This window comes from Microtus oregoni, unplaced genomic scaffold (genome assembly GCF_018167655.1).
Source record: "Microtus oregoni isolate MIOR12 unplaced genomic scaffold, Mior012 000033F_ref0000390, whole genome shotgun sequence".
In the NCBI taxonomy this organism is placed as follows: Eukaryota; Metazoa; Chordata; class Mammalia; order Rodentia; family Cricetidae; genus Microtus; species Microtus oregoni.
This window is the reverse complement of record NW_024543092.1, coordinates 26,451,062-26,595,240: the sequence shown is the minus strand read 5'-3', so window position 1 is coordinate 26,595,240 and position 144,179 is coordinate 26,451,062. Positions and strand designations below refer to the sequence as shown.

Genomic DNA, 144,179 nt, shown 5'->3' with positions numbered 1-144,179 from the left:
CTAGGAAGGTGAACATCCAAACTGGCTAGGCTCCCACAAAGCCAGCACATTAAGTAGGATCAAAACCCCCTGCCATTGTCCTTGGTGTCTCATCAGCCCTCATTGTTCGCCATGTTCAGAGAGTCCGGTTTTATCCCATGCTTTTTCGGTCACAGTCCAGCTGGCCTTGGTGAGCTCCCCGTAGATCAGCTCCACTGTCTCAGTGGGTGGATGCACGCCTCGTGGTCCCGAATTCTTTGCTCATGTTCTCCCTCCTTCTGCTCCTCCTTGGGACCTTGGGAGCTCAGTCCAGTGCTCCTGTGTGGGTCTCTGTCTCTATCTCTATCCATCACCAGATGAAGATTCTATGATGATATGCAAGATATTCGTCAGTATTGCTCTAGGATAGGGTCATTTCAGGTTCCCAATCCTCATCTGCCCAAGGAACTAACTGGGAACCTCATCTTGGGCACTAGGGAGCCCCTCTAGGGTCAAGTCTCTTGCCCACCCTAAAGTGGCTCCCTTAACTAAGAACCATGCTTCCGTGCTCCCCCATCCAACCTTCCTTCATCCCAATCCTCCCCCTTCCCCAAGCTCAAAAGACACTTAAGGTCATGCTCAACCTCCTTAGCAATCAGGGAAATCCAAATCAAAACAACTTTGAGATATCATCTTACACCTGTCAGAATGGCAAAAATAAAAAACTCCAATGATAGCCTTTGCTGGAGAGGCTGTGGAGGAAGGGGAACACTCATCCATTGCTGGTGGGAATGCAATCTTGTGCAACCACTTTGGAAATTGGTGTTTCGGTTTCTCAGGAAATTCGGGATCAACTTACCCCTGGACCCAGCAATACCACTCCTGGGAATATACCCAAGAGATGCCCTATCACATGACAAGAGCATTTGTTCAACTATGTTCATAGCAGTATTATTTGTAATAGCCAGAACCTGGAAACAACCTAGATGCCCTTCAATGGAAGAATGGATGAAGAAAGTGTGGAATATCTACACATTAGAGTACTATGCTGCGTTAAAAAACAATGACTTCTCAAATTTTGCATGCAAATGGATGGAAATAGAAAACACTATCCTGAGTGAGGTATCCCAGACCCAAAAAGATGAACATGGGATGTACTCACTCATAATTGGTTTCTAGCCATAAACAAGGGTCACGGAGTCTACACTTGGTGATCCCAAAGAAGCTAAGTAAGAAGGTGAAACAAAGGAAAAGCATATAGTTGTCCTCTTGGCTATGGGAAGTAGACAAAATTGCCGGGGAGAAAATTGAGATCTTGGGGGTGGGGTGGGATGGAGGTAAGGGGAGATGGGGAGAGAGGGGGGAGAGGGGGAGATTGGGAATCTTCAAGTCTTAAACTGTTATAGAAACCTGTTTGATTGCTTTTTCTTGGTTTTCTTTGGTATCTTTGAGGGATTTATTAATTTCTTCTAACCTTTTGTTCATCTTCTCTTCCATTTCTTTAAGGGACTTTTTCACTTCCTGTTTAAGGGTCTCCACCATTTCATAAGGTTATGTTTAAAGTTGATTTCTTCTACTTTTTCTGGGTTAGGGTCTTCACATCTTTCTTGCATGTTCAATGGATTCTAGTGTTATCATGTTGTTTTTCAGGATGTTGGAGGAATTCTTGCATTGGTGCATGCCCATCTCTTCCTTCAAATGAGACCAGCATAGTCTTGTCGTCTTGGTCCAATCTTTGCTATGGCTGATTGTGTACTTGAGAGTTTTTCTTGGTCTTCCCTCTCTTAGGTCCCCTCTGCCCTGAATCAGGCTGTGCCAGGAGATCCAAGGACCTCACAGATGAAAAGGAGTGCTTGGGGGCTGGGTGGAATGGGGTAAATAAAAAGCCAGCAGCCAGGAACACACCCTGCTGGATGCCCAAAAAAGCCCAGGGAACTGGAGGGGGCCTGGATTCAGCTCCCTGGACTGTCCACCCACTCACCTTTCAGAATCCCCACATCATGGTGCCAGGGTTTCTTTCCTGGTTCTGAAGACCTAGCAGACAAAAACTCGGGCTTGGGGGGTAGGATGGGACAGTACAAAGAAGCCCCAGTGTCAATAACACTCCCTGATGTCTTCCTGGATCCCTCAGCCCTAAAGCAGGCTAAGTTGAGGATCTAAGGACTTTGAAGATGAAAAGGAGTGCCTTGTTACATTATTTTACATTGTTGTGTAACCAGCCTCCTCAGTGCTGGAATTTCATGCAGGAGCCACGTGCCTGGCTTTTTTTTTATGTGGGTTTTCAGAATTGAACACAGGTTGTCATGCTTTTCCTTCAGGTACTGTATTTCCCAGTCCTTTAGATATAGTCCATTTTACTGGAAAAGAAAAGTGTTTTCAAGTTCCAAATGAGTACACACAGGCACACTTTAATTGCATGAAACTGCACTTACCTTTTATGGTAGCTATATCTTATTATGATCATTTTCAGTCGATAAGTCTTTTCATCTTCACAACAGAATGCTTAATTTTATTCTTAAAGATGGTGCATTTGGACTCTATTTTGAATACCAGTTACATATATTGCTTTGCAGATTTTCAGAATAGAGGCAAAGCCCAACCTTCAGTGTCTACTAATTACATGCAAATTTAGAATGGTATGCTATTGCTATGCAGAGAAAATGATAAAGGTTTTCTTCCAGATCTAACTCTTTATAGTTTTAAAAAATCTCCCATTTAATTTTTTTCAGATTATACATACAACAGATCATATAAATACAGAGAAATTGAAAAACAGAGAAAAGATTAAATGTAGAAGAGATTATCCTGTTTGAAGATGAACTGCACAGTCATGGAGTTTCCAAGCCCATGTGTAAAAATGATGAATATCATGATGGTTAAATTGGCATCATTCTTTCTTCTCTACCATTGGCTAACAAAATGCCATATAAAATTTCTTTTGGGTCTAGAGCACACTTCAGTGAAGAGCCTTCATAAAATTTACAAAAAATAGTGATCTACTAGTCTTTAAAGATACACTACCTTTCTACTTTGTAGATTATTTGCCTATTATTTTATTTGAATGAATAAAAACTGGCTTAAATTTTCATGTTGTGAATTAAAAGATGATATTTGCAGGAACTTCAACTAGTATGTTGGATGCTTTATTTATTTATTTTTAGATTTATTATATTTGTAGGGATGTTTTGCCTTTATTCACCATATGTATCTCATCCCCTTGCAGATCAGAACAGGGAATTGCTGGGAATTGGAACCAGGTTATCTGGGAGAGCAGCTAATGCTCTAAACTAACCAAGTCATGTACTCAATAGAATTCCATTGTTAACCTCAGCTAAAGTTCAAGTCCTGAGATGTTGAAGGACCACTGGCACAAATTAAGAATCTGACCACCAGATGGACTGTACACAAGTGTCTCCAAATAGCTTGAGCCATCTTTATTTATATTTTAACAAAGATTGTTCTACCAGATTTATATGTGTTCATTTTTATTTTTAACTTCTAAGAATCACATCATAGTCAACATAAAAGCATCCCCCTTGTTCCCCTTATGCTTCCGCAAACACATTTTCCCACCCCCTACATAACCTTATTCTAGACATAGGGTTCAGCATTTTGCAGACTTAACTAATTATTGAGGCAGACACATTCTGTTTTTGCAGGACTTCTGCCAGCTGGTACAAAGTTAAAAAGTAATAGACAGGGGAACATTGCTTTAAGGATAACAATATTCAAACCTAAAAAATTCTTTCATGTATGTAAGATATGCTTTTATATATGTCCCTAGACTACAAGAGGGCCCTGCTCATCTCAATCTTTCTATGAAGTGCAGACTTTGATAAGGCACTCTTTTCCAATCCTACCATACCATTCTTCCTCCACCAATATAAATTCCTGTGTATGATAAAGGTGAATCTACTCCTTTCACAATTTGCATTGCATTTTTCCCCTCTTGGAGCATAATAGATCCTACCACTGATTCTATATGTTTAGTATCCAGGGAACTTACTCTCAACAGTTGGCACTATGTACATTCCTGAGGTTTTTTTTCCATTTTCTGTGTATACATCATCTTAATCTCCTTCCAAAAACTGTGAGACATGGTTAATGTTCCAGGTGTTGTTTCCTCCTATGTACCATGACTTCTTACAACTACAGGTCTATGATTCACTATATCCACAAGATGGTGCTATTTACCTTTTCCTTAAAACAATTATGAAAGCATCACCCACTAATTTTAGCTGCCTCTATTTAGTCAGAAAAGTCCCCAGGATTAGGAGTTGCAGTAAGTAATGCAAGATAAGAAATTTGAGAAGCATTAGCTCTCTGCTGAATCTTATGTGAAAACATTGGAGAAAGAATGGCATTTCTATGGAAAATTATACCTGTTACATGCACAACTGACAAAGTGAAACTGAAAAATGCCAAAATGATCAATAGCATAATGAAAGAGAAACAGCTTGCAAGTCACAGGAATTGAGACTTTGCCTTGTAGACTCCTTGGACAGGCATTTGTCTGCCAATCTAGGTTGCATGACTTCCACAGGAATAGATGACCTACTCTGTAGGAACAGATCTGCCAGGCACTTTCTGGTCTGTAAACGGGTCAGACTGCTGATGTGCTGACATAAGCATGGATGACCTACTATTCACAGATGGACCTGCCAGACACCATGGACCTTTGGACCTGTAATGGATCTATCTGATGACTACCTGACATAGAGTGAACAATTACTGTCCACAGTCTTACCTGTCAGTCGCTGTGTGTATATCTACTGTTCAGTAATGTGCAGGTCTACTGACCACTAAATGATCTGACAGCTCCCTTGATATTAGCGCAGGAGTCATGAGTTGGTTAAATTGTTGGTCTGTGAATGACTGGTGTGATCCAGTGGTGCGGGAGAATTGTCTGTATTTTGTCAATCATGTTATAAATAGATGCTGATTGGCCAGGCAGGAATTATAGGTGGGAAAACCAGACAGGAAGTAGAAATATTGCAATGAGAGCAGGAGAATTCTGGGAAGGAGGAAGTTGATTCCTCCCACTCCTGCCCAGACTCCAAAGAAGCAAGATGTGAACTGCCCTGCTGAGAAAGGTACTGAACCATGTAGCTAGCATAGATAAGAATAATGGGTTAATATAAGTCATAAGAACTAGTAAGAAGCCTGAGCTGATGGGCCAATCAGCTTTATAACTTATAGGGATCTCTGTGTGATTTTCTTTGGGGCTTGCTAACCATGGGGTTTTGGGCGGGAGAGAAACCCCAACAAGCAGGCACAGCTCATGTTACAATCCAGTGGTGTGGGAAGTCCTTCTGTCTATGTGTTGATTTTATTCATTAATGAATAAAGAACACTTGCTTGGCCTATAGCATGGGAGGTGGAGGGCAGAGTGAAAGAGAAGCCACTGAGTCACCACCACTAAAGATAGAAGTGCTGAAACTTTGCTGGTAGGCCACGACCTTGTGGTGATGCACAGATTAATGGAGATGGATTAAAATATGATGTAGGAGTTGGCCAATAATAAGTTAGAGCTAATAGGCCAAACAGTGTTTTAATGAATATAGTTTCTGTGTGGTTATTTCAGGTCTAAGCTAGCTGGGTGGCTGGGGCGAACAAGCAGCTCACACCTCCAACAAATTGGCACCAACATTGGTAACTACGTCCATGTAAAACCTGAGAGGACTTGGAAAGGAATTTTAGACAAAAAAAATACATAATTTAACATAGCTTCTTGATGTTTGCTGATGTTGTTCCATAGCTCCCTTAAGAGAGGTTTTCCTGATTCAGTCGTGGCAGAAAAAAAAAAGCCATGCAATTTTGAAATGCCAGCTTTCTGGGCCATACTGTCAATGTGAGTTCTAGCTCTTTCAGGCAGGAGATCTGGCTACAGAGCATTTGAGTGTGGTTTGTGAGCAGACTGCTGCAGTTCGCTTAATTGCAGCATGGACTGGCTATGTGTCTGAGAATGGGGCTGTGTGCATGGCTCAGAAGTGCAAGTACATCCACCATGCTGGACTGGGCTGGCAAGCAAAAGTACTGTGTATATATAATAGTAATTACATAGCTTAAGTTATAGACTGGGCCAGCAAGCAAGAAGTACCATATATACCATAATAATTGTGCAACTTAAGTTTTAAGAAGCACTTAGCATTTTAAAAACTGCTCCTGGACAGTAAAGAATAACCGATAAGCAATAAAAAAAAATCCAGATTAGTCAAAGTGTTGTATAAATCTACATAGAATTGGAAGAGAGAAGAAAAAGAGTATAAAGAGTCATAAAATAAAGTTAATGCTTTTTAAAAAAGGGGTAAAGTCTTTAAAGAAACAGAAAGCAGATAGTCATAGATTAAAAGTAGTAAAGAAATATAAGCCACATAAAATGGAAAATTCACGGAGAGCCTGGATTATGTATATTATTATGTTATCTTTGAATTTTTTGACTGTGAATGAGCCAAGTACAGAGAGACATTTTGTTTATGAATTGCTAAGCTAAACCAGCATGGATGTTATAAAGGTATCATGACTTCCAAATTTAGGTCTAACGATATGTTGCTATGGTTCTTCCCTGGTTTCCACAGAGGATGAAAACCTGTGGATTACTTCCAGACTGCTGTGGTTTGATAGACAGTGTACCCCTAAAAGGTTGCCATGAATAGCCTCAAAAAATTATTTCACCCAAGTGCTAAATGAGATGAATCTAACTCACAGGATACACCATGAAAGACCTGATTAACAGCACCACCAATCAGCAGGAAGAAGTATGGAAAAAAACTATGCCCATATTCCCAAATATTGTTTATAAATGTTTGTTTACATTCAAAGGGGATATAATATAGATATGAATAATTTGCATTGGAATGGATCTTGGTTTATAGATACAAATTTAAGATTAATTTTGATATATGTATATGTATTTCTGATCTTGATTAAGGTTGTGATAGTACAGCTCATTTATTTTTTTAAATATTTATTTATTATGCATACAATATTCTGTCTGTGTGTATGTCTGCAGGCCAGAAGAGGGCACCAGACCTCATTATAGATGGTTGTAAGCCAACATGTGGTTGCTGGGAATTGCTCTTCTTTGGAAGAGCAGGCAATGCTCTTAACCACTGAGCCATCTCTCCAGCCCCAGTACAGCTCATTTAAAAATGTAGTGCATGGTTAAGAAATATAGATTAAGGCATGAGTCTGGGACCTAGAGGGAGTATGTTTAAGCCAGGACCTCTGTGGGTTTGGGGGTTGGTCTGGTACATCAAAGGGAATAGGCAGGAACCAGAAGCCTCTGTGGGTCCAGGTCCAAGAGTGATTCTGGGACTTCTGAGGGAGTAAGCCTGAAGCAGATCCTCTGTGGGTCTGGGTACACCTGAGCCTGGGAACTCCAAGGGAGTAGACTGGAGCCAGAGACCTTTGCAGGATCAACTCCAAGCCAAAAACCTCTGCAGGAGTAGATCCAGACCAGAATTTACAGAAACAGGTCAAAGCTGACAACCTAGACTAGAGCAAGCCTGAGACAGCAGACTCCAAGGGGAGTGAAGCAAAGTCTGGGAGTGCTGGGTGACCTCCAGGAACACAGAGTGACCAACGGGGTAAGTAGAATCATGACACTAACTGTACTACGAGGAACAACCATCTGAGCCTTGGATTCACTGGCACCTAGAAGATTAACCAACAGAATCACCTACAACCCCTAACACACCTATTAGCGGAAAAGATGAGTAGAAAAGGTAAGAACACATGCAACACTACAAAGAGCAACATGACACCAGTAAAACCTAAGGACCCTACAACAGCAAGACTTGAAAAACCAAATATAGATGAAGCAGAAGAAATGACTTAAAAAATAACTTCAGGAGAATTTTTGAGACTTTTAAAGAGGAAATGAGAAATTCCCTCAAAGAAATGGAGGAAAAGACAAACAAAACATTGGAAGACATCAGAAAATCCCTTAAACAAAACCAAAAAAAAAGGCAATCAAACATATGAAAAAAACTATTCAAGATTTGAAAACTGAAATAGAGACATTAAAGAAAACACAAGCAGAGGGAATTATAGAAACAGAAATCATGAGAAAATGATCAGGAACCACAAAAGCAAGCAGGAACAGCAGAATACAAGAGATGGAAGAGAGAATCTCAAGCATTGATGATACAATAGAGGCAATAGACTTATCAGCCAAAGAAAACATTAAATCTAACAAAAGCTTAACCCAAAAATATCCAGGAAATATGGGACACCATGAAAAGGCCAAACCAAAGAATCAAAGGTATAGAAGAAGTAGAAGTTCAACTCAAAAGCACAGAAAATTTATTTAACAAAATCATAGAAGAAAATTTCACAACCTAAAGAAAGACATGCCTATGAAGATGGAAGAAACTTGCCTATGAAGATACATAACACCAAATAGACTGGATCCAAAAAAAGAAAAGACATGCCTATGAAGATACAAGAAACATGCCTAAGAAGATACAGAAAACCAAATAGACTGGATCCAAAATGTCCCCTTGCCACATAGTAATCAAAACAGTAAACATACAGGGTAAAGAAAGAATATTAAGAGCTGCAAAGGAAAAAGGCCAAGTAATATATAAAGGCAGACCTATCAGAATTACACCTGACTTTTCATTGTAGAAAATAAAAGCCAGAAGGTCATGGTCAAGTGTTATGCAGACATTAAGAGACCATGGATGCCAAGACAGACTACTTTACCCAGCAAAACTTTCAATCATCATAGAAGGAGAAAACAAGATATTCCATGATAAAACCAAATTTAACCAATACCTAGCCACAAATCCAGTCATACACAAAATACTAGAAGGAAAACTCCAACTCAAGGAAGTTGGCTACATCAACAAAACACAGAAGACTGATGGTCTCATAGTAGAAAATCCTAAAGAAGCAAAAAATGCACAAATTAACATAATCAACAATGAAAACTAAATTAAAAGGACATTAATATCCCTTAATATAAATGGACTCAATTCACCTATAAAAAGGCACAGACTAATAGAATGGATAAGAAAACAGCATCCATCCTTCTGCATACAAGATGCATACCTCAACCTTAAAAACAGACATTGACTCAGAGTAAAGGGTAGAGAAAAAATATTCCAATCAAATGGACCTGTAACTTGAGGTCCTGCTTGTTGGGGTTTCTGTCCCACCTGGTACCTCACAGCTGGCAAGTCCCAAAGAAAATCACACAGAGGTCTCCAGAAGATTATAAACTGATTGGCCCATTAGCTCAGGCTTCGTATTGGCTCTTATAATGTATATTAACTCATTATCATTATCTTTGTTAGCCACATAGCTCTGTAGTAATAAGAGCAGCGGGGCTGCGTCCCCAGCACCCCGGCTGCCCACATGGCTAGCTTATGCCCCGAAATAACAACACACAAACTGTATTTATTTGAACACTGCTTGGCCCTTTAGCTCTAGCACTTACAGGCTAATTTTCACATCCCGATCAACCCATCTCTAATAATCTGTGAGAACCGGTCTTACCAGGAAGATTCTAGCCTAGTCCATCCTGGGTCGGAGCTTCATGGTGTGTGTCTGCCCAGGAGCGGGGCATGGCATCTCTCTCAGGCGTCTGCTCCCGAGAGGAGAGCTGTGGAGTCTGAGCTCACTTCCTCTTCCTCCTGGCATTCTGTTCTGTTTACTCCACCTACCTACGTCCTAACCAATAAAATGGGCCAAGGCAGTTCCTTTATTAGCCAATGACCTTCCTCCATCATAGCTCAGTACCTTTTTCAGCAGGGCAGGTACATCCTGCTTCTTCTGTGGTCTGGGCAGGACTGCCAAGAGAGCTTCCTTCTTCCCAGAATTCTCCTGTTCTCATTGCCCCACCTCTACTTTCTGTCTGGTTTTCCTGCCTATATATCCTCCCTGGCTATCAGCCATTCAGCATCTATTTAAAAATATAATTGATATAATATCAAATTGTCCTACACCAACCACTTCCCCGTCTTTTTTTTAAAAAAAGTAAAATAGCCATAGTCCATTTTTTGGGAATGTGGGCATATATTTCCTGCTGTTTGGGGGTGCTGATAATCTTTTGGGCACCTAAAGAAAATTTTGAATTATGATCAAGTCCTGACTGGAGTATCCTGTGAGGCTTGATCATCTCAGGCAGCATCTTGAATCTGTTCTTGATGTAGAACTCAGACATCTGAGCCATCTGTTCCTGCCAGAGATTTCTCAGGTGGTCTTCATGATCAAACCTGATTTTTCTTAACTCAGAATGACTCCACAGCCTCCCATTTTCTGTGGAAACAAAAACAAAATCTCTTCTCCAAAGTAACATACCTTTTGACTTCAATTTTGAAGTCTAGGATTTTTAAAATACCTATCTTGGATTAATTCAGCAGCATTTATAAGCAAATATCTTTTAGCAGCTGTTGCTCTTTCCCCAGCATTCAAACAATTCAAAGAGGGCACATTAACATACAGTATCAAGATTCTCTCTGTATTTTCATCTTTATTTGGCTTCATTTTAACCTCTGTTTCTTTTATTTTTACTTTTTGGCTTTTTGAGACAGGGTTTCTGTGTATCTTTGTCCTGGAATTCACTCTGTAGACCAGGCTGTCCTTGAACTCACAGAGATCCACCTGTTTCTGCCTCCCAACTGCTGGGATTAAAGGTGTATGCTGCCATACCTTGAATTCACAGAGATCTGTCTGCCTCTGCCTCCCAAACTTTGGGATTAAAGGTGTATTCCACCACACCTTGAACTTGCAGAGGTCTCTCTGCCTCCCAAGTGTTGGGATTAAAGGTGTGTACCACCACATCCAACTACTCTCTTTTTTGTTTTATTTTGAGGACTTTTAACTACTTTCATTACTCTCCCAAGTAAATATAAAAATTTTTAACCATAGTAAATCATTTAGAGGGTTTTTTTTTGTCTTTGAATCTATCTTTATTGTATATCTCTCTCTTTTTCTGACTACATGAATCTTTAATTTACTAAGCAGTATGAATAGGATTAAAGCCGTGGCTTTGATGGCTGGATCCAGCCCAAGCCTTAGTTCTCCAGCCTCATGGCAGAGGTACCAACCAGAGCCATGTTTATTGCCACAACTCTATGGTGTTTCAAGGTCCTTGCCAGCAAGCAAGTTTCAATGGTGTGTCTACAAACAATACTCAAATGCTCCACAGTCAGACCACCTGCCTGAAAGACAGTTTTCCCTGGCAGTACGGCCCAGAAAGCCGGCATTTTTAAATGGCACAGCTTTTTTCCTGCTATAGCTGAAGACCAAAAAGCATGCATTCAGCTTTTCATCAACACCGTTTAAGTGTTTCATGTCAGGACCTTTTAAAGGCGCTGTAAGGTTTTACAGCTAAAGCTGAGTCAGGAAGCCTCTCTTAAATGAGAGCTCTTGCTTGCCTCTAGCAAGCAGAGCAGACCTGAGAAATTGCTGCTACCAAGAAACCATGCAAGCTGGGTGGTGGTGGCGCATGCCTTTAATCCCAGCACTCTGGAGGCAGAGGCAGGCAGATCTTTGGGAATTCAAGGCCAGCCTGGTCTACAAGAGCTAGTTCCGGGACAGGCACCAAAGCTACAGAGAAACCCTGTCTCGAAAAAAAACCAAAAAAAAAAAAAGAAAGAAAGAAAGAAAGAAAGAAATCATGCATAATGCTGTTATTTTGTTTTAGAATTACTTCCCAGGCTCTCTCAGGTTTTATGTGGATGCAGTTGTCTATGTGGGTGCCATTCTGTACATGTGGGCCTGCTAGTTGGGGTTTCTGTCCTTCCCAGTTCCCAGTCTTTAGGTCCCAAAGATAATGACACAGAGGTCTCCATAAGTTACAAACTGATTGGCCCATTAGATCAGGCTTTGTATTAGCTCATATAACTTATAATTAGCCCATTATTCTAGTATATGTTAGCCACATGGCTCAGTACCTTTTTCAGCAGGGCAGGTCACATCTTGCTTCTTCGGTGTCTGGGCAGGACTGGGGAAGAATGGGCTTTCTCCTTTCCAGTATTCTCCTGTTCTCATTGTCCCACCTTTCCTTCCCATCTGGTTGTCCCACCTATACTTCCTGCATGACCAATCAGTGTTTATTTAAAATATGATTGACAGAATACAGACAATTCACATTGGGCACCATTCTGTAATATGAGGGCCTGCTTATGGTGGTGTCTGTCGGCCCTGCTCCCTAGCCATTTAGTCCCAGAGAAAATCATACAGAGAGTCTACATTAAATATAAACTGATTGGCCCATTAGCTCAGGCTTTGTATTAGCTTTTACAACTTATATTAACACATTATTCTTATCTATGTTAGCCACATGGCTCGGTACCTTTTTCAGTGGGGCAGGTCACATCATTCTCCTTCTGTGATCTAGGTAGGACTAGGGACGAATGGACTTCCTCCTTCCTAGAATTCTCCTGTTCTCATTGCCCCACCTGTATTTCCTGTCTGGTTGACTCACCTATACTTCTTGCCTGGCCAATCAGCGTTTATTTAAAATATAATTGACAGAATACAGACAATTCTCTCACACCGTGGACCTAAGAAACAAGTTGGTGTAGCTATTCTAATATCTAACAAAATAGACTTCAAGCTAAAATAAGTCAAAAGAGACAAAGAAGGACATTTCATATTAGTCACAGGAAAAAAAATCCATCAAGAGGAAACCTCAAAACTGAACACTTATGCCCCAAATACAAGGGCACCCTCATATGTAAAAGAAACACTTCTAAAGCTTAAATCACATATTAAACCCCACATACTAAAAGTGGAAGACTTCAACACTCCCTCTCACCATTGGACAGGTCAGTCAGACAAAAAATGAACAGAGAAATAAGGGAACTAACAGATGTTATGACTCAAAAAGACTTAACAGCATCTATAGAATATTCCATCCAAACAAAGTCGAATATATCTTCTTCTCAGCACCTCATGGGACCTTCTCAAAAACTGACCACATACTCGGTAACAAAACAAACCTCAACGAATACAAAAAAATGTTGTATTAACCCCATGCATCTTATCAGATCACCATGGCTTAAATAAGTCAACAGCAATACTAATTGCAAATATTCCATAAACACATAAAAATTAAACAAGGCTCACTTGAATCATCAATGGGTCAAGTGTGGGCCCATATTTCGATATGGCACAAAAGCCATTAGCCTGGTCCGAGCTGATCACTTAGCTCTGGAGACAAGCTGTCTCTGCCCTTAACAAAGGCCAGGATGCCTGCTCCTAGCTTCTTTTGTTAAAATGTGGATTACCTGAGAAGAGATGTTTGACTGAAGCTGATGACTTAAGAGTTCAAATATTTGGTGCTTCCTTCCTTTTATAATTTGGAAGGATGTCTTATAGAGATGCTAATTCAGGGCCTACCTGACTGCTAGATTTGGATGTGACTTGAGCCCAGGTACCTGGTTGCCTAGGTGATGGCATAATTGGTTTTCCCCCTCCCCGCTTAATTTGGTGTGGGTATATAAAATGTTTGGAGAATAAACGGCGATCTGGCCATTTCCATGAGGACGGTGTAAGCTGTGTCAGTTCTTTTCCTCGCGACTCCGTTCCAGCAGGTTTGAGGAATTAGGGAATTTATGTTGGACCCTCACGGGCCACGACAGTCAAGGAAGAAATAAAGGGAGAAATTAAAGACTTCCTAAAATTCAATGAAAATGACCACACAATACAGCCAAGTTTATGGGACACAATTGAAGCGGTATTAAGAGGCAAGTTCATAGCACTAAACGCCTACATAAAGAAGCTGGAACATCCCACACTTGTGAATTAGAGAACATTTGAAAACTTTACAACAAAAAGAAGCAAACTCACCTAAGAGAACTAGATGACAGGAAATAATCAAGCTGAGAGATGAAATCAACAAAATAGAAACAAAGAAGACAATACAAAGAATCAATGAGACAAAGAGTTATTTCTTCAAGAAAATCAGCAAAATAGACACACCTTTATCCAAAATAACCAAAAGGCAGAGAGAAAATATCCAAATTAATAAAATCAGAAATGAAAATGGGGACATAACAACAAACACGGAGGAAATACAAAGAATCATCAGGTTATATTTTGAAAACCTGTATTCCACAAAATTGGAAAACTTAAAGGAAATGAGCAACTTTCAACTGGTAGGCAAACAGTGAGGCAGCCGGGGGCACATTGAGATAGTCCTGATGGACTCCAAGGCAGCCTGGATCCACTGAATAGGGGAGCTTGAGGCAGGGATGGTGTGCGAAAACTGATGCAGTTTCCTGGGAGAAACTGCGAGAGCCAGGGAAGACATCAAGGCAGCTGGGGGAGACCTGAAGTCAGCCAGGTGGAACACAAGGCAGTTGGGGGGCATGAAGCAGTGGGAGTAGCAATGAGGCAGCGTTGGTGACAACGAGATAGCCAGAAGGAGCACTGAGACAGTCTGGGGTGACCAAAAGGCTGGGGCCACACTGAGAAAGATGGGGAGGCATCATTGTGGCACCTGAGAAGGACACCAAAGAATTATGGGTAGACACCGAAGCAGCATGGGATGACACTGAGGAACTCCAGGGAGGCTGAGGTGCGGGGGTGTCAGTGGAGAAGAGTCAGCTGGAAGGAGCATGGTGGGGAGCACGAGGAAGCCAGAGAGACATCTAGTAAGCAAGTGTTGTATCCTGTGGCAGTGGAGGACAGGGGAGGACATGGGGCATATACCCAGGCAGCTAGGAGTGAGGCACTGATGCACTTTGAGGGGCCCTGAAGCAGGTTGCTTCATTACAGGAGCTAGGCAGGAATAGGAAACATCCTATATATATATATTGCCCATATCAGATCCCATACAAATCTGGCAATTAAATGAAATTATGTTATTCAAAAGTAAAATTTTAATTAGAAGATTAAAAATATTAAATAGTAGACATTCATTATAATTTTATCGAACATTAATATACCTCTTTCTGATATTTTTGTTTATTTGAATATAAGTGAATTTTCATGTATATTATAACTGCTGTGAAAAGAGTGAACACTGTTTTTTATTTCAACAGGCTAATTGAACTAGGACTGGAAGGAAAAATGATCAAGACATAGGACCAAGGATATCCTCTTCATCAAATTGTCAGAAACTCAAATAATTAACAGTTAGCCTGGAATTTTCTCAAAGAAATTTGTCCAATTTTCTCCTCTTTTATCTCTTTAAAAAGTATGTGTTTAATCCTAATTTATGTTCTTCCATGCAGACGAACAGCTGCATGAAGCCAGTGCAGTCAAGTATCTCTCAGAGCACATAACAAATGCCCTCCCTATCATCTCAGCCCAGATTGCTCAATGAAATATGGCTTTAAAACTGTAACAGATTATCTTTGTAACTTGAGTACAAAGGGAAGAATGAGCATGCAATGAGCAAAAGCATTCTCTCAATACAACAACGGCCAGATAGGACTAGTCGAGTTAAATATAGTCTTCAGTTCTATCACCTCTGTTCTGTTGCTTGACTTACACCTCAGCCTTGAAAAGTCTAATGACACAGAATGCATCAAACATAGTTGGCCTACTTTGCAAAATCAGTTTTGCCTAAAAAAAGATACTTTTAATTAACTTTTTTATTACACAAGATATTGAGACTCATTTTGACATTTTCATGTGTGACATTGCACCTCATCCTCATACTCTCTGATCCCTCCTTCCCACTTTCACTTATCACACTCCTCCCTAAAAATTGTCACACACACACAGATACACATACACATACACATATTATATTACTTCCTCTTAACTCCCCATTCATTAACCTAACCTTTTGTATAGACCTTTTTTACTTGCCTGTGTAGACTCAGTGTATGAGAGAAAACAGGTAAATATTAGTGTAGCAAGCTGTGTGGAGTCACACCTGATGGAGATGTATAATCAACTCCTGAGATGGCTAAGGCCTGACTTATGCTATTATCACGCAATGATCATCAGCTGCCTGCATATGTGTGGGCCTATGGGCAGTGCCCACCTGGCAATCCGGAGTTGGTAGCCCATGCCTTTTTAAGGGCTGGGAGAGGTTTGCGCAGAGAGAGAGAGAGAGAGAGAGAGAGAGAGAGAGAGAGAGAGAGAGAAAGTGAATAAAGTCCTGGAATAAACTGCAGTGAGGAGAGCTCCAGTGTGTCGTGTGTCATCCTTGCTGGGCGAGGTGGGGCGTGACATATTAGTCTTTCTGAATCTCCCTTGTTTCCTTTAACATAATCTTTAGTTTCATTTATGTTTCTGGAAATGACATAATTTCATTCTTCTTTATTTCTCAGTAAAATTACATGTATGTATCATGTTTTCCTTATGCATTCATTTGTTGATGAGCATCTATACTACATGTATAAGTATCTATTTAGTATGTTGACTTAGAATTCTTTAGTTATTTAACCAGGAGTGGTACAGTTATATCATATCAGAGTTACGTCTTCATTTTATAGAAACCTCCATACTGTTCTCCATAGTGGCTATACCAGCTTGCATTCCCACCAGCAGCATATGAATATTCCCTTTTTTCCACATCTTTATTAGTATTTATTGTAAATATTGTTAATATATATATGATAGCCACTCTGATGTATTTGATGGAATCTCTATTTGTTTTCATCTGTATTTTCCTGTGGACCAAGACTGTTGAACTTTTTTCCTCCATGTACTTACTGGTCATTTCCGTTTCTTCCGTTTTAAGAATTATGTTCAGTTTATATTCCCACTTACTGATAAAGATTCTTAAGGGATATTTAATTTTTAGAGTTCTATGTAGACTTAATGTATTAATTGCTTTTAGATGTATAGTCAACAAAGGTTTGTTTTTGTTTTTTACCATTATTAAGGCTCTCTTCTCTCTGCTGATAGTTTCTTTTGCTGTGCAGAGGCTTTTTATTGTATTCAATCACACTTGCTAATTCTGGGTCTTATTTCCTGAGCTATTGGAATCATTTCCAGAAAATTCTCGCCTCTATCTATATTATTAATTTTGCCTATGATTTTTTCTAACAGTTTCACATTTTGATATCTTACTTTAAGGTCTGATCCATTTTAGATTGGTATTCTTGTTCAGGATTTGAGATATGGGCCTCGCTTTATCCTATAGGCAATATCTGTTTTTGCTCCTGTGGATGAAACTCCCACACCCCAGATTCCTGGCAGGTGAAAGAAAACCTGGGCCAAGTGTTTCAGACCCACCTACCCCTGCTTTCAATGTTGGATTGTTTCTAAGTTTTACCTAGGGATTCAACTTTTGGGAGAATTGGTGCTTATTTCATTATGTTACTGGACTCAGACAAATTTCTCTCAAAACAGAGGTGACAATCAGATCACATAAATAGTGTTTTGCTGTGAGAGTTTATTCAGCCAATATCTTTTGGGATACAGGCCCTCTGGGCGTGGTCTGAAATGCTAAGGTAGACTGATAAGGGCAGAGAAGCATACTCACTCTCTTGGGAGGTTGGAGCAGATGTCAGCTTGGGCTATTGTTCCTGTTTCCCTGGTACAGGGGCAGAGCTGCGGTCTGCGGCAGTTTCCACCTTGTCTGGTGTTCAGTGAGTCTGTGTATTTCCTTTGAATCCCCATAATAAAGACAGTTTGTAAGTTTGTAACTCTAACAATAATGCTTGTGTTTGTGCTTTCTCTCTCTCTTCTCCTTCTCTCCTTGTCTCCCTCCTTCCCTTTTTCCCTCTCTCCTTTTCTTCTTCCCTCCCCCTTTCCTTCTCCCTCATTTCTTTTTTTCTTTCTTCTCCCTACTAAGTAATTCAGCCATCCTTTGTTTAAATTGGAAATGTCATTTGTAACTTATATAGAAAATAGCAAGAAATATCAGATAGTTGTGTGACTTGCTGTGTCTGTCTTAGCACCTCTGATATTCCCATTTCTACTCATTTCTTTTTTTTCTTCATACTATTTTTGTTGATTACTTGGGAATTTCACATCATGAACCCAACACACTCACTTCCCAGTTCTCCCAGATTTGTCTCCCACCCTAATACTCACCCCCCCCAAAAAAAAAGAAAAGAAAAAGAAAAAAACAAGTCTAATTTGTGCTGCCCATATACTCACTGAATCATGGTCAAATTCCTGGTGCCAGCCCCTTAAAGAAAACTGAGTCCTTCCCAACCCCCACCTGAAGACATCAATTGTGGAAGGCCACACCTCAGCATCCTGATCATTTGTAAGAGTTCTCTTCAGTGGCTTTCTGTCTAGGCTGTTACTGCATGTGTTTGTTAGGGGAGTGGTAGGGAGTAATGTGGGGATTGGGGTTGTCACATAAGCCAGATTCTATGTCCCTCTTTCTCGACTGCGAGTCCGCACTCACCAACACCATGGCAAAAGTAGCATTTTTGCCCTTTATGGTCACCAGAAGCATAAATCATGGACTTACACATGGTTTCTGAAGACAACACGAATCAAGGACCTCAACATGGTCTCCAGTGGCAGTACAGACCATGAACATCACAGGGCCCTCTGTCACTGCACAGGCCACAGACACCATCATAGCATAGGCCAAGGACATCAGCACAATCTCAGGCGACAATGAAGGTCCCTCATATCAGCATGGATTCAGGCTGTAGCACAGACTACAGGCATTGCATGGCTTTTGATGGTATCACAGGTCGTGGACATTGACACAGACTCCAGTGGAACCATGGACCTAGATATCACCATGGCCTCAGGTGGCAGCACAGGCCGCTCAAATCAACATGGCTCCAAGCAGCAGGAAGGCCTACGGACATTAACATGGTTTCAGGCATCAGCTGAGACAACTGGATACTGCATGGCCCTCGGCTTCCTTTCTCATGTCTTAGAAAATTTAGAGTTCTAGCAAGCAGCTCTGTCTAAGCCAAAAGCACAAATTTTATTGTGCACCCAGACAGACTCAAGGAACTGCTATCTACATAATACCAAATGGAAACGTACTTATTTTTTTTAATGCAGAGCTGTGATATGTATATTTCTTTAAAGGCTCATAAAAGCTGGTTTGATTGTTTCCATGACTGTCAGTGTCATTTGAAAGGGTGAGATTTTTTTTTTCTGCATGCTGTAGAATTTTTTTCCTTTTAAAGCAGAAATTAAGCCCTTCCTATGATGTTTTGAGCCTTGAGGGAAACCCTAGTTGGCTTGGTTTCCTTGATGTAAATCACTTTGACCTGTGGTACAAGTTCTCTGTATAAAAATGTTGAGGTAAAAGTTGTGAAGGATTTCAACCAACATCGTCCCCCCCCCACATGGTATCCAAAATGTGATGAAGTGTATAAGACACTATATGAGAATGCAGACAAATAATTTTACCATATATTATTTATCTCATGTTTTTAACTTTGCATTATTTTAACCTATAAGCATAAACACATAAGAATAAAATGTTTATTATGTTAATTATTTCATGATTTTTCAGTATTCTTCATCATACCATAATATACACAAACAATTCAGAAACAAAACATGTGTATTGGGAGTAGGGCATATAGCTCAGTGACAGAGCACTTACTTAATGTGTGCAAGGCCCAAGGCCCTTGTCATGAGCACACACATACACACACAAAAATTTATTGCTTAAAAAACTATTGTCAGGTTACAGAAAATAGGGAATGTCATTCTTAAATATAACAAACAGTAATACTTCTGAATAATAGAATCATATTTCTCCAAAACCTTTCATCTACATTTTCATTTTGATAAATTTAATAAATTCAGGATTATACCTAATGAGTTATTTTGAATTAATTAATAGTATTTTGTAATGCTTAACTTGTCATGTACTCGTACTGAATATAAATAATAAATGATATGATGTTATTTAAATCTGTAAGATTACTTTTACAAATTTGACTTGGACTTGTTTACCATGAGAACCATCATCTCTGGCACATCTCATTTTTCTTCCAAGGAAGAGTTGAAAAAAGTTTGTGAATTTCTATTCCAAAAAGCCTACATTGTAGAATTAAGTAAAATTTTATTCAATCTAGTTCAAAGCTCTCATTTTATTTGAAGAAAAATGTTGACTGTCAAATGCCATACAGCAAGTGAATAGAACAGATAGATTGTAACCTCTTAAATATGTATTTATAACAGTATGCAATGCAATGCAATGCAATGGTGATCATATTGAAGTTTAGAAATATATCTGTCTTTTAAACAGAATTAGTATAGTCAATAATTCTAGTTGTCTTTTTAAAAAAATCTTATCACTTTTACATCTTCTCAACTCCAATATTTTATATACTCTTTATATGACACCCTAAAATTATGCTGTTAGCAAATTTGGAATTCCAGACCTGAAATTCCAGGTTACCATATATCCTGCAACTTCAATAAATAAGCTACTTCATTTCATACACCGTACTTACTTGTAAGATAACAATTTTTATTATGTAAAATTAAAATGAAATTGTAATAATGCACAAACCAGAAAGCAATCTTATGACGGTCAGCACAAAATTGTTTGTACTTGTGTGTATAATTTTCAAGCTGTTCTGAAATCTTTTGGGAAAAGTTGTGTTTTGTCAAGCATGGCAGTAATTTTAAAAATATAATTTTTCAGGTGAAACTCTTCTCTAAACTCCTAACAGTACAAGACTTACAACTGGGTATTTTTTAAATTGTTCTAGAAACTGGTCTGAGAAGTATGTCTGTCTATGTTTTGCTTTTATTAGTTAATAATTAAAGCTAATTAAGCCAGTGGCTTAGCAAAATAGGACAAGGCAGGAGTTCCAAGCAGATTGAGGAGGAAAGAGTAGGCAGAGTAAGAAGAAGCCATGTAACTACCCATAGGAGACAGATGATCTGGAACCTTGCTGGCAAGACACAGCCACGTGGCGATACACAGATTAATAGAAATGGGTTAATTTAAGATATGAGTTAGCCAGAAATATGTTTAAGCTATTGACCAAACAGCATTGTTATTAATATAGATTCTGTGTGATTATTTTGGTTCTGGGCAGTTGGAAAAAAACAAGCAGCCTCCTACTACAAATTGGCACCAACATGAGGACTACATTCATAAAAACCAAGAAAGCTTTTTTTTTTTTCAGATGGGCTCTGTTTTGCTGGCAGCAAGTAGGAGCACCATGGCTCCTTTAAGTGAGGTCTTACTGATTCAGCAGTAGCAAAAACAAACAAATAAAAACAAAAGGAAAACAACAACAAAAAAACTGTGGGGTTTTGAAATGGCAGTTTTCTGGTTCCTGCTGCCAGCATGAACTCTGGCTCTTTCAGGAGGCACTTGAATGGGGCTTGTGGGCCACGTGCTGCAAGTTACTTTGTGGCATCATGGGCTAACTGGTTACAAGAGTTGAGGTGGTGAGGATGGCTCTCACCCGGCAGTCTCAGAGGCAGTGAACAGACCTCTGATGTTGGATTGTGTGGAATCAAAAGGTAAAGCAGCCTTAGTCCAAGTCATACCACTTAGCATTTTAAAAAACAGTCCTGGTCAGAAAAGAATTACAGATACACAATAAAGACAGATTAAGACCATAAAAAAAAAACTTTTAAATGGGTCACAGTGTTGGATAAATGTACATAGGCTTGGGAGAGGAAATAAAAAGAGTATAGACAGTTGGACATGGAAATAAATAATTAAAAAAATAAAACAAAGTCTTTAAAGAGACAGTACAGACAGTCATAAATTAAAAGAATAAAGAAAAATAAATCACATAAAGATGGGAAATACACAGAGAGTCTGGATTATGTATACTATTTTGTTTACTTTAAATATTTTGTCTGTGAAGGAGCTAAGTACAGAGAGACATTTCATTGTATGGGCTTACAAGCTAAAGGAACCAACATGTATATTTTAAAGGTATCTTGACTTCAAAATTTCGGTCTATGGATATGTTGCTTTGGAAAAGAGGTTCTTCTTTTGTTTCCAAAGAAGATGAGAACCTGTGGATTTCTTCCTGCAGTTTGATGGACCAAGACCATCCAAAAGGTCTCTGTAAACACTCACAAAACTTACTTCACCCAACAAAAAGAAGGAACTATGTTTGGAGAGAATTATGCCTAAATTCCCAAATATTGTTTATAAATGTTAGTTTACCTTTAAAAGGGATATGCTGTTGAGATTTGCATTGGTGTAAATCTTGATTTATTAATACAAATTTTAGGTCAATTATGTTATATGTATATTTCTGCTCTTGATTAAGGTATTGTGTTTATGCAGCTTATTTTAAAATGTAATGTATAATTAAGAAATACAGGTTAATAGATAATCATCTATAATAGTCAAAATGTAGTCATGTTAGTTAGGTTAGTTAGTTAGTTATGTTTTCTAGATGTACAGAGATATATTTCAGATAGATAGGCATTTTTCAAATCTTTCAAAGACTAACAGAATATAGCATTTAAAATGTTTTAATAACTTAGGGCTTTTCATGACAATAAGACTCATCTGCTCTTGGCAGCACCAAACTACTTCAAGAGGATGATGGGCATCAAAGAGGCTCCTTATGGAGTCTGCTAGCCATTTGGGCAAGAAACTGCTCTTGCCTGGACTGTTTGATTTATGTTGTATGAAATGGATTTGCAGGACCCAGAGAAAAATGACTGCTGAACTTGCCTAAAAGTGAGACCATCCTTCGGGGTTTCTGCTTCATCTAAGAGCCTGCCAGACATTCTGCAGAGAGAAGAAAGAAACTGATGAACTTTGCCAATATGAGGAATAAGAGGTCTTCAAATTCCCTGCTTCATGGAAAAGTCTGGCAAATGCTATAGGTCTGTAGGCTGAAGATAGATGCTCTGACAATACAGAAAAATTTTGGGTGACTGTCCAGGCAGCGAGATGTCTCTGTCATTTCTAGAGTTTTGGAAGTTGCTTACAATGCACTTCCTGTTAACTTAAGTAATATTATATCCTGCCAAAGTCTTTGATGAAGTTGAAAAATAGATTAAATAATTATAGTTTTCCTTAGCTATGATAAAAGGTAAAGTAGAAAAAATATTGTTTTAACAATCTTATCACATTTATTTATTTTTCTTTACTAATACTAGGAATCAAAATTTCCACTTCTTCTTCTCCACCTGCTTTTCTCCTTCTCCCCCACTCCTTCCCTCCCCCTCCAGTCTTAAGAGAGGGCAGGGTGCCCTGCCCTGTGCGAAGTCCAAGGTCCTCCCCTCTCCATCCAGGCCTAGGAAGGTGTGCATCCAAATAGACTAGGATCACAAAAATCCAGTACATGCAGTAGAGACAAATCCCAGAGCCATTATCAATGTCTTCTCAGTCTGACCCCATTGTCAGCCACATTCAGAGGGTTCAGTTTGATCCCATGCTCATTCAGTCCCATTCAAACTGGCTTTGGTGATACATGCACACTGTCTCAATGGGTGGATCATCTCCTCATGGTCCTGATTTCCTTGGTCATATTCTCCCTTCTGCTCTTCAACTGGACCTTGGGCCTCAGTCCAGTACTCCCATGTGGGACTTTGTCTCTATCTCTATCTGTCGCCAGATGAAGGTTCTATGGTGATATTCAAGAAAGTCATCAGTCTGACTATGGGACAGTTAAGCCATCATCTCCTCTACTGCCCAGAGCCCTAGCTAGGGACATCCCTCTTGACATCTGGTATCCCCTCTAGAGTCAAGCCTCTTGCCAACACCACAATGCCTCCCTTAATTAAGATATCTTCTTCCCTGCTCCCATATCTGTCCTTCTTCCATCTCAACCATCTTACTCCCCCAAGCTCTCCCCAATCTTCCCATTCTTCCTTCTCTCTTCCCCTCTCCCCTTCCACCACCCCAACCCCACCCCGTGCTCCCAACTTTTGCCTGGTGATCTTATCTGCTTCCAATTTCCAGGAGAATCTATATATGTTTTTGTTTGGGTTCATGAACTATAGGCTCAATGTCCTTCGTTTATGGCTAGAATCTACTAATGAGTGAGTACATACCATATTCATATTTTTGTGTCTGGGTTATCTCACTCAGGATAGTGTTTTCTACTTCCATCCATTTGCATGCAAAATTTAAGGTGTCATTGTCTTTTACCACTGAGTAGTACACTAATGTGTAGACATGCCACTCTTAACCATTCTTCCATTGAGGGGCATCTAGGTTGTTTCCAGGTTCTGGCTATTACAAATAATTCTGTTATGAACATAGTTGAACAAATGCTTTTGTAGTATGATTGGGCATCTCTTGGGTATATTCCCAAGAGTGATATTGCTGGATCCTGAGGTAGGTTGACTCCCAGTTTTCTGAGAAACTGCAACACTGAATACCAAAGTAGTTGTAATAGATCTGAGTAGAATTAGATAACTACAACTGTGTGCCTCCAGGAAACCTGCTCTAGTGCCCTACACTGTACCACTCTTTCCTAATTGTAATTGCTTTTTAACCTTGCTCAGTATCCTAGAGATTTCCCAATCATTTTACTGTAAAGCAAAAATTGATAACTAACTGTGTACCCCTCTCTGTCTCTGTCTGCCTGTCTGCCTGTCTGTCTCTCTCTCTCTCTCTCTTTCTCTCTCTCTCTCTCTCTCTCTCTCTCTCTGTGTGTGTGTGTGTGTGTGTATTGCTGTCCCATTTAAGGCATTCAATACTTCTCTTAACTTTTTTGAATAAGGTGGTTTTTAATATAGAAACCCTATATATAAATACAAGTAGTAAACTTAACAAATCAGTATATTATATAAATTAATTTTATAAAAACTTGAATCAATATATTGCTGACTATATTTGGACATGAGGGAAGCAGAGAAATTTCAGGGCATGACGGGAGGGTGTTATACAATCTGTTTTGAATCTATGCATCTTAGTGCTCTCAGAGGTCAGAAACTAATCCCCCAGGGACATGACTGCTTTAGATTGTCTGCTTCCTGATACCTTGATCTCTTCAAAATCTAGTCCCTATGTCATTGTGGGGGAAAGGAGAAAAGGAATACAGAAAAGGTGTCTTTTATATGTTGAAGTATATATGTGTTTTATATAATCTCATACTTAATAGGTTGTGTTATATTTTCCCCAAAGCAGGGTTTATTTACTTTTTTTGCTTCCTTCAACTTTATACTTGTCAGCATCAGATGTTAATCATTTATTAATATGCTTGACATGCAAATTACTGCCCTAAACTTATATCATCAGTCCCTTTGACTCTTTCCATATCCCTAGTTTTATACAAGTTTGGTGTAAACAGATTTATTATATCTCAGTTTCATTTCCTATTATAGTGCCCAACTTGGGCAGGACCTGAAATATGACATCTGTTCTCAACACTCTCAAAGGCATAAAAACTAAAATTTTAGACACATTCCAGGCAAAGGTTGTCCTCTGATTTGGTTCTTTCCCTCCCATTTCTTTCTTTTTTTTTTTCAGAAAAATATTTTAATAGTTACAAAACATTTGTACAGAATCAGTATAAAATAGTAATTGATTATTATAATTATGAGAATTGGCCTGCTGGCTCGAAGACCATCCCCGGGAGCCTGCCCTGATGACGTCTGTCATGCGTAGTTGATGAGATGACTAGGTCTTTTTTTAAAAACCTCTCTACTCATTCTTTGGAGGCTTGAAGTGAATTCGGCAGCATTCATTAAACACATTCCAGCTCCTGTCATTTACCACTTCTTCAACATTTAGTTCTGACTGCATCCATTTCAACTTTGTCTGTTCTTTTCTAAGCTGCTTTAATAACATTAAGTCATCCAGGTTCTTCTCTCTTTCTTCTCGGAGACTTTTTACTACTTCTGAGGTTTGGGCTATACATTTCTTTATAACTTTGTCCCTACTGACATGAGCTGCCATCAAAGACTCATAAAGCTGTTTACAGGTTTGGCTGGCATCAATCTTCCCTGCAAAGGAAGCTGTTGGCACTGTGGTGTTTAATTCATGTACTATTCTGTCATCAATTGTCCTCATCACCTTGAATAACTCCTGGAACTCCGGGAACTCTTCGCAGTTCACACCGCCACTGGGCGCCGCCATATTGGATGACCGTGAGGACCCCGCCTCTGGCCAATCACCGTGGAGCAGAGGTGTCCGCGGTGCTGCCTGATAGCAAGTAGTGAGATCCCAGAGCAGAGAGCGTGGGTCGCCTTCCTCTGAGCCTTTCCACTCTGTTCCTAGAGCATAGGGTGCTTGTTAATAAGGAATGAGACTCCAGAGAAAGCGTTGAAAATCAGGGGCGTTTGGGACAGTGAGGGTGGGCAAGCGGTGAGAATGACTAAGTCCTTTTTTAAAAATTGCTAAGTGGAAGCAGGCTTCCCTCAGGGACATTCCCAATTCCTGCACACCACAGGGTCCTGGACCCCGAGTCCCCCCACGTGTGTGATTCGCTTGCACCGTCCTAAAACTCTACTCAGTACTCCACAGTTGGCACATATCACCCTCTCTCCTCGGTCTTCAGGCCCGGGCCTTTCCCTCCCATTTCTGTCTTCATTTGACCCACAATTATTTTAAACTAACAGTTCACAGCATCAATATATCAAAACAAATCTTAATTTACTCTTCATTTTTAGCAAGAAATCCAATCAGGACATCTAGTCCAGAATATTTCCAGAAGCCATTATAATCTATATTCTAATTTTTAGTTGCTTAACATTTTCATATAGGAAGCTCCTTGGGATAGAATTAAGTTCACAGTTGACCCTGTAAGTGCTGATCTCTCATAAACAACATTGCAGCATAGTAAAGGAGCTGGCAGTAGAAAAAAAAAAAAAAACAGATCATTTGCCCAAGATTTAAGTCAAGTGATTTTCTAATATTTATAGGGATGAATGCTTAGAAAGTCTGAGAATGTAATTACAATAAAGAAAAAATTCTGTTTATCACCGCAAATTTTAGCTCCAGGCCAAAAGTTTCAGATTTTTACTAATTTATTCTCCTATCTGCATATGTTTCCATTATCTCTCCATGTTTTCATATTGATAAACTTGTTTTCTACTTTCAGTACAAGACTAGGCAATTCTGATCTTTAGATATCAACCACATAATTTCCTGTATCTTACTCTTGAATTATACCATATTTTTAAATTCAATATTTCATTCTATGTAGGAAGTTTCCGTAACAACACTATATAAGATATGCCTCTAATTGTCCAAATAATAACCCAGTTTATACTGTAAAATCATTATATATATATATATATTTCAGAAAAGAAATAAGGAACATTATTTCTCAGTTTTTTAATTAAAAATGTATTTACTTAGAAGCATTCAGAATGTAACAAAACAGCTGCATTTTTTTAAATTACAGAGTGATATTTAGTTAACAGAACAACCATTATTTTTGTATAAGCTGCATCAGAAATTAAAAAAAAAAAACTGCCATCCCCGTATATAACTAATTTGTGCTCTTCACCACCAAGAACCTGCTTTAAATTTTTGTGCCAAAATGGATGGAAATAGAAAACACTATCCTGAGTGAGGTGTCCCAGACCCAAAAAGATGAACATGGGATGTACTCGCTCATAATTGGTTTCTAGCCATAAATTAAGGCCACGGAGTCTACAATAGGTGAACCTAAAGAAGCTAAGTAAGAAGGTGAACCCAAGGAAAAACATATAGTTATCCTCTTGGCTAAGGGAAGTAGACCCAATTGCCGGGGAGAAAATTAGGATCTTGGGGGTGGGGTGGGATGGGGGTAAGGGGAGATGGGGAGAGAAAAGGTAGAAGGGAAGGAGGGGGGATTTGGGGAATCAGGAGAATTGGGATATAGGAAAGGTGGATAGGGGAGCACGGAACCACAATTCTTAGTTAAGGGAACCACTTTAGGGTGAGCAAGAGATTTGACCCTAGAGGGGCTCCCAAGTGCCCAACATGAGGTTCGCAGTTAGTTCCTTGGGTAGCTGAGGATTGGGAACCTGAAATGACCCTATCCGAGAGCAATACTGACGAATATCTTGCATATCATCATAGAACCTTCATCTGGTGATGGATGGAGACAGAGACAGAGACCCACACTGGAGCACTGGACTGAGCTCCCAAGGTCCCAATGAGGAGCAGAAGGAGGGAGAACATGAGCAAAGAAGTCGGGACCACGAGGCGTGCACCCACCCATTGAGACAGTGGAGCTGATCTACTGGGAGCTCACCAAGGCCAGCTGGACTGTGACCGAAAAAGCATGGGATAAAACCGGACTCTCTGAACATGGCGAACAATGAGGGCTGATGAGACGCCAAGGACAATGGCACGGGGTTTTGATCCTACTTAATGTGCTGGCTTTGTGGAAGCCTAGCCAGTTTGGATGTTCACCTTCCTAGATATGGACGGAGGGGGGAGGACCTAGGACTTACCACAGGGCAGGGAACCTAGACTGCTCTGTGGACTGGAGAGGGAGGGGGAGAGGAGTGGGGGGAGGGGGAGAAGGGTGGGAGGAGGGGGAGAAGGGTGGGAGGAGGGGGAGGGAAATGGGAGGCTGGGAGGAGGTGGAAACTTGTTTTTTGTTTATGTTTTTTTTTCTTCTTTTCTTAATAAAAAAAATTATTAAAAAAAAAATTTTGTGCCAATTTACAATGCCCACACTGTAGCAGGCAAGGTTAGTGGCTAATGAAACACCACCAGGACAGGGCTAAAGTCACATTCGGTAGTCTGTTAACTATACAAAAAAAGAAAAAGAGAAAAAAAAAGAAGAAAAAGACCCTCTTTAGTTTAAAGACAAATCTTGCACAGCCTTACATTTAAATATTTTCTGAGTGAGTTGTGTACAGGGTGGTTACATGCTTTATAGACAAAAATAAAAACTGCACTAGAACCAACTTATTCATCATCTTCTTCATTTTCATCTTCCTCTTCTTCATCCTCTTCCTCTTCCTTCTTTTTCCTGCTCTTTTCAGCTTTGATCCTCCCCCTTTTCACTGCATCAGATTTTCCTTTAGCTGTAAGCAGCAATATCCGTTCTGTGTTTTTCCTTCAGCTTGGCAGCCTTCTTTTCAAAGAGGTCCCCGTCATCTGCAGCTGTATTGTTCCACATCTCTCCCAGTTTCTTTACATCACCAATGGATAAGCCAGTGTGTTCTCCTTTGATTTGGTGGCAATAATCAGAACAAGAACACTGAAGGAAGCCTCTTGGATGCACTGGGATCATTGAACTTCTTTTTGATCTCCCCTTTAGAGCAGGGAATGTAGGTTTTCATGTCTCTTTCATAACGAGCCTTTTCAGCCTCGGCCATGTCTTCTGATCTCCCCTTTTCTTTTCTTTTTTTTTTCTAATCTATCACTAATGTTTTGAATTGAACTTGGAGAATAAACACTCTTTTATGATTCAAAAAATCAAGAACAGTTGGGGTAAGGCTAAGAAATTTGTCTGGCTAGAGGTCATTCTGTAGCACAATTAGTAAAATCCCAGAGACAGAAATTGGGGTTCAACCTGAAGCTTAAAAAAGCAAAGCAGCCAGTAACTGGTTCTTACCTCTACCTCAGTCTGAAATGGCGATCCTGCCTTCAGAAATCTCAGAATAATACTGTAAGTGAGAGTCGTCTCTTCCCATTTTATATTCCCCTCTAGTGTTGGGATTAAAGGTGTGCACCACTAATCACCCAGTTTCTATGGCAAACTAGTGTGACTACTGGGATTAAAGGTGTGTGTCACCATTGTCTGGTCTGTAAGGCTGATCAGAGCAGCTGTTTTACTCTCTGAACTTGATGCAAACTTTATTTATTAAAATACAAATAAAATATCACTGCATCATTCCTTAAAGAAAAATATTTTTATATCTTCTAACCTTTGTCCTAAGATTTGTTTTCCTGGCCAAAGCTGGACTCATTGTTTTCGTCACTCCTAGACTGCCTAAGCCCCTTTTAGAGTAGGTAAAGTTTCACTGGAGATATGATATTAATTCAATGCCAAAACTTGGATTCCTCAGGACATCAATTTAAATAATCGGTTTGGAGAAACTTGCTTAGTTCCACTGGTTAGAAGTGGCAGAGTGTAACGGCGTAAACGAATGCAGACAGATTTTAAAAATATATATACAGCTTTAATGGCGAAATAGACTTACAGAACCACCGTTCCTGCAGAGACCAGGAAAGCAGAAGAGATGGCAGGGAGCACACTCGCCAAATTTATAGGCAAACATTAGCCCGAGGCGAATACACCCCCCAAGGGGCGGGACTTATCCCTACAGCACAGGTAGAATTTGACCTCTGGGAAATGTCCTCTGGAACCTAGCTTCTACTTCAATCTTGGGCTGCCTCTCGTGTCATTAGTCCTTGGGCTTCCCACAGGTCAGGGAACCCTGATTGCTCTTCGAGCAGATGAGGGAGGGGGACTTGATCGGGGGAGGGGGAGGGAAATGGGAAGCGGTTGCGGGGACAAGGCAGAAATTCTTAATAAATAAATAAATTTAAATAAAAAAAAAGAATACAACTGCACACAGTCAACTGAATGACACTAGCATCCTCACCAACACCAAAAAAAAAAAAAATGCAGATTTTGAGCCGAGTGGTAGTGGCATGCACCTTTAACCCCAGCATTTGAGAGACGGAGGCAGTAGATATCTTTGAATTTGAAGACAGCCTTGTCCACGGTGTGAATTCCAACATAGTTAGGACTACACAGAGAAACCCTGTCTCCAAAAATAAATAAATAAATAAATAAATAAAGCGGCTTTCGTTTGATAGTCTATCCCTATTTGAGAGAGGCATTATCTCTCTGCATAGCACAACTCCATATAAATATTTTAGATGTGTAAATGTATATATTTTAAGGCTATTGTGAATAGAGCATCAGCAAACACAGATGAGCAGGTATCTCTATAGCAGAATATAGAGTCTTTGGAGGTATGTCAGGAGTGATATTCTGAGTCATACGCTAGATCTCTTTCTGATTTTTGAGGAAATTCCATACTGATTTCCATGGTGGTTGCACCAGTTTACAGTCCCACTAGAAATGAATAAGGACTCCCCTTTCCCCACACCAACATCAGCATTTGTTGTTATTTGTTTTCTTGATATGGGCCTGCTGTGGAAACTCCTTCAGCCAATAGCCTTTAAGATACTGGTCCACTGTTGTTGTGGTCTCGTGTACTATAAATGCGGTACATTAGACCACAGATGTAAAAGTGTATATGGGCCCCTTGGCTGCTGGATTTGGTTCCAGTTCCCAGAACACACAGAGGTGTAGGGATAAGTCCCGCCCCTTAGGGGGCGTGTTCGCCTTGGGCTAATGTTGGCCTATAAATTTGGCAAGCCTGCTCCCAGCCATCCCTTTCTACTTTCCTGGTCTACACAGGAACGGTGGTTCTGTAAGTCTATTTCGCCTTTAAAGCTATATATATTTTTACAATCTGTCTGCATTTGTTTACGCCTTTACATTTTGGCACCCAACGTGGGCTATTTTGCCCCCGACTCAGGGGGGTAGCCCGCTAGCTAACACAGCACCCTCCTGGGTGCTGTTTTTTAGTTCGTGACTCCGGCCCCAGTGCTGAGTCCGAGACATACTCGGCCACACAGGCCAATTCTGCCTGCCTTGGCTAAGTTTGCAGCAGAACCCCACTGCCTGAATTAGCAGAAGCTCAAGTACCTGCGATTTTGCAACAAAAGCTGCCACAGCTTCAGATTTGGTCTGATACAAAGTGACTTGGCCGGACAGTGGTGGCGCAAGCCTTTGATACCAGCACTTGGGAGGCAAAGGCAGGCGGATCTCTGTGAGTTTGAGGCTGGCCAGGCAGTGGTAGCACACACCTTTAATCCCAGCAATTGGGAAGCAGAGGCAGGTGGATTTCTGTGAGTTTGAGGCCGGTCAGGCAGTGGTAGCACATGCCTTTAATCCCAGCACTTGGGAGGCAGAGACAGGTGGATCTCTGTGAGTTAGAGGCCAGACTGGTCTACAAGAGCTAGTTCCAGGACAGGCTCCAAAAACACAGAGACCATCACTGGCAGGAACCGATCATTGCAGGTAAAAAAATTTTTCTTATATAAATAAAATGTCTGAACACGTTAGTATTCAAGAATTTAACAGTTTTTTAATTGTACCATGTGGGAGATTTCACAAGAGGTATCTATCACCCCACATCTATGAATCCTTCTGGGATTCGTGGTTTTCATTGCCACTAAATGGTTTGATAATAGAAATATGATAAAGTCTTTATGAGACGAATCCAGGATTCTTAAGGCAGAGATTGAACGCTTAAAAACAATTGAGAATCAGTTTGAAGTTCTCCAGGCTGATGTTAAGGAGAAATTCATTACTATGGAAGAGGGAACAGCTGATCTGGATCATAAGCTTCAGTCCGTTTCTGTAGGAACTGAAACATTAGTGGCTGATATTAAGGAGAAATTCATTACTATGGAAGAGGGAACAGCTGATCTGGACCATAAGATTCAGACCCTTTCTGTAGGAAATGAAACATTAACTGAGAGAATCAAAACTGCTGAATGTGACAATCGGATTTTGTCTAAAGCTTATGACAGATTGACGGAAAGATTGTCAATACAAGAAGGCACAGTTTATGCCATAAAAATTATGTCCAAAGATGAGAAGTTATCTCTAACGGACAAACTTCATACTTTAGAATCCTCAATGAAGGCTTTGGAACATAATTCTGGACAGGAGATTCAGACATTGCAGAAGGCAATGGTGAATAGAATTGAAAAGATTGAGGAATTTCTAAATTCTGATGAGGAAGAGCAAAGGGTAGAAAGGCAAATTTTAACTACATCTGTGGGTAAATCTCTCCGGGACAATTTCCACAAAGCTCTACCTACAGCTCTACCTGCCTTTCCAGTAATAACAACAGAGAAGGTGATTGGTTCCAGAAACCCTAGGGTCATCAAGGAGGATACATGGGAGCCTGTCCGTATGAATGACCTCAAGGAAATTAAACAGGCTGTCATGACTTTTGGGATGCAAGCCTCTTTTGTTAAAGAGATGCTAAGATCTTGGGCCACGACAAGCAGAGCAACCACCTCAGACTGGCTCCAGCTGAGCTCCGTGGTACTTGAGAGTGGACCACAATTGAAATGGAAATGCTTATTCAGGCAAGAGGCTAGACTCTTAGAACAGCAGGAAAAAGCAAAGGGAATTGACATTTCCCTAGATCAAATTCTAGGTGAAGGGCTCTTTTCCGACCCTCAGGAACAAGCTAATTTGGATGAAAACACACTCTCCATGTGTACTACAGCAGCCTTAAGGGCTTGGGACAGGGTACAAGACCCAGGACAGAGAATGGAATCATTTGTCAGAGTTAAACAGGGTCAGAGAGAACCCTTTAGTGACTTTTTACAAAGATTAACTAAGGCTGTACAAATAGGGATATCTGACCCAGAAGCAAGACATATAATGATTGAGTCTTTGGCTTATGAAAATGCAAATGTGGAATGCAAAAGGATTTTGGGGCCTTTAAAGCTCAGATCAGCGCCCTTGGAAGAATGGGTCTTGCATACACTCAATGTTGATACATTTGATTATGGCACTGAAGCATGGGTAGAAGAAGCAATTTCCAATGGTAAAAGGAGACACCAGAATACCAAATGTTTTAATTGTGGCAAAATGGGCCATATGAAAAGGAACTGTAGACAACGGATATTCAGAAATAATAATATTAATAATAATAATATTATTATTAATAATAATGCATTTTTCAGAAATAATAATAATAATGCATCTTCTAGAAATAACAGAAATAGGAGGACTCAGCCTTCAGGTTTATGTAGAAGATGTGGAAAAGGCAGACATTGGACAAATGAATGCAGGTCTTCAAGAGATAGACAAGGCAACTGGATACAGTTGGGATACATGAGAGGGGGGGCCTCACAGGCCCCCATGGCAAACATGGTTCAGTCATTTCCAGTTTCTGCAGAGAACGTGCCTCATCAGGACAATTAGGAAGCCCCATGCCTACTGTTACAAGCAATAATGATCAGAAAGATAAGTTACGTGTGTTTTGGCAAACTTCTATAAATGATCAAAGACCTAAACTGAGAGTGTGTGTAAATGGCATTTTTATTACTGGCCTGCTGGACACAGGTGCTGATGTAAGTATCATTACCCCAGAATCTTGGCATCTGTATTGGCCTCTTCAGAATGTAAATGTTCATCTCCTGGGAATTGGAATCCTATCTCGAGTAAGGCAGAGCACGAGCTGGGTTGAATGAATAGGGCCACAGGGACAAATAGGAAAATTAAAGCCATATGTAGCCAATATCACAATGAATTTATGGGGTCCTGACCTATTACAACAATGGAATACCAAGATTAACATTCCTGCTACTTCTAGAGCCTATATTTCTGAGAATAATATTAAAAGATATTACAAACAGAGAAAACCGGCCATTAGGGCTGTACAAGAACAAGCAATTGATGTCCCTTCAGAGATACCAACAGCCTTGCCTCTAAAATGGTTGACTGAGAAACCAATATGGACAAAGCAATGGCCTTTAGCTGAGGAAAAGTTACAGGCTTTAGAACAGCTGATACAAGAACAATTAGATGCTGGACATATAGAAGAATCTTCCAGCCCTTGGAATTCTCCTGTATTTGTGGTTAAGAAAAAATCAGGTAAATGGAGAATGGTGACAGATCTCAGGGCCATCAACAAGGTTATTCAACCTATGGGCCCTCTGCAATCTGGAATTCCTTTGCCCTCTTTATTACCAAAAGGATGGCCTCTCAAGGTTATTGATTTAAAGGATTGTTTTTTCACTATACCTTTGCAAAAAGAAGATAGAGAAAAATTTGCCTTCACAGTGCCTACTTATAACAATTCTCAACCTTCGAGGAGGTACCACTGGACCGTTCTCCCCCAGGGTATGTTAAATAGCCCCTCCCTGTGCCAATATTTTGTGAACCAACCATTGCAAATAATACGCAAGAAATTTCCCAAATCTATAGTATACCATTACATGGACGACATTTTTTGTTATCTGATTCAAACATGGATACCTTGAACAGACTGTTTGAAGAAATAAAGATACTTTTACCTAAATGGGGATTGCAAATCGCTCCTGAAAAGATTCAGAAGGGAGATTCTGTTAATTATTTAGGTTATAAAATAGGTTTGCAAAAAATTAAGACACAAAAAGCACAAATTAGGAGAGATCGCCTACGGACTCTTAATGACTTTCAAAGACTGTTAGGAGACATTTCCAGTCTACGACCAGCTATTGGAATAACACCTGATCTAATAATTCATTTGAACAAAACCTTGGATGGTGATAAAGATTTAAACAGTCCCAGAGAATTAACAGCTGAAGCAGAAAAGGAACTGACAATGATTGAGGAAAAATTACAACAGGCACATGTGGACAGGGTGAATCCAGAGCTCGATTGTATTCCGTCATACTACCATCAAAAATTTCTCCTATAGGAATTTTAATGCAGAGAGATGATATTATTTTGGAATGGATCGTTTTACCACATAAACCAAGTAAGAAACTGAAAACTTATGTGGAAAAAGTCTCTGAGTTAATTATAAAAGGCAAGCTGAGACTTCGTCAACTAGCAGGCATAGACCCAGCAGAAATAATAGTGCCTTTCACTGCTGATGAACTAAAGAAATTATGGGAAGATAATGAACCATGGCAAAGAGCTTGTGCTAATTTTTTTTGGGAGACATTAATAACAACTATCCAAAAAGCAAGAGGCTTAACTTCATAAAGAGAACTTCTTGGATTCTTCCTCAAATCGTCCGTGATGCTCCAATAACTGGAGCCCGTACATTCTATACTGATGCCAATAAATCAGGGAAGGCAGGTTACAAATCAGAAGACTTGGATAAGGTGGAACAAAGTCCATATACTTCTGTCCAGAAGGCGGAATTATATGCCATTCTTATGGTGCTAAGGGATTTTAAAGAACATATTAATATAGTCACTGATTCACAATATGCAGAAAGAGTTATTTTACATATTGAAACTGCTGAATTTTACCTGATGATACAGAACTAACCTCATTGTTTCTCCAGGTTCAAGATTTGATCAGGAACAGGCTTTGCCCTATGTACATTACACACGTCCGATCCCATACGGGTCTGCCAGGTCCTCTAGCACAAGGTAATGCAGAAATTGATCAATTATTGATTGGCAGTGTGCTACAAGCCTCTGAATTTTATAAAAAACATCATGTTAATAGCAAAGGTTTGAAGAAAGAATTTTCAATTACATGGCAACAAGCTAAGGAGATTGTAAAGAAATGCCCTACTTGCTCTTTCTATAACCAAACGCCACTGCCTGCAGGGGCTAATCCAAAGGGCACCCAAAGGAATGAAATCTGGCAGATGGATGTGTTCCACTTTGCAGAATTTGGCAAATTAAAATATGTTCATCACACCATTGACACTTATTCAGGCTTTCAGTGGGCAACTGCTTTAAGTTCAGAAAAAGCTGATTCAATAATCACTCATTTATTAGAAGTCATGGCTATCATGGGTATTCGTACACAAATAAAGAAGGATAATGGTCCAGCTTATGTCTCTAGGAAAATGGAACGGTTTTTTGATTATTATAATATCAAGCATGTTACAGGTATACCATACAATCCTACAGGTCAAGCAGTCATAGAAAGATCAAATCGAACTATAAAGGATATGTTGAACAAACAGAAAAAGACCGAAAATACCCCCAGAAATAGGTTACATAATGCTTTGTTAACCTTGAATTTTCTCAACGCTAATGAGAAGAGAACAACGGCTGCAGATAGACATTGGATAATGGAAAAGTCTACTGAAGTAAATCAACCAGTTTATTTCAAGGATGTGCTGACCTCACAATGGAAGCCAGGAGATGTGCTACGTTGGGGAAGGGGTTTTGCTCTTATTTACACAGGTGAGGAAAAATTGTGGATGCCATCAAAATTAATAAAGGTTCGGTTTGAAGAAGAGAAGCCACTTGGAAAAGATAAATAACAATTCTTTCATAAGGATGGCGAACATACTGATGGTAAGAAATACAGATAGGTTGGAGGCAGGGCTCTTTTCTTATCTGCACAGGAAAATACTCATCTTCAAAGAAATTGAGGGACTCTGAATATTTAATTACTAAAGGATGGACACATTTTGTAAGTATTAATTTTTATATATTTTTGTCTTATTAAACATTTCTTTATAAATATATAGCTGGTTTTGAAGTTGGACTCTGGCTCAGTCCCTCTCCAATTCCAAGCCTGTTAGTAAGAGAAAAACCCAGAGTTTCTGGAGTTTCTGTCTCATGTCAAGAGCCATGATGTGGGACAGAAAGAAATATGAGTTTAGAAAACATCTTTGCTTTTCTTCATATCTATCATACTTTTCATTGAATATATCTATCATGCCTTTCATTGAATATATATATGTCTATATGATTAATATTTAAGTTTTTCACAATGAACAATGAGTTTTTCCTGAAGTGACATTTGAAGTTTCCAGGAAGAAGATGGGGCCCCATAACAACAACTCCACCTGGTTGATATGACGTCATGATACTGATAGCGCTACTACAAGACCTGCTTTGGGTACCAGCTGCACCAGACAGTTCCAACTTGGTTAGCTGAAATGGTGCACATCTTATACAACATTTTGGCCAGACCTGCACAAAATACTCAGAGACTATTTGCAATTTTAAAAGACGTTGATTTTGAAATTTAACCATCATTTTACTTTCACAGGATCCCCCAGAAAGAACGTCGCCCCCATGACAGCTGGAAGTAATTCTAGAAGACGAAGTCCCCTCTCCCAGTAAAGTTTGCCCTTGGGTTTAGGGACATCATTTAGGGGTTGATTATAATTAGTATACGATTGAGGGTTGGGGGAGGAATTTTATAAGCTCAGGGATCATTTTTAAAAAAAAAAAGAGGGATGATGGGATAATAGATTTATAATTGTGAGTTACTGTTTTTAGACAAATATATTGGTATAGATTCTTGTATATTGATACAAAGTTAAATTATATTGACTATTGTATGCATGCATGTTTCTACCTCTGTTTAAAACATTTTATGTATTGACATATATTGTATTGATATATATATATAGTATATATTTACCATATTGCAGTGTACATTTCTACCTCTGATTAAGATACTTATATAATGTTTGTGTATTGATATATATTTACCTACTGCAATGTATATTTGTACATTGTTTATATTTGGAGGTCATGTCCTCATTTGTTTCACAGTTGTTTATTGTCATAGTTTTTAAGTTAGATAGACATTGAGAATTATATAGACTAATAGTCATCTACGTTTGTCATTTGATATTAGACTAATCAGGTTCTTTAGATATATAGAGATTATACTCAGTATAGATAGATAATCTTCAACTTCTTCAAAGAGCTGTAGAAAATGGCCTTTAATCTAACTCAGAATTTTGCGGTAGTGTGACACAATTGCTCCTGGCAACACCACTCTATTCCCGAGAGAATGTTGAGCACCAAAGACACTCCACCTGGAGCCTTTCTTTTTGGCAGAACTGGCCTTTGGGCAAAGAAATGCCCATACCTCAACCACTGACAGAGATACAGAGCGTGCATCAATGGATAAAACAGGGCTGTCATATCCTGCCAAGACAGGGTAAGGTAGTTTTGCAAAGTTGCTTGCCTTTGAAAATGGTATGTCAGTAATGTTAGGCCTTAGTCAAAGTTGGTTGCTTCAACGCTGGTAATGTGACTTTGGGTGATTGCCTAGGTAGCTAGTTGTCCCTGTGATTTGTTGCATGTTTTGGAAGTTGTTTTACTGAACTTCCTAATTTCCCAGGTAACATTATTTCCCTTCTCAGATCTTCGATGGGGTTGAAGACTATATAAATGTAGTTACTTTTCTCTCATGACTTGGCCAAGTTATTTATTATACAAGACCTAAGCTAGTTAGAATAGGATATTTGTACTTATTGTATATAATTTCATAGTAGGTTTAGAACTCTCTTATTTAAACAAAAGTGGGAGGTGTTACGGGAGGTCCTCCCACTCCTCCAGCTTATAGCCACTGAGATACCAGCCCATTGGGGCATGGTCTCTCTCCCTTTAAAAAAGCATCCACTTTCCTCTTCTCTCTCTCTTCACTTCCTGCTCCATTTCCGCCCGCAACTAGACTCCATTCCTGGTTGTGCAGAAGGCTGATGGTGATCTGTAAGTTTTTTCCCCTTTAAATAAATACCACCCTATTAATCATAATTCCAAACTGGTGTGGCATTGTTTATGACTTACGCCTACAGTCAATAACTAAGCAAAGGAGGGATACATGGGGCTGGAGTGCAGAGAAAATAAGTAGGAGTAGGGATCTAGGCTGGAGAGGCGATAGGAGCAAAAGATGAGGGAGAAAAATATGGGGCTGCCCAGAAACAGCCACCCAGGCAGTCACCAGTCAGCCAGATAAGGAGGAAGCAGGAAAATAGGACATATGGAAGGAAAGAAAGGTAAAAAGCCCCAAGGCAAATGTAGACGAAGGGAAACAGGGTAAAATAGCTTATAAGAGCTACTGAGACAAGCCTAAATGAAGGCTGAGCATTCATAATTAATAATAATCTTTGTGTCATGATTTGGAGGCTGGCAGTCTAAGAAAGCCTGTTATACACAGGGGTTATTCTATCACAAGAAACTGCCAGCACCTAGAAGACAGTTCTGAAACACATCTTTCTCTAGTGTCTTCCAAGAGCGCCTGTGTTGATGGAGGCAGCTTGTTTGTTCCCAGCCACCCAGACTCCTGAAATAATCACTCAGAAACTGTATTATTTGCAATACTGTTTGGCCAATAGCTTAAGTGTCTTTTTAGGTAGCTCATATCTTAAATTAACCCATTTCTATTCACCTGTGTATTACCACGTGACTGTGGCTTACCAGCAAGGTTCTGCCTGGCATCTTTCTCTGGCAAGGATAGATGTATTCTGACTCTGCCTTCTTTCTCTCAGCATTCAGTTTAGTTTACCTGCAGTCCCACTCTGCCAAACCATTGGCCAAAAGCAGCTTCTTTATTTATTAACCAATAAAAGCAACACACATACAGAAGGACTTCCCACACCACATCTGTTCTTGACACTACCTAGAACTTAGACTTATATCCTCTAGGAGTTTGCTACAACAAATTCTACAAAGTCATGCAGATTTCAGTGGTCTTTGTGGTATTCTTAGCAAACTAATATTGATGCTTCTTTAGATTTACTTTTCCTCTTTAGTAGTTACATTATATCAAAATTCAAGGTCTAGTCATATATGTCTTGGTTTGTAATCTTAGTTATATTGCTTATTTATATTATCTTATATGCAAAGTTATTACATTTGAGGAGCTGTATCTTATTTTTTCTGTATCAGTATAGTGGGAATTATCAAAATAGCACTAAAATATTTCTACCTTTAGTGGACATAAATTTTAAATTTGTAGTCAAATAACCTTACCCTTCTTTTACACGAAATAAAGGCAAGCTCTTACCTCAGCCCTTCAAGACTATTGTTTAAGAAACCTCTTCATTTCTAGTGATTTCTTTAAAAATGCACTAAATACAGATTTAGAAATGAGACATAAGAATTCTGAGGTCTTTCTGAGGAAAGTTTTTTTTATTTTCAAAAAGGAAACATGAAAGTCTCTTCTACTTCCTGCCCTCTTTCAGCTTCTGCCATTTGGACCACATGACAGCTAGACTTTCAGAAAAATCAATCACTCTGAGGTAAGGGCAGAAATGAGCAGCTGGGGTCCTGTTGAAGCTGAGGATCAACATGTTTCTGGAATCCTTCTGTGTAATGACAGATTTTCTTATTGAATGAAAAAGGGAAATAAAAAGGAAAGAAGGGCATGACTGCTCCTGGGTATGGTGGAGAAGAAAGTGTACTATAGATAAAAGGGAGAGTATAAGTAGGAGGAGCGACAGGGACGTCTGGGAGAGTACAGACTGGACATGACCAGACTGAGTTGGGCCATGGGGAGAGGAGAGAGGGAAACCAGGTGTGGCAGCCAGGAGACAAGGGCAAGCAACCAAAATGTCTGGATTACACAGGGAAGAGCCTCTGGGGGGAGGGCAGTCCAACCTCTGGGCTGCAAAGTTCAGGGTAGGGGTCTGGGTATGCTAGCCTACTCTGTATCAGGGAGAGACTAAGGGATGCTGAGAGAACCTGGCACCCAGGTGTGCTTTGATATGTTAAATGGGCACCTCATCTGTTTGTCCCTGGTTTGAAACTTAGCACTTATCTTTTAAACTATTTTGGTTCAGGGATTTTGGATTTTGTTGTCCAAAGCAGTTGAACTACTAGGTAGTTATTTCTTCCTGATAAAGATGAATCTTCTTGCTGATATCAGAGCTTTACATGAGTTATTTGGATTATCCTGCTTTTATAAATTTTTAAAAAATTTATATGACTTTAATCATCACCTGTCAATAGTCATTCTTTTTTTTGTTAGGAAGCAGTATATTTCATGTATTTCAATATTGTAAAACAAATGACACTTTCAAATCTGTGTAAATTTGATAGGCAATATAAATTATTTATAAATAATTATAAATATTATAAATAAATTATTAGTTATGGATATACACTCTTAAGAATGACAGTCACTGACACTAACTCCCTAGTATATGTTGGCAAGATCTAGCAATTTCCAGTGTACTGGTTTAGAACATAGACTGTTCCAATTTCATAATCTACCTATTCTCATCTCATGATCTCTCACATACTTAATATGAGGTGTAGATTTACTGATCTATAGTAAATCAGGCACTCTATTTTAATTTAAAAAATTAGCAAATCTATCAAAATCTAGGTGGTTGATCTTCTTTACTTTAAATTTGAATAGTTTATTTAAATGGAAAAATTCTAATTTCAGCTGAAAAATTAAAATGTCATGGGTTTTAGTTTCACATGGCTTGCATGTGAAGGTGTGAGGGAAACTTCTTGATATTGGTTTTCTTCTTCTACTATGTAGGTTCCAGAACTTGGTGGCAAGGACCTTTCTTTACCTGCTAAACCATCTTGCAGACCCATAACTTTAAAACAGTGTATCTATGGCAGTGGTTCTCAACTTTCCTAATGTTGTGAACGTTTAATACAGTGCCTTAGGTTGTAGTGACCCCCAACCACAAAGATTATTTTTATTGCTACTTCATTGTTGGAGGGAGGCTGCTTGTTGGTTTCCCACTGTTTAGCCCTGAAATAATGACACAGAAACTGTATTACTGAAATCACTGCTTGGCCCATTAGCTCTAGCTTTTTATTTTCTAACTCTTACATATTAATTTAACCCATTTCTAGTAATCTATGTATCGCCACGTGGCTGTGGCTTACTGAGTAAAGTTCTGGCATTTGTCTTTGGTAGGTATACCTGGCTTCTCTCTCACTCTGCCTCCTTTCTTCTCACATTCAGTTTAGTTTTCCCTGCCTACCTCTATTCTCTGAGCAGGCCCAAGACAGTTTCTTTATTAACCAATGGTATTCAGAGCATACAGAGGGGAATCCCACATGACTTCATGACTGTAATTTTGCTACTGTTATGAATTTGCTACTGTTAAGAATTTGGAGATTGCCAAAGTAGTCATGACCAAGGGTTTAAGTTAGCATTATGGAGTATATGTGATAATTTCATACATGTATATAGTGTATAATGATCAAACAGAGTGCTATTTCATCTCCTTAAATTTAAAACCTGTATAAAAACTATACATATTTCAGATATAGTATAATATTTCAATATATGTATATATGTACAGACCAAATTAGGGTCATTAATGTTCACATCTTATTACTTTGTGTTTGGAGCCTTTATGTGCTCCTCCTTATTCATGACTACTGTAAGAAGTTATTGTGAGTTAGAGTCAAGCTGCTCTGCTGTAGAATTTATTGCTTCTATACTAGAGTCCCAATCTCTCTGTTTCTACTTTTTAAACTCCTGGGCTCTAATAATCACTACTATTCTTCTGGTTGACAATGTTTTAGCATACACATATGTAAGAATATATGCCGGGTGCTGGTTGCACACAGCTTTAAGCACAGCATTTGGGAGGTAGAGGCAGGCAGAACTCTGAATTTGGGGCCAGCCTGGTCTATGGAGTGAGTTTCTGAATAGCCAGAGCTACTCAGAGAAACCCTGTCTTGAAAAACCAAAATCAATAATGATAATAAAATTAATAATAAAATAAAGAAAAAATACACAGCTTTTGTCATTCTATTTCTAACTTAAATTAGCATAATATTTTATCCATCTTGTAGTCGAAATTTTCTTTGGGCTGCCAACTCCCAAATAAAGACATGAAGACTTATTATTAATTATGAATGATTGGCATTAACTTAGGCCACTCGCTCTTTTAATTTATTTTGACCTGTTTCTATTCACCTACATTTTGCCTTGGGGATTTTTACCTTTCTTTTATTCTGTACGTCCTATTTTCCTGCTCCTTCCCTATCTGTCTGTCTGGTCCCTGAAGTTTCCTTAGCATCTCTTTTCTGTCTTCCCCGAGCATAAATTTCTCCTTTTACTTACTCTTCCTGTGCAGAAGTCCTGCCTATACCACTTCCCTCGCTATTGGCCATTCAGTTTTTTATTATATCAATTAGGTGCCTTAGGCAGGCAAAGTAAAAACAGTAATACATCTTTACATAATTAAACAAATGTAACACAACTTTACATAGTGAAATATTCTACATCATTTTGCTATAGATAGTAGGACATTTCTTTTTATTTCTGAGTTACATTCATTGTGTGTGTGTGTGTGTGTGTATACATGCATCCAACTATTGTTGGGTATCTAGTTTGATTTCTTAGCAAAAAAGCATGGCTGTTAAGATACCTCTTTGAAAAGCAGGTATTTTCCTTTGGATATACACCTAGAAACAATACAGCCAGATTCTAGCAGAGTATCCTGGGAATGTTCTCTACTATTTTCCATAACAGCTGTAAAATTTATGCTCTCATTTTTGTTTCTTTATAAACAAATGATAGTTATGCAGGGTACTAATATTTTTCATTTCAAGTTATTAATATTTTTATGTGTTATAATTTAAATGTTAAATACTATGCAGCAATGATTCTGAAAATGATAAGATGAATGAATTAGATAATGTCACCCTGCCTCCTCTGATAATAAATAGTAACTTTGTAATAACCTCAACTGTTAGAACATTAAAATAAAGAGGAGAATCTGTGTGGAAGAAAGATGGCATTAAAGAGAGAAATATAATAGATTGTAAGAGCAAAAACTCTGCAATCATTTTCTCTGAAAAAACAGTATTTGACAGAGAGGGAAAAATACTATAAGGCTAGGCAGGATTCTGAAATATGTTGGTTTTATTTACTATTTGCCTTCAAAACAAAGTCCTGAGGCTGAATGGTCCTCCGGTACCTTTGCTTGTATTCCTGAATAGTAGAGATTGTTACTCTTTTTTAAAGCTAAGGTGGGGGGAAGGCCCACAAGGGACAGCAGTGGATCACCCAAGGTCTTCACAGGGCCATTACAGGTGGGAGGCTGTGGCAGGTGAGATATAGAATTTATTTAGTGGGTTATAGAGGGGAAAGGGGAAGAAGGGAGAGGAAAAGGAGGAAGATGAGAGACTGGAGGGGGTGTGGGGGGATGGAGAGGCAGCTGCCACCTCTTCAGAACAGGGAAGTAGGGAGAGTTCAGATCCACTTGGGAAGGGGAGAGTTGGGAGCGGGCGGGGCTTGTCTCTTAGCGGGACAAGGTATCCAGGTGACAGGCCAGCAGATCATAACAGAGATGATGTGCAAGAGGTTGGTAAAGAAATAGCCTTCTTGTCAAAGATGTCTCTTGGTTCCCTCGAATTTATGAATGCAAATTGTGAAACACTTTACCACAAAGTCTTCAGAGCTGGAAAAAATTAAAGCAAAACCCAAGATAATGTGATTCACACTTAAAAGCATGATAGATTGTAGCTTACAGGTGAGGTGAAGTGATTTAACAAGCTGTGGAGTTTTAAAAATCTCTGCTCCTGAGTGCTCTGGCAACAAAAATAACACCAAAGGAACATAAAATGACCTAATAAAGGAGGAGTTTCTTATTTAAGCAATACCAATGTGAACCAGGCCCATTTCAACAAAGTTCCTATGGTTCACTTTCTATTTTTGGTCTGAATTGCTCTGAGATGGCGACTGGCCGAAGGGCTCAGCCTATCTTTCACACGGAAGCAACGCTGAGAGATGATGTATTGACCACAAACAAACAAACCCATTGAAGACGTTCAATATAAAGACCTTCACTGGAAAGGTTTTTATACGGGCAATAAATTAGAACTCTAAACATTATAGTGTAGTTATTTAAAATATTTAGGAATTAGGACACCGAGCCCTAAAAAGCGAAGGCAAAGGATTGCCCCACAGACCTTGCATTCTTAAGAGAAAGGCTGGTAAACAATTAGCTTTTTGACAGCTATGAGTACTCTGAAGAAAACAGCAGGAGAAATCTTTATAGTCTGCTGTGCTTGTTGCTATTTTAGGTGTGGCCAGAGGATTCTCAGCAGGGGTGACATCTGAGCTAAGAAAATGACAGGAAGAAGCAAGCAAACAAAACACCAAGATGTGGCACAGTTTTGCAAGGAATGGCTAACAACGCTGAATGTAACCTGGCAACTTCTAGGAACCTCATGAAGGCCTCAGGGGCCAGCAAAGGACAGGTGTGTTGATGACGACCCAGAGTTAGGTAAGGAGTTTAGGGGTTACTCCAAGTACAGTTGGTATTCATAGGACGTTGTAAATCTGGAGAGGGGAGTAAGCGTTTTGACGTCTTAAAAATATTGCACTTCGGTTTTACTTCTTTGAACGTAATTCAAATTTCCTTACCGGTCGAACAACATCAATGCCTCCCCCCCTTTTTTTTTGCCCCGGATATTTGTGCAAGTTCAGGTTTGTTTGCACCAGACGCCAGGGTTGACAGCCAGGGAGGAGTGTGTGACAGTTGGCTAGCTTGTGAGGCCTAGGCCAAGCCAAGTCGCTGCAGGGGTCGAGGCAGTGCGCGGGGTGGGGAGAGGGGGAGAGGAGCTTTGCTGCTGGGTGGGAGGGTTAGAGGCCTAATCACCGGGTGTTGGCGCCCCTCAGTCGGAGAGGGAAGAGCAAACACGCCTGAGAGCCTTCTCGGGGCTCTCGGGCCGCACGGTGTCTAGGGGTCTCCTCAGCTAGTGGGGGCTGCCCCGATTTGGCACCGGAAACAATGGAGACTGTGGGCCCGAGGCAATGGCGCGCGAGTACTTGGGGAAGGGGAAATTTAGCTCCCTCCGGTCTAGCTCTGCGGGGCCAGGCCGCGGATCCTGATGGTTGTGAGCAAGGGTATCGCAGGTGTCGAGTTTAGCCCGGGCTAGCGGCGGGCCTCTGCCCACAACCTCTTCGCGCACAGTCCGTTCTCCTGTATCCCGCGCCGCGTTTTGTGATCTGCTCATCATGTCCGGGCCCGGCGCTGAGCAAAAAGCAGAGAACTGGCCAGGGACCGTCCTTCCCTGCGGTCGGGGGTTTTGTAGCAGCAGTAGCATCAGCAGCCAGGCGCTCTGCTTCTGGAAGGAAGTCCTGCCGACTAGCGCCGCAAGGCTCACGCCAGCGGCTAGGAAGAGCGCTGTCCCGGGGTCTAGCCTCCGGCAGAGACCGACGCTCCCCCGCCCTGCACAGCTTTCAGGTTGCGAATTTAGCGACAGCCCCTCTGCTATCCATCCCATCCGTCCTCACTAGCCGCGTTTCCGGGCTCAGGGCTGGGGTTGCTGCACCCGGAACACAGCCGTACGCCGTAGTTGCACCGGTCGTCGGAACCGGGGTGCAGCTAGGCAGCACCGACGTCTCGGCGGCCTCAAGTATGCCGCTGTGGGCGGGGTCTCTTCAAGCCCCGCCCAAGCCCCCCTCCCCACCCCCTCTCGGCGGTGTGGGCCAGGGGTTGAGCTGAGCTCGGTGTCCGCGCCTCAGCGGGGCTTCGGCAGCAGTTGCGAAAACCCGGAACGAAGGTGTTGTTTCCGCGCGGGGGAGCGGCGCCGCCCCTCGCCGCACCTCCCCGGCAGCCCTCAGGCCACGCTGGGCATGCTCAGTCGGCAGGGCCGCTTCAGCTCTGTAGTAGGAAGCTTGGGGCGCTTGGCTTGTGAGGACCCGTGGTGGGGCGAAGATGGAGCCCTTTACCAATGGTAAGTGGCTCGTCCGAGACTCGGATTCCTGGGCCTTCAGGGTTCAGAGGGTCAGCTGTGGCTCGGGGGTCGGGCTGCCGGGTGTCCCTGCCCAGGGTTTCCCAGGAGGACTGGGGGCGGCAGACGGGCCAGGGGGGGCGGCTAGGGCGGGCGTGAAGGTCAGCCCGCTCCGGGGGGCCAGCACCGAGCTTCCAGGTGAGGCGGTGGCAAAGTTTGGGATGCTTGGGCGGAGGAAGGGGCGGCGGCAAAGTTGGCAACCGCGTTGGTCCCTGGGGAGGCGGCCACGGCCCGGATAAGCGGCGCCCAGGAAAAACCCAACTCGTGCTGGGAGCCTGGAGCTGTCTGCCCGTCCTCCAGCTAGCTGCTCGCTTGCCTTTCCGTAACAGGGCGGGGTGGGGCCGCGGGCCTGGCAGCGTTGATTTAGTGCACAGCTGGGAAGGAAACTTACCCGAGGCGGTTGGTACTACTCCGTGCAGTGAAGGTGCTGCCGGGTGTTGCCATCTTTTTCTCTGTTGCTGCTGAGCACTCCGCCGGAAGACCAAGCTGCTGCTGCTGCTGCTGCTGCTGCTTCTCCTCCTCCTCCTCGTCCTCGTCCTCCTTTTTTTTTTTTTTTACCAGCTGGGAATACTGGTCTTCTACTCGGAGACCCATTGAATATCACTCATTTGGTAACGGGATGAAAGTCAAAGCAGCCCAGTCCAGAAAACAGCCCTAACCTTTCACTCCACGACTTTTGTTTGGGCCAGAAGTGCTGTAGTCACAATAATTTAGAGGTGAGGTGTCTCATCATTTTATGATATGTGGATTCTCCGTTAGGATGTACAGTAAGAAAACTGCTAATAAACGGTAGGACGTACTGAAATTAGAGGATCCACTCTTGTAGTTGGCATATATATCCGGTGTGGTTTAGTTACTTCAGGTAGGGGACTGGGAGAGGTGTTGCACACTGTCCGCTGTCCTTCCCAACTTTGTGTGTGTTTAACTTCATTCCTGGGCTGTGACCTACTCATTATGTTCTCCTTTCTCCTCATTCAGAATGCTGTATTCTACTGCCATCTTTCTGTCTGCAATGTTTAATTAGGCTTAGTGATGACAGCTTTAACTCTGTATTTTTTTCTCATTTGTGTTCTATTTGTAATAACCAAGGCTCTAAGAATAGTATGGTAAAATTACGCAGAGAATTAAGTCAGATTTGAACTGAAAGTCACCAAAGAGACCATCTAGTACTTGAATGTAAAATATGCTTTAAAAACGGGTATTAGGTTCTTGCAAATCGATATTTGAAGGCTTTGTCTTTCTTTTAGGCAGTATTCTTGAAGCCCCCTTGTTTGTAGGAATTTACATTTCACCCAAATGAAAACAGTTTCTACACAACAAGCATGAGTCATTCACTTAGTCAGATTTAAAGCTGGTTGATTTCCCCTACAGAATTAAAGTACATTCTCACACCTTAAAGTCTTTTCTCCTCCCGTAGAATATCCTCCTTTAGATGTATTTGCAAATTGTCTCATTTGGGAGGACAGTGGAAAAATCCTAGAGCAAAATAAAGAGGCAAAGATTCAACTTTCATATAGGAAGTTGAATTTCTAATTTTTTTCTGTCTATCCAATTTTCATAGTTGATGCTGGAGACTAGTTGGCAGTGTGTCATTTGAGTTAATGTGATCTTATTCCTTTCACAAGGAAAATAGGAACTGCAACATATAAAGTCAAGAACACCTTGGATACTGCTAATTTAAGGTGCTTTGAAGACTTTAAGGTGGACTAGGTATTCAAAATCTTTGAAAGTTTTTGTTGTAGAATTTTCTAGTGTTTTCAAATATAATATTATATAATGGAAACTTTATTTTTGTATTTAATTGTTTTGAGTGCATAGCATGCACATGTAATTCTATAGGTGGTCTCTTACAGGCTACTTTATCATCTTAGAATGTGTGATTGAAGGATTTATCAAGCTTAATATTGGCTTTTGTTATACATTGGCCCTCTTTTCGTAAATCTTTCTCATTTTCATGCTCTTGTATGTCCCTGCATAAAGAGATATGTATGGGTGTGTAGTCAAGAATAGTTTCAGTAACTCTAGACCCAGGGCTTTCATTCACTGACCTACAAGTTTGTAAAGTAAATGAATTCAGCTTTGTCATTGCAGCCTTCAGTACTCACTGGTTTCTGTACTTCCCCTATTTTCTGTGAAATGTGCTGCCGCTGTGTCATTTTCTTGAGCCTGGATCTCTCCCAAAGTAATGGAATGGGTTCGTGTGTTAAATATCTTGTGTGTGAAATATTCATCTGTCCAGTTAATAACCGTTGGACCCATTTAAAATTCATGTTTCTAGAAAAGACCTATACGGATGGACTTCAGTGCTAGGAATTCCTGTTTGACTCAGGAAATATTTTTGGCCTTGACCTTAATAGGGACTGTTACCACACTGAAGACGTCTGGCTTTGGTTCTCTGGTGACTTTTTATGGGTAGAGGAATGTGTTGACTAGTATTTAAGATTGGTTTGACAGTAGTTGCTTCATCCTGGTCAGCAGGTATAGGTGAAACCTTTGGGAGTAGTGACCTGGTTCTTTACCAGCATCCCAGAAAGTTGATGGAAACGCTCTAGGTTTTCTGAGAGAGATACTAGATTAAGACAGCTAATTATTTGATGCCCATTTGCCTTTATCCTCATTTATTTAGGATATTTCATAATAACTTAAATTTGTGTTAAATGCTAAAATGTCAGGACTCAATTGCAAAATCTGGTTGAGGAGGTCCAGGATCAGGTCTGGAAATCTCTGAATGCATTTTGAAGCTACTTGAAATATTTAATTAAAGAGAGTTTGGGGGAGATTTATCAGATTTAACAAATATACTTTACAAACATAGGGGATGAATTAATTTCCTGTTATTACTTAGTATATGTTTTGCTTACAAATGCTAGTTTGTGGTATGATTGCAAGTAAATCTAGCGGTTTGAAAATCATTGATGTTTTGAAGTGCTGTAACAAAAATCTAGTAGAGGTTGTCATTTTTATATGAATTATTTCGCCTCCACACAAGTCATTTTATTACTGTACACTGGTACATAAACAAGGGAGACCTCCTGTCTTTCAGAATTGGGAGTGTTTATTTTTAGGTTGGTATCCAGTTGAAAGTGTTTTTTAGCTTTTAAAATGGAAAGTCTTGACAAGAAATTATTTATGTATGAGTTGTAAAGCAGTATAAAATTGTGATGCCATCTTTTATCTTATAAATAACAGCTGTCTTATAGATATGTATATCTTTCTAAAAACAAGTTTATAGTATCATCTTAAAAATGAGAGCTTACTATGTACCATTCATGTGTACCTTAATATATATATGCCGGGAAATTGCTTTTGCTCTATGCCAGATTCCTTCATCGAAAGAAAACTCATTAAAGTTTTTCTGTAGTAGGATATGAATTAAATGTGTGTGTCTTTTTCCTTTCTGCCTTGTCGTTTAAATTTCAGTTGGGGAAATCTGATATAGAAATTAAAGGTTAGCCAGGAGTCATGGCCCATGCCTTTAATCCCAGCACTCAGGGAGATGGAGGCAGGTGAACCTCCATCTGGCTCTGGACTAGGCTGGTTCATGTAGCAAGTTCCAGGCTATAAAATGAAACCTTGCCTCAAACAACAATAACAACAGCAACAACAAAGAAATCAAGGATTATAAAAAAAATAGGTAGAAAGGGTAGCTAGAAAGTAGTCCAGTTTAAACTAGGAAGCAGTGTTAGAACATCTTTGTTATTATGTATTGATTTTCAAATGTGTCTTAAGACAGAATCAAAGACAGCATATTTTAGAAACTATTATAGCAATGGTTGTTATTTATCTGTGTGTGATCTTTGAGAACTCAATCTGAAAGAGATATAACCAAAAAGAAAAGGAGTTATTGCCGGGCGGTGGTGGCACACACCTTAAATCCTAGCACTTGGGAGGCAGAGGCAGATAGTCTCTGTGAGTTCAAGGCCAACCTGGTCTACAGGAGTTAGTTCCAGGACAGGCACCAAAAGCTACAGAGAAACCCTGTCTGAAAAAAAGAAAGAAAGAAAGAAAAAGAAAAGGAGTTATCATATGGAAAATCCAGTGATGATTTCTTGCTCAGTAATTCAGTCACACAGCCACTTTGAAATGTTCACTTTAGAAATAGATTTTCTGCTACATTTCATAAATGTATCATCAAATAATGCAAACCCAAATAAGAAATGAATTGAAATCATTTAGTTTTATTTTCATGCTAGTATAAAAATGTATAAATGTAGAAAATGCAAGGCAATGGAACTTGGCCTAAGATAATATTCCAATTTTGAGAGAAATATTCATTGTTTTCTATACTGTTCATATAACATTTGTCACTAACAAGGTTCACTAATGTCACGTAATAGCTCTATCAGAAAACAGCATTTTTATCGTCTCCAAAGCTTAACCAAAATTACTCTAGACTTTGGGATAAAGCCATATTAGGACTGTGGTTCCTGGCAGTTAAGTTGTGTGTGGTGTAGCTATGTTCTGTCAATTACTCGGTGTCTGGAAAACTGTATGGGGTTGAAGTTGAACTCCTGATGCTAAACTTTTGGTAATGAGTCCTCCCACCCTCTTATAGATACCATTTCCGTTGATGGAAAACTATAGGACTAGGAATTGTGGGAAACTTTGGAGCCCTTATGATGTGATAACTCTTTTTATATCTAGTGGCCTTTATAGAGAATGCTACTTGTCGCTCTAGTGTGGAGCATTATAAGCAACAATAGTAAGGCTGTTATGCCCGTGGCAGGGTCCTCATCAAGGAATGAAGGTGCTTGCAGGAAATAGAAAACATTTGCTAGGAATTTAACTGTACTATCTTCTTTTCTTCTACTAAGAAAAGGTCAGTCACTTTAAGGTAGGACTATTTAGTGTCCAGCATATTCTGGATTTGAAGAAAACAAGACCATAGTTACCCTTTTCTATCATGATAGCAATCTTTTCCTCTTCTTAGTGTTTGGTTTGTTTGCTTTTGGTGGTTATGGTTGAACAAAGAGTCGATTGACTTTAATTCCAACCTTAGCATCTAAACTAGGAACCAAGCCTTTTGCCAAATAAAACTGAAGCTTCCAAAGAAGTTTTCAAAAACAATGGAGTGTTAAGTTTAATTATAGGAGACCCTTTGAAGTTCTTTTCCTTCTCATATGTATTGCTTAAGGAAAGGCCTCCTGGGCATTCCACATATTTCCAGAATGTAGTCACTGAAATAGTTTGACTCAGTTATCTGTGCTTCTGCAGGCTGGGGAGTTTAAACTTTTTTCTAACTAGAGGATTCTACTGGAGGAGGCCAACTGATGAGGGATGAGGGGAGTTAGAGAAGGTTTCCTGATGTTTCTGTGGGGAAAGCTGCCTCAGTCAAGGGGATAGGAGAATGCAATAAGAAGTCACCTCCTTGGGTTGATGTCTTCCCTTTTCTTATAGCAAATGATGGTGCTCTGCAGAAGCATTTCCCAGGTTAACTGCCTCAAGTGTCATAAAGGAAATTCCTGATAGCAGAGGAGGCTCTGGTCATTGGTCTTGTGTGTGTGTGTGTGTGTGTGTGTGTGTGTGTGTGTGTGTGTTACTGTCCTATATCAGTCTGTCTTAATTCCCTTGAGATGGTCTCTATCTGAACCTAGCTAGAGCTCACTGTATTTTATGACTAGGCTGGTAACCAACAAATCCTGGGGATCCTCCTGACTTTTCTCCTGCAGAGTTAAAGGCACACATGGCCATCCATGCCCAGCTTTTTCAGAGGGAGGAATGATTATGATGAGTCAAACTCAGGTCCCCATGCTTGGACAGCAAGTGCTCCTATGGATTTAGTTCTCTCTCCAGCTGGGGGGCGTGGTGTTGCTTACAGCTGAAACTTACTTTGGAAGATTTCAAAACAACTGTCAGAACATCCATCACCCAAAAAGCATTACATCATCCTAGGAGTGAGGAAACTTGTATGAAGATAAGTAGTACAGACTAGGGAGAGTTAAGTGCCTAAAAGACTATTTTTTAAGTGGGTATTGACACAGTTTTATAAATGTAGTATAATGCTTATCTAGTTTTGGTTACCAAAAAAGATTCTGTGGTTTGAGTAGGGAAAGTTGCTGTGGCCCTTGAGACTTGGTGGGAAGAACTGATCCATCTAGATTTACCAAGATCCTGCATAGGAGCTTGGGCTGGCCTTACTTAGTAGCGGTAATTTTTCTACTCTTTGAAATAGGTGCTGTGTCAGCCTTTGGGCTCACTGATAGTATCTCATCTATATTAGAGTGGGTGGCTAGATTAGAAAGACAGTTTAGGATAATCTTAGAGGATTGGGTGCTACTCGGTGGGGATAAGAGTGTATTATTTTTTTATAAAGCAGGTCTACTTGTACAGTGATTCCTGAGAGGTTTGGTAAATTTTCCAGTTGGTGGTAGCATGCAGAAAAATCATCTAAATAAAAGAGTCTTGAAGTAGAGAAGCACAGGCTTACTATGACACTATTCGCTTTGTTCCAGTCTAGTTGTTCATTGCAGATGAGCACACATTTATGTTTCAATTAATTGCCAGTTTTAGAAATACTAAAATACTGATATTAAAAATACTAAAGCTGAAGAATTCATATATCTGTTTAGTTTATATAATTGAATGGCTGTGATTGATTTGTTTAAAAATATGGTTATAATTTTAGCTTTTTAATTAAAGTTATTTTAATAGGTTAAACAAACTCGCCTATAGGCAATAGTTGTAATTCAGTGAGAAAAATTACTGCTTTAGGGATTTGAAATTTTCATACACCTTGTATTTTACTAGTCTGATGAATCAGATGGAAAGTATTTCAGAGATTTATCACAAAAATGTATTTCAATAAATTACCCAAAATAATTACTTAGATTGGGCCTGGCAAATTCATTCACTAACTGAAATATTTTCTACTATGAGTTTTTTATTTAGATTGAAATGTTATTCATTTCCCTTATTGATATTTGTAAACGCATTTTCCTGTTCCTTAGCCTGAAATCTACTTCCCTGGGTTGAAGTTTCTGGAATAGTAGAGGAAATGTGAATTATATAAATGTAAAGTGTAGTTGCAAAAATCTTAAAAAGTTTATACTGTAAATTCTGAAAATTTGCTGATCAGCTACAAAATATTGGAAAATTATCATCATGAAGTCGAGCTTCCCGCCCTCCCATTCATAAGTGCAGTTCCTAAGGACATTTGTTTCTATGATGTGAAACTGGCTTTCATAAGCATAATCACAGCTTCAAAAGGAGATAATGAGAAAAACAAAAATTGAAACATTAAAATTTTGATTAATATTAGATAAAGTCAACTTAAATCTAGTAAATTAGTTTTCAAGAAAACCAGTTGTTTTTTTTTTTTCATTTAACTTTGTATCCAATAACTGCACCAAATTTGAGGTTGAGCCTTTGTTTTAAAACTATCAGGAACTGCTCAGAAAGGATCTTTTCTAATATAAATTTTTAAAATACTACTTTTTATTTTTTCTTTGGGAATTTTATACATGTCTACATGTATTTTGATCATATCCACGCCTTTACTCCAACTTCTTCCAACCCTCCTCCTTTTTCTTTGTCTTCCACTGCACCTTCCAGCCCATAACCCACTGATTCTAGTTAGTACAGCCCTTATAAGTATGGACATGACCCCTTAGTGGAATATGGGCAACCTACTAGTATCCACTCCTCCAAAAAAACAAATAACAACAACAAAAAAGGCCCTATTTCTCCCAGTAGCTATCACCTCTCAATAGTTCCTAAACTGGATGTGGGGCCTTGTGAAACCCTCCCCAATCCCTGCCAGAATTTTGACTGGCTTGATCTTGTACCTGTAAGCACAACTGCTTTGAGAAGCTATGCCATGTCCTAAAGATACCATTTTAGAGCACTATTCTCAGTTTTTCCCACTCTTTCTATCTCTTCTTCTGTGGATGAGAGATGGAAGGTTGATAAAGATGTCCCATCTAGGATTAAGCATAGAACTAAATTTTGATACATCTTGGGTACTGTTTAAATTTTCTTAATTAACAAATATTCTTAGAACTGTATGTTAATTATACAAAATAATGGGATTCACTATGACAACTCATACATGTGTATAAGATATTTTGATTGTGTTTACCCTCTGTTGTAGTTACCCCTCCCCACTTCTGCTTGTCTTACTCAATAGACAATTATTTTACATTTTTTTGTTTTTCTTTTAGCTTGTCTATTTTCTAAGTATTATAAAAAGATACCGTCACAAATTAAAACACAAACTTCTGATGGAGGAAGGTCATTGGTTAAGTAATAAAGATACTGCTTGGCCTCATAGGTTAAAACATAGGTGGGAGGAGTAAACAGAACAGAATGCTGGGAGGAAGAGGAAGTGAGCTCAGAGACGCCATGCTCGCCTCTCCCGGGCAGAGGCGATAGCTCTGCACTCTGAGGCAGAAGCATGAAGCTCACACCCAGGATGAACGTCGGCTAGAATCTTCCCGGTAAGCGCACCTTGGGGTGCTACACACATGATTGGAAATGGGCTAGTCCAGGTGTGAGAGTTAGCCGAGAAGAGGCTAGATATAATGGGCCAAACAGTGTTTAAAAGAATACAGTGTCCGTGTAATTATTTCGGGGTATAAGCTAACCAGGCAGCCGGGGTGCTGGGAACGCAGCCCCGCCGCTCCTATTGCAACAGACTTCTGTCTTTAGTATATCTTAACTTGCTTCAAACTTTGTTTTTAAATAGGGAGTCTAGGTAAGATTGTGACCTGTTTCCTGCCCTTGGAGATCTTACATTCTGGCATGAGTAATTTTTTTAAAAGTCTATCAGCCCAAGCCAACTATTATCCTTGGGCACTTTCAGGCTGAAAATTATGGGTTCCCTCTCACAAGTCTCTCTTCTCTCAAGTTCATTTGGTTTTGTACTTTTCTTCATTCATCATGAAACTCTGTGAATCAATCTTAATTTGTAAGACTTGTATTGCACAATGTAGTGTTGTGGTGGGCAATTCAGATAGCTTCATTCAAATTCTGGCTTTTCTCAGCCTGTGCCAGTAATTTTTAACTCAACAGTGCTATGGGATGTTGTTTTAGTTTGAAATCTAAGTTTTATACAGAATTTCACAGCTCTTTCTGTAGTAGTAGTTGAAGAAATAGTAGTTTATATTCTAGTTGTCTTAGTCACTGTTCTGTTGCTGCAGAGCTACCATGGCCAAAGCAACTCTTACAAAAGAAAGTATTTAATTGAAGACTTGTTTACAGTTTTAAAAGATTAGTCTCTGATCATGATGGAGGGAAACAGATAGGCATGGTGCTAGAACAGTATTTGACAGCTTTACATCCTCATCCATAGACAGCATACAGAGAAAGAAAGGGACTGGACTTGTCAAGGACTTTTGAAACGTGAAAGCCCACTCCGAGTGACCCTGCTCCAAGGGCATCTACAAGGACATACCTCCTAATCTTTCCCCAATAGTGCCACTTCCTGGTGACTTAAACATCTAAGCTTCTGAGCCTATTGGGAGCCATTCTTATTCAAGTTACACTACACCAGCCATAGCGAGATTTTTGTAAAATTTGGAATGAATTTTATTTCTCTTGTTTAATGCTTTACTGAAGCCTCTAAGCCAGAACAGTTAGACTCTTTCTGTTTTATATATATTAACTATTAATGAATTTGTAACACCTTTTGCTGGGGACCATCTTTGACAAGCACACCACTTGCCAGGGTAAGGCCATGAGGATTAGAAAACTAAGTAAAGAAAATAAAGATGCGAGTGAATATAATAAAACAGAAATATAGGATAGTATTGGTAGGGAGTTCCAGTGAATACTGAAATTTGCCCATGTTTAATTTTCTATACACTTTTATACCCCAATACATCAGGGGGAATGAGACAAAAGACTGCTTTAATATGCTACAAAGGACAACTAGAACAGTTATTTGCTTCAATATTTGAGATGTCAAGTCATTAGCATTCTCTTGTTTAGGCAGTGGACCCACTATAGACCAAGTATCCTGATGGCAGCCACTCCCAAGGTCAGACTCCTATTTCAAAAGGAGCAGCAGAAGTATGCCTGAATATTGTGATCATTGTTCAGGGTGGAGCGGATCTACTTATATGGGCCATCCTAATGTCAAAAAGACCAAGTAACTATACCCTAGGTCAGGATGTGTAGCCACAACATTGAACCAGCTAAAACTCTGACCTTCAGATAAGGTCGAAATAGACTCACATTTTTGGGCCACCACACCTTTTGGGAATTTGGGCTAAAAATACAGAAACCCTTTATCCCCATTTCTAATTCTGGTGTAGATAGGTTTTTTGGTTCCCTCAAGTGAATGTAATGTGAAATACCTCATTATGTAGTGAGGTAGAACCTGCTTTAATCTTAGATTAGATAGTAAATATAGTCTATATTATAGGTAAAGTTGAAATAGACCAAAAGAATGGTCTTTATAAGATAATATGAAGTAAATGTACTTTATTAGCTGGCATTAAGGCCTGTGTTTTTTCAGACAGAGATACAAGTGTTTGTAATATCAGACTCAGAGTAGCTCTCTTGCTGTTTCCTCATAGGAGACTCAGTAAACTGGCTTTGCTGATTAATTTGTGTTCATGTTTGTGATTAACATTTTACTATTTTTGCTGAAAGAGTGTAACTTGGCAGCAGTTTTGATTCTGAGAATACATTATGAATTTTGCAATTTACCTCCCTTCCTCTATCTTACCGTGGGTTTGGATCTCTATTTTCTGTTCTTTATTCTTACCAGAGATAATATTTTGAACTTTAGAAACTCAAATGCTATTGATTTTGAACAGGAACAAAGAAAAAGGATGTTATTCTCTTATAAATATTTGGTGGCTGGGCAGGTAGATTTCAGGGAACAGTATAGAAACTAAGGGGAAAGAGATTCCCACAAGAGAAGCATAAATGGTATTTTATAAAAGCGGAGATGCTACATGACTAGGATTTCATTTGTTAAATACTTATAAATATTTGTTTGACTCAGTACAAGAAATGTATATACTTATTCTTACAGGAGCCATTAATTACATACACCATATACATAAAAACATAATTTTTAGTTGAACATGAAACATATATCTATAAATCCTAGCACTTAGTGACTGAAGCAGGAGGATCTCCAGTTTGAAGGCAACGTGCTGAGACATTGTCTTAAACAAACAAAACAGTTGGACAATTCTGTGTATTTTGTTACTCTTGTCATCTAACAGTGTTCCAAACATGTTGAGTATTTATTATTTTAGATTAACATTACTTCAAAAAAACCCTTTATTTGTATTCTTTTAGTTTGGAGGTCTGTCTTTCCTCTTCCTTTTCCTAGAACTTCTCCATAGTAAAGGATCTTTTTGTTTGTTTTTTGGAAGACTGTCCCTCTTTGTAGCCCTGGCTGGCTTGGAACTTGCTATCTAGACCAAGTTGGCCTCAGATTTGCAGCAATCCTGTTCCTGTGTGCTAGGATTACATGTGTGAGCTGCCACACCCTGCTTAGAATATTCTTAATTGTTTATTCAACTTCCCTTTTCAGTGAAATATATTTATTGATTCTTGTTGAACTTCAGATCATATGCTTTATAGAAAGAAGACAGTATCTAATACAACACTATCTCAGTGTTTGAGAGGTGGAATGTGATGTAGGAGTGGGGCTTTTCTTTCTCTGAAAGTATTTTGAAGTTGAAGTTGGAAAGTGACCCAATATTTTCTTTTCCATTTTTCATCTTCTATACTTATTCCATGGCTAGAGATCTGCTGTCCCTTTGAGGCCCCAGTAGTGTGGCTAAATCAATTTTTCTTCCTGTGGTACTGTGGGGCCATTTAGGGACTTGAATGGAGCATTTTGCCCTTCATTAGAGAGCCACAAAATTAGTCTTGTCAGTGGAGACTGCTTATGTTTCCCTGCCGCCAAGACCTGAATAATCACACAGAAACTATATTAATTACAACACTGCTTGGCCAATGACCCAGGCATATTCCTAGCTAACCATTACATCTTTAATTAATCCATTTCTATTAATCTGTGTATTGCCACAATGCTGTGGCTTACTGGAAAGGTTCTGGCATCTTTCTCCTTCGGCAGCTACATGGCGTCTCTTTGACTCTACCTACTCTATATATTTCTGTTCATATTTCCCACCTGGCTTTATTCTGTCCTACCATAGGGCAAAGCAGATTTCTTTATTAACCAATTTAAAAAAAAAACATATTTACAGCATGCAGAGGGGAATTCTACATCACAGCCCCCAACTGTTGTGAGATATTTGATTACAATGTGTAAAGGTATGCCACATTAATGAAAAGCTAAACAGCCAATAGCTAGACAGAAGGTATAGGTGGGACTTCCAGACAGAGAGAGCTCTGAGAAGAAGAAAGGGAGTCACCAGCCAGACACAAAGGAAGCAGGACATGCAGAAGGAGAGAAATTGGATCGTTTAGGTTATAAGAGCTAGGTAAAAACAAGCCTAAACTAAGGCTGAGCTTTCATAATTAATAAGAAGTCTCGGTGTCATTAATTTGGGAGTTGGCTGGCAGAACAGAGAAAGACTCATTATACCCAACCAATTATACTTTGCTTTTAAAACTGAATTTTCTAATATCCCACAGAGCTAATAAGAAGGCATGAGCAGATCTTACACAATCTTTAATACAACTTTTTGAAAGAATTAAAAAGAGTGAAGCTATTTTGTAGGTATTGATAGCAATGCTATGGAGAGGCAAGGAATGACTAGTATAGATAGCTAATTAGTCATTACCTTGTCAAAATTATAATTCCCATTTGACTGGCTATGGGGAGAGGAGGCTATTCCTGTGAACTTTGTGCTAAGTTTATACAAATACCTGACTGGTATTTTGTTAGTGGAAAATGTTGGTCAGGTATAAACAGAAACAGGTCTCATTGCAGAAAGGTGGAAATCTTTTGTCATATCCTTCTCTTAGAGCAAATTTAATAAAAGTTTACCAATAAAACTTGATTAAGTCCAAACTACTAATTTCTTTCTTTATATCAGCAGTACTTAACCTCTCCACCAACCACATGGGTGCCACACAAAGGTTTATGAAGTCAATTAAGGTTCATTTAATCTCATTAAATAAGAAAATATGGAAGGGGTTTTCATTGCCTATGTTGGCTTCCTGTTTATAGAACATAAAATGTGGGCAAATAATATGATGTCATACATGGTATGCTGGTGTAGGAAGTCCTTCTGTTTATGTATTGCTTTAATTGGTTGAATAAAGAAACTGCCTGGGACTTTTGATAGGGCAGCAATTAGGTAGGTGGAGTAGACAGAACTGAATTCTGGGAGGAAGAAAGCAGGGTTGGGGATTGCCGCCATGGAGTCAGCCGCCAGGTCAGACACACTGAGTCTTTCCCGGTAAGCCACGACCTCGTGGTAAAATACAGATTATTAGAAATGGCTTAAGTCAAGAAGTGAGCGTTAGCCAATAAGAGGCTAGAGCTAACGGCCAGGCAGTAATTTAGTTCATACAATTTCTGTGAGGTTATTTCGGGGGCTAAGCTAGCCAGGTGCTGGCAACGTGGCCTGCTCCTCCTTACTACAGTATGCAGTTCTTTATTTCATGAGTTTTGATGTGGGTCTGAAAGTTTACTCTCCACCAATTGTATTTTGGTATTTTCTTTTTTTAACTAAAAATAAAAATTTGTAAGACTTCAGTTTGTATAAACTATTGTTTATACACTTGACTTTTTTTTTTTAGCAGAAGTTAGTAAATAATACTTGTAATGATTCAGGATCAAAGAAATAACTTTGGCGGGTTGGAGCCAAGGGGTGCCAATAAGTCACACCATGCAACAGATCTCACATGATGGGTTTATGGGGGTGGGGTTAAAGGCTGCCTCTGAGCAAGAGTGGAAGGAAAAAGAGAGCTTTTCATAAGGGGATATGGCACATGCATATAGGGAGTGTGCACGTATACAAGTTAGCTCGATTCAGGAAATAACCAGGCTAGCTAAAAGATAAACAATTATATTTTTATTTATTATAATGGGAAAAACTCACAAAACAGGAACGAGAAGTCCAAGCTCAGCTGTGCTGCAAGGGAACCACAGAGAGAGAGAGAGAGAGAGAGCACCTAGGCCATGCACCAGTTTTTCTCTGGGTCCCAGAAAGCCACACCCTAACTTGGTCCCACCTCTTGAAGATAATTGGTTAACAAAGCCTCTCCATCACCTCCCCCCTTTGTCTAAACAAACCCAATACAAAACTATATACAATAGGAACAGATATCAAGTATAAAATTACAACCAACATAAACAATATTAAGCAAGGAACACATGACAAATGTTTAATAAACATTCTATTCCAAAGAGTCTGAGTCTAAGTCTGGCACTGGAAATAAGCTTAGCTAAATCATAAGAGGAAGGTAACTATGACTGTCTAATCTTCAACCCCATTGAAGGCCTGAGAAAGGAGATAATATTACTTGAGTCGAGCAGTATATCGGAGACAATTGACTAACTGAGTGTTGTGTTACAAGCGGCAGGGCTGCGTCCCTGGCACGCGGCCGCCCGCATGGCTAGCTTTACCCGAAATAATTATACAGAAACTGTATTCTTTTAAACACTGCCTGACCCATTAGTTTCAGTTTCTTATTGGCTAGCTCTTACATATTGATCTAACCCATTTCTATTAATCTGTGTAGCCCACGAGCTGGCTTACCAGGAAAGATCTTAACCTGCGTCTGTCTGGAGTGGGAGAACCATGGTGACTCCCTGACTCAGCTTCTTTCTCCCAGCATTCCGTTCTGTTTACTCCGCCTACCTAAGGGTTGGCCTATCAAATGGGTCTAGGCAGTTTCTTTATTAATAAGAAATCACTCCCACATCATTTCCCCTTTTTCTGTTTAAACAAAAAAGAAAGGCTTTAACTTTAACATAGTAAAATTACATATAGCAAAACAGTTATCAAGCAAGAATTACAGTTACAATATTTATATCTATTTTATCTTTTATCATAACTAAGGAAAACTATAACTATCTATTCATTTTTTAACTCCATCAAAGACTCCAGAAGGATATAATACTACCTAAGTAAACAAGAAATAAGAAAACTCTAGAAATGACAGAGACATCTCGCTGCCTGGACAGTCACCCAAAGTTCTTTTGTATGGTTGGGGCATCCATCTTCAGCCTTCAGGCCCATAGTATCCAGCAGACATTTCCATGAAGCAGGAAATTTCAAAGACAGTTCAGTCACTATCTGCTGTGTCCTGCAGAATGTCTCGCAGACTCTTTCATGAGTCATGAACCCCAAAAGACCGTCTCACCTTTAGGCAAGTTTAGTAGTCCTCTCTCTGCGGGTTCTCTGTGTCCATTTTATGTAACAGTCCAGGCAAGAGCAGTTTCTTGCCCAAATGGCTATCCAACTCCATAAGGATCCTCTTTGATGCCCATCTTCCTCTCGAAGTAGATTGGTGCCACCAGGAGCAGATATGTCTCATTGTCATGAAAAGTCCTAAGTTATTAAAACATTAAATGCCATATCCTGCAGTCTTTGAAAGATATGAAGAATGTCTCTCTAACTGAAATGTATCTCTATATATTTAGAAAATCTAACATGACTACAAGATTGACTATTATTGATGATTAACCATTAACCTATATTTCTTAATTATACATTACATTTTTAAATGAACTACACAATCACAATACCTTAATCAAGATCAGAAATACATATACATATAACAAAATTGACTGTAAAATCCACACCAATGCAAATTACTCATACCTATATCATTTCCCCCTTTAAATGTAAAAGAACATTTACAAACAATATTTTGGGAACATGGGCGCAGGTTTTTCTCTCCAAACTGCTTCCTGCTGAATGGGGGTGCTGTTAATCAGATCATTTAGGGTGTAACCTGTGTGCCAGGTTTATCTCAGTTGGCAGTTGAGTGAAGTAATTTTTTGAGGGTGTTCACAGGAACTTTTCGGGAGGTCGTGGTCTATCATACCATATCGGGATAGATGCAATCCACAGGGTCTGGTCCTCTGTGAAAACAAAAGAAGACCCTTTCCAAAGCATCATATCCTTAGACCCAAATTTTGAAGTTATACCCTCACGATATCCGTTTTGGTTCCATTTGGCAGCCCATAGAATGAAATGTCTCTCTGTACTTAGCTCCTTCATAGTCAAAAATTTTAAAGAAAACACAATGTACATAATCCAGACTCTCTGTGAATTTTCCATTTTTACGTGGCTTATTTTCTTTATTTCTTTTAATCTCTTAACTATCTGTACTCTGTCTCTTTAAAGACTTTACCTTTTTTTTTTTAAACCATTAACTTTATTTTCTATATTCTTTTTCTTTTCTCTCTCAAGCCTATGTACATTCATCCAACACTGTGATCCACTGAGGTCTGTTATGTCTGAATCTGTTTTATTGTGAATCTGTAATATTTTTACTATCCAGGAGCATTTCTTAAAATGTTAAGCACTTCTTGAAAACTTAAGTTGTACCATGTACAGGTAATATGGTACCACCTGTGTCCTGCCCAGTCTAAACCTTAACTGTGTTGTTATTATGGTAATTACGGTAGTTCCTGCCAACCAGCACAGTTTAGCAAGGAGCAGCCGCTCCTGCCTCAGATCCATTTGGTGCCCCTGAGCTGTGCACAGTTTCAGGCACACAGCAAGTCCTCATTGGAGCCGCACTCAGCAGTTTAATTTTGAGACTGAGCATGCAGCACAGAAACTCTTTTTATCCAAGTTACAACCAAATCTGACACGCAGAGCACTGCGGAGTCTGAAAACATGTTTCTTCCATCATGCTCTTCCGCCTGCCTAAGCCTGATTCTGCCATCTGTCCAGGTGCAGGCGGGGAGCGCTGAGAGCACTCTCCTTCAGATCCCAAGCAGGAACACAAACATCCAGTCCCATAAAATCCATTGAAATGCTTTAAAGCCAGAGTTTGCACTGGCGGCACAGTCCCAAGAAGCCGCATTTTAAAATGACGCAGCTTTTTTTTTTTGCTGCTGTTGCCGAATCAGGAAATCTCTCTACAGCACGCCACCAACAAACAGCAAAAATCTGTGTTAAAGTCTCTCTCCCTTATTTTTAAGCCTTCTCAGGTTTTTAAGTGGATTTAGTCCATCACGTCGGGCGCCATTCAATCACCCAAAGTCTTATTGGCAATATTGAAACAACCAACTTTGGCTAAGGCCTAGCGTAACTGAGAGACCAGTTTCAGAGGCAGGGAATTTTTCAGAACCGTCTTACCCTGCCTTGGCAAGGTTTGGCAGTCCTTTTCCTTATGTCCTGCTTATCCAGTCCAGACACCATGTACTTTGTCAGTGATTGAGGCATGGGCAGTTTCTTGACCAAAGGCCAATTGTGCCAAGAAGAAAACAAAGTGCTCAACATTCTCTTGGGAGTAGATTGGTACTGTCGGGAACAGTCATGTGTCATATCAACAGAATCCTAAGTTATTTAAATGCCATGTTCTACAGATCTTTGAAATGGTTGAAGATTACCTATCTAGGCAGAATACAATTTCTATGTATCTAAAGAACCTAATTAATCTGACTATATATAACAAAAATGAACAACTATTGACCTATAATATTTAATACCTGTATAACTTAAGGACTAAAACTTTATGTCAGAATATTAATAATATTAGATAAACTGTAAACAGATGTGCAGCAGATGAGGACAATGACCTGAAAATATAAACAATGTATAAGTATCTTGATCAGAGGTAAGAATAATATTAATGCAATATGAAAAACATCCTAAAAGTTGTATCAGCATACAAAATGTCCTAAACAGAGGCAGAAACATGCATGTATACATTCTGACAGAATAACTTTGCATAAGTGTACAAATATTATAAACAGAAATAACAATTTGAACTTGTGTCTATATACATAAACTATACCAATGTAAATTATCCATATATAATAGCCCACAAGTATTTACTCTATTACCCACTATTATTATTCCCCCACTTTTTTTTTTAAATCTCTGAACCTACATAGTTTCCACTTCAACCCTCTACCTGATATAAATAATAATCAACAACCCCTAAATGGTGTTCCCAGCCCTGAGAACAAACTTTTTTGAGAGGGGGGTGTTGTCCTCTAGAATTGCTTCCCACTGTCATGGGGGCAATGTTCTCTTTATGGGATCCTGCAAAAGTAAAGTGATGGTTAAGTTTCAAGATTACTGTTTAGTGTAGTTGCAAACAATTTCTGAGCAGTCGGTAGGGATTTTTTCCCAAAGTTATTTGAAGTTCTGGTCAGAATGCCAACGTCATGAGAGGGTGCAACATGTCAGCAGCTGGTACCCAAAAATCGGTTTTATAGCACCACTATCAGCATCATGATGTCATCTCAATCATGTGGAGTTGTTGCTGTGGGCCCCATCTTCCAGGAAACTTCAAAGATTACTGCAGAAAAAGGATCTGTAGGAAACTCGTGTAAAATCTTGGTGGCTGATGACGACTGCCCTGCTGTTGCTTGGCCCCTGAGGGCAGACCTGTGAGAATGCCTGAATACTAACAATATTTCCATGGCATAACTTAATAGTTATTTTTAATTCTGAGCTGGGGCTATTTCTAACCAGTACTTATCAGTTTATATTTGTTTTTATTGTCAAGGTTAAGGAATGCTTACTAGATAATTAAAAGTATTTTTGTCAGGCCTCTGACTATCAGACACACTGTAGAGTAAATAATATTTCATTCTATATAACTATATTATGTGGCTGCAGCAGGTTTGTCTGTTGACTTAAGAATTTCTGCAGATGTTAATTGCATTATAGCATGATAAAATACTGGTCGTTGAATCTGTCAAGTTCAGATTACATTATCAGTGACTATTCTAAAACTGTCTTCCCTTCAATCTTGCTAACATTAAATGGTGTGCTAAACTGTGTTCAGATGTAAACATGTACATTCTGTAATGTGCATGTAGGTTCTGCTGATGGAAGTAGAGTCCTATAAAAGCAGATGATGTGTCTCTCCATTCTAATACAGTCATTTAAAATAAATATTGTTATATTTAGACAATTAGCCCTTCACATTGCTGGTTTTATCTTGCCAAAAAGTACTTTTATGCAGAAGACTTTTTTTGTGGTTCTTTGTGTGAATAAACTGAAGGTAATTGTGAAACAAAGAATCTAGCATGTGATTATGTAGCAATTGGTTAAGAGTACAAACCTCCCAGACTAATCTTCAGTGTAATTAAAATCAGAGTACCCAAATTCCTGATTTGGTTTTGTTCGGGTTTCTGTCCTTCCCGGTTCCCTCAATTGTTAAGTCCCAAAGAAATCACATAGGTTTACATTAGTTATAAACTGATTGGCCCACGAGCTCAGGCTTCTTATTAACTCTTATAACTTATATTAGCCCATTATTCTTGTCTATGCTAGTCACATGGCTCGGTACCTTTTTCAGCGAGGCAGTCACATCTTGCTTCTTCTGTGGTGGGTTTACAACTGCAGAGGAATGGGCTTCCTCCTTCCCAGAATTCGCCTCTTCTTCCTGTCTTGTTGTCCTGCCTATACTTCCTGCCTGGCTACTGACCAATCAGCATTTATTTAAAATATAATTGACAGAATATAGAATTTGGTGTTTTAAACTTTCTAAACTTAAATTCAGGGCAAACTAACAATCATAAAAAAACCAAAAAGCTTAACAATGAATGCATCCTTTCATCCCAGTTCTTTGGCATTCAAAATCGGCTTGTTGTTACAATTTTGCAAATTTGCAAAAACCTATAATTGTTTATACATGTAGTAAATCTATTTTATTTAAATGTAAATTGACAGTATTCCTTTTCATACTGGCTTCTTTCACAAGAATTTATTCTTTAAAAGTGTGAATAGTGTTGCATTGTATAGCTGCTCCATGATTTGTCTGTTACCATTTGATGAGCATCTCAGCAAGTCTTTTGTAGACCTTCATCAACTACATTTGGGTAAATACCTCGGAGCACTTGTTGTTGTTGCTGTTTTAGGGATATTTACTCGTTGTGTTACAAGAAACAGTCCCAAATTTTATATTAGTTGTTTCCCTTTATATGTCCATAGGCAATAAATATATAAGGAGTGCTTATTAACTTACTATGGTTAATCTTTTAATTATAGATGACCCAGTGGGTGTGCATAATGATTCTCTTAGTGTGCTTTAACTTGCATTTCCCTGAGGACATTGGTTATTATCAGATTTTTAAATGTTTGGCTATTTTAGCTTCTTTTGGAAATGGTTGTTTAATGTTTCTGCATTTCTTTAAAATAGGTTACTTTGTAGTCTTTCTGAGTGATAAGAGTATTTCAGATATTCTGGACCATGGCAAGCCAAAGCAAACTTTCTAATTGTTTCTGTCAGGTATTTGCTACACTTGTACAAAGAGTGGGTGATGAAGGCAGCAATAGAAACTGTAATTTTTATCTGTTCTGCACATAGATAACTCACAGATTTTCCTCCAATTTTTATTGCTTCATAAAAAGGTAATGCTGGGGCTCTGATTCTCTTTCCTTTGACATCATTCCATTTGAGACTATTACTTAACATTCTGTTGTGATCAATACCATGAGCAAGACACTTCACATCATGAAGGGTTCTTAGGCTTGTAGTTCCTGAGGAAACGGGTCTCTTATGGCTGGGGGGTGGCAGGCAGCAAGCGAGAGAGAGAAAGAGAGAGAGACAGAGACAGAGACAGACAGAGACAGAGAGGAGGAGGAGGGGGAGGAGGAGGAAGAGGAGGAGGAAGGGGTGTGTGCACCAGAGCACAAGAGAGCATCTGTCGAGAATTCTCTGTTCAGTTCAGTGCCCCATTTTTTAATTGGGTTAATTAGCATTTTAAAGTCTAGTTTCTTGAGTTCTCTATATATTTTGGAGATCAGACCTTTGTCTGTTGCGGGGTTGGTGATGATCTTCTCCCAGTCAGTAGGTTGCCTTTTTGTCTTAGTGACAGTGTCCTTTGCTTTACAGAAGCTTCTCAGTTTTAGTAGGTCCCATTTATTCAATGTTGCCCTTAATGTCTGTGCTGCTGGGGTTATACATAGGAAGCGATCTCCTGTGCCCATCTGTTGTAGGGAATGAGGGCTGATGAGAAGCCAAGGAAAATGGCACAAGGTTTTGATCCTACTTCATGTTCTGGCTTTGTGGGAGCCTAGCCAGTTTGGATGTTCACCTTCCTAGACTTGGACGGAGGGGGGAGAACCTTGGACTTTCCACAGGGCAGAGAACCCTGACTGCTCTTTGGACTGGAGAGGGAGGGGGAGAGGAGTGGGGGGAGGGGGAGAAGGGTGGGAGGAGGGGGAGGGAAATGGGAGGCTGGGAGGAGGCTGAAACTTTTTTTCCTTTTCTCAATAAAATAAATAAAAAAATAAAAAGAAATTCTAAATACACACACACACACACAAAAGAGAGCATCTGTCACACTTGGAATTCTTGGAATGAGTGGCTTTTAAACATCAAAGCCAGACTTCAGTGATAGACTTCTTCAGTGAGGCTGCAACTCTTAAGCCTACCCAAACAGTGCCACCAACTGGGAAAGAAGTATTCAAACGTCTGAGATAGGGTAGGGAAGATGGGAAACATTCTCATTCAAACCACCACAGATACTGGTCAGGATTTTTGTTTAGGTTTTCCTTAATTTTAGAATTTTCTTTCAATTTAAAATTTTAGCTCAATTTTTTTCTCCTGAAATTTTTAAAAAATATGTATTTATTATGTATACAGCGTCCTGCTTACATGTATGCCTGCATGACAGAAGGGGACACCAGATATCATTATAGATGACTGTGAGCCACCATGTGGTTGCTGAAAATTGAACTCAGGACTCCTGAAAAAGCAGCCAGTGCTCTTAACCTCTGAGCCATCTTTCTAGTCCCTCTTCTAAAATTTTAGTCTCACTATTGCATCATGTTCTATTTATTTCAAAACAAAGATATAACAACAAACTTTAAAGCTGAAAGTTTTATCAGGTCATGATTGCCTTTTACAAGGAAAATTAACATTTTCTCAGTACTTTGTAAAGTAGTCTTGGATTGTGATTTGTAGGTTGCTAATATTATGCAGTATAGATTCAGTATCTGGTTTAGTTCTCTGGAGAACTTCATTTCAATATTGGGTTCAGCTCTTGAAACCTGTTTCATTTTGTGTGAATACCAGTTCCAGTCAATTCAGTTCTCCTACCTTTTGCATGGCAGGAGTAAATAATGGTCTTTAAACATTTCCATGTTCTGTTCCTGGAGGGAGTTAAAGTTCCAGGTGGATGTTACAATTGTGTCAGATACGGTGTCATACACCTACAATTCCAGCACTCAGGAGGCAAACAAATACTATATAGTAAAATACCGTTTCTAATAAACCCACAAAACATAAAAATTTTTGTCAACTCTTGAAAAAGATTATCTGGGATTATCCACTTGAGCCCATTGAAGCCATAAAGATTTCATAAAGGTTAATATCAGTGCCGTACACTGTAAGACTCACTTGGCCTTTTCTGGATGCAGTTTCTAGAATATGGAAAGATAAGGAAATGAATTCATTTCAAGAGCCTTTGGAGGAATCATAGTACCATTAATACCTTGATTTTGCCTCAGTGAGTTCCATTTTGGACTTTTTGCATATTATAAATGGAGACTGACTTTTTTCTTTTCCCAGCCACCCAGACCAGAATAATCACATAAAAACTATATTATTTACAACACTGTTTAGCCGATGGCTCAAGCATATTTCTAGCTAGTTCTTATATCTTAAATTAACCCATTTCTTTTAATTGTGTATTGCCATGAGGCTGTGATTTATTGGTAAGGTTCTGGTGTCTTTCTCCTTTGGCAGCTACATGGCGTCTGTCTGACTCCACCTTCTTTCTCCCTGCATTCACTTTAGTTTTCCCGCCTACCTATATGCTGCCCTTCCATAGGCCAAAGCAGCTTCTTTACTAACCAATGGTAATAAATCATAATCTTAACATACAAAGGAGAATTCCACATCAACATATAGAATTTTGCAATAATTAATTTGTGTTCCAATAAGCTTTTCAGGTTTGTGGCAAGTGTTGTAGCAGTGTATGGTTTGAATGTAATATTCTCCATAGGTTCATATATTTGAACACCTGATCCCCAGTTGGTGATGATGTTTTGGCAAGTTAATTAACCTTATCTACATGGATGGTGGATGTTGGCTACTAGGGGGTGAGACTTTGAGGTCATTGCCTGACCCTTGCTTCCAGTTCCACTTCCTGCATCCTTTCTGCCATGATGTGAGCATTGTATCCCGATTCCCTTTGTCACCAGCTGAGCACTCTTGAGTCTCAATGCCTTTCTGTTCATGATCATCTGTCCCTCTAGACATTGTGCCAAAGTCTATGTTCTTTTGTTTCTGTCAGGTATTCTGTCACAGTGGTAAGAGTAACAACTATTGCAAGCAGTAATAGACACTAATACACATTGCTACATTATAGTTTTGATTATTCTGTATGTGTATAGTTCTCTGGTTATTCTGTAATTTTTGTAGGTTCATAGACAAATCTTTCACTGATTCTCTTCTCTCTGACATTCTCTCAACACTGTAGCCTGCAGAGACTATTTTTCCTGGTTCCTCTATACAGATATACCAGACTCAATGAAATTTTACCTAATTGGCACCAGCATGCTACTTTGTGACTGTTCTTGTGCTAAGGGCCGACTGGTCAAAGTAAAGAGAACAGTATTAAAATAGACACTAATCCTTATATAGATTGCTTTGCCAAGTTTTGTCTCCATCATCTACTGTAAGGTGAAGTGAACCGTGAACAGCTATGAAGTGATCTGAGGGCAAAGCTGGTTTAGTTCATTAGTTTTCCCAGCCTCTGAGTTTCACACGTAATTCAAGAACAGTTTTGGACCTTCCCTTTATTGAACTTTTCCAAAGATTTCAGCCAATGTGGATATGCTGTGTATAGCAGTTTGCTAATTTTCCACTACAGCCATAACAAATGATCACAGATTAGAGAATAAAATACAAACTTACTCTCTACAATTCTGTAGGTCAGATCTACCACATACTTTACCCAGGTGTTGCCAGTGCAGTAATGCTCTTTGCGGGCTTTGAGTAGTAGCCATGGGCTTCAGTCTCCCAGCTTCTAAAGGCCACTTATATTTCTCTGCTCCTGCTCCCCCTTTCATCTTCAGAGCTGCAAAAGGCAAGCCACGCCCTGTTCATATTATTTTTACTATGATCTCTGCCTCTCATCTCCACTTTTAAGGACTTATTTGATTATATTGAGCCCAAAATAATTTCTGCAGGATTGATTCTATTTTTTCATGATTATTATACAATTAATTTTACTGTCTCTGTGTTTTATTGATGTATTCTATGTACAAAATTGATGATGAGATACTGTTATTGGAATTATTGTGACTTGGTTTATGTGATCACTTCGCCCAAATAGCCATACAATAATAAAACTCATCTAATTTAATAATTTGCTGAAATCTTCATTTTAACTTTGGATAATGTGTAAAGTTTGGCTTCTTTTTGTTGTTCGATTATGTTGTTTTATTTTTTGATTTTGATATGGTAGTAGGAACCAAACCCAGGAATTGTGCCTGAACCTGGGAAGATAAAACAATTCCTGGTGACAAGAATTTCTTCCATATTTAAAATCACAAGTCTTATAAATTTATAATTCTAATGGTAATAAATAGTAATAAATGTATATTTCAATATATTTAATTCAGCCTATTTATTTTAAGTAGTATAACTATGAGATTGCATAGAGTATCAGTTAAATATTTTAAGTATAAGAAATGCTTATTACCTGATACCCTAAGCCATAAGCAAATTATAAATCTGTTGAAAAGTAGAGCTACAGTTATTTAGTTCTATGAAAAAAATTTAAACTAAGACTTAAAAAATATAAAACTATGCTGGGAATGTGGCTCATATCAGTGTTTTCAGCACTACTAATCTTTGCCAAAGCCAAGCGTATCACTACTAGATTGAGACCATGAGTACATAGTGAGTTCAAGGCCAGTCTGAACCAGGAGTGAAATACTGTCTATGAAAAGTAAACAGCAAAACAAGTGCAGAATGATTTGCTATAAACTTTTAAGTTGTTAATTGGAATGAAATATAAATGAAAGATAAAGAAATGGGAGTATTAAAATGTATTTAAAAGACTTTATAAAGACACTTAAGGATTTTGTGGAGCTTTATCATTTAGAAAACATTAGATTACAGATTTTCACCCAGATACTTATTTTACTGTACCAGAAAGCAGCAAGTAGTGTAGGAGAAAAAGAAACAATAGAGTTTTCTCAAAAACATCAACTGGGTCGGATGAGCATTCTCTAAAGATATGAACCCCTCACCATGTTTACTCTGTTTTGTCTGAGATTGGTATTGAACTTTGTTGCTTAGCTTTTACCTGTAAGTTTGGCTCTTATTGTGATTTTTATCTTTCTGATTAGATTGTAAGAATTTATTTTAGTGTAATAGTATGAAAATACATTAAAATCATTCCCATTGCTTTTTTTTAAAAAAAGAATAAGACTATCTCAAACAGCAGTAACTTATAATATCAGTGTGGATTTGCTTCCATTTGTGAATATTCATACAATTGTAAGATATCTTATTATTTGAAGATGATTATTTTTAAAAAAGTATTTGTGATACAAACCCAAATGACTGCTCTGAAGTTACTTAACCATTTTCTGTGACTCTGAGAATGTGGTTGCATTCAGAATCACTATGCTGAGTCTGTGTGGACTGAATTGTTTCACTTCCATCTTCCTGTAGATAATTTAAATTTTACAGACTGAGCAGTTGTATTTATATATTTAGGGGTGTTTATATGTGTGTATAAGAAAAAGAGGCTGTGAATTTGAAAGAGAGTAGGAGATGGTACATGGGAAGGTTTGAAGGGAAGAATGGGAAGGAGAGAATAATATAATTAATCTCAAAAATAAAAATTATTTATAAAAATATGTTTTCTTCCTGTCGTTTTTAGTAAATAGCCTTCAACAAATGTAATTGTTTTATGCATAAAATTTCTTAGAATTCTCTTTAAAGGCTTATTTAAGGTCCCAATGATTGTTTTCTTCCATCAGCACTTAGTTTTCTAATAGGAAACTTGAAGTTTCAATACAGGAGGCACTAGATTTTTATTTGTTGTAACAGGATCTCTTTCCATAGCCCCATCTGTCCTGAAATTCACTATGTAGACTTGGCTAGCCTCAAACTCAGAAATCCACCTGCCTTTACCTGCCAAGTACTGGGGGCTAGAGGTATATCCCACCGTGCCTGGTTCTAATTTCCTAATTTTAATGAGAGAGGGAGAAAATCCATCTTATTGTCTCTGCTTTAGTAGGCAACATAAAGAAAACATCTTGAATATCGATGACAGAGAAATGAGATGAATATAAGATTCTGGTCAATAATACATGAGACTAGTCATTAAGTACTTGATAGTGTACTAGATTGTGTTCTGAATGCTTTATGTCTTATATAACTTAGCGAGTGGGGTATTTCTTCTCATTGATTTTAATATATAATATATATTGTATAAAATATATATCACAGTGGTGTATATATATATATATTTATATCATATATTATCCTCCTTTTTGACATAGGTGTTATTGGTACTGCTTACAGATGAACAAACTAAACTTGGAAGGATCCCCCAGGGTTACATAGGAAGTGGCAGAACTTCCAGAGAAGTTCTTAGCTATCCTTTTCTGTTTATTCTTTTGCTCAGCCCAGTGTTATTATGTGAAAGAGCCTTTGGTAAGTGTTGCTGCTCATCGTCATTGTAGCGTGGTAAGGTAGTTTTGTTGATAATGAAGTCATATACATCAAACCCCTTAGGCTTAGTGTGAAAAGCCTACATCTATATGCAGGAGTTTTTGTATGAAGAATGCAGTTTGTTTTGTTCTTTGCTGTTTCTAAGTTGAGTCTGAAGTAACAGCGAGACCCTGCGTGCATTGCTATCTCAGATGTGTCATGGAACTCTAAACTGATATGTGCAGTATGTGTTAAGTTTGGTCTTCAGGAATAAATTGTTCTGTAAGAATAAATAAGTCAGGGGCTTGTAACTGAGTGTAAAGCTTGAATTCTCCAGAAAATAAGATCACTAATATATTGATGGTTATACTCTATAAGGAATAAGGAGATCATATGTTATTACGTAGAATTTTTAAAATTTATGGCTTAAAACAACAACCACTGCCGGGTGGTGGTGGCACACGCCTTTAATCCCAGCACTCGGGAGACAGAGGCAGGCAGATCTCTGTGAATTCGAGAGCAGCCTGGTCTACTGAGCAAGTAAGTTCCAGGACAGGCTCCAAAGCTACAGAGAAACCCTGTCTCAAACAAACAAAAAAACAAACAAAAAACCAACAAGCACTTTATTTGCTAATGATTCTTTAGCTCAACATTTTGGATTGGGTTTAGGTAAGTGTTTCTTCTGCTCTTCCTGTCTGAAGTGACTCTTAAGCGGTCTTTGGCTGTCACCTTGACTAGGTGCTTCTAAGATAGCTTCTCTTCAGTATTTGGCTATGGAGGCTGGCTGGCTGGATATCTTTCAATGTGATCCAACCCATAAGGAAGCTAGCTTGAATTCCCTCTCGTAGAGCTGTAAAAGTAGTAATGAATAATAAAGTTTACACAGCTTCCCAGGGCTCAGCATTAAAAATTCTGCCAAAATTTTTCTGCTTCATTTCATTTATTAAACCAAGTTACAAGGACTATAAAAAAATCAAGTAGTAAAGATAAAATTCCTTCCTAATAAGAGATTCCCACAAAAGAGAAATAGCAAATACTATCCTGGTATCTAGGTTTCCTGATTTCTCTCTAAGCCAATAATATTGTTTTTCATTAATTAACTACCTTTCTTTCTTACCATATTTAAACCATTGTATGTGTGAAAGTATATTCCATTTACATATAAAAGGAAAGTTGGGTAATAAAAATATCCAGCATTATCTAAGCTCTATCTCTCAGGAATTAATATATGTTTCTTTAAATTTTCATTGTATCCTATTGGATACATGTTTATTTAAAATTCCATAGCCTGCTTTTCTTCCTTTAGATTGTATTTTGAATACCTTTCTATATTTAAGGTAAATATGTATTATCTGTCTGTATAATACTATCTTAAGCATGAGCATACCCATATGCTGCTATTAAACAGCTTTGTTCTGTGGTTTGTCCTCCAAAGTTCGCACATTCCTGGGAACTTGTTTCTTAGTGTGGGGTTGGGAGGCAATGGAACTTTTAAGAGGTGGAGCTTTGGAAGGCCATTGAGAGCGTAGTTCTTGGAAGGGAATAATGTATTTTCTTGGAATCTTGAGTTAGCACTGAGGAGAAAGTTGTTATAGAACAAGTGAGCCTAACACCCCTTGTTCTGGCTGTCTTCCTGCCTTCCTTTATGTTCCTGCAATTATGGTGCCATCCAGCATGAGGTAATACACTCAAGGGTGCCTAATCAGAGCTACATGCTCTCTGGATTCAGCAAGATACAAAACTGTGAGCCAGATAATCCTTTTCCTTTCTTTGTAAGTACCCAGCCCCAGATATTTATAGTAAGAATAAATAGAATGAATGCTGTCTTTTGCCATTTATTCTTCCTTCTTTTTTTTCTTTGTGAGAATACTGCTATAAAATTTAATTAATTTTTATTTATTGTATGTGTGTTGGATATGGTTGCATTTAGAGGTCAGAGAACAATTTGTGCATGTTGGTTTGATTCAGTCCTTCCAGACACATGGTTCAAACTCAGGTCATCAGGCTTGGTTGTAAGTGCCTTTGCTTCTGAGTTATATCACCAGCCCCTAAACATTTTTTAAGTTAATTTATTACCGTTTTGTTTGTGTGAAAGTGTGAACATTGTGTACTATGTGTGTGTGGGAATGCAGCCATGCTTGTACCACAGCTAAATGTGGAATTCGGAGGACAGCTTTAAGGAGTTAATCTCTTTCTACCTTGTTGAAGCACTGAGGCAGGGTCTCTTGCTATTTCTGTTGAGCTGTGCAATCCAGTCTATCTGACCCACCAGCTTCTGGTGGATTCTCCTGTTTCTACCTCCCATTTGCAATGGATGTGCCATTGTACCCATCTTTTTGTACCCATTGAATCCCATGGTTTCTGGGGATCAAACACTGGTCATCAGGTTTGTTCAGCAAACATTGTTACACAGTAGCCATCTCGCAAACTTTTATTTAAGAAATTATGTATCTTCTCTCTCTCTCTCTCTCTCTCTCTCTCTCTCTCTCTCTGTGTGTGTGTGTGTGTGTGTGTGTGTGTGTGTGTGTAAAAACATTCTCCGACATATATTCCTGTATAATATATATAATACTTCTCTCTTTTGGACTTTCATGGTGAAAAAACATTTTAGACCTTGATATGTATTAATGAAGCATGATTTTAAGAATCCTGGTATAAGCTCATCAGTAAGTATAACTTTGCCAAACGGGGTATGTTATCTTGAGGTCATGTTAAAGAGAAATTTCTAAAAGCTAGTGAAAAATGTAAACTACAAAGAAAATTCTTCCTTTAACATTTTACTTATAGATTAAAATATACAAATATAGTTGCTATGTTGGCTAATTGACTAAAATTTTATCTAGTATATGGATCTACTGATAGAAGTTGCTCATCTTGTTTGTCCAGGTGGAAACCTTTTTCCTTTTTCTACAGGAAATGACCTTTGCATTCTTTTCTCTTTTGCTTGTTTCTGTTAAGGACTGCAGTATGCTGTGGATGTTTGCTGCTTCTATCCCTGATCGGCTCCTGTTCTCTTGGCAGAGCTTTCAGGCACTGATACTTTGTGTCCTGAAGTTTGCCAGCAGATTTCTTTTCATCTCAAATGAATATATATATATTAAGTATATATATATATATATATATATATATATATATATATTTAAAACATCTTTCATACATGCAAAATTAAACCAGCTAGGAATTAATCTTTGTCCTTCTCTCTTGTACAGAGGTATTAATTTTTGCTCAAAGTATACAAAACTACAGAAAATAAAAGTTGTGACTAGGCTCTTCATATAATATGATTTGCAAATGGTAGAAATTCATTGACTCAGTGTATCAGTTTGGTAAATTACACTTGGTGTCTGTGTAATGCTGCCCTTTAGGTTATTCTAACCAGAAAAGTTTGAGAATAAATAAATTGTCTTCTTACAAATTGTGGTTGTAAGACTAGCTGCAAGTTACCTTTTTTGTTACATAAAGGCAAATGACCATAGCTTTAGGTCACCCAATCCCTTGGAGTGTTAGGAACTATTGTAGCACCTTTCTTGTCAAGGCAGTCCTTTGGCAAATGCCTGGGAGGTCAGATGACTTAAAGTGTGAAATGTGGACATTGAAATCTCCCAGAAACAAATATATAAATCCATAGTTACTGAGGTCCTTCAAGAACACTGTTGTAGATCTTAAAAGAAATCAGTTTTGGTGTTTGTGGGTCTCAAGGAAAAAGTGAGTCTGGACTTTTTTTTAAAAATGAATTTATCTACGTATGTGATGCAAATGACATCTTAGCAGTGATCTCAAGAGTTGGTATTCATTAGGTATGAAATACAGCTACAGCTCATAATTGCTGAATTATTCCTAGGCCTTCTTTAAGATATGATCCCATTGTAAGTGTTAAAAGGAGCTTGTTAACCTCTTAACTAGTATGTGAACTTGGTCATGCCCAAGTATCAGTAAACCTAAGTTCAGTTTTTGAAGAGTTAATGCATAGGCATAGGTAATTTCATTAATTATGATTTAATATTAATGTGTTGGATGCTGCTTTTTTTTCAGATGTTATTGCAGGTTTCTCCCCTTTTAGACATATTTACCAAGGTGAATGACATGAATCTCTCCCTCAAAGATCTGTATGTGAGTGAAGCAAAATGTTTTAAGTGCAGTTTACTTAATAGGAAAATGCCCTGTTCTGAAGAGCAAACTAGCCCTTGGAATTTTATTAATCTTACTTCCTTTAATTTGGAGGGGGGAGGACCTAGGACTTAACACAGGGCAGGGAACCCGGACTGCTCTGTGGACTGGAGAGGGAGGGGGAGAGGATTGGGGGGAGGGGGAGAAGGGTGGGAGGAGGGGGCGTAGGGGGGGAGGAGGGGGAGGGAAATGGGAGGCTGGGAGGAGGTGGAAACTTGTTTTTTGTTTATGTTTTTTTATTCTTCTTTTCGCAATAAAAAAAACTTAATTAAAAAAATTAATAATAAGAAAGAAGTCATACATATTAAAGTGTGCTCATTATTCTAAAAGTAAGTACAGGGCAGATTTTGGACTCAGTATTTCATCCTAAACTCTAAAGGCCATATAGTTCACTTTCTGTACAGTTTTCAGTTTCTGGGTTTGACAGGTAGTTAGTGATGTGCAATGTGGGGAGGGAGGTGACTCATGATTCTGGAATGACTCTTGACTCTCCCTGTATCCTCCATAGAACATGGGCATGACTACTGATATAGTTAGTATCACACAGTCTAATTATAAACAAAACTCTGTGTACAGTAGTTACCAGAAAGTAAGCCTCTGTTGGATGATCTTTCAAGTTGACAGAGTTAATTTAGAATAATAATGTGACGTTTACTAAAAGTCAAGTTGCTTTCCCTTGATTGACTAGGCTTACTGTAGAGGGAAAGTGGATTATATGACAGTAGTTATAGAGATATTTTATTTGTGTTTTAATAAACAAAGCTTGCCTGAAGATCAGAGTGCAAAGCTAACCACGCTAGTCAACCATACAGGCCAGGCATTGGTGGTGCATGCCTTTAATTGCCCAGCACTAGAGAAGAATATAAAATGGGAGGAGAAAGGAGCTCAGGGTCTCAGTTTGCAGTCTGAGGAGAGCATTGCAGTCTACTGTCACTCTCAGGACAGAATCACCCCTTTGTTTGTCTGAGCCTTGGTAGAGGTAAGAACTCCCTAGTGGTTGGCTGTGTTGCTTTTCTGATCTTCAACTTGAACCTCAATATCTGTCTCTGGGTTTTTATTATTTGTGCTATGTTTTAGGAAGGCTAGTTGGTTGTTCTGGTCGCTCGGCAGCTCAGACCCAAAGTAACCACACAGAAACTGTGTTAATTAAATCACTGCTTGGTGTATTAGCTCTAGCTTCCTATTGGCTAGCTCTTACATATTAATTTAACCCATCTCCACTAATCTGTGTATCACCACGTGGCTGTCTTTTACCGGGTAAAGTTCAGTCCAGCATCTGTCTCTGGTGGGGCTACATGACTTCTCTCTGACTCTACCCTCTTTCTCCAAGCATTCGCCTAGCTTTCCCCTCCTACCTAAGTTCTACCTTGCTATAGGCCAAGCCATTTTCTTTATTCATTAACCAATAAAAGCAACACATAGACAGAAGGACCTTCCACACCAGTGCTATCTGTGGAATATCCGTGGGAATCATGGTTATTAATTTTTAGGGCCTATAACAGTTGTTTTTGCCATAGTATTTATATCCTAAGAATTATGTCTTGTATTTTATGGTATACTCATTTAAGGAATAGAGAAGAATAGTCACAGAAAGGTATTCTAAAAATAGTTGGATTGATTTTTAAAAGAAACTGTAGAGATATAAAACATTATACTGGACTGTATAATTTATGAAGAAGGAGAAAGGTATACCGCATGAGGAGACAGTAAGGTAGACTAGGGAGCAAAGAAGTGCTGTGGCGCCAGGCACCATTGCAGGGTTTGCAGCACTGTGCAGGGTGTGTACTTTGTGGAGTTCTAAAGCTCATCTGAGACAAGGACTGATTTAGTTAGCTTATAAATAGGTTTGGTCAATGGGTCTCTGAGATTCAGAGCAAAAGTGCTAGCTGTGGAGATTATAATACATAGCTGTAACATAAATTTCTGTGTAGGGTGTGTGTGTGTGTGTGTGTGTGTGTGTGTAATTTTTACAAAAGAAAGCCTTAGAGTTGTGGTTACCTGAAATGAAGCAAGAATTTTAAAGAGGATACTTAAAAATGAGCCCCTTCGCCCTTTTCATATCAGAACTATACAGTTAAAATTTTTAAATGGACATGTGAAAGAAGTTTCCTTTTTAAGAATTAAAAGGCTAAAAAATTAAGAGATAGAGATGGATAAGAGATGCTTCCTGGATAGTGGGGAATGGTAGGTGTATTTTTTTATTTTTATTTTTTATTTTGGGCATAGTAACAATAGTCACTAGCTGGTTCTGTTTGCCAGAATGATTTGAAAGGACAGATGCTGTGTCTAGCCCAGGATTTACTTCTGATTTGCCTTTAGTTAGCTGGATGAGACTTTGGAGGAGCAAACTCTTGGTCTTGGAGCTGTACCAGTGTTTGAGATGTGTAGACTTTTAGGCCAGTTCCTAGGAGAGGAGTTTGAGAAGCAAGACGCTGCTTGCCTTCCCTTAAGTGGCATGATTTGCTTTGACCTATTGTTTCTATTTTGTATTTCACGAGTTTCTCCTCTTTGTTTCCTCTTCTACTTACTGATACTTGTTTTATTACTCTTTCTAGCTCCTTAGAATGAAAAGTTCTGCTATTAGTTTTGAACATTTTTCTAATATTGGCATTTAAAGCAAAACAAACAAACAAAGGCCCTAGAAATTTTGTGTTATTATTTGTTTTAAATGCTTTATAAATTCCTTGTGGTTTAACCAGTGGATTATATGGGAGTTTTATTTCCCCAAATATCTAGAAATTATCTAATAATTTACTGCTTGAATTTTTAATTGTTTCCATTGTGATTATAGAACAAAGTCTATAAAAGACGATTTCCTGGGCTAGGGCTAGTGGTGTAGTTTAATGGTAGAGCTTGTGCTTAGCATTCATGAGGCTCTGTGGTTAATCCCTAGCGCTACTAATACTACTACCAATAATAATAATATTTTTTTGAAGTTTACTGATGCATATTTTATTCCATCGTGTTAGGCAGGCCATGTGTATTTTGCAATTGTTTGCCTCAAAGTTCTCTAGATGTCAATTAGACAGAATTAACTGATCGTACTTTCAAACCTTCTATGACATTTTTATCTTCTTTTCCTATGAATTATGAAGAAAATCTGATAGAATCTCCAGCCATGATGATTGATAGTTCTTTTGCTTTTTTAATTTAATTTTCCTGATTGATTTGGGAACTCTGTAATTAGGTTTATGTGTAATTAAGAAGGGTGTGTAACCCTGTTGGATTTTCAAATTGTAAGATTTCCCTACAGTTTGCTAACCTATCTATGTCTTTAAATTTAAAATATGTCTTACAAACATTTTGTTGGTTTTTGCTTCCTCTGCAGTGTAGCAATCTGAATTTAGTTCAATGTTTAACCTGTTTAAAATGAATTTAATTGTGTATGAAGTTGAACTTAGTATATATTTTCTCTTTAGTATTTTTAAAATTTTATTTTATATTATCTTATTTTAGTATTTTATCTTTTCTGCTAACTACATTTCTAATAAATTTTTCAGTGTTCTGTGGCTAATAGTATTTATTTTTAACTTACTAAAATCTATGTACATAGTATATTCAATAACTTCGCATTTTACATTTAACCCTTTTGATTTCCTACTTTCTCTCTCTTGCAATAACTCATTTATCATCCTCAATTAATAATCTAATTCTTATTCAAGTTCGTTCTTATTTGTGTCGTCACCCCACTTTCTTTACTCACCATCCATCTTTTATTTACATGTTTTATAAACAAAAAATTCTACAGTGTTATTTCTTTAAGCATATTTTCTTAAAAAGATTATTGATAAAGAACGTATTTTTTTAGCTTGGTCCTTCACATTTATTTTGTTGTTCACATATCAACATGAAAGAATGCATTTTTCATTTTTAGCACTCACATATCATCTCTGGTGTTATTTTCCTTTCTATACATCTACTGTGTTTGATATCTATATATCTACATATCTATATATTTATATATCTCCCTATATATCTAATATTTTTGTTCATTCTAGAAATATCTGCTCTATATTTTTTGTAGTATAGAATTGCTTGAGATGAATTCTCACCTTTCTTCTATGTTGGAACACACCATCCTTGTTTCTGAAAAATACTCTTATTGGGGATGGGATGCAAAGTAGATGTCATAGTTTTACTCTTAGTCTATTGAAAATTATGTATTAATTTTTGGACCAACTGTTGTAAGACATTAGTGTTGTTTTCTCTTAAAGATAATGTATTTATTTTGAGGCTTCTTTGAAAAGGTTTTGCTTTTTTTGTTTTGCTTCTTTTTGTTTAGATCATAATGTGTCTAGTATGATATTTTTCAATTTATTATTTTCGTGGATATGCTTAACATTTTTGGATTTTTTTAAACGAGGGAATTTTAACTATTATTCAAATAATTCTTTCTGTCTCATTTTTACATGAGTCTTCTTGGGCTCTTGTTAACTAGTCATAATATTTGATATTAACCCACAAAATAACTGATGGAGTTTTAATTTTTCTTCAATATTTTACCCCTTTGTTCCTTAAATTGGTAATTTTTAATGACCTTTCAAGTTCATGTGGCTTTTTTCCCCCTGCTATTTCCAGCTGCTAAGTACATTCTTTTTTTCATTTTTTAAATTAGTGAACTTGTCAGTACTACAGATACCTAATTGCCTATTTTCCCCTCTCCAGTCTCTCTCTCTCTCTCTCTCTCTCTCTCTCTCTCTCTCTCTCTCTGTGTGTGTGTGTGTGTGTGTGTGTGTGTGTGTGTGTGTGTGTGTATTTGGGAAAAGGCGGTGTGTCTGAGAGTTTTTATTGTTGTGAAGAGACACCATGACCACAGCAACTCTTACAAATAAATACATTTAATTAGGGCTATCTCACAGTTCAGAGATTTAGTCCTTGTCATGGCAGAACACATGGAAGTGTGCAGGCAGACATGGTGCTGGAGAGATAGCAAGAGTTCTACATCTGGATCCACAGGCAGCAGGATGAAGTGACAAGACACACTGAGCTTTTGAGCTTCTGAGAACTCAAAACCCACCCCCTAGTGACACTCTTCCTCCAATAAATCTACACCTACTCCATCAAGACCACACCTCCTAATAGTGCCACTCCCTATGGGCATTCTATTCACAGCACCACAGGGTGTGTTCATATGTGCATGTGCAGAGGAAGATGCTGAATGTTCTCTGTTGCTTCTTGCCTTGTTCCTTTCAGACAGGATATTTCACTGAACATGACGTTCAGTTTTTGCTAGGCTGACAGGCTAGCAGGCTCCTGAGTTTAGCCTGTCTTCTCTGCCCAGTGATGGGCTCACTGCAGGATCATGCCTACTTTTTTTTTTTTTTTTTTACTTGAATACTGGAGGCTTAAACCTAGGTCTTAATGATTTTGCAGCAAGTATTCTTACCCACTGAGCCATCTCCCCAGACTCTGATTCCTTTTATTTAGCTTCAGTTTTTCTGGTGAATTTCCTATCTGTTTACATAGCCCTTTGTTTTACTTTTAAAGTTGTTTTCCTTTATTCTTTGGAACATATTTACAGCAGCTGTTCTAAAATTAAGTATGTAGCAGGTGACTTGTTTTCTTATGGGTCACATTTTTTTGTGTTAATTGAGTGACTAGTGTTTTCTAATTAAATTTTGGACGGTACTGAAGACAAATTGTAGAAGTATTTTGTTGTCGTTTGTTTTTATTTTTCCATGGAGTGTTGATATTCTAAAGGCAACTTAGTTAACTGGCTGATCACCTGGTTATAGGCTTAGTTTTATCTCAAGGCTATTCTCAGGTTTTGCTGACCTAACAACTCATTCTCAAATTCTTTTTCTTCTGTGGGTTTCCTTAGGCCTTGGTCTTAGACTTTTTTAGTATAAGTGTACAGTAGACCTTACTTGAGGGTCTGACTCCTGCTCCCTAGTGTTAGAAGTTGATGCCAAATGAGTTCTTGCTGTGGTTGGTTTGTATGCTGTCGTTTCCCTATATTTCTTGACCTCTGGCACTTCTATTTCCTTTCAGGGATATTGCTCTCCTCTTGTATGAGGGTATGTATTGCATTTGACAAAGGGTTCTCAGTAAATCCTGTACAAGCCTATGTGGTCCCTAATGCCTCTGTCCCAGTCTCTGTCTGCCCGTCTTGTTCCACTTGGACTCTAGCTTGTCATTCTACTACTGGAAAATTGTACCAAGGCAGAGAACCAGAGTTATTTGGGGCTCATTACTGTGTGGAACAAAGGTCACAATCTTGTGATTTAGATAAAGAATTCACTGAGAAAGGAAAACACAGAAGTAAAGCTTATTAGATACATTGTGGTAGAACTGCAGTAGACAAAAGCAAAGAGAAACTGGCTAGAGGCATTTTAAGGGGCTGCTTTTCATGGACATGGGGTTGTGGTGGGCAGGTAAGCAGTGTTTCAGTGTCAGTGTGCTCTGAAACGCTTGTAGGGGATTGTTGTGGTTACCAACAATCCAGCCTAGTTGCGATAATGGTCTTGCTCTGAGTCAGAAATGGGTCAGCGTAATTACCCATCCTAAATTTACATCAATACTCATCCTTTCTTCCCTTCGAAGTCACATACTTGATTTGTCTGTTGTCTGGTATGTGAAAACACTCGTATCGTTTGTGCAGATGAATAACAGTACAAGAGGAAGAACAACTTAGTGTCAACAGCATTTTGTCTGGTTGGGACAACAATTTTAATGTGTTGAAATGAACTTTAACTATAGTGGTAGCTTGTAAGAAAAAAGCAATTCTTATTTCCTTCCCTTCATTCTTCCTTCCTATTTTCCCCTCTTCCTTTCATAGGGTCTTGCTGTGTTTCCTGTGGGGACTTTCTACTCCTGGGGTGGTCTTCCTTTCTCAGCCTTGGAAGTAGCGGGACCAAGAGGTGTATGCCACTGCACTCAGCTGGGAAAAGTGAATTAATTCCTTCAGGACTGAATCATTTCTCCATGGTTGTCTTTTCTTGCTTCACAGCTTCAGCCATATATCCAATTTTCACAAAAGAAACACACTGATAGGAACATTAATGAAGTCTACAACTAGAGATAGTCTAGAATGTGTTATATGTTTTTCCATGTTTACAGCATTTGGCTTTGTATCAGTAGGTCATGGGGGTGGAGTCTCAGAAGTAGAACAATACTTATTAACTATTACAACCTCATTTGAATATAGCAAGCCTTGTATCTGCTCAAGAAAATTTGTTTAGATTAGGCTTTAGGGGGGGATTTTGGCATGTTAATTTTAAAATACATACTATTTGATTTGCTCAGAGAATGGGGTGACTGTTTAAAGGGATTGTGTCTGGAAAATTTGCTTCTTTTAATCCAAGTCTCTTGCTATGTTATTTGTCATGGTTTGCATTCTTTCCTGTTCTTCAAATTGTACCTCAGTTAATCACTTTCTTGCTAGCACACCCCTCCCACCCCCACACACTTCCCCTGGCCTCTTACCACATCCTCCCTGTTTATGAAGCTCTGGAGTCATGATTTGCTTCTTTTATGTTTTAATTTTTGTCTTTTTTTTTTTTTACTTTAATTGTGGTAAAATGTACATTCTTTTTCTCTTGAGGCCTGGGCTGGTAAGCACTGGACTATGTGAATGTCTCAGCAGTACTCTTCTTTTTAGTCAATATTCCTTGATCCTCTTTTATGGAACCTGTCTTTTATTGTTCTTCACAAATATCTTTGCCGTCTCTATTCTGGCTGTTGTGCTAGGCATATGGACTTGTTTCTCCTGTCACAGAGGACACAGAGGCTGTCAGTGGATCTCTTCTCACGGACGTGACTCTTCTCAGTCTTCACCTTCCAGGCTCAGAGGAAAAGAGTCTGGTTTAGTCATGTTAATCTTCCTTGGAGTACTTGTGACCTGTTTCCATGACTCTGAGATGCTGTCTGTGTGTTTTCCCTCAGTTCTGCTTCCACAGCACATTTTATCTTTATTTTCCCTTTCCCTTAGCAATGCATGCTTAAGTTGCTTCCTCCTTAAACCCTGGTTTTACTTGACCTTTCTAATATATTTACTGTCAGTCCCTTTCCTTATGAAACCTTACTGTTGGCCCCAGGCATGCTACTCTCCTGATTTCGTTTTTACTCTCCTGTACTGCATTTCTTCTACTGTCCGCTCTAAGAAACTCTTTCTGACTCTTGTCTCCCTTTGAATGGTTTCCCACTCTGTGATTTAAATTACAATTTAGTAATCTTAATCATCTATCTGCATCCTTATTTTGAGCCCAATACTCACTACATAGTCCTTATGACATCTTATAAATTCATTGTGTCTACACTATAGGTAAGGAAACTCAGACTAGGAGAAGTAATCTCTTTCAGCTCTAGTAGTCAACAAAGAGCTAAGATTTAAACATTCATCTGACAAACTATAATCTCTCTATTATGCTGTTAATTAAATAGTTCTGACCAGCTATCTGAAAAGCGTATTAAATATATTACCGTTCATATGCTGTGCTTACCTAATTCCCATTGCTTTCTTTCATGGATATGGGGCAGTGACATAAAGGGTCAGGGAGAGAGATGAAGAAAACTACAGAAAGACAGACTGAAAACATGTATTCTCAATCTCAGGGTCTGATTTTCCTTATTTCAATTTTCCCAGCTGAAGTGTAGGACTTGATAGATGTAGATTTCCCTCTGTGATGCTACACCACTGATTCTTCCAAGCTAAAGGAGCATCATTTTGTACTTCCTACCTCTGTCATATGACTAGTTGCTCCCACCACCTGAATCATAATCTAGTACTTATTTATCTGGACTTCCATAGCCCAGATCCATTGCTTTCAGATTGTCTGATTCAAACACCCAGGGTATCTTTTTTTTTTAAATGTAGGTGTTTGTTGATTATATAAGAAAGAATTATTAGAGAAAATGAAAAAAGATATGCAAAAGTAAGTTTCATTTTAATAGCATTGAATTCAACAGACATGAAATTACTGTCTGATTGTAATAAAAGGTTTTAGATACTAATTTTCTATGACTGTCCTATCACAGATGGGTAATAAACAGTTTGCAGATTAGCTGTGGTCCATAAACATTGAGTCTAGGTACAGCATCTGAGGGATAGAAATAGGTTCAGCTTTCTTAGATTACAGCCACACAGATCCATGTTATTTAGAAGTGAAATTTCAACTAGGGACTTGTTGTGTTACAGATAGTGTCTGTGTGTAGCTTTAGGAAGCTTCAGAAAACACTGCTTTTGGGCTGGAGAGAGGGTTCAACCATTAAAGGCCCTTCTCACAGCCAAAACGTCAAGAAAATATCCTGTTTCTTTAAGCTACTAGTTGTTTGTTTTATTTTTTCAATTGTAAAATATTTATAATAGGAAGTGTTAGATGTCAAGCTACTTATACATGCTAAGCAAGCAAACACATTTGTACGACAGGTAAGCTATGCCTTTGCTGTTTATATATATACACGTGAAACTTCACCCTCCTTTTTGTTTGTTTCTTTTACATTTGGAAAGGAAAGGGGGAAATAATGTAGTTATATTAGAGGGTACTGTCCTGAAACTTGCTCTGTAGACCAGGCCTCAAACTTAGAGATCTACCTGCCTCTGATCCACCTGTAGTTGGGTAGAAGGGTTTTTAATCAAGAAAATGGCTCCATAGGATTAGCCTACAGAAACCCTAACTAAGACAACAGTCAGACTAAAAAAGTTTTGATGGATCTTAGTTGTTAAATTGAAATGCTCTAATAGTAAGCTGGTTCTTCACCCAGTGATGTTTTAACATTTACTGAATAAACAATACTGACTAGAACTCATACACATCTGGCTTGGTATGAGAGGTTTAAGGAGCATAATTTCATCTCACAGAAGTTTAAACACATCAGAAAGGTTAATAATTTATTAAGGGCTTACAAACAATTTTTAATAATATTTCAATGTGAGATTGCATGAATAGAATGAACACCTTTAGTGGTGTGGGTGAGAAATGACCCCATGGGCTCATGTATTTGAACACTCAATCCATCCCCCCTCCCTCTCTAGTCTGAAGAGCAGTCAGGGTTCCCTGCCCTGTGGAAAGTCCAAGGTTCTCCCCGCTCCATCCAGGTCCAGGAAGGTGAGCATCCAAACAGGCTAGGCTCCCACAAAGCCAGTTCATGCTGTAGGATCAAAACCTAGTGCCATTGTCCTTGGCTTCTCATCAGCCTTCATTGTCCACCATGTTTAGAGGGTTCGGTTTTATCCCATGCTTATTCAGTCCTAGTCCAGCTGGCCTTGGTGAGCTCCCAGTAGATCAGCCCCACTGTCTCAGTGGGTGGGTGCACCCCTCGCGGTCCTGACTTCCTTGCTCATGTTCTCCCTCCTTCTGCTCCTTATTTGGACCTTGGGAGCTCAGTCTGGTGACAGCTAACTCTTCAAAAGAAAAAATGAGGGGCTGGAGAGATGGCTTGGTGGTTAAGAGCATCGCCTGTTCTTCCAAAGGTCCTGATTTCAATTCCCAGCAACCACATGGTGGCTCACAACCATCCGTAATAAGGTCTGGTGCCCTCTTCTGACCTGCAGACGTACACACAGACAGAATATTGTATACATAATAAATAAATAAATATTTTTAAAACAGAAAGAAAAAATTAGTTTTCTTGATTAATGCTCTAGTGAGTTTATTACACAATAACAGGTATATACCAATGTGAATGAAGGTAGAAAGAGGAAATGATGACATCCAGCCAGAAATAACTAAGGAACAAAAAAGACTTATGGGGGAGAGAATGCAATATAATCATCTGACTTGTTCTCAGATATGTAAAACAGTCTGCTATGGCCTGAGCACACCCAGGACCAGTGTGATTGGTGTTCGTACCTTCAGATCAATGCTTCTGAAGTTGCATTCATGAAATTCACTGGGTAATTTCCAGAAAGTCATACCTAGGAGGGAAGGAGACTGCCTATGTAAGAAGCTGCAATATAATTAATATGGGTACTGTGGTCTTTATTCTGCACTTTGAGTAGCACAATTTTAAGCTTTACCCTAATATTAGCAGTTCTTTTATTTTGTAAGTTATGAGTTACTACTGTTCACTTTTTATTGAGAACTGTATTTTTCTGGGTATTAAGTAGTTAATGTCAGTTTTGTTTTGATGATGATGAATAATATTTTTAATAATTTCATTGCCAGCCGGGCGTTGGTGGCGCACGCCTTTAATCCCAGCACTCGGGAGGCAGAGGCAGGAGGATCTCTGTGAGTTTGAGACCAGCCTGGTCTACAAGAGCTAGTTCCAGGACAGGCTCCAAAACCACAGAGAAACCCTGTCTCGAAAAACCAAAAAAATAAAAAATAAAAATAGTTTCATTGCCAGGTAACAAATTGTTAAAAGTGCCTCCCTTACATTAAGTTAATATGGGTCAGAAGATACAGTACATTAAAGTGAGATTAAAATTTGAAATAATTTTTTTAAGAATCTGGGCTCAAATATCAATTATATAAGTAAATATTTATATGGCTTTAATATTAAATCAGTCCATTTTTGTTTGTTTTTTCATGTCTTAATTTTTGCTGCTTATAGAACTGTTGTGACAATTAAAAATGTTAGTTGTAAAGTGCCTTGTGAGAACAAGTTAAACATGATTTCAGTTTGATGAACCTTGAAATCTCTTACAAGATGTAATTTTTTAAATACAAAATATTGACTGTCCCATGTAGTATTTTTTTACCCCTTTGCTTCTTGAGACCTTTCTCTTAAGTGATTCTTGGCAAATGGATCAAATGGTCCCACCACTTCCCTGACTCAGGATATGCTGGCACTCGTGGTGCTTGCTCTGTGTTGAAGGGTGGGAAAAGTTGTACTTGTGAAAGCTACAAAAGGTGAAAAAGCAGGTTTTGAACTGGAGTTTGATCTGTTTTCCAAGCTTTTTGTCCATGTTACTGTTTCTCACCCATCAAAATATCCTAAGTAATTTTCTTCTATCAGTTTACTGTGGCGCAGAAACATCCTGAGGGAAACAATAGCCCATGCTCTTGAGGAGCCATCTTTTAAGCCTAGAAGTAGACGGACCCATTTCTAATTTGTCCAAGGGAGAGTGGAACACAGGAGGGAGACCCACACAGGCCTCATAACATGGATTGCAGTATTCGGCCAAGAATTCCAGACCCTAGAAGAAAGGCTTTGACTACAGATCTTTGGGCTCTACTCAGTCCTGTTTAAAAACAGACACGGGCAGAGATGGCCAGAGTAACACCCTCTAATGTCAAGCCTAGAACCCAGGGTATTAAAGACTGTACTATAAAATCACAGCTGTTTAAAAAAATTACTATACTTTCCTTATTTAAAGAAAAAAACTCAAGTAAAATATCACACACCAAAATTAGCCAGGCCTCAAATCTGTATAGATCTCAGTAAGCTGCTATATAGCTATAGTTGCCATTCTTTTTCACTATCAGATACATTTTTATGCAGTTAGTCACCACTAACAATGAAAAAAATCTGTGACAGAAAAACAATTAGCTTTATACCTTCTTTCTTTAATATTAACCATATGCTAGTTTTTTGTTTTGTTTTTATTTTTTTTTTGGCTCATGAATATAGTATACTTTTTTATGCATGCTTGAGTTTTTAATGAACAACTCTAGACTGTAAAGCCTCTATTTAATTCTAATAGATTTAAGGTAGAAATAAGTCTCAGTGATTAAAAAATCTTACTAAATTTGGTGTTTCTAAGAAACATTGTATGATGAGCTCTCCCCCACTTCTGTCTTATTTTTATGTCTTAATTTTGTAGATCGACTTCAACTTCCAAGGAATATGATAGAAAACAGCATGTTTGAAGAAGAACCAGACGTTGTAGACTTAGCCAAAGAACCTTGTTTACATCCTCTGGAACCTGATGAAGTGGAATATGAGCCCCGGGGTTCGAGGCTCTTGGTGAGAGGTCTTGGTGAACATGAGATGGATGAGGACGAAGAGGATTATGAGTCATCTGCGAAGCTGCTGGGCATGTCCTTCATGAACAGAAGCTCAGGCCTTCGAAACAGTGCAACGGGCTACAGGCAGAGTCCAGACGGGACTTGTTCAGTACCCTCTGCCAGGACCTTAGTGCTCTGTGTTTTTGTCATTGTGGTTGCTGTCTCTGTAATCATGGTGATTTATCTACTGCCTAGATGTACCTTTACCAAAGAAGGCTGCCAGAAAAGAAACCAGTCAACAGGCCTAATTCAGCCAATTGCTACAAATGGGAAATTGTTTCCTTGGGCACAAATTAGGCTTCCCACTGCCATTATGCCTCAGCGCTATGAACTTAACCTACTTCCAAACCTAACCTCAATGACATTCAGGGGTTCTGTGACAATTTCACTTCAGGCTCTTCAAGCCACATGGAATATCGTTCTCCATAGCACAGGACATAATATTTCAAGAGTGACATTTATGTCAGCAGTTTCAAGTCAAGAAAAACAAGTTGAACTCCTGGAATATCCGTATCATGAACAAATCGCCATTGTTGCCCCTGAAGCCCTTCTAGCAGGTCACAATTATACCTTGAAGATAGAGTATTCAGCAAATATATCTAACTCTTATTATGGGTTTTATGGCATCACCTACACAGATAAAAGTAATGAGAAAAAGTATGTAAACCTCCTAAATGGTTTTTGTTCTGTGTCCTTCTGCATGTAACTTCTGCAGTGCAGATCCTTTTGCCCACACCATAAATGTTTTTAAATTTAGTAAGTTATGTGTAATATGTAAAAATATACTATTCTTTTAGGTAGAACTTGGAGTGAGATTTGTGGTGGAAGAGAGTAGGAGTGTGGTAGAAGGGGTGAGAGATTATGTTCTCTATCCTCACAAACTAACAAACTTTTCTTGAGCTTTTCATGTTTTATGAGATGTGTAGTGTCATCCTTCCCTGAAACTGCAGGCAGAAATTTTAGGAGGTACTTAATGAGTTGGAAAAAGAAGGTATGAAATGTGGCATACATACATTATTTTTAGTTAACTCATTAACTGGTTTACTTTTTAAAATGCCAGTTAGACTGTGGAATCTTTAAAAGTGTAGGAAAGAATCATAACTCAAAAAGAAAAAAAAATACACAATATAAGAGTATTCCATAGCCTAGTTGAATTATACTCTGTTGTTTAATCTTCATATTCATACCATAGATGGGTTTTCTGAAAGATGTAGTATATATTACTATGGAATATTCACAAACAATGATAATGTCATCTCTCCTCTGTGCACAAGACTACTTATATGCCCTTTATGTTAGTAGAGCATTCTTACATAATGCACTCATAATACTTGGTAAACTAGTTTAAGAACTATTGACACTGGCCAGTTGACTAATATATATTAATATATTGTTGTTGTTTTGTTCAGTGTTTTAGAGTTTTTATTTTCAATTTATTGAAAGAAAAGATAATTTCTATATTCCCCTCTCTTCCTCCCCTCCACTTCTACCCTCTACCGTGACCCCCACATTGCTGATTTACTCAGGAGATCTTGTCTTTTTCACCTCCCTATGTAGATCCTTGTGTGTCTCTCATAGGGTCCTCTTTGTTGTCTAGTTTCTCTAGGGGTGTGGACTATAGGCTGGGTTTTTTGTTGTTGTTTTATGTCTAAAAGCCACTTATTAGTGAATACATATTAAATTTGTCTTTCTGGGTTGGGGTTACCTCACTCAATACAAATATGAAAAAATATTATATATATATATATATATATATATATATTACGTATACAATATTCTGTCTGTGTGTATGCCTGCAGTCCAGAAGAGGGCACCAGACCCCATTACAGACAGATGGTTGTGAGCTACCATGTGGTTGCTGGGAACTTAACTCAGAACCTTTGGAAGAGCAGGCAGTGCTCTTAACCTCTGCGCCATCTCTCCAGCCCCGAAAAAATATTTTTAAAAGAGTAATTTTACTAATTGAAAACAAAAAGAACGTGTTAGTTCTTTTTTTTCCCCACACAAGAGATATGTTTAAATCGCTATAGAATGGATGTTTCTTTCTTAGCTTTTGTCAAACAATAGAAAAAAAAAATTTTCTTCCTCAGTTATCCAAAAACACTCAAGTACTAAGTAGGGTTGTTTTTTTGTTGTTGTTGTTTATTTTTTTTGGTACAAGTCTGCAACTCTCTTTTGGGTATTAAGAATTATCAAAAGCTGCTTCAATTTTCTTTTCATATCAAATTGTGCATCTGCTTTTTACATATATTTGAGGATTTTATACTGGTAGTTAGAATTTGAAATATGGTTATACTTTAGTGACCTCTACTTAATTTTAATGTCAGATAAATGACATTTTTTCTTTTATATATAATTTTAAAATAAATAGAATGCTATCCATACCTTTCAGTTGTTGAATGATTATCTAAAATTGAGCACAAATTTGAGATTGTAATGGTAGCCTTGTAGTTTTTAGCTTTAGTTATTGGTTTGTAATCTCTGTTATCCCTGGGAAATACAGTACTTTGCTCCCTATTTGCAGTGTACATTTTGTATGTAGAATTATCCACATATATAGATTGATAGACATACAAACAGACAGACACACCATGCACATTATAAGACAGTGACTTAATAATTGCAAACAGAACTCTAAGACAAGCTCCAGAGCTATCTCATCTAATTAGATTATTTCTATGGAATCTTTGGGCCTATTGGTACATAATGGGAAGAATGAATGCTGTGTAGTGGAATCCAGGGATTTTTAGTATAAGCATGTGTAAATTATTGACATGAGCTGAATTGAGTTATGGTACATGTTAGAAAAATGTGGGACTTGAAACTAAGAAATAGATAATTTAAAATGGTATTTTAAACTGATTTGGAAAAAACAGAATCTAAGTTTATTTATCGGCTTGCTAGTAACAGTGAAGGTCCCACATGATTGTCTATCTTGATAGAGGATAAAAGTTTCATTCTTTCCTTCAGGATGTCTGAAAACTATTAATCCTACAAAATTTTGTGTGGGTGTGTGTCCATTATAATTAGAATAATTATTTAAACTGAGAAGATGATTAGAGAGATGCATTTCTTGTTGCTTGGAAGGCAGATTTTCTCATCATTATACCACCAACACTCATGTTGCCTGGAAAATCATAATGTCTGATGCTTTGAATAGACATTGCTTGTGGTCAGGAAATTACCTATTTTCCACACTGTTATAAATGTAGCGTGTGCCTGTTTTTATCTCTGCACTTGTTTTCATTAGTAGAGGTGATCATGCTAGCTTTGGTGTACAGTTCTTTCACACTGCTTATTTCTCACAGTTTGAAGATCTGCATTATCTGGCCTTTGTTTTTTCTCATAGCCCATATTATGCTGAACTCTGAATTTCCTAAAATTAAGGATAACAGTAGCCAATACTTATTGGGAACTAAAACACTGTAAACTGCTTAGAGCATTTTATGTTTCTTTAGTCTTCTGCCTTCCCTTGTCAAACTCACTAAGAAATACTAAAATATTCATAAGAGCCCAGGACAAGGGTACATATAGTAATAGTCTGGCAGAGAGGGAACACAAACCCATGTTTCTTAACCACTGAATTGAACTGCTTCCCCGGTTCACACTTCTTTTCTTTGCATGTTATTTTTACCAGTGCTAAGAATTCTCTTACTCAACTCCCAGCTAATTCCTGTCTTCAAATTGGCTTGAGAAAATGCGGTAACAAGTTTTTCTGAAAGCAGACATAGTCACAAGAAAGAATAGGCATCTTGTATTCAGAACAGAGAACACGCTGTGCCTTCAGGAAGCAGCGTTCTCAGAGAAGTTTGAGTGAGATAGGTATTACATTGCTTGAACAATAATTAAAAATTTTTTTGTTTGTTTTATTTTTGCTTGGTTTGGTTTTTCTTAGAATGTTAGGATATATAATTAATGTTAGGATATATATATATATGTATATACATATATATATATATGTATATATAGAGAGACAGGGAGACAGAGAGAGAGAGTCAGGCGTGATGGAATGTACTTGCATTCCTAGCACTTGGGAGGTAGAGGCAGGAGGATCAGAATTTCAATACAGAATACAGGTGTGATGTGTGTGTACATGTGTATGTTCATATGTATGTACATATGTATGAGGCCAATTTGGGATATTTACCACCTGTCTCAGCCGAGCAGTAGTGGCTCACGCTTTTAATCCCAGCACTCGGGAGGCAGAGGCAGGTGGATCTCTGTGCGTTTGAGGCCAGCCTGGTCCACAGAGTGAGTTCCAGGATAGCCAAGGCTACACAGAGAAACCGTTTCTCAAAAAACAAAAGACTCTCTCAAGCAAAGAGAAGAATGTTATGATGTAATTTTTATTCTTAAATAGACCTTCTAATGTGAATAATAGGGATAAAATAGAACTTTATCTCATTCCTTTTACTAGGTAAAAACGTTGGCCATAAAAAAATGTTGGCATGGGGATTGGAAAGATGGCTCAGAGCTTAAGAGCACTGGCAGCTCTTCCAGAGGTACTGAGTTCAAGTCCCAGCAACCACATGGTGGCGTACAATCATCCACAAATGGGATATAGGGTCTCCTCTTCTGTCAAGCAGGAATATATGCAGGCAGAACACTTATACATAATAAAAAGTTTTTAAAAAACAACAGAAAAAGAAATGTTGGCATGGTTATTACATGAAGTTCGCGCTGCCTTTTCTGGGCCCATTCTTATCAGGAAAGACGTTAATGATTTAAGTGTGGGAAAGTGTTGTAGTTTCCTAGAACTAGTAATAAGCATCTGTATAGAACCTCCTATGTAGTATACAGATGTGAATTAGTAATAAGCATCTGTATAGAAGCTCCTATGTAGTATAACGATGTGAATTAGTAGTAAGCATCTGTATAGAACCTCCTATGTAGTATACAGATGTGAATTAGTAATAAGCATCTGTATAGAACCACCTATGCAGTATAACGATGTGAATTAGTAATAAGCATCTGTATAGAACCACCTATGCAGTATACAAATGTGAATTAGTAATAAGCATCTGTATAGAACCACCTATGCAGTATACAAATGTGAACTAGTGATAAGCATCTGTATAGAACCACCTATGCAGTATACAGATGTTTTGTTTTTGTAGCGTTTTACTAGATTCTGACTAAACTCTGAGCTTGGTGCAGGGAATCCTGTCTAAATCATAACATATGATAAAAAACTGAGATATAAGTCGCAGACTTGACAGAGTCATATGGCTAATAAATGTGGGCTCCAAATCCAGTTTTCTCTTTTCTGCTTATCTTCTAAAAGTGAAGTCTAAGGACTGAAATCAGAGGGTGCCGTGAGGGTGCCTGTGGCTGCTATATCATCTGGTACAAGAGAGGTACACTTGCCCTGATACTCTGCATGGTCTTCCACATGGGGATCAACTTTTCTTTCTTGATTAGAAATCTACCATTAACTCATGCTTATTTTTGTGCTTTTCACATGACCAATAATCCAGTTTGTTTGTATGTATTGTAGTCTTCACTGCTGCTGTTGTGGTGTGGAAGGGAGCACATCCTTTCTGTTCATCCTTGAAAAGAAAAAGGAGGGCTGGAGAGATGGCTCAAAAGTTAAGAGCACTGACTGCTCTTCCAGAGGTCCTGAGTTAAATTCCCAGCAACCACATGGTGGCTCACAGCCATCTGTAATGAGATCTTGTGCCTTCTTCTGGCCAACAAGCATACAGACAGACAGAACACTATACATAATAAATAAATAAATCTTTTTAAAAAAGAAGAAAAGCCCTTAAGGGCTTCATGTTGAAAACTCATTTAAAAAGCTACCTTTGTGAATCCCACCACATTCCACAGCTGCCCCAGATTATAGACACATACTGCCTTTTCCCCTTATGCTGCCTTCTTTTTCAAGTGTTTTTTCCCCCTTCTGTACTTTATCAGGTATTTTTGGTGTTCAAGGACCAATTCAGACTTTGTACTGGTTTCTCCACAGTGTCTTTAACTCCAGCAGAATTTGTTTTATGGCAATTGATGCTCCTAATGTGCTTCCATTGTTAGAATATGATTTGAAGCCTGCTTGAAGATGCTAGACTATTGTCTCTCTTAGTTAATTGTGGGTCCTTTAAAGTCTGGAATTGTATTTGTCTTCATACCCCTAGTACTTGGCAGGGTGCCCTGTCCAGTAGACAGTCAATAACTATTGTATTGAATTTGCATTTATTTTTAGGTACTTTGCAGCAACTCAATTTGAACCTCTGGCAGCAAGATCTGCTTTTCCTTGTTTTGATGAGCCAGCATTTAAGGCCACATTTATCATCAAGATCACAAGGAATGAACATCATACTGCATTATCAAATATGCCTAAGGTATTGTGATATAAAGGTAAAATCTTTGGATGGACCTCTTATCTCTGAGAACAGTTGGATCCCTCTTTACTATTGGTAGGAATATTTAGATTCATATGTGTATACTTCTGAAATAGTTAAATAAAAATGGAAAAATTTGCTAGGCTAAGGAACTCTTGAGGAAGGAAAAGACTCTGCAGGATTTAGAATGCGTGAGTAGGAGTGTGAAGTGTTTTCTTGCTCTACAGAACACTATGAATTAGTACAAACCCAGGAAATTACTTGAGAAATAGTGAACTTGCTCTTCTAAGCAGTGTTGAGAGTGTGAAACTGTGATTATTCTTGGTGTTTTGGCAAATGAAACTTTGGATTGTTGTCATGTAGAAATGGACAACAAAAATGCGAGCCTCTTTATTGAGTGTTAATTGTGTGGGAGATAGTAGAGGCAACACCCAGCAGAGGAGTTTTATGCTAAACATAACTTAGGGCTCCTTTTGTGTCTACTTGAATGGCTTTGTGTGGTCTGTGTGGTGCTTCATAGAACCTGTGTAGCTAGGGGTGAGGAATAGCCACAGCAGGCAGGTAATGCAAGCTACCCTTATAGACAGCATGATCCATCATTGTCACAGTCCTACTCGTAGCCAAACTCTTCACCTTAATCAGTCTTTATAGAGGTGGGCATCTACTTGTCTGATAAACCAAGTGTAACCAGATTCATGGTTGAGAAATCCTGAGAATTGCTGGCATTTCTCACCTTCAGTCTGTTGCAGACTTCTCTAGTGACCTAACATATTTGATTCCACTAAGTTTTCCTTATGGAGCACTAGATTGTGTTAGAAGATATCTTAGCTATAGTTCCTTTATAAAGTCAGTTGTCCTAAGGTTCTGGGGTGGGAAGGAGTTGAGTTTTGCTACAATTTTTAAATGGAAAGACAAAACTAATGCTCCCTGTAACTTAAATATATTGAGAGCTATGTTGGGGTTTTCATGATATTCAGTGTGTCCTTTTGATCAAGGGTGGTAGAAGAAACTGAAAGAAGGGGCTTTGTTCTCTAGAAATTTTTGTTGAAAGATTAAAATATGCAAGTATTATCTTCATTAATTTTTAGTTTCTCAGTATATTTGTCATTGATTGCTTTAATTACAGAACTGTCATCTTTTTTCTCTTTGGCTATAGAAGTCATCAGTCCCTACAGAAGAAGGACTTATTCAGGATGAATTTTCTGAAAGTGTTAAAATGAGCACGTACCTGGTTGCTTTCATTGTAGGGGAGATGAGGAACCTGAGTCGGGATGTAAATGGAACCCTGGTATGTTCCTGTACTAATTCTCTGAACACCTATTTATATAGTAAGCTAGATAGAATTAATTCTTTAATGACAAGCTTTTAGATCAAATTCTGATATTTTGTAACAGAAACACTACTTTAACTTAACTGTTGTGTTTATCTAAGTTGTTCTATTACCAATAAAGACTTGGGAGTCAGATATTGGGTTGGAAACCTGATAGACCAAAGAAGCCAGGGAGGAGCAATCAGCTGACCTTCTCTACACTTCCTACACCAAAAAGAAAGTCCAAAAAACCTTGCTAATCCTGTACCTCTATTGTATCCTGGATCCTCTATATATGCTATGACTAGTCCTTGTCAACTAGTTGCTGGATTCACCCCGATTCAAAGTTAACGTTATTAACACAGTCTCTGGGTGTAGATATCCCATTTATTGCCATTCATTTAATACCTGAAAATCAATAGTTTTCAAGTTTCCTATTTTATAGTAGAATCATTATAAGACAACATAATATACTAGCTTTTCTAGAACTGTACTGTAGAAAATATGATGGTCAGTAGCCTTATATAGCTCTTTAGGTTTAAACTAAAATAAAATGTCTGGAGAATCTCTGCTTGCCATACTTCAGGAGTTATAGTAGTTTGTGTGGCTATTGATTATAGTAGTATATTGGCTATAAAAATGAGATGAATACTCTTTTAAAAAAAATTTAGTAGCCGGGCAGTGGTGGTGCATGCCTTTAATCCCAGCACTCAGGAGGAATAGGCAGGAGGATCTCTGTGAGTCTGAGGCAAGCCTGATCTACAAGAGTGAGTTCCAGGACAGCTAGGACTGTTAAACAGAGAAACCCTGCCTCGAAAAAACCAAAAACCAAAAAACCAAAAACCAAAAAACAAAAAATTTAGGTGCTGGTCTACAGATCAGCAGTGTTTCTAAGCATGTGAAAGGCTCTAGTTTCAATCCCCAAAACCAGAAGAAAAAACAAGCCCTTGTTGATTTTATTCATAGAGAATGTGTACGATTGTTTAACTTAAGGGACTAGTTTATTTCCATTTTCTCATAATTGATGTTTTAATCAGGATATTTTGTTCTTCTTTGTCATTAGTACTCATGTGTAGTTATTTGATTTGAACTTTTATTTTATAGTAGAGATTTAAACACTGATGATAGAGAAGAATTCTTTTTAAGTACCTACTTCCTATTTACTTTTCAAACCTGCCCCCAATCTGCCATGCTAGCTTGTTATTGTCTGTAGGATTACATTAACATTTTTCATTTTGATATTTAAGACCATTCTATACAAGCTCAACTGTACTTTCAGTTGTTCTAGAGTGAATTCTTCCATCACTCCCAGTGTCACAATTTATTATCAAATATATAACCCATCACCATGTATGCTTTACACTGGGAGGAAAGTTTAAGAAAAGAGTTTCACAAATTTTTTTTGGGTGGTAGGCAGAGGCTTTTATTCATCTGTATTAGATGGCAGAACAGTTTAACAAGAATTTGTCTTTGGTATGAATGGAATTGGTCCTTCATAATTACAAGGTCTAATCTCTTGAAGAGACTACATCCTAATTCCCTCTACACCTCATTTTTCAGGACTAATATATATACAGAGATACACAGGAAATAAAATCCATTTATATGTATATATGCATTATATATTCATATAAGTACACATGCATAGGTAGAGTACACAATACATTTTTCCATATGTAACCATATCATTTAATCTTTTGCACACCAAGAGATTTAATCACATTTTTAGTGCTTCCTAGTAGTAAATATGTTTTTTTAACAGCATGAATAAACAATAGTTGTTGGAGGCTGCTTGTTCATTCCCAGCTGCCTAGACTTGAATAACCACACAGAAATTGTATTAATTAAATCACTGCTTGGCCAATCACTTAAGCGTATTGCTACCTAGTTCTTACATCTAGGATTAACCCATTTCCATTATTTTATATTTTACCATGAGGCTAGTGACCTACCGGCAAGATTCACGTCCCGTCTTTCCCCTCTGGCAGCTACATGACGTCTTGCAACTCCACCCTTTTTCTCCCAGGATTCAGTTTAGGTGCACCCCTCCCCCCTCATGCCCGCCTATCTCTACTCTGCCCTTTCACAGGCCAAGCCAGCTTCTTTATTCATTAACCACTAATAACAACACATATACAGAAGGACTTCCCACACCAAATAGTTTTACTATTTTTCTCCTTTTTTATTAGGAAATGGATAGGGCTATACTTTGTAGTAGCAGGCTGTGCTAGGAACTTCATGTTTCTCTTGAGGTTTTTGTTTTGTTCTGTTTGTTTCCTTGCTTCCTGCTTCTGTGTTTATCATCGATGGGCTAGTTGAAAGAATTAATTTCATCAGTCAGATATGAGTACCAAATCTGGCATGTAGCATTTAACTAGAGCCCTCAATTGTACTATCAATATAATTTTAATTTATTCACAAACATGTTTTTGTTCAAAATTTCTAAAGTAATTTAAGTCATGTTAAGGTTCCTGTTGTGATGAAACACCATAACCAAAGAAACTTGGAGAGGAAAGGGTTTGTTTGGCTTATACTTCCATAGCATTGTTCATCATTGAAGGAAGTCAGGACAGGAACTCAGAAAAGGCAGGATCCTGGAAATGGAAGGTAATGAAGAAGCCATGGAGGGGAGCTGCTTACTAACTTGTTTCTATGGCCTTGTTCCACCTGCTTTCTTATATAACCTAGGATAGCACTACCCACCATGAACTGGGCCCTCCCCTATCAACCTTTAATTAATAAAATGACCTAAAACTGGATCTTGTGGCAGCATTTACACAGTTGAGATTCCCTTCTTTCAGATGACTCTAGCTTGTGTCAAGTTGACATTAAACTAAACAGGACACATCCCAAGAGTCTTTCAATCATCCTGGTACACTTTGCCCATTTGATATAATTTCCTTCTAGTTCAACTAATCAGTCATTAAGATTTTATTGTTACTTTAATCCTCCCCTCTTAACTACCCCATTAATTGTATGTGTGTATATATATGTGTGTGTGTGTGTGTGTGTATCAATAAATAGACATATATAAAACATATTAACAATACATTATTGTTAAAATAATAAAATTTCAGAGCCCATAAATTTGATTAGTGGGAGGAACATAGAAAGAGTTGGAGAAAGAAGAGACTCAATATATTCTTTATGTTAGAAATTCTTGCTTTCTGTAATGTGTTCAGTTAACCTGTTTTGGGAAGGCAATGTGTCCTTTAGATCCTACAGGCCATGTTATTACTTCACATAGTTCTGCTTTTGTTAGCTAGTTTTTGTTTTTATTACTTTAAGGCACAGACAGGTTAAACCTACCAGATCCTCTATTTTTCAGTTGTAAAGAACCCTTTGCTCTAGATAAGTAGGGATCTCCATATTTGTAGTTATAGAAATCTCTTAAATGGTCTTAGTAGTAGATGACAAGAAAGCATTTAGGCTTTAAGGCTTTAATATAGCTATTAAGGCCTAGTTGCCAGTAGACTTTCATTTGACTGTGACTAAGATATTTTTTCTATAATCTTTTTATTAAGTTTCAACCCAGAGCCTTAGGCTTTTTTTTTTATTGCGAAAAGAAGAAAAAAAAAACATAAACAAAAAACAAGTTTCCACCTCCTCCCAGCCTCCCATTTCCCTTCCCCTCCTCCCATCCTTCTCCCCCTCCTCCCACCCTTCTCCCCCTCCTCCTACCCTTCTCCCCCTCCCCCCACTCCTCTCCCCCTCCCTCTCCAGTCCACAGAGCAGTCCGGGTTCCCTGCCCTGTGTTAAGTCCTAGGTCCTCACCTCTCCGTCCATATCTAGGAAGGTGAACATCCAAACTGGCTAGGCTCCCACAAAGCCAGCACATTAAGTAGGATCAAAACCCCCTGCCATTGTCCTTGGTGTCTCATCAGCCCTCATTGTTCCCATGTTCAGAGAGTCCGGTTTTATCCCATGCTTTTTCGGTCACAGTCCAGCTGGCCTTGGTGAGCTCCCCGTAGATCAGCTCCACTGTCTCAGTGGGTGGATGCACGCCTCATGGTCCCGAATTCTTTGCTCATGTTCTCCCTCCTTCTGCTCCTCCTTGAGACCTTGGGAGCTCAGTCCAGTGCTCCTGTGTGGGTCTCTGTCTCTATCTCTATCCATCACCAGATGAAGATTCTATGATGATATGCAAGATATTCTTCAGTATTGCTCTAGGATAGGGTCATTTCAGGTTCCCAATCCTCAGCTGCCCAAGGAACTAACTGGGAACCTCATCTTGGGCACTAGGGAGCCCCTCTAGGGTCAAGTTTCTTGCCCACCCTAAAGTGGCTCCCTTAACTAAGAATTGTGGGTCCGTGCTCCCCTATCCACCTTTCCTTTATCCCAATTCTCCTGTTTCCCCAGGTCCCCCCTCCTTCCCTTCTACCTTTTCTCTCCCCATCTCCCCTTACCCCCATCCCACCCCGCCCCCAAGATCCCATTTTCTCCCCGGAAATTTGGTCTACTTCCCTTAGCCAAGAGGATAACTATATGTTTTTCCTTGGGATCACCTTCTTACTTAGCTTCTTTAGGTTCACCTATTGTAGACTCCGTGGTCCTTATTTATGGCTAGAAACCAATTATGAGTGAGTACATCCCATATTCATCTTTTTGGGTCTGGGACACCTCACTCAGGAGATAGTGTTTTCTATTTCCATCCATTTGCATGCAAAATTCGAGAAGTCATTGTTTTTTACCTCAGCGTAGTACTCTAGCGTGTATATATTCCATACTTTCTTCATCCATTCTTCCATTGAAGGGCATCTAGGTTGTTTCCAGGTTCTGGCTATTACAAATAATACTGCTATGAACATAGTTGAACAAATGCTATTGTCATTTGATAGAGCATCTCTTGGGTATATTCCCAAGAGTGGTATTGCTGGGTCCAGGGGTAAGTTGATCCCGAATTTCCTGAGAAACCGAAACACTGACTTCCACAGTGGTTGCACAAGATTGCATTCCCACCAGCAATGGATGAGGGTACCCGTTCCTCCAACGCCTCTCCAGCAAAGGTTATCCTTGGTGTTTTTGACTTCAGCCATTCTGACAGGTGTAAGATGATATCTCAAAGTTGTTTTGATTTGCATTTCCCTGATTGCTAAGGAAGTTGAGCATGACCTTGAGTGTCTTTTGGCCATTTGAACTTCCTCTGCTGAGAATTCTCTGTTCAGTTCAGTGCCCCATTTTTTAATTGGGTTAATTAGCATTTTAAAGTCTACTTTCTTGAGTTCTCTATATATTTTGGAGATCAGACCTTTGTCTGTTGCGGGGTTGGTGAAGATCTTCTCCCAGTCAGTAGGTTGCCTTTGTGTCTTAGTGACAGTGTCCTTTTCTTTACAGAAGCTTCTCAGTTTTAGTAGGTCCCATTTATTCAATGTTGCCCTTAATGTCTGTGCTTCTGCGGTTATACATAGGAAGCGATCTCCTGTGCCCATCTGTTGTAGGGTATTTCCCACTTTCTCTTCTATCAGGTTCATTGTGTTCGGGCTGATATTGAGGTCTTTAATCCATTTGGACTTGAGTTTTGTGCACGGTGAGAGATATGGGTCTATTTTCATTCTTCTACAGGTTGACATCCAATTGTGCCAGCACCATTTGTTGAAGATGCTTTCTTTCTTCCATTGTATACTTTTAGCTCCTTTATCGAAAATGAGGTGTTCATAGGTTTGTGGGATAAAATCCGGGTCTTCTATACGATTCCATTGGTCGACTTCTCTGTTTTTATGCCAGTACCACACTGTTTTCATTACTGTAGCTCTGTAATAGAGTTTGAAGTCAGGGATGGTAATGCCTCCAGAAGATCCTTTATTGTATAGGATTATTTTGGCTATCCTGGGTTTTTTGTTTTTCCATATAAAGTTGATTATTGTCTTCTCCAGATCTGTGAAGAATTTTGATGGGATCTTGATTGGGATTGCATTGAATCTATAAATTGCCTTTGGTAGAATTGCCATTTTTACTATGTTGATCCTCCCAATCCAAGAGCAAGGGAGGTCCATCCATTTTTTGGTATCCTCTTCAATTTCTTTCTTCAATGCCTTAAAGTTCTTGTCAAATAGATCTTTCACTTCCTTGGTTAGATTTACCCCAAGATATTTTATGCTGTTTGTGGCTATCGTGAATGGTGAAGCTTCTCTGATTTCCCTCTCTGCTTCCATATCCTTTGTGTATAAGAGGGCGACTGGTCTTTTGGAGTTTATCTTGTATCCTGCCACATTACTAAAGCTGTTTATCAGCTGTATAAGTTCTTTGGTGGAATTTGGGGGTCGCTTATGTACACTATCATATCATCTGCAAATAACGAAAGTTTCACTTCTTCCTTTCCAATTCGAATCCCCTTGATCCCATTATGTTGTCTTATTGCTATTGCTAGAACTTCAAGCACTATATTGAAGAGGTATGGCGAGAGTGGACAGCCTTGCCGTGTTTCTGAGTTAAGTGGGATGGCTTTGAGTTTCTCTCCGTTTAATTTGATGTTAGCTGTCGGCTTGCTGTATATAGCTTTTATTATATTTAGGTATGACCCTTGTATCCCTAATCTCTCCAATACTTTTATCATAAAGGGATGTTGAATTTTGTCAAATGCTTTTTCAGCATCTCATGAAATGATCATATGGTTTTTTTCTTTCAGTTTATTTATATGCTGGATTACATTGATAGATTTTCGTATGTTGAACCAGCCCTGCATCTCAGGAATGAAGCCTACTTGATCATAATGGATAATTTTTCGGATGTGTTCTTGGAATCAGTTTGCCAGTATTTTGTTGAGGATTTTTGCATCGATATTCATGAGTGAGATTGGCCTGTAGTTCTCTTTCCTGGTTGAGTCTTTGAGTGGTTTTGGTATCAGAGTAATTGTGGCTTCATAAAAGGAATTTGGTAATGACCCTTCTGTTTCTATATTGTGGAATACATTAAGGAGTATAGGTATTAGGTCTTCTTGGAAGTTCTGGTAGAATTCTGCATTGAAACCATCTGGTCCTGGGCTTTTTTTGGTAGGGAGGTTTTTGATAACAGCTTCTAATTCTTCGCGACTTACAGGTCTGTTTAGATTGTTCACCTGGTCCTGATTTAGTTTTGGTAAATGATATTTATCTAAAAAAGCGTCCATTTCTTTTACATTTTCCAGTTTTGTGGCATACAGGCTTTTGTAGTAAGATCTAATGACTCTCTGAATTTCCTCTGTGTCTGTGGTTATGTCCCCCTTTTCATTTCTGATCTTATTAATTTGCGTGTCCTCTCTCTGTCGTTTGATTAGTTTGGATAGGGGTTTATCAATCTTGTTGATTTTCTCCAGGAACCAGCTTTTTGTTTCATTGATTCTTTGGATTGTTTCCTGTGTTTCTATTTTGTTGATTTCAGCCCTCAATTTGATTATTTCCAGTCTTCTACTCCTCCTAGGTGAGTCTGCTTCTTTTTTTTCTAGAGTTTTCAAGTGGGCTGTTAAGTCTCCAATATGTGCTTTCTCTGTTTTCTTTAGGTGGGCACTTAGTGCTATGAACTTTCCTCTCAGGACTGCTTTCATAGTTTCCCATAAGTTCGAGTATGTTGTTTCTTTATTTTCATTGAATTCAAGGAAGACTTTAATTTCTTTCTTTATTTCTTCCTTAATCCAGGTATGGTTCAGTAGTTGACTGTTCAGTTTCCATGAGTTTGTAGGCTTTCTGGGGGTAGCATTGTTGTTGAATTCTAACTTTAACCCATGGTGATCTGATAAGACACAGGTGGTTACTAATATTTTTTTGTAACTGTGTAAGTTAGCTTTGTTACCAAGTATGTGGTCAATTTTCGAGAAGGTTCCATGAGCTGCAGAGAAGAAGGTATATTCTTTCCTCTTTGGGTGGAATAATCTATAGATGTCTGTTAAGTCCATTTGCTTCATTACCTCCATTAATTCTCTAATTTCTCTGTTAGGTTTCTGTCTGATTGACCTGTCCATTGGTGAGAGAGGAGTGTTGAAGTCTCCTACTATTAGTGTGTCCGGTTTGATGGCTGCCTTGAGTTTTAGTAATGTTTCTTTTACGTACGTGGGTGCTTTTATATTAGGGGCATAGATATTCAGGATTGAGACTTCTTCCTGATGAATTGTTCCTGTTATGAGTATAAAATGTCCCTCTCCATCTCTTCTGATTGATTTAAGTTTGAAGTCAACTTTGTTAGAAATTAGTATGGCCACACCTGCTTGTTTCTTAGGTCCATTTGCTTGATAAGCCTTTTCCCAGCCCTTTACTCTGAGTAGGTGCCTGTCTTTGTTGTTGAGGTGTGTTTCTTGTAGACAGCAGAATGTTGGATCCTGTTTTCTTATCCAATCTCTTAGCCTGTGCCTTTTTATAGGTGCGTTGAGCCCATTGATATTAAGTGATATTAATGACCAGTGGTTGTTAACTCCGGTCACTTTTTTAGTAGTAGGGTTTGTGTGTTTTCCTTCTTTGATTTGCGCTGGTGAAGAGTCTCTAGATGTCTGAGTTATTGTGGTCATTGTTGGACTCCTTGGTTAGTGATTTTCCTTCTATTATTTTCTGTAAGGCTGGATTTGTGGCTACGTATTGTTTAAATTTGTTTTTATCCTGGAAAATTTTGTTTTCTCCAGTTATAGTGAATGAAAGTTTGGCTGGATATAGTAGTCTGGGCTTGCATCCGTGGTCTCTTAGTTTTTGGAGAACACCTATCCAGGACCTTCTGGCTTTCATGGTTTCCATAGAGAAGTCAGGTGTAAGTCTGATAGGTTTACCTTTATAAGTAACTTGGCCTTTTTCCTTTGCGGCTCTTAATATTCTTTCTTTATTCTGTATATTTTGTGTTTTGATTATTATATGGCGAGGGGATGTTTTCTTTTGATCCAGCCTATTTGGTGTTCTGTATGCTTCTTGAACCTTCATAGGTACATCTGTCTTCAGGTTGGGAAAGTTTTCTTCTATAATTTTATTAAGTATATTTTCTGGACCGTTGAGCTGCACTTCTTCTCCTTTTTCTACTCCAATTATTCTTAGGTTTGGTCTTTTTATTGTGTCCCATATTTCCTGAATGTTTTGTAATGAGAGTTTGTTGGACTTGCTGTTTTCTTTGAACAGAGTGTTTATTTTCTCTATGTTATCCTCAGAATCTGAGATTCTTTCTTCTATCTCTTGTATTCTGCTGGTTATACTTGATTCTGTAGTCTCTATTCGTTTACCTAGATTTTCCATGTCCAGCCGGCCCTCTGTGTTCTCTTCTTTGCCTCCATTTCAGTTTTCAAGTCATGAACTGTTTCCTTTATCTGCTTGATTGTTTTTGCTTGGTTTCCTAGGGTATCATTCACTGATTTACTCAATTCCTCGAACTTTCTATTATACTTCTCATCCATTTCTATAAGGGCGTTTTTTATATGCTGTTTAAGGGTGTCAATCACTTTCATGAAGTCAGTTTTTTCTACTTCTTCTTGATTAAGGTGTTCATGTCCTCCTGTTGTGGGTTCACTGGCTTCTGGAGGTTTCGTGTTGTTTTTCAGATTGTTGGGAGAATTCCTGCATTGGCGTCTGCCCATCTCTTCCTCCCAATACTCCCCTTTGGATCTTCTTTTACAGGATCAGGTCTTCTTGCCCACTGATGTACCTTCTCAGTGATGTCACTCCCCAGAGATGTTTCTCCACAATGATGTTTCACTCGGTGCACAGAGCGCTGCTTGGTTAGCTCGCGAACAAAGGGCCCACCCCGCGCTCGCTGCGGGCAGGCTATGGGAACAAAGGAGCTACCGGCCACCCCTTTGTCCTCCCGGTTCGGATTCGGTCCCAGCACCCTAGCAGGCTGGGCAGGGAGGCGCTATGCCCCAAAGGAGGGAGGGAGGAAGGGAGACAGGGGGTGTGGGGATCTGGATGTAAGCTGAATGGGATAGGAAGAGAGAGGCGGTTTGGGCAGTATAGCCCCTGTAGGATGGCCAGGAGCCTTAGGCTTTTTAACATACTCCTGTACCAGAGAACTGTACCCCAAATCACCATATAGTAGTAATTAGTGTTCTCTTACGCAACCCAAACTGTTGTTTAAGGCAGGTTGTTGTTTAGTGAAGACCTGTAATATTACTTACTCAAGATGCTAAGGTAGGAGAATCACAGGTTCAAGATGTGCCTGAACTACGAAATGAGTTCAGACTGAGCCTGGAGAACTTATTTAGACCCTGTGTCCAAATAAAAAGTAGAAAGAGGCCTGGGGACATAGCTTGAGTGGTAGAGGGCTAGCCTAATATGCACGTAACCGTATTTTAAATCCTTCAGGCCACAAAATGGCACACAAAAAAAAAAATCATTTCTACTTAGATACATTGTTCTTGTTTTCCACTGTTTTATTATTATTTTAGAATGAGGTTGATATAAATATAATGAAGAGATGATGTATATGTATTAAAAAGTTAAAAGCACATTTTCTTTCCTTTTTTTTTCTTTTCTGTTTTTTCTTTTCTTTTTTTTAAAGACAGAGTTTCTCTATGTAGCCTTGGCCGTCCTGGAACTGTCTCTATAGACTAGGCTGCACTTTTTTTTTCTTTAAGGAAAAGAAAAGAATTAGAGAATAAGAAAAAAATCAAACTACCCCTTCTCCTAATAGTGTTCTAGGATTGAGAATAATTTCATCCCTTGGTCAAATTTCAGTTTCTTTAATAATCATATCATGTGTACTTAAACTTTTCATTTGTCTACCAAATGGTAGGTAGAAGGCATAGGTATTTAAGCAACCTGTGTGCTTTTTTGCATTTGCTTTTTCATGAGTGTGTACTCTGAAGTGAATGAGCAAGGTAAGACCTGAATTATAGTGAGGGTGTCTAATGATAGGATTTTTTTTTTAATATTACATGATCCGTAAAAGCAAGCCAACAACTGAGGTTAGTATTTGTTTACTAATATGTATTTAGTGCCTACTGGAGTGCAGGCATGATAATAGGGGCCAAAAGGGTTAATACCTTAGTTTGTGCTGCAGATAACTCATCATGGCTGTAGTCCATAAATAAGAGCATTTCTGTGTCATGGGAGTGTACGACTGTAAAATTAGATAGGGTAGTGCATATAGTTTGCTCTGAGATGTAACACAGTTTATTTGAGATATTGGAAAAACTTTAAAAAAAATTAAAACACCAGGTAATTCTTTTGTGTGGATATGGATATAGATGACTTGTTCTGTGTGGATTGGAAGAATTATAAGCAAGAGTTTCTACCCAAAAGATCTCATAGTATGCACTTCTTGAATTTGCTGGTCCTAACAGTGCCCAGCTGAATGTCATGGCATTTTAATTTTACCTATCTTTACATTATGGATTATGTTTCTCTTTAGGTTTCTATATATGCTGTACCAGAAAAGATTGATCAAGTTCACCATGCCTTGGACACAACCGTAAAGCTCCTTGAATTTTATCAAAATTACTTTGAAATTCAATACCCACTTAAGAAATTGGGTAAGCTATTAATAATAGTGTCTTTGATTTTTAGTGCAATTTGTAATGAAGATTTGCTTCACAAATGATTTTTTATAAAAAGTTTTTGCCAAAATTATTGGGTTTTTTTTGTTTTTTTGTTTGGTTTGTTTTTTGTTTTTGTTTTTGTTTTTCGAGACTGGGTTTCTCTGTAGCTCCAGAGCCTGTCCTGGAACTAGCTGTTGTAGACCAGGCTGGCCTCAAACTCACAAAGCTCACAAAGATCTGCCTGCCTCTGCCTCCCAAGTGCTGGGATTAAAGGCGTGCTCCACCACCACCAAGAAACATTGTTTGTGTTGTAAAAATTGTATTTATTAAGATTATGTACAATCTATAAGTTTTTTAAACTTGAACTTTAAGTTACTTATATAACTTATAAGTTTATGGGGTTGTAGGAATTTGCTTAGAGCGCCATCTGGAGTTTAACTAACTTTCAAGAAATTCCCAATTCAAATATTAAAAAGTAAATACTGGGAGCCTATGAAAGCAAGATTTCTGTTCAGTGTGATGCTGGTTCTGAAGAACATAGAAGGATTTGACCTGGGCTTTGTCTTCCTTACTCCAGTCTGATTCATTGTGAGGGAAATGGGCTATTTTTTTTTCCTTTGGAGACATTAGAATTGTTGATCACAAAAGGGTTTTTTCATTTCTTCCTCAGCTGACAACCAGGTACATAGCATGTAGATCTAGAAAAAGGAAGATTCTCGGTGTTAAGGATCATGGAAGATCTCATTGTCTTTACTGGGTAGAGAATCTTGACTTAGGGTGTTCCTTAGATGAGGAATTGATCTCTTCATTCTTGTTATGTCCAGATTTGGTGGCCATTCCTGACTTTGAAGCGGGAGCAATGGAAAATTGGGGCCTACTTACGTTCCGAGAAGAGACTCTTCTGTATGACAATGCCAGTTCTTCAGTAGCAGATAGAAAACTGGTTACAAAAATCATCGCTCATGAGCTGGCACACCAGGTATTACCAACCAGTGCTCTTACAGCAAAGCCCTAGAGTTTTAGTAAACACCTCCTATGCTTTTAGTGTTGCTATTACATAGAAAATGATGCTTTTTAAATACAAGCTTAATGGCCAAGGGAAAATAATATCTGTTAGAACTTCATATTTAAGTCATTTTCACGTCCATTATCTCATCTCACAAATGTCTAAGGTGAGTGGTAATTCCATTTTACATGTATAGAAAATGAGACTCAGGGGGGCTGGAGAGATGGCTCAGTGGTTAAGAGCATTCCCTGCTCCTCCAAAGGTCCTGAGTTCAATTCCCAGCAACCACATGGTGGCCCACAAACATCTGTAAAGAGGTCTGGCGCCCTCTTCTGGCCTTCAGGCATACACACAGAATATTGTATACATAATTAATAAATAAATAAATATAAAAAAAAAAGAAAATGAGACTCAGTCCTAAGAAATGATTTGTTTAAACTTATACAGCTATTAAATTTTACCATTAAGCCTTGAAGAATAAATGTATCTTCAGATTATCTTTTTTATTACCTCAGTGCTAGGGCCAAGCTCAGAACTTTGTATTTGTTAGACAGTACTTTACAGTTGAGCTAAATTCCCTAACCATTGAATATAATTTTTTCCTTATTAATATATATCTGCATCACATCTAGCAACCACGAGCTGCTCAATGTAACCTTGTAGGATAGAATTTCTTCCCTCAGTTACACCCTTTCCCTTATTAAGTCAAAACCTTCTTACTGTGTAGCTCAGATTTCTCTTGCCTCAGCTCTTGAGTACCAGATCATAGGTGTGGGCTCTCATACTCTGACCAAATTTCTTTTTCTATTTCCTGCTATAACTGGGTTCTCAATTAATGTGGGAGAAGGAGCTCTCCCCAGTATAGAGTGAAGGAATTCGTTGTATAAGATTAAAAAAGGAAAATACTTATCCATGTATATCCCCATTCCAAAAATATTATCTTTGTTGTGCCCTAGATATGAGATGCTTTTCAGTATAGGGTGTGATGGGAAGCTGTGGCGTGGCAGTACATGAAGGAAGACAGTTAACTCTGGAGGTGACTGTGTGACCCTTGTAAAAACTTGTTGGCAAGCTGATAAATGAAGCTTTATTTTTCTAATCTTGTTATTTCTGGGACTATTCATTACCACTTAGAATATTTCTCTTATTTTTTCTTTTGTTTAGGGCTTTATAACTCATCTTCCTGTTAAATATATTTTTAAGATAGTATCTTAGAAAAATTAATGATTGAACTCTCAAAAGAAATTTTATTTTGTTGTAGTAATAACCTTATTTTTTGCTACTGATTTGAAATAAAACCCAGACTACACTGAAAAATTTGTATACCCTATGACCACTTTTTATTGCAAGTATTTTAAAAAGAAGTTTGTTTATTTGTATATGTGTATATGTGCCTGTATGTGTCTGTATGTGCTGTGTCTGTGTGTGTCTGTGTATGTGCACCTGTATGTGTCTGTGTGTGTGTATGTTTGTGTGCCTGTATGTGTCTGTGTCTGTCTGTCTGTGAATGTATGAGTATGTGGGTACACATGTGAAGCAGAGAAGAGAGCATCAGGTATCCTCTTCACCTCTACCTGTTCTGAGGCAGGGTCTCTTCACAAACATAAAACTCACATTTAGTGAGATTGGGAGCTCACAGACCACAGTGATTAGCCTGTTTGTACCTCCCTAGAGCTGGGATTGCAGATATTTGTGTAGAATTGCATGATGACTTGTTACATGGTTGCTGAGATCCAAACTCAGGACCTCAGAATTGCAGGGCAAGTACTAACTGCTGAGCCATTTCTCCATACCCAAAAGAGACCTAGGAAGATCTGTTACCTTTTGCCTTCTTTTTACTACCATATGTAAGAAAGCATTTAAAGAATTCTCTGATTTCTTCTGTGTGTGTGTGTGTGTGTGTGTGTGTGTGTGTGTACACATGTGCCAGGTTTCTATAAGAATGTTACTCAAATCTTGTGTGAATTGTGTCTTGAACTCGGGTAATAGAAGAGAAGCATGAAATCCAGACCTTCTGACAATAGGAAAATCATTAGTTGTCATAGAAGATTGCACATATAATGGAAAATAATCTTACTAACTTGGTATTAAATCAGATAATTTAATTATCTAAGAAGTCTCACGTTAATGAAGCAACTTAAAATAGTCATTATCTATATAGTTTAATGCATACTGTATGTTAAAAGTTCATACACGTTTTAATAAATAAATATATTCATAGTCTTTCCTGCTTCTTTTCCCATTCAGCTAAGGTAAAATGTTGATGTTTTTATTTTACTTCTAAAATAAGTTTATATAACTTTTAAAATTCTTTATTTTTTATACAGTTTGTATAACTTTTACATCTTTAATTGCTCTGGATACAGTTTAAGGTATTTTTATTTGATTATCTGTAATTAGCTTGATAGTTAAGCCAGTTAAGAAATTCCTGTGAATATACATGTCATACTAGTTACCAGCTTGTCTTTCCTACAGTGGTTTGGTAATCTGGTTACAATGCAGTGGTGGAATGACCTGTGGCTAAATGAAGGCTTTGCAACTTTCATGGAGTATTTCTCTGTGGAAAAAATATTCAAAGAGCTCAACAGTGTAAGTTCTGTGTTTCATTATCCTATGAGGAGGGATTAAGGAGGTTATGAGTTATTTACCATGTATTTTCTATGCATTTGAGGTAAGAAAATATTTTTAGAAAGCTATAGCCACATCTATAATTCTGGAGATTTTACAATTAGAATCACACTCTTGCTTATTGATGTAGTTCATTGAACGTTGAAATAGTTATGTGTGATCATATTTTTTTTTACTTCAGGATGAATATTTTAACTGCTACCTTTTATTTTTGAAGTATTTTTTTCTGTTTGAAGGAATTTGGATAAAGTTGGAAAATTTGTTTTGTTAAAAAAACTTAAAGTATTTCTATAAAGAGAAATGAAATGAAGACTGACTTCAATATTGCTTTTCATATAGTCACTGAGTGCATTCTCCCAGCAGTTCTTAAACAGCATAGAAGTTGCTAAAATAATAAATGAATGAATAAATAAATAAATTGTCCTTGCTGTGTACAAACCACGTCATCCTGTTTCAAAGACTTGAATAACATCCTCTTCTAGAGAGCTATTATGCTGTGCGTTGTGTCATTAGAGTTTGGAGACATTTCCTATACTCACAGATGTTCAGACATAGTAGGCCATAATTTGACAGATATTGCTGAAATAATTCAAGCATTATTGGGCAGCTGAGGAAAAGCATGAACATGGGTCCCTCAAACTATAGGAAAACCTCCCACATAGAAATGTTTTCAACCCTAAAATTCTGTGACTTGCTGTTAGACTCCCCACAGACATTATTCAGGTTCTTGAAGTAATACTCTTGAGAATTCCCAGTTTGACATTTCTGTATACAGGGCTTGTTTAAAACTTAAGTAATTTTCAGTTGGAATACTAAGTAGTATTAAGTGTGCTACTTAAGTACGCAATGAAATACACAGTCTCACCACTTGGGGGTGCCCAGAATGCTTAAAATTCTAATATGCGTTCTAGGGACACTTTTGGCTGAGCTATGCTTTCAGACTGAGTTGTGCTTTATATAAAATTCTGTATTATTTTAACAGAAACTCAAGGTAAGGACCAAGTTTCTGTCCTGAGTTTCAACTTTTATTTTAAAAGTGTGCTTTAGTCTTTGTTGAATGAATCTTTATCTTGGATATTCAGATTTGGAAACTCACTTTCATTAGTTGTAGATTCTTAATTTTACAGCTGTGCTCTTCATTTGGAAATGCTAATTCTTATGTCCCTCAATTTTAAGTACAGTTTTAAATTTAAGGAATATTTATATACTATATTTTCAGTAGTTTATATACTAAAATTTAGTAAACCCAGAATGTTTTATCCTGTAGCAATTTTCATAATCTGTATAAATGTATAATTGCCTTTATACTGATAATGACTTTCTACCACCCAATTTTTTTACTAGTATGAAGACTTCCTAGATGCTCGATTGAAAACCATGAGGAAAGATTCCTTGAATTCATCCCATCCAATATCATCATCTGTTCAGTCTTCAGAACAAATAGAAGAGATGTTTGATTCTCTTTCCTATTTTAAGGTATTACTGTGCACAAAGAAAAGTACTTTTTTTTTTTTTTTTGAGACAGGGTTTCTCTGTCCTGGAACTCACTCTGTAGACCAGGCTAGCCATGAACTCAGATCTGGCTGACTCTGCCTACCAAGTGCTGGGATTAAAGAAAGGCTTGCACCACCACCACCTAGCTAAGAAGTATACTTTTAGTAGACTTTAAATTCATTTTGTAAGTCAGCAGACAGCTTAATTCGTATTAAAAATTGAATAAATATTGTTTTGGGGGTATCCTATTATACTGTTTAAATTTTAAGCATGTCAATCTGTTTAAACTTTTGTCTTAACTTTTGTGAGTGTTTCTCTGTCTCCCTCTTAGTCACTGTGACTAGTATTCATGCAATGAAGCAGATTCTATAATTCATCTTTCAAAGTTAGTTGTATCTATTGTCTGTAAGTAGAATGTGTTCTGAGAAAAGAAGGACCTGCGCAAAGCCCTTTATTTTCTTACTCTAAATATTTTCCAGAATCAAGATCACTAAAATAATTATTCAAAAAGGTTATTTTAATAATTGACGGTTATGATTGCCCTTCAGGGTGTGAAGTATAAGCACCAGGTCTGTGGATGGAAAGTAGAAGCTCTGTTGGGATCTGAGCAGGTTGGAGAACAGAGGAAGTATGGTACCAGTGTTACTAGAATTTATAATGTCAGAGGATAATGTTAAAACCAATTAGCCTTTTTTTTTTCTCGATTAGCCCTTTGTGTTTGATTGCCAGATTACTTAGCTAGTAAATCCCTGTGCTAGATAGAGAAGAAAACACATTGAACATTTGAGGATAGAACCCGTATTATAAAAAGCTCAAAATTGGGTGGTAAATACATGTGGAAGAGTAAGATAAGGTGTATGTGCTGAACTAGCACAGAGAATTTATACACGCTGAAGAGATCCTCTGAAGAAGAGATTTGAAATGTTTCTAAGAATACAAGTAACAGGGTGGTGCATGAATGGAATAGTGTGCTCCACAGAGAAGAATCAGGAGTGCTGATGGCTGGAGCAGTGACGTTTTTTGCAGAGATGGGGTCAGAGTGAGTTGGGAAGGTAAGAAAGGAAGCATGACCCTCAGCTGCAGCAGGCCTGAACGCCATAAGAAATCTAGGCATTTTTTAATATAAGGATGACTTATTTAATCTTGATATTTAGAAAACTTAAATTGGATTCAATTTATAAAGTGGATTACAGTAGGGAGGAAACAAAAATGAGACGTGACGCTGAATGTCAGACATGCAGTGGTGAACATTCAAAATGAGTGGTCATAACAATGGGAAGAAAATAGATCTAAAAGTAAGATGAGTTTTTGAACTTGAATAACTTGGTGGGTGACAGGGTAAGGCAGAAATATTTTCCAGATTCAAGCCTTCATCAGGAAGGAAAGAAATTATAGTACTTTTAACAAAAAATCAGCAGTTTAATTTGGTCTAAAAATATATACACTACTTTCCCTTTATCTGAAGTTTTATTTTCTGTGGCTTCAGTTACTTATTACTAACCATCCTATGAAGAATATTAAAAGGAAAAGTCCAGTAATAAGCAATTCATAAATTTTGAATGGCATGTCATTCTGAGTTATGGAAAAGTTCATGCTGTCCTGCCTTGCTATAAGTCAACCATTTCTCCAGTGCATCAGTGCTGTGTATGCCTCCTACCTGTTCATCACTAAGTACCATCTCAGTTATCAGATCAACTGATTCAATGAGGGCCAATGGCCAGTATCTCTTACTTTATTTATTAGTGATCCTTAATGCAGAAGTAGGTAGTTGAATATGAGTCTGAAATTCAGAAGTAAATCAGGAGGCTAAAGGCCCTAGAGTTGGGAGCAATGAAAAAGCAAATGGCAGGGAACACCAAACTTTAGTCATTAGGAAGATAAGATTAGTAAAAAAAAAAAAAAAAAAAAAAAAAAGACCATGGATTGGAGATAAAGTTAGGAACACTGTCCCAAGGCTGGTTCTCTAAAAGACTTTCAAGCAGAAGTGGGAAATCAATCATATTAACTTCTATCAGTGCATTGTAATAAGGCAAGTAAGAGAAGTGAGATTGATCTGGCACCAGAAATTCACCAGTGACCTTGGTTATGATATTGCTAGTAGAGTAGTAGTTCATCTGTGGTATAAAAGAACATGGGAAGAGAGCAAATGTTGATGACAGTAGAATTTTACTACAAATGAGAAGCAAGAACTAGTGTGATAACTACAGGAGGCATGAAATTAAGGAATGGTGAGAGTCATTGGTGTGTGTGTGTGTGTGTGTGTGTGTGTGTAAGAGAATTTTTAACATTTGTGTTTTGTTGATAGGAATATTATAGAGAATAAAGTTCATCATGTAGAAAAAAAGGGACTATTAAGAATAAGAATGCTTAAATTTATAGAATAAATATAGAGTGAAAAGAGAGTGGAATAGCTATTAAATTTATCTATACTTATAATCTTGATAACTTGATAGTGCTACATTTTTATAACAAGTGAAATTTATTCAAACACTGCTTAATGTCTGCTGCTAGGCATTGTAGTAGGCACTATTTTCTGTAGTTGTATCTTTGAATTGTTCACCCAACTAGCCTTCAGTATAGAAGAGATAAACATAAACCAGATAAAGAAAATAATATCAATTGCAAATAGGGCAATGTGACTTCTCTCTCAATTTAGAAAAGACACCAAACAGGTAGTTGCTTCCTGGTTAGAAAAGTAATGTGTGTGAGGGGTATAGTAATGCCCGAACACTTGCAAACCCAGCTATGGAATCTTAGTATTTGCTTGTTCCTCTATATATTCATTAGTATAGACGTCCTTCAGAAGAACAAAGATCCTGATTATTTCTGCAACATGGGAGGCTAAAATTAGAATGTAATTGCTACTACCATCAGAGAGATTTTGAAAGCTCTGCTAACTAATTGTGACTTCCTTGGTGTATGTACATGGATACAGCTATCACTTTAAGAATTGGAGGTGGGAAATGAGATGCCATAGAAAATTTGTCATATGCTTCTACTAAAAATACACAAATCTTTATCATTTTAATAATGACATGAAAACAACGTACACTGATAGATCACAAAGAATGGCTGATGATAGATGTAGTGTGCATAGGAATCTAACTCCCTTTGTTAATGTTGAACATGGTTTACATCTATATATACAAAACTAATAATGTACTATAATATGTTGCATATATGAAATCATGTGTTTTAGAAATAATATATTTTCAATTTAGATTCTTGATCCTATGGCCTGCAATAGTCCTTCATTTTCTACCCTTTTTTTTTAATTTGTGGACAGGGAGCTTCTCTCTTGTTGATGTTGAAGACTTACCTTAGTGAAGATGTGTTTCAGCATGCTATCATTCTTTACCTGCACAATCACAGTTATGCATCCATTCAAAGCGATGATCTCTGGGACAGTTTTAATGAGGTAAGTGGCCTGGATAGTTCAGTCCTGTCTGTGAACTATGAGAGGTCCTCTGTTTATATTTCTATCACACATATAAATGGTACCAATTATCACACATACACATGGTACCAATGATAGTTATTTAAGAGAGAGAAGATAGAGCTTAGCATATAAATATTTGTTTTTAAAGTCAAGAAATGAAAATACTGCTTATTGTTACAAAAAATAAAAGATCTGGCCATGGGTAGCTATAATCATTCTGTACCTTAATCTCCATTCCTTTTGTTGGGTAAGGAAAAATTTTCTTCTCAGTATTAATGAATATTGCATATTTTTGATACTTGATATTTGCAAAAATTTATTTTTCTATATGTTTTCTAGTTTTTCTACTTCAGTTAATGATACTGTATGCAACCTTATGCATCTCTTGATTTGGAGGCTCAGATCCCTCTCAGGAGATGATATATCACAAGATGACATCACATCAATGAGTCCCATGAGTTACATACTTCCCTTGAGTTGTTTCTCTCTTTGGAATTTGTTACACTTCTGTTTTCTAACAAGCAGTGTAATTAGGTAGAATTATTCTTCAGAGCAGTGCATGAACCCAGCATGTCTATGGTACATATGTTGACTGCACAATTCTCATAGGCTCGAGTTTGTTATTCTGATCTAAATTGGTGGTTCTTTGTGCTCTTCAAGATCACATATATATCTGAAAATCTGATAAAGTGCTTGTCATTTGCCTTAGAAAAACCACATACATGCAAGACATCACACATAGTTTCAGAGTCTTATGGATGCTGAGTCAAGAACTCCTTTGCTTTGAATGTGCCTCATTTATTCTTTCGTGCCCACTCTGAATTGTTGGTATTTTCTAGTGTTAAGTTTTTGCCCAGAAGATAGGACTTCCCTACTGAGTCCTGTTTGAGATAAGGAATTAATTCTTATTCCCTAACACCTGTTTCTGTATTTTTTTTTCTCCAATCATATGTTGGCATTTCAGTGAGGAGCTATCACTTACTTAGTTCCCATTCATACACATTTTGACATTTGGAACATATGCCTGCCTTTATCACTCACTGCATATAGTGATGTTGGCCCATCCCAACCTAGTTACTATTTTTTTTTTTATCATTCATATCAGACTGTATACTAGTCTCTTCTTTAAAGTTCTCAAAGTGCCTTGCTTTTTTTCCCAGCCTCTGGTCCTGAAATAAATAGGTCGAAGCCATGAGAAAGATAATATTAATACCTTAATGAAAATGGAAAACATTGTTCTGTACTTTTGTGCTTAAGCAGCATATGGTGCTTTAGGTCGAGCCTTCCTTGGTGATGTAATAGTGTAAGTTTTATGATGTTGTAGTGGCTTGAATTTACATCTATATGTAATCCAGAAGAGTGAGGTAAATCATAAAATTTAGCCTTCTTGCTTTAAAGAGACCACATTTTTTGTATGTGTGAATCTCTTTTTGATCATTGGGGGTTCGTGAGCTTTACAGGGTCTAATAATATGAGACATCAGATTTTAGGTTTTGCAGAAAAGTTAATTTATTTGGGGAAAATAAGATCTATCATCATCACAAAGAATTTACTGTTGTTCTCTAAGAGACTCGGTTAAGGGACTAGAGTTTTCTGCAGCTGGCCCTCATAACCTTGTAGCTCTGCCCCAAGACTGGTTCTTTAACAGATTGACACTGAAGAAGCAGAGCAGGAGGCTTGCTGCTTCTCGGGCCTGAGTGGCAGTGCTTCCATCCTGTACTACTTCTCACCAGTTGTGTCTTTGAAATAGTAGTCCTGTGGTTTGAAAGTGCACTTTCATCTTTTAGAGATTCTAATGTTAAATTCTACAGGTTGGTGTCACACCTGCTACTTTTCAGCATGGTCCCGCTCATGCCTTACGAAACACTCACTTAGATTCCAAGCTACTTTGGTTTTTTTTTTTTAATTTATTTATTAAAGATTTCTGTCTCTTCCCCGCCACCGCCTCCCATTTCCCTCCCCCTCCCCCAGTCAAGTCCCCCTCCCTCATCAGCCCAAAGAGCAATCAGGGTTCCCTGCCCTGTGGGAAGTCCAAGGATCACCCACCTCCATCCAGGTCTAGTAAGGTGAGCATCCAAACTGCCTAGGCTCCCACAAAGCCAGTACGTGCAGTAGGATCAAAAACCCATTGCCATTGTTCTTGAGTTCTCAGTAGTTCTCATTGTCTGCTATGTTCAGCAAGTCCGGTTTTATCCCATGCTTTAACAGACCCAGGCCAGCTGGCCTTGGTGAGTTCCCGATAGAACATCCCCATTGTCTCAGTGTGTGGGTGCACCCCTCACGGTCCTGAGTTCCTTGCTCATGCTCTCTCTCCTTCTGCTCCTGATTTGGACCTTGAGATTTCTGTCCGGTGCTCCAATGTGGGTGTCTGTCTCTGTCTCCTTTCATCGCCTGATGAAGGTTAATATTCAAGAGGATGCCTAGATGTTTTTCTTTGGGTTCACCTTCTTATTTAGCTTCTCTAGGATCACTAATTATAGGCTCAATGTCCTTTATTTATGGCTAGAAACCAAATGTGAGTGAGGACATCCCATGCTCCTCTTTTTGGGTCTGGTTTACCTCACTCAGGATAGTGTTTTTATTTCCGTCTTTTTTTTTTTTTTTAAATGTACACTCAACTAAGCATTGATTCTTTGTGGTCTTCATGAAGTACATTAGGGAAAGAGGAAAAAGAACTGGGAAATTGAACCAAAACTTTTAAACAATTTTATCATTAAGCAAAATTAATTCTTCTTAATTTAATAGGTTACAAACAAAACACTAGATGTAAAGAAAATGATGAAAACCTGGACCCTACAGAAAGGATTCCCAATAGTGACTGTCCAGAGGAAGGGGACTGAACTCCTTCTACAACAAGAAAGATTTTTTCTAAACATGCAACCAGAAATTCAGGCTTCAGATGCCAGGTATTGTCCTTCTTTCTTCCAAGCCCATCTTGTTTCCACCTTCAAGTATAAGGATTTTAGATGTCTTATAACCAACATTCTTGTGAATCCTAATGAGGGCTTTCCTCTCTGGAAGAATTTTGGAAACTTTCAGTTAGTGTCCTAAACCATCATATTCCTAAATAAATAGGTGAAGTATTAGGAAGAACTAACCCTCCAATGTTTTACTTCTGCAGCTACCTTTGGCATATTCCAATATCCTATGTCACTGATGGAAGAAACTATTCAGAATATCGATCAGTTTCACTACTGGACAAGAAATCAGGTGTGACAATAGTTAATTTTTTCTGATAAAAAATTACTAGTAATGTAATTTTAATAATTTGACCATAGGGCAGATAATAGATTTTATTTTACAGTGTGTAATTCTCAGATCTAGTGTCATAAATAATTATTTAACACTTTACTACAATAAGACTGACTGTTTATATGTATAGAATTGGCTTTTAGTTGTAAGAAATAAGGTTAAGAAGTTGCAAAGAATATTTTGACAATGTTTTATTGTTAAGTACTGCTTAAATATTTTATGTTTTAAAATAAGTAAAAGAACCAAGCATTTGCATTAAGTGTTATTATCTACTTTCTGATGGAGGAAGGTCATTGGCTAATAAAGGCACTGCCCTGGCCCATTTTATTGGTTAGAGGATAGGTGGGAGGAGTAAACAGAACAGGACGCTGGGAGGAAGAGGAAGTTAGCTCAGACACGACCACTGTCCTCTCGGGAGCAGACGCCTGAGAGAGACGCCATGCTCCTGGCTCCTGGGCAGACGCATGCTAAGAAGCTCCGACCCAGGATGGACATAGGCTAGAATCTTCCCGGTAAGCGCACCTAGGGGCGCAACACAGATGATTAGAAATGGGCTAAATTAATATGTAAGAATTAGCCTAGAAGAGGTTAGATAGAAATGGGCCAAGCGGTGTTTAAAAGAGTACAGTGTCCGTGTAATTATTTCGGGGCATAAGCTAGCCGGGCAGGCGGCTGGGGTGTTGGGGACGCAGCCCCGCCGCCGCCCTTATTACTTCAACTTTCAAGTCCTAGTCTGGGGCCAGTGCATTTAACAGGCATTTTATAGATTATTTATATGCATGATAAAGGTTGATTTATAACTTAGATTTACAGTAAATGCTCATTACAACATATCCTGTAGACATGTAGGTAGCCGGACTTTCTTTGGACCACCAGCTCCCACATAATGACATTGAGACTACTTATTAATTATGAAAGCTTGGCCTTAGCTTAGACTTGTTCCCAACTAGCTCTTAAAATGTAAATTAACCTGTTTATATTAACCTATGCTCTGCCACGTGGCTCATTTCCTCTCCTCGGTGCAATATGTCTGACTTCTGTGCCTCCTGGTGAATTCTCCACCTCTCAGGTTCTTCCCCCAAGTTCCTCTATCTCCCTGAAATGCCCACCTATCCTCTTCTGCCTAGCTACTGACCATTCAGCTCTTTATTAAAGCAATCAGGAGGTACCTTACCAGAAACACATCTTCACACTGTACAAAAAGATTATCTCATAACACATTTCCCTTTTTTCTGGCAATAAAAAATGGAATAAGGAACTATCATAACAAAAAGATAACGAGTCACAACAGTGACAGAGGCTGAGTATCCCTAATTGAGCTTCATTATAACAGTCAAAATATTTCATATTTATATCATTTTAGGTTTCAGGTTTCCACATTGGGAATGTTCTACTATTAAAATCTGTGCAAATAGCAGAAAATCTACAATGCTCCGAGATTTTAAATACTTCTGGTCCAAAGCTTTTCAGACAAGAGGCAATTGGTCTGTATATGCTTATCCATAAGCTATCCATAAAAAGCCACTGAAGTATAATTTCTAACCATTTGTGAAATACATCTGTGATACCTACACATATATCATTTTTATTTACATCCAAAAAGAACATAAGACTCTTGGGTTCTGTGAAAATCAGCCATGAATACTTTAGATTTATGAAAAAGGGAAAGTTCTTGCTTAGATCTGGATATGTTTTCAAATCTACATTTTTGATAGGTGAGTAAAGCCCAATTGCCTGATCACACCATGCCTCTCCCATTTACCACTTTACCGGCTTTTAGATTAGGTATTTGGCTCAGAGCCTACTCTAAAATAGGGTTGTGATAAGGATTTTTAGAGTTTATTTATATGGAGTGCCCAAAATCATGTCTGGTGTATGTTAAGTTTATGTTAGATTCCATTGCTAAGGCACTTACTAAAGAACCTTTAGGCATAGTGTATCTGCATTACATAAATTATGGAAAAAGTTTTCTAATGCCACCATAAGATTTTTTGTGCTTTCTTTGTCATTTTAAAATTTTTTACTTGAAATCATTATATATATATGATTTCCATCTCTTTCCTTTAAAAACATATATGATAATTGACACAGTCTTTCATTTTTATACCCATGATTCATCAATTCTTTATTAAAAATATTTCCTAATAAAGATATCAGATGTTAAGATATTTCCCCCATTTTGTCTTTTTCTTTTTATCAGTGCTTCTCAAAATTGAGGGCTATTACCTTTTGTGATTGGATACTCAAAACTAAGCTACCCGTCTGTATTGTACAGTAACAGTGGAGGCTGTCAGCTTCAATATATGAATGTGTCATTTCATTTCAGCTTTACCACACACTGCAGAAGAGTCACGGCACCTATGCATCAGTCTCACTGTTTGAAGCCCTCAGAGCAGAAAATGATCCCATCTCTTTGATTAATGTGTGAAAAAGTGCTGCTTTCCCTGGTGAAACAGAACTCTAAATATCAGAGTCCCTGAAGTGGTACTCTGAGCTGAGGAAGAGGAATACCCTTCCCCTCTGTTCCTTCAGCAGTATAGTCTAAATACAACAGAGCATTTAAAAAAGACCCAACAATGAACATTTGCAGATTTTCAAATAGTATTTAAATTTTTGCTGGTATTAGAAATAAGTAATAAGAAATCTGCTTCTGTCTGTTCTTTTAAAAAAAAACCTGTTTATATGTGTGTGGTGAACTCTTTGAGATTCATGCTGTATAAAATGGCTCTAACTTCCCTACTTAGTCCTTACACTAGTGAACTCTGTTACTGAAACAAAATAACAAATAATTTAAAAGGGGGAAAGATTTATTTCAGCTCAGTGTTTCACAGGTTTTAGTTCCTGGCTCTGGGAGATGGGGAGGAGAAGAAAAACATTGATGAGTTACATCTTTTAGAAACATTCCAAAGTAGTAACCTACTTCTTCCTCCAGACCCTACCTCATAAGTGCCCATTCTCTACCAACTTAACAGTGAGTTAACTAGTGACTTCTTAATGATTAGATTCTCTAGTTTTGGACCAAACCTTCAACTCATGAGTGTAGGAGGGACATACTATATACACAAACCATAGCCTCCCTCCTTTCCTCTCCCCACTATGCTTTCTCTTCCCCTCTTCTTCACTCTTCCCTCTTTCCCTCTCCCACTCTCTCCTTCCCCTCCACCTCCATCTATGTTTCCCCCCATCTTTCCTATTGCCACTACCTTCTCCCTCTTCTCCATCTGTTTTTCCCTTTGTCTCCCTTTTCTCCCTTTCAATCTCCCTTACCTGATGTACTCTAATTTTGCTGCACAGAATTTTTGCCGGCATCTTAACAAGCCATACTGTCTATTGTGTTTATTGTGTTTAATCCTTTTCTGTGCTGTTGTCTCTCCTTGAAGAACACCCTGACACCCCTTCCCTTGACCTCCTCCCATTAATTTCTCTGCCCTTAGCCATGGCTTGTTCCAGTCTTCATCCTAAGACAAGGTAGATTCCACTTTATAGTTTCAAATAACATTTTGTACTTTTCAATCAGAGTATTCTGTAAGTACTATGCACTTGTGTCTCTCTCCATGTTATATTTATCTCCCATTGAGGGTAAATATTGCGGTTCATAAATTGCTTTAATGAACTTAGTATGTAGTAGGTACATAAGCAATTACTGAATGAATAAATGAAATCACTGAATGTTAATTTTGACTATAGAAACGTATAAGGAAAGAACACTGAAAGCCAAAAGAGATGCCTTATTTCCCTTCATTGAAAAGACTCATAGTAAAAGGGAATATAAAAAAAGGAATAGAATTGTTGAATCTGAGACTGGAACTGGCCCAATTTGATGTAAGCAACATCTGTTTCCTGTTAGTAACTATGTAGTTCTCCAGTGGCTGTTGCTGCTTTAATTTCTGCCAGTTCAAATTTAAGAGTGCATATTGAAAACATACTGCTCTTAGGAGAAAATGTTTGACCCTGTGGACAGTTGAATCTTCTTGGCTCCTGATACCCCAGCAGTAATTTCTCTCAATTTAGTTGCATTTTAATTTTTTATATCCTCAAAATGTAGCAGAGAAAATGACTTTAGGCTTATTTTATTTCATACATTGCTGCAATATAGGCTCCTCTTTGGTTGCTGCAGTCTACAGTAGGGCTCCGCACTTAGCTTGCTGGTTAAATCTTGTGTAGAAGTTATATTCAATTAGTTTCTTTGCCCCTTTCCACTGTTGAATAATTGTTGTACATAATAACACAATAAAGGTTTTTCAGGTTACCCTAAAATTTTCAACCTTGTTCATTCTACCTTTCTGTTACCTATATTTTTTTTCAAACTTAAAATTCTTAACTGTAGGAGATACCTAATTTTAACTGGAAATTTTAATGTTACATTTCTGAAAAAGGGTATCACCATACCAGAAATATTGCTATGAAACTAAAAGATATATCATTGGAAGGAAAAGCAATTAGAAAGAAAAAGAAGGGGAGGTGACTTACTAACATACCTTTATATGCTGTAATCTGACCTTTTTTTTCCTACTTAATAAGATACAGAGTAAAGGAGTGATACAGGGATGGGGACTTTTGCATGGAGTGCAGTTAAACTGTGCACTGTAGTAACCCTGGAACAGACTTGATGTCATATTTTCTAATTTTTTAGTAAAAACATGTATGCTTTTTGTTTCAGTACTTTGATATTTCTTTATAAAACAGTAGTTGATTTTCATAACTTACAAATGTTTTTTAATTAATTAATTTATTTATTAAAGATTTCTGCCTCCTCCCCGCTACCACCTCCCATTTCCCTCCCCCTCCCCCGATCAAATCCCCCTCCCTCATCAGCTCAAAGAGCAATCAGGAATCATAATTAGATTATTTTGTCTGGGTTTTGCCATTTAAAATTAAATTGTTCACTCTCTATTTTATTATACAATAGACTAAAAACTGAACTGCTAATCTGTTAATGATTATAATAAATTGAAAACATATGAGAGTATTCTCATCTCATCTACATTTGAACTGGCAACCAGTTAGGTCTCTTATTAAAACAATTATTTTTGATACCTATGGTTTTGAGGTCCTGCATTCTAGTTCATTCAGAAGACATGAAAGGTCTCTCCTTCTGCTGTTGGCCGTGTTGCTTATGTTCTGGCAACGTGATGACAGTAATAATATACTCCCAGCTGCATTTCTTCTCTCTGCCATCTGGAGTTGGCCATGTTTGTAGTATAGCACATGCTCATCAGTGAAAATAGTCATTATGTCACTATTTCCTGAACCTATCCAATGAAACAATTGTCGTGCTTATCATTTTTAAATCAGTGGAGATAGGGCTCTGTGATCCTTCTTTCAGAGAATTTGTTTTTAAAAGCTCCATAGAAGATTCTGTTTGCAAATCCAAATGGAAAATATTGGTACTTTTTGGATTAGCTAATGATACAATTATTCTCATCAGTTGTAAGCCTGTTTATAATGTCCCTAACCTGGAACCATGACTTTTTTCATCACAAATACTCCTTAGAACTCCATACTACTCTGGAAAAAGAAATGAATTTATTTCATCTAATTGATCATTCCTGTCTGTTATTATGTCAAAAATAAAAGAAAAATTAATATTGAATCTTTTAATATAGAATGATAGTTTTATTAAGGTATAATTAGAAACATTTCCATCTTCATAATATCCAAAATATCAGCAAAATTAGAGTAATAAAAGGAATCAGACAAATTTTAATAATTCATTCTTTTGAACTTGACGAACTATAAGTAAAGCTTCAAGTACCTATATATCTTTCATTTTAAAAATGTGTTTCTAAAACACCTAGTATAAAAATAATTCACTATACATGTATTGTGATAGGGAAGTATTTTAAGTAATGTATTAAAATAGGAGACTGGCTAAAGTAGGACAAGTCCCGAAATGGAAAGTTGGATAGTTGGGGATCGCGTATGAAGACAATGGAAGTGAAGGGGTTGGGAATTCTTGAAGGTAAAAATGCAGGATGAACATCAACACATGTAGGACAACTGTAGGAAATACTACATTAATTAAAACAAGTACAGGGAAAACATGACACTAAATATACTCCACTATATTTTCATTGGTTTTGATTAGTTTTTTTTCTTTTTTTAAGGTAATAAAAATGTTTTTTATTTTAAGATAATAATTTGTCATTCAGACTTTAATATGATTTGAAACTATTTGTAATGACTTTAGTCATTTATTCATTCACTTGGTAAAGATTCGTAATCTCCTGCTAGGTACCTCACTATATCAACTGAGAGATTAGCAGTAAAGGATCAGTGAGCACACAGGGCTTTTGTTCTAGCAAATCATCACCTCAAGGTCTTTTCAAGCATGATCTTCTGCTGCAACTACGTCCTGTTGTCAACTTTTAATAACGTTTTTATTAGTAATTCTAAGCATATTGAAAATTCATCAGTATATTCTGTAGTCAGTTTCTTCTTGTTTGCGTATTCTGTCCCCCCCCCCAAAAAATTGGCATTTTTAACAATTTTCTCAAAACACACACACACACATGCATGCACATATGTATGTATATTTGTGTTAAAAAATACTTGGCATTATTCTGTTATTTTAACTCAACTGTTTCTTAACTTATGCCTAAAAACACCTTAAACCTTTCCTAATTTTTATTGTGTTAGCCTTGACGTATTTTCTAAATGACATTTTTTTTCTTAACTAGCACAGTAAAAGACAGAAGTTGAGAAGGGACATACTTGTACCGTTGCTCTACTCTTCACACTGTCCTTTCCCACCATCGCTCTCCTGTGCATGTTTTCTTAAGTCACTTAAAAGAATGACATTTTAGGCATCTTTTATTTTATGAAGCCTCTCCAGGCTGTCCTTCGGAGTGAAATATTTCTGTGTGCTTCCATGGAATGGTTTGTTTTCTTTTTCCACCAGTGACACTTAAGTGATATTATATCTAGATGTGTTTATCAGACCTTAAAAACAGGTCTGTTTGCTTTCTTCATCATTTGATCTCCAGTGCCTGTTCTAGAGCTAATAATTTAGGAGGATTAAATAATGTTTAAATGACTAGCAAACTTCATTGACGTGTGGAACATACTGTACCAGCATGTAGTCATTTAGTTTCTTAAAAGAATCATGGATATAAAAACATGCCTTGTTAACCAAAAAAAAAAAAAAAAAAAAAAAACCAACAACAAAGCCCTCTATTGTTTTTTCTCTTGTTGTTTTAATTTTTCTTCTCTTTTAGATATCATCAATCTTACAGAACAAGTACAGTGGGTCAAAGTCAACACAAATATGACCGGCTATTACATTGTTCACTATGCTGATGATGACTGGGCAGCTCTAATTAATCAGTTAAAAAGAAATCCTTTTGTTCTCAGTGACAAAGACCGAGCCAACCTCATCAATAACATCTTTGAACTTGCAGGGTAGAGTATACTTGATTTACATTGTTATTGTTATTTTTTAAGATGTTATTGCAGTAAAGAACAATTCAGAAAACATTTTGAAATAACAAGTATATATGACTGTTAAATATAGGTTTAGAAGATTTGGAAAATGTAGGTATGTTTATGGCTTTCAGAGATTTTATAATGTATTGGAAATACCAGCTGTAAACACATTGAGTAGATAGGTAGCATAAAACAGGATCAACTATTAGTTCAAGAATAGATACCGGGGGCTGGAGAGATGGCTCAGTGGTTAAGAGCATTGCCTGCTCTTCCAAAGGTCCTGAGTTCAATTCCCAGTAACCACATGGTGGCTCACAACCATCTGTAAAGAGGTCTGGCGCCCTCTTCTGGCCTTCAGGGATACAGGCAGAATATTGTATACATAATAAATAAATTTTAAAAAAAAAAAAAAAAATAAAAAATAAAAAAAAAAAAAAGAATAGATACCAACAAGCAGGATACATACTTTGTTCAGTAAAAATGTTGTAGGAATTCAAACTTCACATTAATTCATGAGAGAATTATCTTCAAGTAGTTGGCTTCTGTCTAAAGCTTAATGCTAACCTATTAATTGAATAGCATCTCTAATAATTGGGACATCCTCATATGTGTGTGACTTGCCTCCCCACCATGTACATTATAGAAACCCAAAGCCCAAAATGGCAGTGGCCTTTAATAAAGGTATCTTCTGAGTAATTTTCAATTTTAGATTGATTCTAGGCCTTGAAACACAAAGAATACTTATTATTACTTTCCATTTTTGACTTGTGTTTTAAATATGAAGTAGCCTTATTATATCCTTTCAAACATTACTGTTCTAACTTCTACAAACTGCCTATTGGGTTTGTTTGTTTGGGACAAGTGTTACTGTGTAGCCTTGGCTGGCCTGGAATTGGCTGTGTAGAACAGTTTGACTTCAATACCGCAGAGGTTTACCTCTCTTCCCCACCTAACTGCTTCGTTTTTAAAAGTTACTCACTGTAAACTCACAATGGACCATGTCTTAACAAATGTGGCAGACTTATTACAACAAGAAATGCAATCTGTCTGTTTTCTGATTCAGATACTGACTGAGTATGACACTCCCAATCATGGGGTAAATTGAAGGGATTAGTGAATAAAATCAATAGTAGTCATCTTTTCCAAGATACTTTTACTAAGTCAGTAGCAATAGGTGACTTCTAAATCCAAAAATGAGCTGTTGTATATCTGTTAAAATGCATCTTTACCTGTGAGCCACTTAAATATAATTACAAGAGTCTAACTTTGCCTAATATTACTATAAACGTAAGTTTCTTGTCTGCAGACTCACTGACTCACTTTAAAGTTTCCCTCCATGTTATGTGTATCTCAGCAAATTTACACTTCCTATTTATTTATTCTTTAGCCTTGGCAAAGTGCCTATTCGGATGGCATTTGATTTGATTGACTATCTTAGAAATGAGACCCACACTGCACCCATCACTGAAGCCCTGTTCCAGACAGGCCTCATTTATAACCTCCTGGAAAAACTGGGACATATGGACCTGGCCTCAAGATTGGTGGTAAGTCTTTCTTTTTTCAGTTTCTTTTGTGACTTACCTTTAATACTGTTATTTGAATTTCTATTCAGGTCTTAACATGCCTTTTAAAAAATTAAACAGAGCTGGAGAGATGGCTCAGCAGTTAAGAGCACATCTACTCCAGCTGGACAGCAAAGGAACCAGCATAGGACCAAACTAGACCCTTGGAATGTTGGTGACAGTTGTATGGCTGGGACAGACTGCAGGGCCACCAGCAGTGGCACCAGGATTTATCCCTACTGCTTGTACTGGCTTTTTGGGAACCTATTCTCTTTGGATGGATTACTCAGCCCAGATATAGTAGGAAGGGCCTTGAACCTTCCCCAAAGCAATGTGCCTTAACCTCTCTGAGGAGTGGATGGGGGGTAGGGTGAGGATTAGGTGGACCGAATAGGAGGAGGGGAGGGAATAGGAACTGAGATTGGTATGTAAAGTGGAAAAAAAAATGATAGTTTGTTTTCTTTTTTAAAAAAGTAGAATTATTTTTTAAAAAAGAAATCAAATGGTTAGATTCTAATTTCTTTATTTTACTCATTATAAAAATCTCTGCTCTGGATGAAAAATGCCAGTCCTTATTATGAAGAGTTGGCTCAGCTTTTATATGAAATAGTATTGTTTGAATATCAAAATATAGACATTTGACTGCTACCAAATGGAGCCATCTAAAAGGAAAATATCTTTGGGAACCCTCTTTTGTTTTTACACACATTAAAATAAGGTCTTTTAGAAAATAGATCTCTTATTAATTTGTTAGTGGTCTTTTTAAAATGCAGTATGTTCTAAAAATTACCTGCTTAGGAGTTGTTACCGACTACCCTCCCATGAGCAATGCTGCTGGTACATAGCAGTGACTGTACCCATTTCCAAGGAGTCTTCAACTTAGTAAGACCAGTCACCTGATAGTGTTCAGCTGTTAACTTTTTATACTTCAACAATAATTAACTAATTATCTTAGTTTCCTAGTATTGCCTTAATTTATTACTACAAACTTGATATACAGAAATAGCAGGAATTTATTTATTATGCCTCTGGAGGCTAGAAGTCAAGGTGTTGGCAGGGTAGACTGTCTTGTAAAGGATAATCTACTACCTACCTTTCTCTTAACTTTTTTTTTTTAAAAATATATATATAGCTTTAATGTAGAAATAGACTTACAGAACCACCGTTCCCGCGGAGACCAGGAAAGCAGAAGCGAGAGCTCGGAGGTTGCTCGCCAAATTTATAGGCAGACATTAGCCCGAGGCGAACACGCCCCTTAAGGGGCGGGACTTATCCCTACACTGATTCACTTATTTAAGTAGTCACATTTAAAACAGCAGGATTTTTATGAAAGTAGAATTATGTTAGTAAAATGCTTATCATATTTTCAAATATACTGAAAATATTTTGAGAATCTCTCTTAATCATTTGGTATAAGGAGACTAGCAAAATCAAGCCCTCTCATTGTGGGGTGTGGGTGCTTAAAGCTTAGTCTAAGCATCCTCAAGTGTCAGGCTTTCTCTGCTCCAGTGCTTCAAAGTGCCATTTCCACTGGTGTTGCTGTGTCTCTCCACTGAGGTTTATGAAGATAAAATTCTAAGTTGTAACTGTCCCACACATTGTTTCTTTGTTTCTGGTTATAAGTACTTTTAAATTTTCTTTGATTCTTCGTTCGTTTGGGACAAAAACAGTAGACATATGATCTGTGTCTTTATGCTTTTGAGTGGGTCGATCAATTAAAGACAGCAGGTACCAATACAGACGCAGGAGCCCAGTGGGATGCCCTGCATTGACAGGTAGCACAGCCAGTATCTTCCAATTCCACGTTCTCCCACCTCAAACATTCCACAAGGTATCTAGTCTCTATTTGTCTTTAAACAAACAAAGGCAAGTTGATGTGTTATCACAAGCCTTGAGAACTTCTTATACCAATTCTTCTTGTCTTTAGGGATGGATGGTGATCTTCAAGAAAAGCATAATACTTTGAAAAAACTTAAACTGAATTTGGGGGGTTAAAAGATTTTTTCATAACTCATCTATGATACTTTATTATTGGGATGAGGTAATGTGTTAGGTTTTCTGTTGCTGTGATGAAACACAACGATCAAAAGCAACTTGGGTAAAATTGTTTTTCACTATATTACCAGTTATTGGGCCATCACTGCAGAAAATCAGAAACTCTGATAGTGCAGGAACCTGGAGGCAGGAGCTAATGCAGAGGCCATGGAGTGCTGCTTACTGGCTTGCTTCTCATGACTTGCTCATCCTGTTTTCATTAGCACCCAGAACCAATTAGCCACCAATTACTAATTAAGAAAATGCTCTGCCAGCCTGCCTACAACCAGATCTTACGGGGATAGCTTCTCATTTGAGGATCCATTTACTATAGTTTCTCATTTGAGGATCAGATAACTATAGTTTATGTCAAGTTGACATAAAAGTAGCCAGCACAGGTCGGATGGTGGTGGTGATGTAAAGTAACTGGTAAGGAGAAATTCACTGGTGCTTAGATACTGAGGAGAAGGGACATCAATTGATTTTGTTTGTTTAAATTTGATCCTCCTTATGTATAGCTTGTAGATATATTCTTTACTGAGAAAAAAAACTAAGCATTTTATATCAAAGTTTTTCTCCTCTAGGATTTCCTGGGTGCATATTTTTTACAGTATTGTTAAATCTTGTGTATCTTCTCCCTCTGTGGTGCACAATAAATTGCAACAGAATATTCCATATTCTGTGAATAGCTTTTATGCTTCTGTGTAGGAGAGAGATTAAAAGGGGGGTTGCTGATTCTATAATACACACATATTTCACAATAGCTTCTCATTCAGAACTAACTGTAACAATGAATTGTATAGAATAGCAGATGAGATTGAACAATTGTCCTCAGGGTATTTTGATCACATGTAGATTAAGTATATGTAAATGAAATTTTATTGTCTCTATAGTTTACAAACAATTCTACTAAAACAAAGTAATGTATATGTACCATGTACACAAAACTGAAGAGTTAGAAACATAAATCTAGATGAATAACATTTGGATGTGCACTATACATCTATTTTTACATTTTTCTGTAACTTTGACTATTTTACATTAAAAATGGGAATATATACTATTCCCTAGAGACCTCATTTTCTTTTAAGTTTTTTTTTTAGGTTAATTTGCTATGACCTTAAACTAGGTGGTATATTAAATATGTTTAAGTATTAAATCATTAGTAAAGAAACGTATTTTAGCAGAACATAGTAACATTTACTTGTAATCTCAGCAAGGAAATTGTGCGTTCAGGGCTAGCCTGGTCTATATTTATTACAATAAACAGTAATAGTGGTATATTCTCTCTCTTATTTTTGAATTTGTCAATACAGAAATCATCAGACAAGGAAATTCCAGCAGTTGGATGATATTTTAGGTAGGAAGGAGGTAGCTTTTAGTCGAGTACACACAGAATAAAGGTTCTCTACGGTGTAGACACCGGAAAATCTTCCTGAGTTTAGTTGTATCATTCTTAAGTCTTACTTGTCTGTAGCTTTGTTATTGGGTACTTCATACCAGCTAAATGTAGGTTTTATATGTCAGTTAATATTTAATAAGTAATATCTTGTCATTTTTTTCTTATTGGGTAAATCTTGGAGAAAAGATATGTAGTTGTACTGATTTCATAATTTATTGAATTATTAATATCATTATAATCATATTTCATTATTATAGACCAGAATATATAAATTGCTCCAGAACCAAATCCAGCAGCAGACTTGGACTGATGAGGGCACGCCATCTGCTCGAGAGCTCCGGTCAGCCTTGCTGGAGTTTGCCTGTGCCCATAACCTAGATAATTGTACAACTGAGGCCACAAAGCTGTTTGACAATTGGATGGCATCAAACGGAACTCAGAGGTGAAGTGTACATCTGCTTGAATGGATCTTTCCCTTCATTATTTCCTAAAGAAGGAAGGAATGATATTCTGCTATGTGCATGTGCCAAATTTAATGCATTTTTTATGAGATTTGAATTGCTTCTGCTTCTTGGCATTGTAAATCTGCGGTGAATTTGAGCATATAATTAGCTTTGGCAAATCTGATTTAAATTCTTTCAGTATATATTCAAAAGTGCTATTGCTGGATCATAGAGAACTTTTATTTGTTTTGTTTTTATCATGTGCATATATATGTGTGTTTGTGCGAGAACTCACATGTAGGGAGCCAGAAAACAATCCTAAGTGCCAAATCCTCAGAAACACTTTTTTTAGATAGTGACTTCCCCTAAATAGTCTAGATTGAGTGGCCAGAGAGCCCCTGGGATTTCAAGTTTATACCACCCCTTGACTTTATTCTGTTGGTTCTGGAGATCAGACTCAAGTACTCATGCATGCTCGGCAAGCACTGAACTATTTTCCCTAGCATTCCATTTTTAATTTTTAAGGACTTTCATGATATGTTTCCCATAGTAAGTATGTGATTTTATGTCCACTAACAGAGTATAAATATTCCAGAGTTTTTTGTGTGTTTGTTTGTATTGTTTTGCTTTTGTTTTTTGTTTGTTTGTTTTTACACAACGTTGCCACAACGTGTTTTCTGGTTTTGTTTGGTTGATGTGGTTTTGAGATAGGGTCTCACTGTGTAACCCTTGTTGGTCTACCTCTGCCTCCTGAGTACTGAGGTTAAAACAAGCACTTTCATATTTTGCCTAGTTTTCTGTTTCATTTATTTGTATTTAAAACTTTTTTCCCCCTGTGGTGTTGAGGATCTAACTCACAGTCTCACACTTTCTGGACAAATGCTCTACCATTGATCTCTGTCCACCCGTCTCCAACTGACCAGCACTGGAATCACAAGTGCATGTCCCATACTTAGTTCTGTTGTACCTGGGCGCTAGTTACTGAGCTCAGGTCCTCACGCTTGTGTGGCAAGTACTTTAAATGGTGGTGATGCACGATATCTCCACAGAAAACCCTAATTTTCTGACGTTTTGATAACAGCTATTTCTCAGAGTATGATGGCTGTCTCCTTTCATTTAGAAGTGAAACGACTGGTGGGGTGAGCAGTTAGGAGAAATGTTCTGGATATGATTAATTCTTTCCAGGTTCCTTATTGAACATTTTAGAGCAATGATTAAAATATTTGGAAAGCTGAGACAGGGAATTTGAATAAGGTTCTGAAATCTGTCCTAGCTCTAAGACCTAAATAAAGGCAGTTGTGTTTCACCCCCTTCCTGCCTCCTAAGCATACATTTGCTGCTCAATTTATACCATCACATTTAGCAGACTGTATTATAATGCATATAGTTATTCTGTGTACTTTGGGATAGCCCATGATCTCCTACAGAGAAAGGGGTGTGTTTCATTCCTTCCCAGTATGCAGGTACATGTCTTCTCAGTAAATAATTATTATATTAAATTCAACTTACGTTCTTTAAGGTCATAACTATAGGAAGGTAGCAGTCACTGAATTACCTTTTTACTCATTTCTAAAAACTGTATGAAGATTAACTATTATTTGGACCCAGAAACACTACCAGTCAATTTCTTGCCTTTGTAGTCAGATATTTTTTCCTTGTTATTCTCATGTTTCACTCTCTTTTGTAGCCTGCCTACTGATGTCATGACCACTGTGTTCAAAGTTGGAGCAAGAACCGAGACAGGCTGGTCATTCCTCTTAAGCATGTATTTCTCCATGGGCTCTGAAGCAGAAAAGAACAAAATACTTGAAGCTCTTGCTAGCTCAGAGGATGTACAGAAACTTTACTGGTATGGAACCGTTCAAAGAATACGATACAAAGAAACCAAAAGATAAAAGCACTTTGCTCTTTAGGACAGGAGCCCGTTTTCTCTTGAACTCTCACTGACTTCTTCTTAGACCTGAATTGGACAAGGTTGTGATGAGTTTTCATGAACCGGGCTTCAGCTTGAGGATTGAACTTAACAGATGGTTCAGAATGCACTTTGTTTGAGAGATTTGAAGATATTAGTAATCATAAACCCCATCTGTGCCCTGCTGGGAAATGTTGTCCTCCCTTGGCATGATGTGCTAAAATCTGCTGTACTAGATATCAATCTACTCATGCTGTCACTTTGCAAATGGAAACATTTCAGAAAAAGAGAACTATTTTTCTATCTTCCTTTGAATTTATTGCTCATACTTCTTCCTAATGTCCAACTACCTGGCCTAGGAATGGAAACATCATGTGGGTGGAAAAAAGGCAGTCAGACCTGACAAAGAGAACAGGAAGAGACAGAGTTAAAAAGGCTCAAGTGTCCAAGGAGATTCAAAGCGCATACACCTTAGGACGTAGATACTGAAAGCCATACCAGGGATAGAGAGAGCATCTTAGCTTCATTGCTTCTCTTATATACGTTCACGCAGCTAAATCCTAACAGTGTCCCAGAGACATCCTTGGACACCGCCCAGATCCACTTTCTAAATGATACTTTGTAAATAAGCATGATCTTTACAGCAATGGCTAGACTCTGACCTTAGCACAACATTCTGTAAACTCCCATTATACATATGCAAACAGTACCTGAGCACAGGGAGTAAGATGTGAAAATGCTTCTTCGGACCCTTCATCTTGTCCTCTTCCTTTGTTTTTTAATAGTATCAGGTCTGTGGGTTTGCAAGCTGAAGTATACAGGCTAAATATTCCTGACCTGAAAAACCAGAAAATATGCTAGTTTCCAAAATTGTAGTAAGTTGCAGAATTTTTTCCTTGATATATTGTAAATCGTTATATAACAACATGAGTATGTGTATCATAATGATTAAAATAATTGACAGGTTTTAACTTGTGTACTAATCTTAGCCTAGTCCAACCTGAATTAGCTCGAATAGATAGAGGTTTACATTGGAACCCAGTGCTAATACAAGTTTGGTCATCACTTCAAATACAATAATTTTGAAGGCTAAATCTGTTTTTTTTTTTTTTTTCAGGTTAATGAAAAGTAGCCTTGATGGTGATATCATCCGAACACAGAAGTTGTCACTTATCATCAGGACAGTGGGCAGGCACTTTCCTGGACACTTGCTGGCCTGGGATTTTGTTAAAGAAAACTGGAATAAGCTTGTACATAAGTAAGATTCTTGGGGAATGACTGAATTCCATATCCTCAGACTGTGCATTTACAATAGGCTCCCGGTGCTTTGCTGGCTCCTGGGTTCTGATTTGTCCTAAGTGGGGAAATACTTCTTAAGCAACAACTTTCTATATTTAGAAGCATTGCACTCAGCAGTGGTGTCCATTGAAACACTGGTCAAGGTCAAGTACACCTTACAAGCTGTTCGTCCTAGCACAGTTCCAGACTGTTTCAGAATAGGTGCTGTATGTGTTAGAACTATTTCTTGATTGCCAAGACATCAGTTAAGGAACCACACTTAGCTAGGTAGCACATGTATTCTTCTCTTAAAACAATAATAATGTTTCTGGGTATTGATGATTTTTGAGAGCCAGATTAAAATTCTACCTGAATACCCCAAGCTCCCACCTCCTTTCCTGCCCACTGGCAGTAGTGTGTAAAGACACCCCAACTTCTGGGCTGTATTTCCAAGAGGAAACCCCCGCTCTGCCTTTCCAGTATAGCATTTCCTTCATGCTCTAGAACGACAGTTCTTTGGTTGTCAGAACCTGCTTAATTTTTCTCTCTTATTATTTGTGTTTCTTCAGGTTCCATCTGGGCTCCTATACCATACAGAGTATTGTTGCTGGGTCAACTCACTTGTTTTCAACGAAGGCACATTTGTCTGAGGTTGGTTGTACACAATTCTAGGAAGGAAGCTGCATGGTCTCCTTTTAGGCTGCTCTGTTTAAGTGAAATAGAGACTTTTCATGCTAATTCCAGTCTCTTCCATCTTCTTTTATCAGTGGTAATGATTCTACATTGAGATTATTTTTAAACAGTTGCATATATAGCAAGGAGGTGAAGTGAAGTTCTGGTTCCATTCTCAGCACTACTTGCTCTCTCCTCAATAAAAGTAATTGAAGTAAGAATGAAATTATTTTTGAAGAATTCCATTCAAAATGTGAATTTATTTATCAAGTCTAATTTTAAATTGCTTTAATTTTCTTCAGAGTTCTTTTTTATTTTAAGAAATAATATGGAAAGAAGAATTAATAGACACAGGAGTAAAGGCACCAGCAATGAAGAAAAGATATTACCACACTTGATAGATGCAAATGCTTTGGCTGTAGGGCTGCTATTTCCAAGGTGTCAAATCTTGGAGCTACCATTACAAGGTCAGGGGAACCTCGGTCTCTCCTGTTTAAAATGCTTCTCTGGTGTTTGCAGGTCCAGGCATTCTTTGAAAATCAGTCAGAGGCAACCTTGCAGCTTCGCTGTGTCCAAGAGGCTTTGGAAGTTATTCAGCTGAATATCCAGTGGATGTCAAGGAATCTGAAAACTCTGACATTGTGGCTGTAGCACACACAGCTGACCTTCCGGTGCCCACAGCTCTGCTGGTTTTGTAAAGGTTGAAGTGAAGGCAGGCATGCTACTGAGTTGTTTTGCACTGTTAGGAGTTCTAGTTAGCTCAGGGCCCAATTGTGTTTTTCATGTCTTTTCTGAAATGTGTTTAGGCAGTAAGTAATTATTTATTACAAAGTTATGTTCACCTGTATGCCCACCATCTACAAAAACAATGAGTAATTTTGCTTTGGACACACAAATGGAGAAAAAGGTCATATTTGAAATTGTGTTCCATTTTTTAGTGTTCAGAAAGTTATTGACACAGTGCAACCAAGGAAAGTCTGCTGTAAGAGCTACCCTATTTGCAGGCTGTTGATTGGTCAGCTATTTGCTGCGTCTTGTTGATAGATGCTCCTGGGATGTGGTAGTTAGCCTGGAAGAGTCAAGCAAAAAAGGCATTGAAGATACAGCTGTAGACAACTGACCTCAGGTATGCAGGTCTGCCCTGATTGGGGGTCTTTTAAAAATGTTTATATCTATATTATAATTTTTCCTGCAGAATAACCAGGTTCTAAAGATTTTTCTCATTTCTGTTGAACTGAACAGATGAACATACAGGTCCAAAATCTCAGTTTTCCAAATATTTAACACTTTCAGCTTCATCTTTATGGCACTACTGTAAGAAGGTGTTTTGAACTGAGTTAATGTTCATTATTTTATCATGAGTTCCAGTACCTTCCAACTCTATACACTTGGTTAGTCCTGCTGGTAGACTTTCTGCTGTAGAGGAGTATTTCTGTGCTTTGGCAAGCTTTCTGTTAAGCAGCACTGGTGTTTTTGTCGTTATTTTCCCAACAAGAATGTAATTTGTTTAAGTTGCCTTTTGACCTAACAAATCATACCATTTTCTCTGTGAATCATATCCATGTGGGGTTTTTTTTTAATTTTATGTTAGAGTGTATATTAGAAGCATTTCTCAAGAAATTAAAGCATTTTATTTTGAAGTTCACCATAGTACCTTAAAGGGACAATGAGAGAGTGTGGAAAAGGAATAGTTGAACATATGGTGGGCTATGAATTCTTTTCTTCACTGTTTAAAACAGTGATTTTGTTTAGTTGAAAAAAATAGCTTTTTTTCTTTTCTTTTGGCCAAACTAATGTTAAAAAGTGGCCAAGGATCAAGCAAAGGAATCGTGAGGGAGGGTATCCAGAGCAGAATGCGGGCGTTTTCACTCCTTTTGAAGGAGAAATACTGTACTTGAATTTTTTGAGCTATGCAGACTTATTCTTAGTTTGTTGTGTTTCTTTGATTCTTAGGGGAGGATTTTTCTTCTTAATAACTCATGAGAATTCTATATTTTGTTTGAAAACTGTCCATGTACATAAAAAGGGAATTACTCATTTGTGAACACTGAAAACACTCCACAGTCAGACCATAGAAAGACCACTTTTTTTATTCAGCTGTTGTAAAGTTAGAATACGTGGAGTTGAATACAAAGTTATAGTTTATTTTATGAAAATATTTTTATATAACAAAATTTTAATGGCTGACAATCTGAAAATAGCCTACTGTAATCCTAGTGTTTGCTCTCAGTTTAGTCTTTTCTAAACATTTTTGTGTTTTTGAGTAGAAAATGTTATTCCTGAGAATCTCAGAATCATCTTGATATCTTCGTGAAATAGTTAATTGTAGATCTTTATTTCCTTTGTGCTTTTGGTAAATGAATGGTAGTTTAGTTGATACTGAAGGTTAGGGGATTTTGTATTTTTAGAGTGAAGGAAAAATATCTTGTGGGTTTGGTTGCCTCCTTTTGGTTTTTTACCATGTTGTATTACTAAATTCTACTTTGATACAGAGTTTAACTTTTGCTACTTCTCAAGACCAGTTCAATCTTGAGATTTACCTGCCCATCTTGGCATTGATCCTAAAATCTATGTAACTCTGCATATGGCAAATCTTGTCTTAAATAACTCTTTCTTCCATGTATGGATGTGAATGTGTGTGGTGTGCAGTATTGTACATAGAGTCTTATGAGGCTATGTGCAAAAAAAAAAGAGGTAATTCTTGATTTATTAATGTCAGAAGCTATTCATTCCCAGGATACTGGAGCCATAATATTTTCACTCTTACCGGTAATCTTCACCTCAATTGTTTTTAATTTTGATAGGCCTACTCTTAATTTCCCCACAGAATTCTGTAAATTTTCATGTTTTGTTAGCCTGCTTATGTACATCTTCTTACAACTAACTCAAAGTCAAGAATGTAAGGCTGAGAGGTAGCATTTATAGTCTCATAGTATATTGGTAGCATTCAGATTTTCCTCCTCCAAAATTTACCTTGCATTCTGTACTTCTAGGAAGGAAGATTGACTCTCAGGGGTCAGCTTGTGCTTTGAGCATAATCCCTGACATCACTGGGTAGCAAGCAGTTAAGAGTGTTCTGTTGACTACAGAGAAAGGGTGTACTTGAATTTAATGTGAAGGCATATATTGATTATTAGGAAAAATAGAACTGGAAAAATAGAAATTCTAGATTTGTGGAAAAATTCATTTGGAGATCTGAAAGTTAGGAATTGGAAGAGGTAAATTTACTCTACTAATATGGAGTTAGCTATGATAAAGTAATGGCAGTTTACCCCCAGAAACTTGTGCCTTCTCTGTCTCATTTTGTCTTTAAAAATGAAATTGTATTTGTCGATGTTCAGTGTTTACAAACTTTCTTGCTGTCACGGGTTCTACCTAACTAGTTTTCTTTGCCATGTGTGTTTTCATTTTATGAAACTTTAGCCACTATTAGAACAAAAGCTTCCAGAAGAGTCCTGGGTATAAAAAACAAATCTAGCTGCATCAGGTTTACTGGGTACCAAACAATTCTTTCTGATTGATTATTGGGAAGCAAGAAATAAAAATTAAGTTTTGTGTTTGTTGCATGATTGATATTCTGTTGTTGAATCGGACTTTAAAGGTACGTAATATAAAGAACCTAGAATGATAAATTTCAATCAGACTGCTTAGCACTTATATATGAACGTGTTCCGTGGGTTTCAGGGATGGCACAGTACATCTCAAGTGCACTATTACTGAGGACTACAGTCCCAGACTGAGTTCACAGATAGGAAAGGGTTGATTTATATGGGCCTCTAAGAACTGGGATCATAGGTATAATATAGATTCCCCCCCCCACCCTGACCTTACTTTTATTTATACAGAATGAATTCTCTTTTTTGGAAATGTTCTGTCTTCTTAGATTTGTAGTTCTTAAAACTCAGATATATATTTTTCTGGGCTTTGTGTTCTTTTATTTTGTTCTTAAATCTGTGAAATATCAAAGAAGTACAAAATGAAAGGTGGAAGTCTCAAAGTATGACAAATGTACTCTTTTCTCCATCCCTTGCTGCCTAGTTGGGCAATAATTAGCAGAATAAATGATTGATTTTTAGAGGGTTTGTGGGAATTTGAGGGGGTGATGGATACTTTTGAGACATACACATGTACTTTTGTATGTTTTATATTTTGTTTTACAGATTTTGTCCTGGTAAAGAGTGAAATACTGCTCTCTGATAATCTCTCCTCTTCCCATGTTGCCTACTGTAGGTAACAGCTATAGAGTAATTTGGTTTTAATTTTTGAAATGATGTCGTGAGTTTCAAAAAGGGAGCAAGGTAGCTTCTTTTAAAAGAGTGTAGCAACAATTTTGCTGCTATTTGGGACTTACTTATTGCTGTCCTCCATACATTCTTGTGGGCATGTACATAAACCATGCAAGTCCACACCAATGCATTGGAATAACAGAGTAGTAATAGTGCCTACTGTTTTGCTCTAGTCTTCGGAACATAAGTTGCCTCTTATCCTTTCAAGCACATTTATAAATGCAATACTACTTTTTATATATTTCACTTAGACTTTTTTCTTTGCATAGATAACTTAATAACCATTGTGATTGAGTATAACAGATTTTTACCTTTTCCTTGTTGCCTCTTAAGACAATAGCTAACTGTTTTGTTTGGGATAGTGTGAGAGAGAGTAGAGTACTGCTTGCTGTGACTTTTATTACTAATTATATTTGGTCCTATACCCTTGAAATGCATGTGAAAATACCTGATGAAATGTGGAAGACTAGATGTAAACAGTCACATATTCTTCTCACCTCTTATGGCCTGTTGGCAAGAGCCGTTAGAATGGCTGTATGAGTGTGTGCAGGGAAGTGTATTTAATGTCTGTATATATGTTCTTACTACTGTGTTATATTAATTCCCTGGGTGCTCAGAGTGGAAGGTACCAGTGGGGTTCAGATGTGTAACAATGCCCTCTTTGCCTTTCTTTTATTGTCTGGGTGCAAAACTTTAAAAAGTATTTTGAGTTTTTTGAAAGTTGGATTTGGGTGTTGAGGATTGTTGTTTGATTGGTTTGTTTTTGCTAGGCTGGAAAAGTAGTTTGGGGCAATAATAGTATATACTTTTTTAACATAAACATGCTATTGCTGCATTTTTACTTTCTTGCTTTCCCAGTCTTTTCTGTGGATTTATGAGGAAAGTGGGGGATCTCTCTAAGAAGGTTCTTCCTTCTCTTGCATTGGACATGCATTGCAGTGAGTGTCAAGTAGCACAGGCAGTGCTTTGGGGATGCTACTGGAGGTGGAGGTCTGGCATATGCTTTCACTGTGTTTTTTTTCTATGTGCTTCTTGGTCACTGCATTTCGTTGGGTGGCTGTCCTTCACTTTGACTTGGTTTCTGACAAAGCATTGAGCTCTGAATTTAGTGTCCTGTCATTCTTATTCCATCAGTGTGAGAAAGATTTTATTTTTGTTTTTTCTTAGCTCTAGGGGGAACTAAGGGCGGGAAATACACTCTTACAAATGTATATAATTTTGTTACTATACTATATTATTTCATTTGGTACTGTGTCCTTTACATGGACATATAGGTACCTAATTAGACGTGGAGGTCCGGATGTATGAAAACTTCCTCTTTCCCTTTTCCTCATTGCCTCTGTAGGCAATTGTAGAATAGCATAGAATTTCTAACTCTGTTCCACCCGGAGGGGTGGAATATGTATATACTTTAAAATGTAAATATAAATTTTTAATTCTTTTTGTTGTTGTTAACGTCATTTGTACCTAAATCTGTCTGTGGACACTTAGGTACATAAGGAATATCGAGGTTCATTCTATGAAAAATCTCCCTATCCCCTTCCCTCATTGCCTGTCTGGGCAATGGCTTTAGAGTAGTTGTGTAGCTTTGGCATAGGGGTATGGGGTGAAATG

General features: G+C 38.0%; 2 protein-coding genes across 3 annotated transcripts; one reads left to right on the top strand and one right to left on the bottom strand.

The window, feature by feature from the left end:
* Positions 1–25,402: 25,402 nt before the first annotated feature.
* Positions 25,403–25,837, bottom strand: LOC121466649 (protein MIX23-like). Its single transcript, XM_041680445.1, has one exon. It carries the CDS (start codon positions 25,835–25,837, stop codon positions 25,403–25,405), a length of 435 nt encoding a protein of 144 aa, XP_041536379.1.
* A 19,441-nt stretch (positions 25,838–45,278) lies between these two features.
* LOC121466643 (leucyl and cystinyl aminopeptidase) lies at positions 45,279–141,841 on the top strand. Of its 2 annotated transcripts, none has more exons than XM_041680430.1 (18): positions 45,279–45,393; positions 90,483–91,323; positions 96,869–97,007; positions 98,164–98,295; positions 109,606–109,726; positions 110,557–110,711; positions 113,214–113,327; positions 114,711–114,842; positions 118,147–118,278; positions 121,045–121,205; positions 121,421–121,509; positions 128,769–128,952; positions 130,364–130,520; positions 134,232–134,416; positions 136,105–136,266; positions 137,447–137,587; positions 138,177–138,258; positions 138,799–141,841. In XM_041680430.1, the coding sequence occupies exons 2-18, from the start codon at positions 90,506–90,508 to the stop codon at positions 138,928–138,930; spliced, it is 3,036 nt and encodes a 1,011-aa protein (XP_041536364.1). In that variant the 5' UTR covers positions 45,279–45,393; positions 90,483–90,505; the 3' UTR covers positions 138,931–141,841. The 2 variants fall into 2 exon arrangements, with proteins under 2 accessions (XP_041536364.1, XP_041536363.1); XM_041680429.1 differs by lacking the exon at positions 45,279–45,393 and adding an exon at positions 46,682–46,849.
* The last annotated feature ends 2,338 nt before the right edge of the window (positions 141,842–144,179 follow it).

Coding starts and splice junctions, on each gene's coding strand:
- LOC121466643 (XM_041680429.1), top strand. Junction 98,296..109,605: donor GGGATGTAAATGGAACCCTG/GTATGTTCCTGT, acceptor GTTTCTCTTTAG/GTTTCTATATATGCTGTACC. Junction 128,953..130,363: donor AACATCTTTGAACTTGCAGG/GTAGAGTATACT, acceptor TTTATTCTTTAG/CCTTGGCAAAGTGCCTATTC.
- LOC121466649 (XM_041680445.1), bottom strand. CDS start 25,837: ATGGCGGCGCCCAGTGGCGGTGTGAACTGCGAAGAGTTCCCGGAGTTC.